Source organism: Heterodontus francisci, chromosome 1 (assembly GCF_036365525.1).
Source record: "Heterodontus francisci isolate sHetFra1 chromosome 1, sHetFra1.hap1, whole genome shotgun sequence".
In the NCBI taxonomy this organism is placed as follows: Eukaryota; Metazoa; Chordata; class Chondrichthyes; order Heterodontiformes; family Heterodontidae; genus Heterodontus; species Heterodontus francisci.
The window spans coordinates 219,498,934-219,643,112 of NC_090371.1; positions in this window are offsets into that span (position 1 = coordinate 219,498,934).

Consider the following 144,179-nt stretch of genomic DNA (forward strand, 5'->3'; position numbering starts at 1 on the left):
ATCTCATTGAAACTGTGTGCAGTATTGGTCTCCTTATTTAAGGAAGGATGTAAATGCTTTGGAAGCAGTTCAAAGAAGTTTTTCTGGACTGATACCTGGAATGGATGGGCTATCTTATGAGGAAAGATTGGACAGGCTAGGCTTGTATCTGCTGGAATTTAGAAGAGTAAGAGGCGACTTGATTGAAACATAAAAGATCCTGAGGGGTCTTGACAGGGTGGATGTGGAAAGGATATTTCCCCTTGTGGGAGAATCTAGAACCAGGGGTTACCCATTTAAGACAGAGATGAGGAAAACATTTTTCTCTCAGGGGATCGTGAGTCTTTGGAACTCTTTCAAAAGGCGGTGGAAGTAGAGTCTTTGAATATGTTTAAGGCAGAGGTAGATAGATTCTTGATAAGCAAGGGTGTAAAAGGTTATAGGGGGTAGGTGGTAATGTGGAGAAATCAGTTCAACCATGAACTTATTGAATGGTGGAGCAGGCTCGATGGGCCGAGTAGCCTACTCCTGCTCCTAATTCGTATGTTCGTATGAAACATACAATATCGTAAAGCAGTTCAAGAAGGCAGCTCACCACCACCTACTCAAGGGCAATTAGGGATGGGCAATAAATGCTGGCCTAGCCAGCGACAACCACATCCCATGAATGAATAAAAAAAACAATAAAAACTTAAAGGGTTGTGAGTCTTTGGAATTCTCTACCCCAGAGGGTTGTGGATGCTCCATCGTTGAATACATTTAAGGCTGGGATAGATATGGGAATCAAAGGATATGGTGAGTGGGTAGGAAAGTGGAGCTGAATCCTAAGATCAGCCAGGATCATTTTGAATGGTGGAGCAGGCTTGATGGCCCATATGGTCTACTCCTGCACCTATTTCTTTTGTTCTTGTTCTTTATGGTGCTAGAAACAATAAGGCCACATTTAATGCTAAAGAGTTTCTAGAGCAGGGAGGCATATGCCATGAGAAGTTAAATCAATGAAGGTTTAAAAGCTGTAGCTGCCCAGGTGGGATTCACTTTCAAACAAAAACAAAGAAAACTGAAATAGTGAAGAATTTAGCTCGTCATTTTAATCTTGCCCCTGAACCAGAGGCAACGGGCATGGAACCTGAAATTGATGAAGATACACTAGCTAAGATTTAAGTTGAAAGGGACCTTGCGAAGCAAAAATTGGAAATGCAGTTTCAAAAGGAAAAAGAGGAAAAAGAGTTTTAGCTTCAAAAGTTAAGAGAGGAAGAGAGTTTCCGTTGAAAAGAAAGGAAATACAATTGCAGAGGAGAAAAGAGGAAAGAGAGGAACAGGAGAAGAAGGTTGAGTTACAAAGGCTGCAAGCATAAGGTGAGAATGCCACTCAAACTTTATCCCCAATTTAGAGCTATACTTACACTCACGGTTAGTGCCAAAATTTAATGAGAAGCAGTCGAGTTCTATTTGATCTCCTGTGAGAAACTAGCTAGCAGGCTAAAGTGGCTGAAAGAATATTGGACCCTCCTCTTACAAAGCGAATTGGTGGTTAGAGCTCGTGAAGCTCTGTCCATGTTATCAGTAGAAAGGTCTCTCGATTATGAACAGACAAAAATTGCAATATTAAATGCATTTGAGCTAGTTCCTGAAGCCTATTGGCAATATTTTCGAAATGCTAGGAAAATACCTGCCCAGACCTTTATCAAATTTGAAAGAATTTAACAATTGGCTTTCGATCGCTGGATCCAATCTCTTAAATTAGATCTCTCATACGAAAATTTGAGATAAGTAATTTTACTAGAAGAATTTAAAAATAGCATCCCCCTTAACATAAAGACTCATATTGAAAACAAAGAATTACAGGGGTAAGAGAAGCAGCTGCGATGACAGATGATTATGAGCTTACTTATCAATCCTTTTCTCAGAGAAAACTCTTCCATAATAATCCCCAGAGGTTCGGGAAGGACAGAAAGTTGGATCATGATAAAAGATGGGGTGCTAGTGAAAAGGGAATCGAAAGTGAGAATGCAAGAAGCCTTCCACCCGTATATAAATACAGAGGGCAGGAATGCTTTCCACAAACCTATGTGTTTCCATTGCAGTAAAACAAGGCATGTAAAAGACAACTGCTGGAAGTTAAAAGGGAAATCCATAAATTTTGTAGTCGTTCACAAGGCTAGCCTAGAAAAGGATACCTAAGCAGGCAAGTCTGTGACCCTAACCACAGCAATGGACTCTGTGGCAGAAATAGAAAAGATCCCTGAAGGTTATCAGTATTTTGTTTCAAAGGGAAAGATGTCCCCATACCCCTCTAATAAGACAGGCAAATCCATTGTCCTGCTCCGAGATACAGGGACCACTCAATCATTAATGCTAGAGTTAAAGGCATGACCTTTCCAACAGAGAGTTCACTCAAGGCAAAGGTTCTGATGACAGGCATTGAAGGAGGATACATATCAATGCCCTTGTATCGGGTCCATGTGCAGTGTGTCCTTGTATCTGGACCAGTTACAGTAGCGATTGCTCATAGTCTGCCTGTGGCGGAAATAGATTTGCTGCTAGGCAATGATTTGGCTGCAGGCAAAGTGGTAGCAGCTCTAGTTGTCTCAGACCAGCCAAATGAGGTCAGAGAGACAGAACAAATACAGGAGGAAGTCCCTGGAATCTTTCCTGCCTGCGTAGTAACCCAGTCCACGGCTAAGCAAACTCCAGCAGAGCAGGCTGAGCCAGTAATTCAGCCAGATGACCCTGAGGTCTGGCTGGCTGAAACTTATTTTGGAAATTTAGGAGATACTGTAGACCCTCCTTAATTGAAGCCTAGCAGACAGACCCTGATTTAAAAAGGATAGTACTGATAGCCTATTATGAGGCAGAGTAACTGCCTGAGTGCTACTGTTTTGAAAATGAAATCTGAATGAGAAAATGGAGACCCCCCACAGCGACCTGCAGAGGAGGAGTGGACATTAGTTCACCAAATTATAGTTCCTGCTAAATATCAGAGGGAAATTTTGAGAATTGTCCATGAAATCCCTATGGCTGGGCACGTATGTATCAGAAAGACCCAGCCCTGGATAAATCAATACTTTTACGTGCTTCAAATCCACAAAGATGTGATTAACTTTTGCAAAACTTGCCATTCCTGCCAGGTTGGGAAACCACAACCGACAATCAAACCAGCTCCACTGATCCCCATTTCTTCTTTCAAGAAAACTTTCAGTAGAGTCCTAATCAACTGCGTGGACCCCCTAGTTATTTGGAAAGATTTCTTGAACTTACTCATGAAATAGGAACATAGTAACAGGAGTAGGCCATTCAGACCATCGAGCTACATTCAATACGATCATAGATGATCATCCATTTCAATGCCTTTTCCCCACACTATCCCCATATCTCTTTATGTCATTGGTATTTAGAAATCTGTCAATCTCTACTCTAAACATACTCAACGACTGAGCTTCCACTGCCCTCTGGGGTAGAGAATTCCAAAGAAGCCGCTTTGCACCTTCCTCATAGCACACATTCCCACCTAGTTTTGTGTCATTCGCAAACTTGGAAATATTATATTTGGTTCCCACATCCAAATCATTGGTATATATTGTGAACATCTGGGGCCCAAGCACTGATCCCTGCGGGACCCCACTAGTCACAGCCTGTCAGCGCGAGAATGACCCTTTTATTCCTACTCTCTGTTTTCTGCCTGTTAACAATCCTTAATCCATGCCATTATATTCCCTACTATCCCATGTGCTTTAATTTAGCTAATCAACCTCCTGTGGGGGATTTTATCAAAAGCCTTCTGAAAATCCAAGTCCACCAACTCCCTTTTATTAATTCTGTTAGTAACATCCTCAAAAACCTCCAACAGGTTCGTCAAACATGATTTCCCATTCATAAATCCATGTTGACCATGCCGAATCAGATCATTATTATCCAAGTGTCCATTTATCACATCCTTTAGAATAGATTCTAGCATTTGCCCTGCTACTGATGTAAAGCTAACGGGGTCAAACAGATTAGAGAACTAAACGCATAGTTTAAAAAGGGGTGTGGGAAGAAGGGGTTTCGATTATTGGGGCACTGGCATTAGCACTTGGGAAAAAGGGAGCTATTCCATTAGGATGGGCTTCACTTGAACGGGGCTGGGACCAATGTCCTGGCCAATCGTATAACTAGGGCTGTGGACAGGGCTTTAAACTAACAGAGATGGAGGGAGGGTTTGCGTAAAGGGAAATTTAGAAATCCAAAGAGAGAGGTCAGGGCATCAGAGCAGGATAGTGATGTGGGTAACTCCTGTCATGAAGACCTCCACCTGCCAAGAATGAGGCATAGTAATTTTGTCATATGAACATTAATTATATACTGTTGCTGGAGTAAAGAAATGACTTGTTTTACAAGAGATCACCACACACTTGGCCGGAGGACATTAACATACTAAGAGACAGTGCTTGGAGAGACAAATGAATTTCTCACTGATTTAATTAACAGAGATTGGGCTGGGCAATGATGATCCACATCTTGTCGGGGTGGGAGACAGCACTACACCGCCCCCACCCCCCACCACTCCACCGAGAGCTTTGGAATCCATAAATGCAGGAATGGTTAAGCTAGTTAGTCACATGACTAACCTGTTGGTTTTGAATTGTGCCCACAGGACAGTTTTGGTCAGATTACAGATTGCAATGAAGCTGGAACAAGAAAGCCTCTCTCCTGGATGGCTCTCTCTCATTTTCTCACAAGCCTCCGGACCCACTGAAGACACGTAAACCTCAAGAGAGAAAAGACTCCTAAATGGAAACAAGTTAAAGCGTGCACTGGGCCCCAACAAACAGCAACTCTTATTGGCAACCAAGAACTCAACATCAAACTCAAAGGACTGTACCTACAATCCATCTATTGCCTCAAACTTTTCTCCTTTATTCTTTTCTACTTTTTCTGTCTCTAGTTGCGTGTGTGTTTATCACGTATGCATGCTAGTGTGGTTGCGTTACATACACGTAGTCGTCAACCGAATTACAGTTTAAGATTAATAAGCTTCCATCTTTCTTGTTTAATTCTAAGAAAACCTGTCTGATTTCTTTGCCTTACAATTGGAAAGCAGTGAACCAGGATTCACTGAGAGGGAGCTAAAAACATGGTGTTTTTAAAATTAAACCCCGTTACAGTTAAACCAGACAAAGGCTGAGAGGGAACCCCGAGACCCCTATCTCACCTGGTCGTAACAGTCCCAACAGAATGGGACAGGAAGGGACAGAGAGTTTAACAAAAATTGCACATTGGCAAATAAGGTCACTGCAGGGAATAGAGGTAAAAAATGAAATTAAAGTTCCTTTATCTGATTGCACAAAGCATCTGTAATAAGATGGATGAACTAATGGCACAAATCGAGGTAAATGATTTACATCCAATTGCCATTATCAAGACATGGTTACAAGGAGATCAAGTTTGGGAAATGAATATTCCAGGGTACACAATATTTCAGAGAGACAGACAGAATGGCAAAGGAGGAGGGATAGACATGATCATAAAGGATGGCATAAGGACATTAATAAGAAGGGATCTGGCCTCAGAAAATCATGAAGTAGAATCAGTTTGGGCGGAAATTAGCAGGTGGGGGTAGTTTACAGACCCCCTAACAGCAGTTATATTATTGGACAGATCATTAAAGAGGAAATTATTGGAGCATGTAAAAAAGGTAATATATTAATTGTGGGGGACTTTAATTTGCATAAAGACTGGGACAATCAAATTGGCAACTGTGGTCTATAAGATGAATTTGTAGAATGCTTTCGTGACAGTTTCTTGGAGCAATACATTGTAGAACTGACTAGGGATAAAGTTATCTTAGATCCCATATTGTGCAACGAAGCAGGGTTAATAAGCAATGTCACAGTAAAAGATCCACTGGGAAATAGTGATCATAATACCACTGAATTTTATGTTAAGCTTGAAAGTGACACATTTCAATCGCAAACAAGAATCTTAAACTTAAAACAAAGCCAATTACGAAGGTATGAGGGGAGAACTGGCTAAGGTTGATTGGGTAAATAGACTGGAAGATATGGCAGTAAATGAACAATGGGAAACATTTAAGGAAACAATTCAAAGGATTCAGCAAAAATACATTCCGTTCAAATAGAAAAACTTGTCAAGAAAGACCCATCTGTGGCTCACTCAGGAAGTTAAGGAGAGTATTAGACTAAAAGAAGAGGCTTACAATGTTGCAAAAAATAATAGCAGATTTGAGGATTGGGAGTGTTTTAGAAACCAGAAAAGGGCCACCAAAAAGTTGGTAAAAAGGGAAAAAATAGAATATGAAAGTAAACTAGCCATCAATATAAAAACAGATTGTAAGAGCTTTTATAAGTACAAAACAAGGAAGAGAGTAGCTAAAGCAGATGTTGGTCCCTTAGAGGCAGAGACAGGAGAAATTATCATGGGGAATGAGGAAATGGCAGAGGCATTGAACAAATATTTTGTGTCTGTCTTCACAGTAGAAGACACAAGTTCCATAACAGAAATAGACAGTAACCTAGGGGCTAAAAAGAGTGAGGACATTAAGGATATTGATATCAGCCGAGAAAAAGTATTGGAGAAACTTGAGGGACAATATGACAAATATGACAAGTCCCTGGGACCAGATGGACTACATCCTAGGGTTCCAGAAGAGATAGCTGAAGAGATAGTGGATGTGCTGGTTATGATTTTCCAGAATTATTTAGATTCAGGAATGGTCCCGTCAGATTGGAAGTTGGCAAATGTTACATCACTTTTCAGGAAAGGAGGTAGAGAGAAAATGGAATTACAGTTAGCCTAACACCAGTTGTTGGGAAGATGCTGGAAGCTATTATTAAATAAGTCTTAACATTGCACTTGGAAAAGCATAGTATGATTCGAACAAATCAGCATGATTTTACTAAAAAGGAGATCCTGTTTGACAAATTTATTAGAGTTTTTTGAGGATATAACTAGTAGGGTAGATAAAGGGGAACCAGTAGATGTAGTACACCTGGATTTTCAAAAGGCATTCGATACGGTGCCACGTAAAAGATTAATAGGCAAGATAAGGACTCATGGCGTTGGGGGTAATATGTTAGTGTGGATAGAGGATTGGTTAACAGACAGGAAGCAGAGATTGGGCATAAATGGGGCATTTTAAAGTTGGCAGGCAGTGAATAGTGGGGTGCCACAAGGATCAGTGCTGGGGCCTCAGCTATTTACAATCTATATTAATGACTTGGATGAAGAGACAGAGAGTAATATATCTAAGTTTGTTGATGATACAAAGCTCGCTGGCAAGGTAAGCTGCAGGGAGGATGCAGAGAGGCTGAAAAGAGATATAGACAGGTTAAGTGAATGGCAACAAGATGGCAAATGGAGTAGAACAGTGTGAAGTTGTTCACTTTGGTCATAAAAATAGAAAAGCAGAATATTTTTAAAAAGGTGTGAAACTGATAAGTGTTGATGTTAAGGGAGACTTGGGAGTACTCATACAAGGAACGCACAAAGTTAACATACAGGTGCAGCAGGTTATTAGGAAGGAAAATGGCATGTTGGCCGTTATTGCAAAGAGATTGGAGTATAGGAATAAAGAAGTTTTACTAAAATTGTAGAGGACTTTGGTGAGACCACATCTGGAATGCTGTGTGCCATTTTGGTCTCCACATTTAAGAAGGTGTCATGCAGACCCCCCACCTGCCAAGAATGAGGCATATTAATTTTGTCATACGAACATTGATTTTAAACTGTTGCTGGAGTGAAGAAAGGACTTGTAAAAAAAATCACCAGGCACCTGACCGGAAAAATATTTGCATACTAACAGACAGTGCTTGGAGAGACAAAGAACTATTCCATGGTCCACTTAACCCAAAATGGGCTGAGATCACCAGACATTGAATGTGAGGATGCTCACATTCCAGGATGACTGCTAAGATGGCAGATGGCAGAATCCATAAACAGAAGTGGTCAAACCAGCTAGTCACATGACTAACCTGCTGGGCAACCTGGGATTTTTTGAATTGCACCATAGAGAAAGACAGAGGCAGTTGAAACTGAAGCTGAAGCAAGGAAGCCTCTCTCTCTCTCTCTCTCCCTTGCTTTCTCCCAAGCCACCGGGCCCACGGAAGACACATAAACCTCAAAAGAGAAAGACTCCTAGTTTGCCTGTGGATGGGGTTGACCTGCTCCTAGGTACTGATCTGGCGGGGATGAATGTGGTAGCTTCCCCAGTAGTGAAAGAAAGACCGCAGGAGGTCAGAGAAACAGGGCAGTGGCAGGAGACAGTCCCCTGCAGTTTCCATGAATGTGTAGTGGATCAGGCCATGATCAAACCAATTCCCCCAGAGGAGACTGCATTGGCACTACAGACAGATGACAAGGAGGTCTGTCTGTCCGAGACTTTCTTTGGAAAGTTAGAAGACCCAGGGAATGAATTAAATGGATCTTCCCATGTTGAGGCTCAGTGAGCTGACCGAGTATTGAGAGAGTTATCACAGGCAGCCCAATCTGAAATTGAAGCAGAGGGAGTCCGTGATTGCTACTACTTAAAGAATGAGGTACTGATGAGGAAATGGAGCTCTCCTCACAGACCTGAGAGCAAGCAGTGGACAGTGGTTCACCAGTTAGTGGTGCCACAGAGGTACTGGAGAGAAATAGTAAGAATGGCCCATGAGATTACAGTGGCTGTACATGCCGGTATACAAAAAACCAAAGCCCGCATAAGACAGCAGTTTGACTGGTCAAAACTCCACAAAAATGTGGTGGAGTACTGTCGGAGTTGCCACATGTGCCAGGTTGAGGGGAAACCCCAACCGACAGTTAAATCTGCACCCCTAAATCCTGTATTGGTGTTTGGAGGACCCTCCAGCAGAGGGCTGGTGAACTGTAAAGGACCCCCACCGAGAATTAAAGGGGACAGGCAGGCACCAGGCTGGCAACAGGTTAGAAAGGAATGGGGTAAAAGGGACCAAAAGGGCAGGTTAAAGGAAGTCTGGGAAGAATCCCAGATGAAAATGAGAGAGATACATGTGTGTTCCTGTCCTTATCTACTCTCTACTCCCTTTTAATGAAATGCTCTTTTTTAAAAATCACATTTCATTCTGGTGGGTGTGGGGGTGTCATGCAGACCTCCACCTGCCAAGAATGAGGTATATTAATTTTGTCATATGAACATTGATTTTAAACTGTTGCTGCAGTGAAGAAAAGATAGTCAAGCAAATGAAATGGCCAAAGGAAAGCTGGACACTGCTTATACAAAGCAGGTTGATGGGCAGAGCTCTTGAAGTTTATAAGCTTTCTGAGGAGGCTTCTGCAGATTATGAGATGGTAAAAAAGGCTATTCTCGCTGCATATGAGTTAGTCCCTGAAGCTTACCGACAGAAGCTTCGGAACCTCCGGAGATTGAATTTGAGAGGGTAAAGCAAATTAATTTTGATCGTTGGATACTGGCACAAAAGATGAAGCCAAGCATGAGAACCTTAGGGAAATAATTCTCCTGGAAGAATTTTAAAATTTATTCCTTCCAGTAGTGAGAACCCATGTAGAGAACCAAAAGGTTTCAAGGGCCAGACAGGCAGTGGAAATTGCTGATGATTTTGAGCTTGTGTATAAGCCCAAACCCTTTGTCCATCACCCCCACAAAACCGAGAAGGATAGAAGGTGGGAGAGTGAAAGGAAGGCAGTAGCCGGGGACAAGAAGGGACAGCTGGGAACGCCCCAGGATCCCCTCCTCAGGCCAGAAAGGAAGGTGCTGAGGGTAGAAGTGAGATCAGCAAGCCTAAGTGTTAACATTGTCACAAGGTGGGACATCTTCATTCAGAATGCTGGAAGTTCCGAGGTAAATCCATGGGACTTATTGGGGTACACAAAGTCAATGCAGAGAAAGGGGCCCTGACTGAGAGTACAGCAGATCAGACTGTAAGGACTGGAAGCCCTTTAGAAATGGCGTTCGCGCTTGCACAGTGGTGCCAAACGCTGTTGCCGGGGACAGAATGCCCACCCCCTCCACGTCATTGGTATGGCAGTCTGCCCTGGCCATGTAAATGAGCCAGCACGTATAATATCGCAGTGGCTCTGCAGTGTAAAGCCCGTGCATGCAGACCGCCATTTTTCATGACCGCAATTGTAAACCTCAGACTAGAACGTTATCCATTATTGCGAGGGGAATTGAATGCAAAAGTAGGGAGGTTATGCTTCAATTATACAGGGCATTGATGAGACCACAGCTGGAGTATTGTGTACAGTATTCGTCTCCTGATTTAAGGAAGGATGGAAATGTGTTGGAAGCAGCTCAGAGAAGGTTTACTAGACCTATACCTGGAATGAGCGGGTTGTCTTATGAGGACAGGTTGGACAGGCTATACTTGAAGCTGCTGGAGGTTAGAAGAGTAAAAGGTGGCTTGATTGAAGCATATAAGATCCTGAGGGGTCTTGATAGGGTGGATGTGCAAAGGATGTTTCCCCTTGTGGGAGAATCTAGAGCTAGAGATCACTATTTAAAAATAAGGGGTCACCCATTTAAGACAGAGATGAGGAGAAATGTTTTCTCTCAGAGGGTGGTAAGTCTTTGGAATTCTCTTCCTCAAAAGGCATTGGAAGCACAGTCTTTAAATATTTTTAAGGCAGAGGTAGATAGATTCTTGATAAGTAAGCAGGTGAATGGTTATTGGGAGTAGGTGAGAATGTGAAGTCGAGGCTACAATCAGATTAGCCATGATCTTATTGAATGGTGGAGCAGGCTTGAGGGGCCGAGTGGCCTACTCCTGCTCCTAACTTGTATGTTCATATGTACATATGTTCCAAATTGATCTTTGTGACCTCAAGAATAGCTTTTCTGAAATTAGATTACCAGGTTTTAATTGCATGCTTATTGCTATTTATGAACTAATGTTTTCTCCTGAGATCTGGTGTATGATATAACGCAGGACTAAAAAAAAACCTATTACTTTTGATCATTTTACATGTCCATCCAACTGAAGCTTCTTTACCATCCTCAATTAGATCTAAGGAGATTCTAGTTTGATCTATGAAATTCTCAAATATAAAACTGTTTGTAGCACTGCTGTCCACCAGTATAAGGATTTTCTGTCCTAAAAGATGCTATGAAATTTCAGTAGCTTATTAGCCATGTCAAAACTGCTTGCATTGTTTCAGTAGTCTGTATCATTTTCTCTGTGGTCTTTCCATAGCTTCTAATGGAAACTGCAGGCAGAGTCAATAGTCAGCAAGTTTTCCCTTACATGCTGAGCATTCCTTTTCATTGGAAACACCTTTGATCAATGCATTAACTCTCCTAATATCCTTTTAATCAGCAAAACTTGGTTTGTAAGTTGCTCTTTCTTTGTAGTCCCTGCCTTTTTAAGTCCAGCTTTGTGTCATTTTCAGCTGACTGTTCTTGTTGTACAGCTTGTGTGCAAGAACCCCTACCTCTTTCAAAACAAGCCAGCTACAGAGATGCTCAAGGACAGGAAGCTTTCAGAAGTATATTCCTGAAAATACTGCAATGATGCGAGTGTATCAACCCTTAAAGTCTTTATCTGAACTTCCTGACTCTGCTATTCAGTAGAGAAATTTGGATGGATGTGAGGATCTGCCTCTTTCATCTGATAAAATCTCTATGTAGTATCTTTCTGTAGCAAGGTTGGTGCACTGGGATTTTTAAAATGAGGGATCGAACTGCTGTTTCTTTAAAGTTTTCATTTCAGCTGGAGAACCTGCAGACTCGAGACATGCTAGCTTCAAAGGAGGATGTTTTACATTATGAAATAAATACAGAGAATGCTGGAAACACTTAGCAGGTCAGGCAGCATCCCTGCATAGGGAAACTCAGTTAACAGGAAGGGTGGGGTTAAAATACAAATATCTGAAAACCATCACCAAACCACTCCCAATGCACTCACTATTAGTTGTAATGGAGGTGGCTTGGAGGGGCCTGCTTTCCAGAGGCAGGTCCATTATGTCCATCCTTGTCCTTTTCCATAACTACCCTAAATCTAACTAATTATGATCACTTCCACCAAAGTGCTCCCCAACTGATACCCTTTCCACCTGCTCAGTTTCATTCCCTAAAACTAAATCCAGCACCACCCACTCTCTTGTCGGGCTTGCTACGTACTGGGTAAAAAAGTTCTCCTGAATGCATTTTAAGAATTCTGCTCCCTCTGTGCCTTTCACACTAATTCTATCCCAGTCAATATTAGAGTAGTTGAAATACCCCACTATTTCTGCCCTATTGTTTTTGCATTTCTCAGAGATTTGCCGACATATTTACTCTTCTATCTCCCTGTGACTGTTTGGGGGCTATATTACACCCAGTCGTGTGATTGCCCCTTTTTTTGTTGTTCAGCTCAACCCATATGACCTTATCTGATGATCCTTCTACCATATCATCCCCCTCACAGCCATAATTGTGTTTAATCAATATTGCAACCCCCCCCCGCTACTTTTTATCCACTTCCCTATCTCATCTGCAACTAGGAATGTGAGATGTCATTTCTGTCCTTCTTTCAGCCATGACTCAGTAAAAACGATAATATCATACTCCCACGTGTTAATCTGTGCTCTAAGCTCATCTGCCTTATTCCCTAGACTCTTGCATTGAAGTATATACCACTTCGCACTGTCAAACTCCCTTGTTGTCTATTTTCTAGCCTATGTTTCCTCTGTCTTCCATTTTCAACTTTTCTTCTCTCCCTTCTGAATCTACTCTCAGGTTCCCACCCCCCTGGCAAACTAGTTTAAACCCTCCCCAACAGCACTAGCAAAACCTATTGTGAGGTTATTGGTCCTGGACCTGTGAGGTGCAACTTGTCTGGCTTGGACAGGTCCCAAATCCCCTAGACGTGGTCCCAATGCCTCAGGAATCTAAAGCCCTCCCTCCTGCATCATCTCTCTAGGCACGTATTCATCAGCTCGATCTTCCTATTTCTGAACTCACTAGCACACGGCACTGAGAGTAAACAGGAGATTACTATCTTTGAGGTTCTGCTTTTCAATCTGTCTTCTAGTTCCCTAAACTCTGCCTTCAGTGTCAAACTCTCTTCCTTCCTATCACATTGGTGCCAATATGGACAATAACCTCTGACTGTTCACCCTTCCCCCTCAGAATGTCCTGCAGCCACTCAATGACATGTTAACCCTGGCACTAGGGAGGCAATATAACATCCTGGAGTCACGTCTGCGGCCGCAGAAGGATAGTCTGTTCCCCTCACTATCAAATCCCCTAACACTATTGCTTTTCCACTCTTCTTCCTTCCCGCCTTGTGCAGCTGAGCTACCCAAGTTGCTGTGTACTTGGCTTTGTCGACACTCCCCAGCGGACCATTACTCTGATATCCTCAACAACAGGTATACCGTTTTGGATACTGTTGAGGGGGATGACTTACCAGGGGTAAGCAATGGGGTGCAGGTCTCTGGCACAGAGTCTGTCCCTGTTGCTCAGAAGGGAAAGGGGAAGAGGAGCAGAGCATTAGTCATTGGGGACTCCATAGTTAGGGGAACAGATAGGAGGTTCTGTGGGAACGAGAGAGACTCACGGTTGGTGTGTTGCCTCCCAGGTGCCAGGGTACGTGATGTCTCTGATCGTGTTTTTGGGATCCTTAAGGGGGAGGGGGAGCACCCCCAAGTTGTGGTCCACATAGGCACCAACGACATAGGTAGGAAGAGAGATGGGGATTTAAGGCAGAAATTCAGGGAGCTAGGGTGGAAGCTTAGAGCGAGAACAACCAGAGTTGTTATCTCTGGGTTGTTACCCGTGCCACGTGCTAGCGAAGAGAGGAATAGGGAGAGAGAGGAGTTGAACACGTGGCTGCAGGGATGGTGTAGGAGGGAGGGTTTTGGTTTCCTGGATAATTGGGGCTCTTTCTGGGGTAGGTGGGACCTCTACAAACAGGATGGTCTTCACCTGAACCAGAGGGGTACCAATATCCTGGGGGGGAGATTTGTTAGTGCTCTTCGGGGGGGTTTAAACTAAATCAGCAGGGGAATGGGAACCTAAATTGTAGTTCCAGTGCACAGGCTGTTGAGAGTAGTGAGGTAGGGGATAAGGTTACAGGGACGCAAGAGGGCACTGGCAAGCAAGAACTTGGTTTAAAGTGTGTCTACTTCAACGCCAGGAGCATCCGGAATAAGGTGGGTGAGCTTGCAGCATGGGTTGGTACCTGGGATCCTGATGTTGTGGCCATTTCAGAGACATGGGTAGAGCAGGGGCAGGAATGGATGTTGCAGGTTCCGGGATTTAGATGTTTCAGTAAGAACACAGAAGAGGGTAAAAGAGGGGGGGGGGGGGGGGGGGGTGTGGCATTGTTAATCAAGGAAAGTATTACAGCGGCAGAAAGGACGTTTGAGGACTCGTCTACTGAGGTAGTATGGGCCGAGGTTAGAAACAGGAGAGGAGAGGTCACCCTGTTGGGAGTTTTCTATAGACCTCCGAATAGTTCCAGAGATGTAGAGGAAAGGATAGCGAAGATGATTCTCGACAGGAGCGAGAGTAACAGGGTAGTGGTTATGGGGGACTTTAACTTTCCAAATATTGACTGGAAATACTATAGTTCGAGTACTTTAGATGGGTCTGTTTTTGTCCAGTGTGTGCAGGAGGGTTTTCTGACACTGTATGTGGACAGACCAACCAGGGGCGATGCCACATTGGATTTGGTACTGGGTAATGAACCCGGCCAGGTGTTCGATTTGGATGTAGGTGAGCACTTTGGCGATAGTGATCACAATTCGGTTAGGTTTACCTTAGCGATGGGCAGGGACAGGTATATACCGCAGGGCAAGAATTATAGCTGGGGGAAAGGAAATTATGACGCGATTAGGCAAGATTTAGGATGTGTAGGATGGGGAAGAAAACTGCAGGGGATGGGCACAAACGAAATGTGGAGCTTATTCAAGGAGCAGCTAATGCGTGTCCTTGATAAGTATGTACCTGTCAGGCAGGGAGGAAGTTGTCGAGCGAGGGAGCCGTGGTTTACTCAAGAAGTTGAAGCGCTTGTCAAGAGGAAGAGGGCGGCTTATGTTAGGATGAGACGTGAAGGCTCAGTTAGGGCGCTTGAGAGTTACAAGCTAGCCAGGAAGGATCTAAAGGGAGGGCTAAGAAGAGCAAGGAGAGGACACGAGAAGTCATTGGCGGATAGGATCAAAGAAAACCCTAAGGCTTTCTATAGGTATATCAGGAATAAAAGAATGATAAGAGTTAGAACAGGGCCAATCAAGGATAGTAGTGGGAAGTTGTGTGCGGAATCAGAGGAGATAGGGGAAGCGTTAAATGAATATTTTTCGTCAGTATTTACAGTAGAGAAAGAAAATGTTGCCGAGGAGATTACTGAGATACAGCCTACTAGGCTAGATGGGATTGAGATTCACAAGGAGGAGGTGTTAGCAATTTTGGAAAGAGTGAAAATAGATAAGTCCCCTGGGCCAGATGGGATTTATCCTAGGATTCTCTGGGAAGCCAGGGAGGAGATTGCAGAGTCGTTGTTGTTGATCTTTATGTCGTCATTGTCGACAGGAGTAGTGCCGGAAGACTGGAGGATAGCAAATGTTGTCCCCTTGTTCAAGAAGGGGAGTAGAGACAGCCCTGGTAATTATAGACCTGTGAGCCTTACTTCGGTTGTGGGTAAAATGTTGGAAAAGGTTATAAGAGACAGGATTTATAATCATCTTGAAAAGAATAAGTTCATTTGCGATAGTCAGCACGGTTTTGTGAAAGGTAGGTCGTGCCTCACAAACCTTATGGAGTTTTTCGAGAAGGTGACCAAACAGGTGGATGAGGGTAAAGCCGTGGATGTGGTGTATATGGATTTCAGTAAGGCGTTTGATAAGGTTCCCCACGGTAGGCTATTGCAGAAAATACGTAAGTATGGGGTTGAAGGTGATTTAGAGCTTTGGATCAGAAATTGGCTAGCTGAAAGAAGACAGAGGGTGGTGGTTGATGGCAAATGTTCATCCTGGAGTTTAGTTACTAGTGGTGTACCGCAAGGTTCTGTTTTGGGGCCACCGCTGTTTGTCATTTTTATAAATGACCTGGATGAGGGTGTAGAAGGGTGGGTTAGTAAATTTGCGGATGACACGAAGGTCGGTGGAGTTGTGGATAGTGTCGAAGGGTGTTGTAGGGTACAGAGGGACATAGATAGGCTGCAGAGCTGGGCTGAGAGATGGCAAATGGAGTTTAATGCGGAGAAGTGTGAGGTGATTCACTTTGGAAGGAGTAACAGCAATGCAGAGTACTGGGCTAATGGGAAGATTCTTGGTAGTGTAGATGAGCAGCGAGATCTTGGTGTCCAGGTACATAAATCCATGAAAGTTGCTACCCAGGTTAATAGGGCTGTTAAGAAGGCATATGGTGTGTTAGCTTTTATTAGTAGGGGGATCGAGTTTCGGAGCCACGAGGTCATGATGCAGCTGTACAAAACTCTGGTGAGGCCGCACCTTGAGTATTGCGTGCAGTTCTGGTCACCGCATTATAGGAAGGATGTGGAAGCTTTGGAAAGGGTGCAGAGGAGATTTACTAGGATGTTGCCTGGTATGGAAGGAAGGTCTTACAAGGAAAGGCTGAGGGACTTGGGGTTGTTTTCGTTAGAGAGAAGGAGGAGGAGAGGTGAGTTAATAGAGACATACAAGATAATCAGAGGGTTAGATAAGGTGGATAGTGAGAGTCTTTTTCCTCGGATGATGATGGCAAACACGAGGGGACATAGCTTTAAGTTGAGAGGTGAAAGATATAGGACAGATGTCAGAGGTAGTTTCTTTACGCAGAGAGTAGTAGGGGCGTGGAACGCCCTGCCTGCAACAGTAGTAGACTCGCCAACTTTAAGGGCATTTTAGTGGTCATTGGATAGACATATGGATGAAAATGGAATAGTGTAGGTCAGATGGTCGGCGCAACATCGAGGGCCGAAAGGCCTGTACTGCGCTGTAATGTTCTAATTCTAATTCTAATCCCTTTCTGGCTACGAATATATATAGATGAAATACAGAAATGGGCAGTCAGTCAGGTGTTTTTAAAATAGAAAGCTGCAAGGCACTCATGCACAAGAAGGGGTTTGAGCAAGTTAGGATGTAAAGGGAGGTACAAAACCTTAGTCAGTTGAGGCAGATATGGAGAAGCATGATGCGTTCCCCATTTCTGCATTATTACAGAAAATGTTGCACTGATCTAATTAAGTGAATTCATTCACAACTGCTATTTTGCGTTTTCCACTACTGTGAAATAATGTAGATTATAGAATTGCATCTCGCCTCATCTTATCCAATGCATGTAGGGGCATACGAAAAGACAAAATATCTGACTCTATAAGCTACATTATTTGACAGTAAGGTGAACATTGTAGATGCCCTAACTATCATATTCCAATGTTCTGATTATTCAGAAACCATTCTTTTAGATTGGAAACTTGTGCATGTCACTCTGCTGTTTCAGAAAATTGTGACAGAGGGAAATCAAGGAATATAGACCAGTTAACATAACATCTGTTGTCAGGAAATTGCTAGACTTTATTGATAAAGATAGGGTGACTGAACAGCTTGAAAATTTTCAGCTGATCAGAGAGGGCAGCATGGATTTGTAAAGGGGAGGTCATGCCTGACAAATCTGATTGAATTTTTTGAAGAGTGATTAAAGTAATGGACAGGGATGTCTATGGATGCTGTTAAATGGATTTAAAGGCACTTGGTAAAGTCCCTCATAAGAGGCTGTTAGCTAAAGATGAAATTCATGGAATTGGGGGTAAATTCTTGACCTGGTTAGGAAATTGGCTGAGTGAAAGGAGATTGAGAATAGGAACAATGGGCAGTTACTTTAATTGGCAGGATATGACTAGTGATGCCCTGCAAGGATTTGTGTTGGGGGCTCAACTATTTGCTATATTTATTAATGGCTTAGAGGATGGGATAGAAAGCCACATATCCAAATTTGCTGATGACACAAAGATAGGTGGCATTGTAAGTAGAGTAGATGGAAGCATAAAATTACAAAGAGATATTGAGAGATTAATTGAATGGGCAAATCTGTGTCAAATGCATTTCAATGTAGGCAAATCTAAGGTCATCCATGTTGTGATATTGCTTTAACTGTTTGAATACTAGTTAATATACTACTGAATATGCAAATAGTTTGGTATACATCATTACAGGCATTGAAGCAAGCTAGCATTTGACACAGCAGTTGGAGTAGTGTTTGTCATCAGGTAGCATGTGTATTGAAGAGCTCTCCTTCTTGTTTTCTTGTGTTCTCCTGTAATGCTGTTATTCTGTAATAAAGAAACCTTTGTTATGCTTGCCAATCAATGTCACACTGTTTGGCACATTTGTGTTAGGAACCAATTATACAATATGGTGGCAGCAGAACGCAATAGGGTAGCAGTGATGCAGAAATGCACAACGTGTTACGGTGGTGTTCGACGCAGTGATGGTGATCACAAGTGCGACATCATGGATGATGGTTTCTTCCCTGTAAAGTCATAAAAGCCTAGGGCAACACTGAATGTAGCTGGAGGAAACATCAGCAGTGCAATATAAGACTGTATACTAAAACCAACATTTGAGAATCGGTACTTGAGAGAGAGTTAGTAATCAAAAGGGAGAATTTTATCGAATGGTAGTCAGCTAGAATGACAGTACTCTTGCAGATTCGGGCTCAAAAGAGGGAAAAAAGAGACAATCCGAATCGGGGCTGCGAGACTCCACCGCCATTAAGCATCTAGTTTTCCTGCTGAAAAGAGTTCCCAGGGTGAAGTCTGCCTGTGCATAGGATGAAAGCCCACGCTGCAGCCACAGAACTCAGGGCATGGTAGAGGTCCAGTGCTGCAGCACAGTAGATCTGCATTGATTTTTTCCTTGAAGGAAAGCTATTAAAAAGAAAATAATTTAAGAGGAAAGAATTGGCAAAAGAATTCCTGTGAGCAAATAGTTTTGACACCATGACAACAAAATACCCGGCTATGAATTGGAAGGTTCTGGATGTCCTTCACAAATTCCAGCTATTTCCACAGCATATGGAGTTATGCTTTTTAGATCTTGCAGTCACAGAGCTCGACAAGCAAGCAATAAAGATAAATTTTGCAATTGACAATGAGGTTCTCCATTACATCAACATTTTTGGACTGTCAGAAGCAGATCAGAAAGACTCATCTAAACTCTGAACAACACTGGAAGACTAACTAAGAGTCAAGGTCAATTTCAGGATCCATTGACTTGAACTGATGGCCTTTAGACAACAGCCCAAAGAAAGTATTGGCCAGTTCATTAGTAGATGTCAAGAAAAGGCAAAGATTGTGATTTTCATACACAGAACTCTCCGAGAGAATAATGAAGCTGGTAATTGCACCAACCCTGCTAGAGGTAATACTAAAGGATCTGCTTGATAAGAAAAAAGGATACAACATTGACAGTCTCCTCAAGGATGGCAGAAAATAGGAAGTCATAGTTGCAAGCTGGCAATATATACAAGTGCTTGGAGCTCCAACAACTACCGGTGAGGTAGCCAAGACACCTCAATAGGGCAAGGAGTGCGAGAAGTGTGGTCTAGTGCATCAGCCATGTATCTATCTACATTCAGAGATACTTGCAAGGCGTGTGATCTAAAGGGACATTGAGCAAGACTGTGCAGAAAATCTGGCAGCGAAGAAATGGTCAGAAGCCACAGACAAAATAAAAAAAGCAGATGCTGCCTTGTGGCAAGAATAAAAGAGTTCCTCAAGCATCATGTCAAGCACAAGCATGTCCATGAGATAGGCAAAGACTTGAACAGCAAAGAAAGCACAGAAAGTCGACAAGCTTTCCATATGTGACAGTCACACTGCACAAGGATGCAATCAGACACCTGGAAGCCATCAGTTGAAATCATATTTCCTAACAAGAATGGCAAGCACAAGCTACAACTGAAGATGAATACCGGGGCAAGCGTCAACATTAGAAACAAGGGCTAACCTTTAATGATGTGGCTAATGATACCTGTGAGGTGACTAAGGTACAACTGAAGCCATATGAGCACAAGAAGTATAATTGAGCAAGCCATAGGGATGTTGAAGATGTCACTCAAGTGTCCAGACAGATCTGTGGGGGACTTTTCAGTACCAACAAGGTATCCCGAATGGTAGTGGGCTGCTGCATCTTACACAGCATTGTGCAACTGTAAGGATTGGAGATGCAGGAGAAGGAAGGTGATGACTGTTCTGCATTTTCAGAGGAGGAGGAGCAACAGGAGGAGCAGCCAGATGTGGTAATGGTACCTGCAGCTAAACACTTTGCTGCCAGGGATGCCTGGAACAGACTGATTCAGGAATGCTCCAGTTAATCCGTCTGGCACACAAATTCTGAACCCACTATGGCACCCTCCTCTCTTCCCACCGTGCCCCCTCCCTCACCCCAAAGGCCCCTGTAAAAATCAGTCCCACAAGCAATAATTGATCCCTCTAATAGATATCCTTTGTTTGTCATTAATTCAACTAATACCATTCTTCACAAGGCAGGCCACTTGTCAGTCTGCAGGCAACAATGGGAAGGATGAGACCACAGAGATTTGAAATAAATTTCATGACTGATAAACATGAAACAGAAATGTGACCATAAACATGAAAAAGAAATTTGACAATTTAACACAGTGTTAAACATGTAAGTATGTACCCCTTCCAATGTGTGTATACCCTTGTGAAACCAGAAATACTTTCCCTTTCTTTTTCAATGACAGCGGCGTGGTGCAACTCCTGTGGCTTCAGCAGAACTAGAGGCAGGTTGCTTGGATCCTTGTTCGGAATGTTCAGATGCTCTTGGCTGACACCTTCTGAATTTTTAAGGCAATAAGTGTCCCATCTGCACCTGTGCAGGGGCAAATTCTCAGTCCAACTAGGAAGGAGACATTGCTGGATCTGGTGCTGGGGAATGAGTTGGGCCAAGTGGACCAAGTGTCTGTGGGGGAGCACTTAGGTAAGGGTGATCATTGTATCATAAGGTTTAGATTAGTAAAAGAGAAGAGCAAGGAACAATCTAAAGTAGAACATCTAAATTGGAAGAGGACTAATTTCAATGGGGGATGAGAAGGGATCTAGCCAGGGTAAAATGGAACCAAAGACTGTTAGGAAAATCTGTAATGAAAATATGGGTGATCTTTGAGGAGATGCTTCAGGTACAGGCGAGGTGCATTCTAACAGGGGAAAAAAGTAGGGGAACCAAATCCAGGGCTCCTTGGATGACAAGGGAGATAGAGAATATGATGAAATAAAAAAAGAGGGTGCATGATGCATGTCAGGTGAATTCGTTAAGTGAGAAGCACATCAAAAACAATAAGTTGAGAGGGGAGGTGAAGAGGAAAATAAGACTGGCAAAGAGAGAATTTGAGAATAGAATGGCACTCATCATAAAAGGGAACTCAAAAATCTTCTATCGGCATGTAAATAGTAAGCGGGTAGTCAGAGGCGGGGTGGGGACTATTAGGAACAAAGAGGGTGATATATGCTTGGAGGTAAGGCTAGAATACTGAATGAGTACTTTTTATAGTTGTTTATTAAGGAAGAGGATGCTGACAAAATATCAGCAGAAGTGGAGATAGTAGAGGTAATGGATGAAAATTGAGAGGCAGGATATACTGGAAAGGCTGGCTATGCTTAGAGTGGATAAGTCGACTGGTTTGGATGGCTTGCATCCAAGGTTACTAAAGGAAGTTGGGTGGACATAGCGGAAGGGCTTACTAGAATCTTCCAGTCTTCCCTAGAGATGGGGGAGGTGCCAGAGGATTGGAGAGTGGCAAATGTGACACTCTTATTCAGGAAAGGTTGTAAGGATAGTTCTATTAACTACAGGTCAGTCAGTTTAACATCAGTGCTGGATTCACTCAGCAGGTCTGGCAGCATCTGTGGAAAGAGAAGCAGAGTTAACATTTCGGGTCAGTGACCCTTCTTCGGAACTGACAAATATTAGAAAAGTCACAGATTATAAACAAGTGAGGTGGGGGTTGGGCAAGAGATAACAAAGGAGAAGGTGCAGATTGGACCAGGCCACATAGCTGACCAAAAGGTCACGGAGCAAAGGCAAACAATATGTTAATGGTGTTTTGAAAGACAAAGCATTAGTACAGATTAGGTGTGAATATACTGAATATAGAACATCAGCAAGTGCAAACCTGAAGAAAAACAACCTGAAAAAAACAGTGGGTAAGCAAACTGAACAAACTAACATGAAATGAAATAAATGCAAAAAATGTAAAAAGGAATGCAAAAAAAAGGAAGAAAAATTAACTAAAAATGACTAAAAATGAAAGTAAAGTGGGGGGCTGTCATGCTCTGAAATTATTGAACTCAATGTTCAGTCCGGCAGGCTGTAGTGTGCCTAATCGGTAGATGAGATGCTGTTCCTCGAGCTTGCGTTGATGTTCACTGGAACACTGCAGCAATCCCAGGACAGAGATGTGAGCATGAGAGCAGGGGGGAGTGTTGAAATGGCAAGCAACCGGAAGCTCAGGGTCCTGCTTGCGGACTGAGCGGAGATGTTCCGCAAAGCGGTCACCCAGTCTGCGCTTGGTCTCCCCAATGTAGAGGAGACCACACTGTGAGCAGCGAATACAGTATACTACATTGAAAGAAGTACAAGTAAATCGCTGCTTCACCTGAAAGGAGTGTTTGGGGCCTGGGATAGTGAGGAGAGAGGAGGTAAATGGGCAGGTGTTACACCTCCTGCGATTGCAAGGGAAGGTGCCCTGGGACGGGGACGAGGTGGTGGGGGTAATGGAGGAGTGGACCAGGGTGTCGCGGAGGGAACGATCCCTTCGGAATGCTGACAGGGGAAGGGAGGGGAAGATGCCACTACCAGTCGCATCTTCCCCTCCCTTCCCCTGTCAGCATTCCGAAGGGATCGTTCCCTCCGCGACACTCTGGTCCACTCCTCCATTACCCCCACCACCTCGTCCCCGTCCCAGGGCACCTTCCCTTGCAATCGCAGGAGGTGTAACACCTGCCCATTTACCTCCTCTCTCCTCACTATCCCAGGCCCCAAACACTCCTTTCAGGTGAAGCAGCGATTTACTTGTACTTCTTTCAATGTAGTATACTGTATTCGCTGCTCACAGTGTGGTCTCCTCTACATTGGGGAGACCAAGCGCAGACTGGGTGACCGCTTTGCGGAACATCTCCGCTCAGTCCGCAAGCAGGACCCTGAGCTTCCGGTTGCTTGCCATTTCAACACTCCCCCCTGCTCTCATGCTCACATCTCTGTCCTGGGATTGCTGCAGTGTTCCAGTGAACATCAACGCAAGCTCGAGGAACAGCATCTCATCTACCGATTAGGCACACTACAGCCTGCCGGACTGAACATTGAGTTCAATAATTTCAGAGCATGACAGCCCCCCACTTTACTTTCATTTTTAGTCATTTTTAGTTAATTTTTCTTCCTTTTTTTTGCATTCCTTTTTACATTTTTTGCATTTATTTCATTTCATGTTAGTTTGTTCAGTTTGCTTACCCACTGTTTTTTTCAGGTTGTTTTTCTTCAGGTTTGCACTTGCTGATGTTCTATATTCAGTATATTCACACCTAATCTGTACTAATGCTTTGTCTTTCAAAACACCATTAACATATTGTTTGCCTTTGCTCCGTGACCTTTTGGTCAGCTATGTGGCCTGGTCCAATCTGCACCTTCTCCTTTGTTATCTCTTGCCCAACCCCCACCTCACTTGTTTATAATCTGTGACTTTTCTAATATTTGTCAGTTCCGAAGAAGGGTCACTGACCCGAAATGTTAACTCTGCTTCTCTTTCCACAGATGCTGCCAGACCTGCTGAGTGAATCCAGCATTTCTTGTTTTTGTTTCAGATTTCCAGCATCCGCAGTATTTTGCTTTTAGTTTAACATCAGTGGTGGGTAAGGCTTTGGAAACAATAATAAGGAAAAAAAAATCAACAGGCATTTGGAGAGATTTGAGGTAATTAAGGATGACCAGCATGGGTTTGTGGAAGGCAGATCATGCTTGACTAATCTAATTGATTTTTTTTTTTGATGAAGTAACAGAGAAGGTTGATGGAGGGAATGCAATGGAGGTTGTCTAGTTAGATTTTAAGAAAGCATTTGACAAAGTACCACATAAAAGGCTGGTTAACAAAATTGAATATCATGGAATAGGAGGGTCAGCTTGGATAAAAGAAATTGGCTCAAAGATAGAAAACAGTGAGTCATAGTAAATGTTTTTTTTTAGACTGGAGGATGGTAGACAGTGGTGTTCCACAAAGGTAAGTGCTAGGACCATATTTTGCTGATGATACTAAACTTGGAGGAGTGACAAACAGTGAGGATGATACAAATTGACTGCAAAAGAATATAGATAAGCTAGCAGAATGGCAGACAAGTGGCAAATGGAATTTAATACAGAGAAGTGTGTGGTGATGCATTTTAGCAGAAGGGATACAGAGAGGCAATATAGACTTAATGTCACAGTTCTAAAGCATTTGCAGGGACAGAGGGACCTGGGGGTTCATGTGCATAAATCTTTGAAAGTTGCAGGACAAATTGACCGTGTGATCAGCAAAGTATATGGGATCTTGGGCTTAATAAGTAGAAGTATTGAATACAAAAGTAAAGAAGTTATGCAGAACCTTTATAAAGCTCTGTTTAGGCCACAAATAGAGTATTGCACCTAGTTTTGGTCACCAAAGGAAGGATGTGAGGGCCTTTGAGATGGTGCAGAGGAGATTTACCAGAATGGTTATGGGATGAAGGATTTTAGCTACAGGGTTAGGTTGGAGAAGCTAGGATTGTTTTACTTAGAGAAAAGGAGGTTGAGGGAGATTTGATAGAGCTATACAAGATTATGACAGGCTGGGATAAGGTAGACAAGGAAAAGCTGTTCCCATGAGCTGATGGTACAAGGATGAGGGGATGCAAATTGATGGTTTTGGGCAAGAGATGCAGGAAGGAATGTGAGGAAGAACTTTTTTACGCAGCGAGTGATAATGACCTGGAACTTGCTGCCTATGAGGGTGGTGGAAGCAGAGACAATCAATGATTTCAAGAGCAAATCATTTCAAAGAGTAAAAAATTTCAAAGAGTAAAGAGCACTTGAAGGAAATAAATTACAGGGCTATGGGGGACAGAGCGGGAGAATGGGACTGACTGGATTCCTCAACGGATAGCTGGTATAGACTTGATGGGCCTAATGGCCTCCTTCTGTGCCTTAAATGACTCTATGATTCTATGGCTGGATTTTCATTATGGAGGCAGGAAACAGGAAACAGGTCTGATTGCGGGTCAGAAACCCATCTCCTGCGGGATGCTGATTCAGATTGCAATTTTCAAGTGGGAAAGCCTTAATTGGTATGGAGACAGGTTTCCTTTTCACTTAAGAGCCAATGGGATTGAAAATGACAGTGGATCAGATGAAGTGTGGGGCTAATGTAGACTTCCATGGCAGCCATCATTGAGGCTGCTGGTTGTCCTGAGGGAGAGATCTGCCTTCCAGAGGACCAGAGGGAAATGAGATGACACAGGGGAGCTGGAGGCCTGGCACTAGGAGCTTCATCAATGCTGACCTGGATCGAATGCTGGAGGCTGTGAGGGAGAGGAAGGAGGTCGTTTTCTCAGAGGGTGGCAGGAGGAGGCCACCTCATCATGTAACAGGGGCACGCACCTCTTTCAGTGTTATTCCCCCTCCACCTCTTCCTCCTGCTCCTCCCCTGATGCGCTGTCTCCTTCGAGGGCCTCACTGTCCTCAATGTCTACAACTGTCTTGAGGGCCATGTTATGGAGAGCACAGCAGACCACCACAATGATCAAAACCCTTGCAGGAGGGTATTGGAGGTCACCACCGAACTGCACCAAAATCGCATCTTCACAAACCCGATGGCCTGCTCAATGATTGGCCTTCTGAGCATATGGCATTGTTCGTTTTGCCTCTGAGCCTCTGACTGGGGTTCCTGTAAAAGTGTCTGTAGACATCTCTTCAAGGGATTTCCCTTGTCCCCTTGGATCCATCCACACACTTTGGCGGATGGAATGAAAGACTGAGGCATCCTTGACTGGTGGAGGATGAAGGAGTCAAATGAAGGAGTCATGGCAGCTGCCAGGAAAGTGAGCGCACATGTAGAAGAAGCCCTGGTTGTGGTTGCGGACCAGTTGAAAATTGAGGGAGTGGAAGCCGTCCCTGTTGATGGATTTTACTGGCCGGTCGCTGGGTAACTTGATGGGCACATGGGTTCAAGAAATGATGCCCTGCATCTGGGGGAATCCAGTGATGGAGGCTGAACCCAATGCCTTCTGTGCCTGCACAGGCCGATCTGTGTCAAAGTGGGTGTAGTCCTCTGCCCTCCTGAAAAGGGCATCCATGGCCTGCCTGATGGCCAAATGAGATGCCAACTGCGAGATGCCACCCGGGTCCAAAGCTGATCACTGGAATGACCCAGTTGCATAGAAGTTCAGGGCAATGGAGACCTTGATGGCTGCAGGTAGGGGATTGCCTTTTTATTTATTCGCTTCATGGGATGAGGGCATCACTAGCAAGGCCAGAATTTTATTTCCCATCCCAAATTGCCCTTTGTGGTGGTGTGCTGCCTTCTTGAACTGCTGCAGTCCATGTGGTGTCGCTATACCCACAGTGCTGTTAGGGAGGGAATTCCAGGATTTTCACCCAGCGACAATGAAGGAGTGGAAATATATTTCCAAGTCAAGATGGTGTGTGGCTTGGAGGGGAACTTGCAGGTGGTGGTGTTCCCATGTGCCTGCTGCCCTTATTCTTCTGGATGATAGAACTTGCAAGTTTGGAAGGTGCTGTCAAAGGAACCTTGGTGAGTTGCTGCTGTGCTGCAGGAGATGGTACACATTGCAGCCATGGTGTGCCAATGGTGGAGGGAATGAATGTTTAAGGATGTGGATGGGGTGCTGAACAAATTGGCTGCTTTGTCCTGGATGGTGTTGCGTTTCTTGTTGGAGCTGCACTCATTCAGGCAAATGGGATATATTCCATCACACCCCTGAATTGTGCCTTGTAGATGATGGACAGGCTTTGGGGAATCAACAGGTGCCTCCCAGCCTCTGACTGACTATTGCAGTCACAGTATTTATGTGGTTGGTTCATTTAAGTTTCTTTTCAATGGTAACCCCCAGGATGTTGATGGTCAAGATTCAGCGATAGCAATGCTGTTGAACGTCAAGGGGAGATGGTTAGATTCTCTCTTGTTGGAGATGGTCATTGCCTGACACTTGTGTGTGCGAATGTTACTTGCCACTTATCAGTACAAGTCTGAATGTTTTCCAGTCTTGCTGCATATGGTCATGGATTGCTTCATTATCTGAGGAGTCGTGAATGGTGCTGAACATTGTGCAATTATCATCAAACATTCCCACTTCTGATCTTATGATGGAGGGAAGGTCATTGATGAAGCAGCTGAAGATGGTTGGGCCTAGGATACTACCCTGAGTAACTCCTGCAGTGATGTCCTGGGACTGAGATGATTGACCTCCAACAAAACATCTTTTTTTGTGCCAGGTATGATTCCAATCAGTGAAGAGTTTTCTCCCTGATTCCCATTGACTTCAATTTTTCTAGGGCTCCTTGATGCCACACTTGGTCAAATGCTGCCTTGATGTTAAGGCCAGTCACTCTCATCTTACCTTTGGAATTCAGCTCTTTGTCCATGTTTGAACCAAAGCTATAAATGAGGTCTTGAGCTAAGTGGTCCTGGCAGAACCTAAACTGAACATCCGTGAGCAGGTTATTGGGCAGTGTCGCTTGATCGCAGTGTCGATGACACCTTCCATCACTTTGCTGATGATTAAGTAGACTGATAAGGCAGTAATTGGCCAGATCGGAATTTGTCCTGCTTTGCTTTTTGTGGACAGGACATACCTGGGCAATTTTCCACCTTGTTTGGTAGATGCCAACGTTGTGACACAATTTGTGAAGCACAGCACCACAGTGCTGCTGCTGACCTCCTTGGCCACTTCCTGATATGCCTGCTTGTTTTCTCAGACTGCTTTCTTTCTCCTGTCTGCAGGGAATAGAATCTCTCTGCGGGCCCTTACAGCCCAGGGCATCAAATGTTATACAATGCTTTAATTCTGCCCTTCACAGATTCCCTTTAAAGATTGGAACTGGAACAGATTAATTCAGACATCATCATGCCTGCCTGCTCTAATTGGTTGGGAAACCTAGAAGTCAGATGCAAATGTAGTAGCTGAGTTAAAAAAAAAACTGACAAATCTGCAGCGGAAACATCTGGGCTCCCGATATGCTGCCGGCCACCCGGCAAGGGGCAGGTCTGAAAGTTAAAATTCAGCCCGCTGTATCAAAGGTTATTTTGGTGGTTGCAAGGATATCATTAGACAAGCAGAGTAAAGTTTTTGTGAAAGCTGCAGAACAAAAGCAAATTGACAGCAGCGCTGTTTCATAGCAGAAAGGGTATAAAGGAAAATAATTTACATCTAGTCAGTGATCTATGATGACTCCTCCACAATTGCCCTTCTCAGGGCAATTAGAGATGGGCAATAAATGCTGGCCTTGCCAGTGATGCCCACATCCCATGAACAAATCAAAAAAAGGTTGAAAGAAGTTTGGTATCGTTCTCAGAATAGAGATAATCACTGTGTTCCTTTGATCAGGTTGCATCATAGCAGAAAGACAGCAGAGTGTTCTCTTGCTGCTATGTTGCCACTTTGCTGGTATTTGAAATCTGCCATAATTAAAGATTAAATTGATTTAAAATATATATATATGTGTGTAATTTTTGTATGTTTGTTTGGTATGCTGCCACCTTAGTTATTCTAGCTTAGAGAGATTCTTTAGTCTGGAGTAATTAGAATATTAACCTTTATGACATGATAACTATGTACATCTTCACTCTAGTCTGTGTGACTCCTCCAAAGCCATGCTGCATCTATCTTCAAGTCTCTCTCACATGTGATCTCTTACATCATCATGGTCGGAGGTATTCTTTACACACTCTCAAGATTAACCCTTTCAGACCCTTATACTACACTAATCATGCCTCATTTGCCAGCCCTGAACCTAAATTATATTTAAAGGCATGGTAAACATTATTTGACTATCATATAGGTATTCACAAGTGAACAGCTGCTGTACTTGAACGCAACAGCACAAAACTTATTTATGGCTATAAATTTCTTTGGAGCTGCTCCTGCTACACTGCAGTAACTTCAATTAAAGTGCCCCATTTTTGTGTGCGATTCCTGGCCCTTGTATCTAGCTATTGTCACAACTTGCTTTGTTGAAAGATAATTTTCTTTAATCCACTGACAGGATATCTGAATTTATATTTTTTGAAGAAATTCAAAAAAGAGCAGATAAAAAGGGATGACTTTGCTAGTAACTTAGGATGGCCACCTAGTTTGCAATACTGCAACCGACATGGCAAGGCCTGTGAGGTGGACACAAAATGGCTGCTTATCCCAGCAAGAACCAAGACCCAGGAAGTTTAAGGGAACTGCCTGTTCTTTTTAGCAAAAAGAGAAACATTGCTACCATGTTTGAATCACTGGGTGACTGTCATGTGACAAGCCCCTTCCCATCTGTGGTTTTAAGCATGTGCCTTTCTGCAGCAGAAAGGAGAAGCTTCTGGACTCTGACATGTGCAGACCCAAGTGGGATTCCCTCTTTCTCTCCATTTCAGCTTGCAAGCTTTGAACTCTGTCTGTAGACTGACCACCTTTGCATAGATTAGATTAGATTAGAGATACAGCACTGAAACAGGCCCTTCGGCCCACCGAGTCTGTGCCGACCATCAACCACCCATCTTTATACTAATCCTACATTAATCCCATATTCCTACCAAACATCCCCACCTGTCCCTATATTTCCCTACCACCTACCTATACTAGTGACAATTTATAATGGCCAATTTACCTACCAACCTGCAAGTCTTTTGGCTTGTGGGAGGAAACCGGAGCACCCGGAGAAAACCCACGCAGACACAGGGAGAACTTGCAAACTCCACACAGGCAGTACCCAGAATCGAACCTGGGTCCCTGGAGCTGTGAGGCTGCGGTGCTAACCACTGCGCCACTGTGCCGCCCATACTCCAGTTACACTCAGAAACCCTGTTGGAGAAAATCATCCGCATCGCTGTCTCCACAAGATCCACCAAGCCAGTCATTTACCTCTTCAAACTAAAAGCCTCAGGACCACTGAATTCAGCTGGAAGCCAGATCAATCACATCCCCACAGACTGTATACCCCTTTTTTATAGACTCTAACTCAACCACTCTAGCTTTCCCCACTATGTAACCTATTTGTGTGTGTGTGTGTGTGTGTAAACCTCTAGTGTGGGTGTGTGAGTGAAAGTTGGCATATAATTTATAATTTTCATTAGTTTGGTTTAGGTACAATAAAGTTAACCTCTTTCTTTGTTAAACTCAAGAAAACCTGTCCAATTGGTTCTTGTTATGATTATAGCAAGTAAGTAATCAAACACCTATTGAATTAGCCAGTACATCCAGTTTAAGAAAGAATTAAACCTGTTGTGATCAAACAAGGAGAGGGAAAAGAGGGACGCCCTTCGACCCCTCCTCACTTGACAATGAAACTATAACGTTCTATCTCAAAATTGATTGAAAACTCCTATGTCAAGCTTTGTCAATGAGAAAACCCATTTTATATTTACCTGCAGTATCTGTTATGCCCATAGGTAGCACTGTGATTGGCATTTATAAAGCCAAAAGACCTGTCACATAATATCAGATGAAAAACCAGCACTGTATCTATTATTTCTCCATGTTTGTGTTCAGCTCCATTGGGTTGCAATGCAGTTTTATTGACTTCTTCTCCATACTGCTGAATGATTTTATGAACTTTTCCTAGTCTGCAGAATGCCACCCCCAACCCTAGCTGAGGGCTTTTTGGAGCTCTTTTTTATTCATTCATGGGATGTGGGCATCACTGACTAGGACAGCATTTATTACCCATCCCTAATTGCCCATGACAAGGTGGTGGAGAGCTGCCTTCTTGAACTGCTGCAGTCCAAGTGGTGTTGGTACACCCACAGTGCTGTTAGGAAGAGAGTTTCAGGATTTTGACCCAGCGACAGTGAAGGAACAGCGATATACTTCCAAGTCATTGATTGTTGAGGGGAGATGGTTGGTTTCTCTCTTGTTGGAGATGCCGCAAATGTTACTTGCCACTTATCAGTCCAAGCCTGGATATTGTCCAGGCCTTGCTGCATTTCTACACAGACTGCTTCAGTATCTGAGAAGTTGTGAATGGTGTTGAACATTATGCAATCGTCAGCGAACATCCCAACTTCTGACCTTATGATGGAGGGAAAGTCATTGATGAAGCAGTTGAAGATAATTCGGCCTAGGACATTATCCTGAAAAACTCCTGCTGTGATGTCCTGGAGCTGAGATGATTGACCTCCAACAACCACAATCATCTTCCTTTGGGCTAGGTACGACTCGAACCAGTGGAGGGTTTCCCCCTGATTCCCACTGACTCCAGTTTTCCTAGGTCTCCTCAATGCCATACTCGGTCGAATGCTGCCTTGATGTCAAGGACAGTCACTCGCACTTCACCTCTCGAGGTCAGCTCTTTTGCCCATGTTTGAACCACGGCTGTAATGAGGTCAGGAGCTGAATGGCCCTGGCGGAACACAAACTGAGTGTCACTGAGCAGGTTATTGATAAGCAAGTGCTGCTTGACAGCACTGTCAATGACACCTTCCATCCCTTTGCTGATGATCGAGAGTAGACTGATGAGGCGGTAATTGGCCGGGTTGGATTTGTCCTGCTTTTTATGTACAGGACATACCCGGGCAATTTTCCATATTGCTAGATTGATGCCAGTGTTGTAGCTGTCCTGGAACAGCTTGGCTAGGGACACAGCCAGTTCTGGAGCACAAGTCTTCTGTACTATTGCTGGAATGTTGTCAGGGCCCATAGCCTTTGCAATATCCAGTGCCTTCAGTCATTTCTTGATATCACGTGGAGTGAATCAAATTGGCTTAGACTGGCATCTGTGATGCTGGGGACTTCAGGGGGAGGCCAAGATGGATCATCCACTTGGCACTTCTGGCTGAAGATTGCTGCAAATGCTTCAGCCCTCTCTTTTGCTGATGCGCTGGGCTCCCCCATCATTGAGGATGGGGATATTTGTGGAGCCACCTCCTCCAACATTTGGTCCGCTCACAGAAGATTTTCATCTCCCCCATCCCACCCCTAAATATCTTTCTGAAGCTATCTTCATCCTCCACTGGAGGACTTTCTGTTCCCCCACCTCCTGCTGACAGATCTTTCAAATCTGTAACCTTGTGCACCTCTACTGCTTGAATTTTTAAGCTACATGCTGATGTTCATGTCAGAGTCTGCTTCCCACCGCTTGACAGACTTTTTCTTCTTCTCTCCCTCCAACCCACTTCTCCCTATGCACCATCCTTCTATCTCCTTCATTTCTCCATTCCTCTTCCTCTCCATTGTCTCATGTTTCCCCCTCTCTCCATTCTCTCCTCTTCCACCCCTCCTCTCATCCATCCACTCCTTCTTCTCTCTCCACCACTCCATAGTGGGCCTTGAACCTTTGAGTATGTGACTCAGGTTCAAGTGCTACCAACTGAGTCAAGTTTTTTTTTATTTCCAAAATATACTTTATTCATAAAAATCTGTAAAAATTACCAAGTTGACACTGTAAATACGTTAATTGGCACAAACTTACCAGTGGTCATATCATAACATTAGGGTGAAGTTATGTGAAATGCTACATCTTATTGGTAAATCTGTGGAAATAAATTTATCTATCTTTACCATCAGCATATATTGTCATGCAAACCCCTAGCTGCCGAAAATGAGGCATATTTATTTTCTCATATGAACATTGATTTTAAACTGTTTTTGGAGTGAAGAAATGACTTGTTTGAAGATCACCAGCCTCTGGGCTGGAAGGACATTTGCATACTAAGAGCTGCTGCTTGTGGAGACAAAGGACTATTCCCTGCTCCAATTAACCCAAATGGATTTTGATCACCAGACATTGAAGGTGTAAGGCAATACAATGCACAAATCTCGCAGGCGAGACTGTTTCAAATAAGGAGCTAGTCACATGACTAACCTGTTGGGCAACCTGGGTTTTTTTTTAATCGTGCCACACAGAAAGGAACAGAAGGCAGTTTGCAACTGAAGCTGGAACAAGGAAGCTGCTCTCTCTCTCCCTTGCTTTCTCCCAAGCCACCGGACCCATGGAAGACATGTAAACCTCAAAAGAGAAAAGACTCCGACAACGAAACAAGTTGAAACATGCACTGGGCCCAACGACTTGCAAGATTTAACGGCAGCCAAAGACTCCACATTGAACTTAAATGACTGTAACTACCAGATATTGCCTCAAACTTTTCCCCTTGTTTCCTTCTACTTTTTCTGTCTCTATCTGCGTGTGTGTTTATCACGTATGCATGCTAGCGTGGTTGCATCGCATATTTGTAGTCGTTAACTGGATTAGAGTTTAAGATTAATAAACTTACACCTTTCTTGTTTAAATCTAAGGAAAACTGTCTGATTTATTTGCTTTACAATTGGAGCAGTGAACAAGGATTCACTGAGGGGGTGCTAAAAACACAGTGTTTTAAAATTAAACCCTGTTACAGTTAAGCCAGGCAAAGGTTGAGAGGGAACCCCGAGACCCCTTCTCACCTGGTCGTAGCAATATGAATTTCAATGTTGCAGTTTGTACTTCTGTTATGAGCACATGCCTGACAGAAGAAATATGCTCTTCAACTTAATGGCAACAACTAACTGTATGGAACAAGGGAATCAACAGCTTGAATCTTATCACACCAGGAAGCCATATGTGTTGTCAATTACTATTAGTTATATGTGACAAATGACTGGTCAGCTGCTTCTATGAAGGGAATAAGAGTTATTTCTACTTTGTGCACATTGAATACATTAAATAATTGCCAGGAAAGAGGATACAGGAACCATCAGTGAATCCTAGCTGTCACAGACTGTGAACACATAGGCCTGAATTTTGATCGAACAGTGCGGGTCTTGGCAACAGCACTGGATGTAGGCGCCGTTGCCACGTGAGCGAAATGTGGCTGGCTGACATGGATCATGCGGTGGCTGGCCAAATAAGGAAGGGGAGGCATGGGCCCGTGCAATCAAACACCAGAGGTGGGAAATGAGGCGCCGATGCAGTCAGCTGCATCATCTGACTCAGTGCAGCTGCTGGTGCCATATTTAAAGCATTGCCAGTCCTGCATTCACTGCTGCTTAGTTTAAAGGGCTGAATTCCTGAGTGCCCTGAAGAAGCCTTCTGCTGCCTCTGCACCCCCAAGAATCCTTCTGTACCTCCGTTCCTTGTTAGACAAGGAGCTGAACATGAGCCTGCAGTGACCATGGCTGAAAGAAGACAGAGGGTGGCCCCAAAGTTTAGCGATGTCTCTCTGCCGGTTCTCCTCCAGGCTAAAAGGGAAAGGCAGGAGATCTTGTTCCCCAGGGAAGCCCGCCTAACCAAGCAAGCCTGGCTGGAGATAGCGGAGGATGTCAACAGCTGTGGATCACCCCCAGGACATGGATCCAGAGCTGGAAGTGAGTCAATGATCTGATCTGGGCTGCTAAGGTAAGAACTCCAAACACTTTGGACCCTTGGGGCATTGCTTGTGGTAGAGCGAGAGGGACCATTTGGGGGAAAGAGAGTGACTTCCAGTCATGTGCATTGGGGAAGGGAGGCAGGGCATGCTGCCTGAGGCTTTCTTGCATCTTGGTGAGTGGCGCACATCAGTCATTGTTTAACCCCACAAAGTCCCTCGGGAGGGGCTGCACGCAGGAGGCATTAGTGTGCCCCCATCATGAACTGCTGCAGTATCACCATAATAGGTCTTTGGCTTGTCCCCGCTGGGAGACAAAGACCGGATGTGGAGTGCCTCATCTCCATGTCTTAATCCCAATGGAGGATGAGGCCATGGAACTGATATACATAACTGATATACATACATAAATGGAATTTGATATCCATAAATGATCTGGATATTGGAATACAGGATATAATTTCAGAATTTACCATTAATACGAAACTTGGAGATGTGGCAGTGAGGATGATACTAATCATCTGCAATAGGGCATAGAAAGGCGAGCAGAATGGGCAGACAAGTGGCAGATGGAATTTAATACAGCAAAATGTGAGCTGATGCCTTTTGGCAAAAGGGAAGGGAAGAGGCAATATAGAATAAATGGCATAGTTCTAAAGAGTATATAGTAGAGGCCTGCTACCCGACCCGAACCCGACAACATGTTCAAGAGGAAGTTGGATGGCCACCTGAGAAAAATAAACTTGCAGGGCTATGGGGATTGAGGTGGGGAGTGGGAATGACTACATAGTTCCGTGGAGAGCTGGCATGGACTTGATGAGCCTAATGGCCTCCTTCTGTGCTGTAAATGGCTCTAAGACTCTATGACGCTATCTCTCTCTTGGTCTTGGGAATGTGGAAATCTTTCAGGGCTTGTACTTTTCCTGCCCTTGGCAACACCTGACCTTGGCCGACAGCATGTCCTAAGTCGGTCACTTTGGCCTCAGCGAACCGGCTTTTAGCTAAATTTGCCACTAGGTTAGTGTTTTTTAGACCTTTGAATAATGTCCTAAAATGGTTTAGGTGGTCTTTCCAGGTGTCGCTATAGACTATGAGGTCATCAAGGTAGCCAACACAGTTAAGCCAGCCACCACTTGTTTCATCAACCTTTGAAAGGTTTTTGGGGCATTTTAAAAATCGAATAGCATAACTTTGCATTGGAATAGACCATCTGGTGTTACAAAAGCTGAGATTTCCTTAGCTTGGGTGGTCATGGGGACGTGCCTTTTAATAAATCAATTTTACTGATGCAAGCAAAGTTGCCTTCTCAGTCAATACAATCTTTAATATGAGGAATCGGCTATGAATCTGTTTGGGTCACTACATTAACTTTTCTATAGTCGATGCAGAGTCTCTTAGATCTGTCTGGCTTAGGAACTAATACAATAGGAGAACTTCAGCTGCTTTGACTAGGTTCAAATCGGTCATTCACTAGCTTGTATTGATTCTCAGACTTGAGCCAATTTATCAGGGCTCAGTCGATATGGGTTTTTTAATAGGTAGGCTCTGTTAATTGTGTGATTATATGCAGGTGAAGGGAGTTAATTGGGGTTTTAGTTGAGCACTTAAAAGCAGACACTCACTGGGACTGGGAAAGGGATTTGTGTGAAGAGCGAAATGTTTGTCATCCTTTTTATTCTGCACAATAAATGTGAAACTGAGTAAATATAGGCTCCAGTCTTATCCTTCTATAACAAACTTTCTGGAGTTTAACAGGCTCTCCCCTAAATCTATATCATGAATGGCCAAAGAGGTGCAACTGGTTTGTCTCTACACACTTCCCCAAGCTCTCTTAGCAGTATTGATAGGCCTTCCTCTGCTCGTCAGTTAGATAATTAAATACTGTGTCCAGCCTCCCTAAGATTTTTGTGTTAGCTAATTTCACAGTAGGGGGTTCAATCTGAGAAATTTCTAGATTCGCTTCTTCCTCTAGTTCCCCTTTACTATTGTTTCCTATTGTCAACTATCCTCACTACCTGGCATACAATCACTGGTTTGTCTTGTTTCTGATTATAATATTTCTTTAACATGTTTATGTGGCACAGCCATTGTTTCTTTCTCTGGTTGGGGGTGTTAGTCTAGTAATTGACCTCACTGATCTTTTTCCCTACGCAGTATAGAGCCACTAAACCTGGCTGTTTGAGATTTGTCCTATAATGGCAATAGCACCAGGATCTGATCACCTGGTTTAAACGTCTGAACCTTAGCATGTCTGTCTGCCTGCCTTTTCATGTTCTGCTAGGAGACTTTAAGGTGTTCCTTAGCCGCTGCATATGCTTTAAAGAGTTGGTTGCAAAAGGCTGATACATAATTTAACAACAAGTTTTCCTCCCTTTGATTGAGAAATTTTTCTTTGATCAGCTTAAGGGGGCCTCTTACCTCATGCCTTTAGACCTGCTCAAACGGACTGAAGCCCATCGATTCATTGGGTGGATTTCTAGTGGCAAACAGCAGAAAGGCTAATCCCTTGTCCCAATTGTGGGGTACTCACAACAGTAGGCTGTGATGCTGGTTTACAAGGTTTGGTGATACTAGTCCAGATCCTTTGTGACTGTGGGTGATGTGCTGAGGATTTTAGTTGTTCAATGCTGAGGCTGCACAACCTCCTGGAATACCCGAGATATAAAATTGGATCTTTGATCTGATTGGATCTCTTTAGGCAGTCCGTAGCACATGAAAAATTCAGTCAGCCCCTCAACCGCGGCTTTTGCTGTGATTTTTCTTAAGGGTATGGCCTCTGGGAATCAAGTGACCATATCCATGATTATTAAGAGATATTGAAAACCTGATTCCCAGGGAGGCTATCACAATATCCCCAGCCAAATCATTTCCCAAAAGCAAATCTATTCCAGCCACAGGCAGACTAGGGCCAATCCCTACCATAACCGGCCCAGAGACTAGGCTGCACTCTAAGTGGTAAAGGTCCCCACACAAGCTATCAGAACTCCACTAAAGGGATCTTCGAAAGCAGGTTATTAGTGGGCGGGCTTGATTGCAGGCTGTGGTTTTCCAACAACCTGGCAGGTATGACAGGTCCTACAAAATTTAATCACATCTTTGTGGAGGTGAGGCCAGTAAAATTGCTGACTGATCCAGGTCTGGGTCTTTCGAATACCCATGTGCCGAGCCATTGGGATTTTGTGGGCAATCCTCAAGATTTCCCTATGATCTTTAGGGAGAACTGAAATTTGTTGACCACTGTCCACTCCTCCTCTGCAGGTCGCCAAGGAGGTCTCCATTTTCTCAGCACTATCCCGTTTTTACAGTAATAGTGTTTGGGAACCTCTTCTGCATCTGCCTCAGAACAGGTGTTCTGTCCTATTCTTTTAAATTTGGAGTCTGCCTGCTGAGTCTCAATCAAGGAGGGTCTGCTGAACACCTCCTACTTCTCTCCTAAATCTCTGAAAAAGGTTTTGGCCAGCCAGACCTCTGAGACATCTGTCCGAATTGTCTTGGCACTCACCAGCAGAGCTCGCTTAGCCATGGACCTGGTCACTGCATAGCCAGGTAATATTTCAGGAACTTCACCATGTAACTGTTCCATCTCCCTGGCCTCATTTGACTTGTCTAAGATTACTGGGGAGGCTATCACTCTACCCCAGCCAAATCATTGCCTAATAGCAAATCTACTCCAGTCACAAGTAGACTAGGGATAATCCCTACTGTAACCAATCCAGAGTCTAGGTCGCACTCTAAGTGGACCCAATATAGGGGGTTGGGCATGTACCCGCCTTCAATGCCGTTTATCAGAACCTTTGCATTCACTGAGCTCTCTGATGGGAAGGTTATGTCTTTACCCAGCTTTAGTGATTGGGTGGTCCCTGTATCCCTGAGCTTGCCTCATTAGAGGGGTATGGGGGCACCTTTCCCTTGGGGATTTTGTCTGTTTCTACTGCTCCCTTGGCGATATTTCTAGAGGAATCATTCACCATGGTAGATCATTGTCTTGTTTGCCATGCCATCTTTTAGGGCACCCTTTCCTGGACTGGCTTTATGAACCCCAACAAAACCCACTGACTTCCCCTTTAATTTTCAGCAGTCGGCTTTCTCATGTCCAGCTTTACTACAGTGGGAACACATGAATCTTTGGGAACTATTCCTACCCTCTGCACCTTCTTTCCTGACTTGTGGAGGGCTCCTTGTGTTCTCACTCCTATTCTCCTTTTCACTACCACCTCATTGCCTGTCACTGTCTGACTTTCTGTCCTTCCTGGATCTCTGGGGATTATTAGGGAAGGGTTTTCCTTGATTTAAGGGTTTTGTGTGTGAGTTCATAATCCTCTGCCATTGTAGCAGTGTCCCTCAACTTTTTGACTCTTTGTTCCTCAATGTGGGTCTTTATATTAATTGGGATACTATTTTTAAATTCTTCTACTGGGATCACTTCTCATAAATTCTCATAAGAGGGTACTAACTTCAGAGATCTTATCCTACGATTGAAATCCATGTATGTAACTCGTTCAAATTCAATGAAGGTTTGAGCAGGCTTTTTTCGAATATTTCTGAATTTTTGTCAGTATTCCTCAGGGACTAATTCATAGGCATTTAAAATAGCAGTTTTGCTTTCCTCATAATCTAAGAGCTTTCCTCTGACATCATGCAGCAAGTGCCTTGGGCTCTTCCCAATAATTCGCTTTGTAAAAGGTAGGTCCAAAACTCTTTTGGCCACTTTAACCTGAGAGCAATTTTCTCAAAAGAGGTAAAGTACGATTCAACTTCATCCTCATTAAATTTTAGCACTAATTGTGGGTGTCTCATAAAAACAAAGCTTTGCTCTGAATTGGGGTCAGTATTTGAATTGTTATGGCATCTGCAATTTTCAGTTTCAGTCCTTACTGCCTTAACTCTCTCTCCCATTGCATCTCTCTTTCCTATTTTTTCCTTTGCATTTCTCTTTGCTCTTTTTCTCTGCATTTGAAACTCTAATTCCCTTTTTCACACGGTAATTTCTCTTTCCATTTGAATTCTAGCTAAGGCTACTTTGTCAGTCTCAGGTTCCATGCCTGTTTCTTCTGGTTCTGAGTCATTACCAAAATGACTAGCTGCAGCTTTTAGTATCTCAACAATGAATGAATTTAAAGCACTCCAAGATAATGCTTCCTCTCCTACAACCACTTTGGTATCGAACAGACCATGTCTTAAGTGTTTTAGCACAGTAAAAATATGAGATGCTGCTGATTTTTCTTTTGCAATTTTTTGATCAATTCACTCGTTTAATGTTTCAGATCCTGGATTTTTTTTTAAATTCATTCATGGGATGTGGGCGTCACTGGCCAGGCCAGCATTTATTGCCCATCCCTAATTGCCCTTGAGAAGGTGGCAGTGAGCTGCCAACTGAGTGGCTTGCTAGACCATTTCAGAGGGCATATAAGAGTCAACCACATTGCTGTGGGTCTGGAGTCACATGTAGGCCAGACCAGGTAAGGACAGCAGATTTCCTTCCCTAAAGGACATTAGTGAACCAGATGGGTTTTTACAACAATTGACAATGGTTTCATGGCCATCATTAGACTAGCTTTTTAATTCCAGATTTTATTAATTGAATCCAAATTCCACCTTCTGCTGTGGTGGGATTTGAACCCATGTCCCCAGAGCAATACCCTGGGTCTCTGGGTTACTAGTCCAGTGACAATACCACTGCGCCACCACCTCCCCGGTGACGAGCCCCTAATCTTAAGTAGGAAATGATAGGAATGGTTTCCCCTTTTCCATTTCTTGATTAACTGAAGACAGCAGCCAGGATTTTGTGAGGCCCCCTGAGGTGAGGTTGGAGACGGTCGGGGGGGGGGGGGGGGGGGGGAGGGTATGGGGTGGGGGGGCTCTGCTGCACAGGGAGGACATCTCATAAAATGAGGCACCCTCCCTGTGGGCTTAGGTGGTGTCCCTCATTCGTGGGCAATTTGTGGCCAACAGTTGACCCCCACCGGCAACAGCATTACCTCCCCGGGATGCTCCTCCCACTGGACTGCGCTACCACCCCCCACCTGCCTCCCCCTCCACCAGGGCCTTCCTGACTGGCCCAGACAACTCCACCTCACCTACCTCTGTTCCAGGATTCCATACCTGGGCCTGGGTCTGAGGCCTCTGCAGTACTAATGGCACTGCCGATACTGCTCAGCTGGCAGCTCTTGGAGGTGAGATGTCCGTCCTTTTAAGGTCATTAAAGGGACGGTCATCCCACTTCCTAAAACATTGATATAAAAAGACTGGAGGATCGCTCCGGGGGTGGGGGGGAGGCCACGAAAAGGCAGAGGTGGGGTGCCGCCTCCAGCACAAAATCCAGGCCAGCATTCTTTTTTTAAAAGGCTTTTTTTTTAGCCCCCTGAGTGGTTTAATTATGAAGAACTGAAAAATGACAGGTTTTCTTGTAAGTTTAAAAAGAAAGATAAATATTTACTATGCAACACCCAAAATATATGCAACAACACCCGCTCTCACACTCATACAGATATACATACACTCATGAAAAGACAGAGATTTATAAAGATAACATGTGTTGGGTCTGATGATTTGCAAAGGTTTCCCTGTTGAACTTATTTTTGTCTGGGGTGAAGACTTGAAATGGTGAAGGTCTGTAATCTTATTCCTTGTTCACTGAAGAAAAACCTGGAAGGTTCAGGAAGATAGATGTGCTGTTGCAGACTGCTATTGTTACATTCCTGCCAAAGGGCAGTGGTGAAGTCCTGGTTCAATTTCTCAGGTAGGGAGTTCAAGGCCAAACATGGGGCTGGATTTGAAGAGGCCGTCGTCACTCCCAGCGGTGAACTCAAAAAATGGTGGCCTAAAGGCACAGGCCACTAGCCAAAGAGCCAGCCGCGATTTCCCGCGCGGTGGCTCATTTGAATAGCTGGGGCAGCCCGCCCCCCCTCCCCCACCAATCATGTGGAGGGGGCAGGCTGTCCGTTGCAGGCAATGGCGTCAGCTGCCTGTGCACAGGCGCTGGCACCCTTTTTAAAGGACGGGCAGCCAGCCCTGCCGGTAAATTTGAATTTTTAAAGTGAACCCCAACAAAATTTATAGAATAAAATTGTAACGCCCCTTTCCAATACCCCAAATAAAAATTACAGTAAGTTTTTTTTTCCTTCCCCCCCCCCACCCCCCTCAAAACACTTACCTTTGAGTTCTGGCCTTTCTCCCCAACACCTCAGACTGCACAAAGTTGAAGTTTCACCCCGTCCCCCCACCCCCTACCCACCAGTGTCACGCCTGCGTTCCCCAAACGGGGAATTGAAGGTGTGGGAGTGCCGACCACTGCGCCGAAGATTGTGGCGGGCCGGGAAGATTCTAGGTAAGTAGATTTAAATTTATTAATCTCATTACCTTAAGTATTTAAATCCAGGTCCCATTGCCCAGCGAGAGGGGTGCCACCATGGAGCCACCATGAATAGGATGAGAATAGAGGGATACGGTCCCCGGAAGTGCAGAAGGTTTTAGTTTAGGCAGGCATCAAGATCGGCGCAGGCTTGGAGGGCCAAATGACCTGTTCCTGTGCTATGCTGTTCTTTGTTCTTTGTTCTTATATTTTCTCGGGTTTAGAAGAATGAGAGGTGGTTTTATTGAGGCATACAAAATTCTTACAGTGCACGACAGGGTGGATGCAGGAAGGATGTTTCTTCTGGCTGTGGGGGTAGTCCCAGAGGACACAGTCTCAGTGGCACAGTGGTTAGCACCGCAGCCTCACAGCTCCAGTGACCCGGGTTCAATTCTGGGTACTGCCTGTGTGGAGTTTGCAAGTTCTCCCTGTGTTTGCGTGGGTTTCCTCCGGGTGCTCCGGTTTCCTCCCACATGCCAAAGACTTGCAGGTTGATAGGTAAATTGGCCATTATAAATTGCCCCTAGTGTAGGTAGGTGGCAGGGAAATATAGGGACAGGTGGGGATGTGGTAGGAATATGGGATTAGTATAGCATTAGTATAAATGGGTGGTTGATGGTCGGCACAGACTCGGTGGGCCGAAGGGCCTGTTTCAGTGCTGTATCTCTAAACTAAACTAAACTAAATAAGAAGGAGGCCAAATAGGACTGAGATGAGAAGGAAATTTTTCACTGAGGGTGGTGAATTTTTGGAATTCTCTACCCCATCGGGCTGTGGAGGCTCAGTCATTGAGTATATTCAAGGCAGAAATTGATACATTTCTATATATTAAAAATATAATGGGATAAGGGGATAGTGCAGGAAAATGGCATTGAGGTAGAAGATCAGCCATGATCTAGTTGAATGGCGGAGCAGGCTCAATGGGCCAAATGGCCTACTCCTGCTCCTATTTCTTTTGTTTCCTGTGTTTCATACAAGTCATTAATATGGATCACAAATAATCGAGGTCTAGCACTGATCCCAGTGCCACTCCACTAATTACAGTTTGCCAACCTGAAAATGCCCCATTTATCCCGATTCTCTGCTTTCTGTTAGTTAGCCAATCCTCTATTCATGTTAATATATTACCCCCAACACCATGAGCTCTTATCTTGCATGATAACCTTTTATGTGGCACCTTATTGAATGCTTTTTGGAAATCCAAATGCAGTACATCTACTGGTTCCTTCTTTATTCACCCTGCTTGTTACATTCTCAAAGAACTCTAATAAATTTGTCAAACGTGATTTCCCTTTCATAAAAGCATGTTGACTCTGCCTGATGGCATTATGATTTTCATAATTTCAAATGTCCTCCTACTACTTCCTTAATAATAGATACTTGCATTTCCCAATGATAGATGTTAGGCTAACTGGCCTGTGATTTTCTGCTTTCTGTCTCCTTCCTTTCTTGAACAGAGGTGTTACATTTGTGGTTTTCCAATCCGCTGGGACCTTTCCAGAATCTAGGGAATTTTGGAAGAGTACGACCTATGCATCCACTATCTCTGCAGCCACCTCTTTTAAGACAATAGGATGCAGGCCATCAGCTCTAGGGGCTTGTCAGCCTTTAGCCCATTAGTTTTCCTAGTACTTTTTCTCTAGTAATAGCGATTGTTTTAACTTTCTCCCTCCCTTTTGCCTCTTGATTTTTTACTATTCTTGAGATGCTTCTACCATGAAGACAGATACAAAATATTTGTTCAATGTCTGCCATTTCCTTGTTTCCCATTATTAATTCCCCAGTCTCATCCTCTAAGGGACCAATGCTTACTTTAGCTACTCTTTTCCTTTTTACATATTTATAGAAGCTTTAACTGTCTGATTTATATTTCTTGCTGGATAACTCTCATTCTCTAACTTCTCCCTCTTTATTTTTTTTTTAGCTGTCCTTTGCCGGTTTCCAAAATGTTCCCAATCTTCTGGTCTACCACTAATCTTTGCTGCGTTGTACACCTTTTCTTTCAATTTGCTACCATCTTTAGCCTCCTTAGTTAGTCGCAGATGGTGAATCTTTCTCATAGTCTTTCTTTCTCAATCGAATATGTTTTTGTTGAGAGTTATGAAATAACTCCTTGAACATCTGCCACTATTTCTCTAACGTCTTACCTTTTAACCTATTATCTCAGTCCACTTTAGCCAACTCTGCCAACGGGATCTTGCATTCAGCCAGTTCAAATGTGAAAGTTGTGGCTTTTGTACCCACGTTTGTATGACCATTGACTTCAAGTTGAAGTTGTGGGCCATTGCCAGTACTGTATGAAAATTGCATGTTGCCTGGAAGTTCTCATGAATAAGATTACACAGCTCTGCCAATGCCTCCCTGCTAAACATCAGCCTCTTTGGGTCATAGAGTCATTACTGTCATTACTATTTACTGTGCCTTGTATGGCAGACCCACTGTGCAGCAGAGTGATGGGACTCGATGATGAGCCACATGTGCCACCTGATATCATGGGCAGCCATTTGCTGCTCTTGCTGCTCCCCCTCTACCAGGATCAGTGCTAGAGGAGCATTGAATGTAGCCCTCAGAGAAATCCAGAAATGGAAAGAAAATTTGCAGCAGTTAATTTTTCAAAAAAGACTCCAGCTTTTTCACTGCAGGGAGATGAATGCTTTGAATGCTATGGTATTGTGGCACCATTAATTGCCCAATTTGCTAGTTTAATTGTCTTTTCTGCATGACCACTCACAGCAATTTTGTTACAGTCAAGAAACAGGCAGTAGATGTGTGCTTTACTGCACTCCTAACTGATACATTTTTGGGTCTTTTCCATCCTTCTGACTCAAAATTTATCAGGTTCTAGTCCTGAACTTAGGTACATAGAAACATAGGAGCAGGAGTAGGCCATTGAGTCTATCGAGCCTGCCGCACCATTCAATATGATCATGGATGATCATCCACTTCAATGCCTTTTCCCCACACTATCCTCATATCCCCTTAAGTCATTTATATTTAGAAATCTGTCAATCTCTGCTTTTAGCACACTCAATGACTGAGCTTCCACAGCCCTCTGGGGTAGCGAATTCTGAAGATTCACAACCCTCTGAGTAAAGAAATTTCTCCTCATCTCTGTCCTAATTGGCTTTCCCCTTATTTTGAAATTGTGTCCCCTGGTTCTAGACTCCCCAATCATCTTAGCTGCATCTACCCTGGTCTATCCCTTTAAGTATTTTGTAGGTTTCAATGAGATCACCTCTCATTCTTTGAAACTCTAGAAAATACAGGCCTAGTTTCCCCAATCTCTCTTCATAGGACTGTCCCGCCATCCTGGGAACAAGCCTGGTGAACCTTCGTTGTACTCCCTCTGTGGCAATAATATCCTTCCAAAACTGCACACAGGGGACCAAAACTGCACACAGTACTCCAGGTACGGTCTAACCAAGGTTCTATACAATTGAAAAAAGACTTCATTACTCCTATACTCAAATCCTCTTGCGCTAAAGACTAACATACCATTATCCTTCTTAATTGCTTGCTGCACCTGCATGTTAGCTTTCAGTGACTTATTGACAAGGACACCCAGGTCCCTTTGTACATCTACACTTTCTAATCTCTTAGCATTTAAGAAATACTCTGCACAGCTGTTCCTCCTACCAAGGTGGATAACCTCCCATTTTTCCACATTATATTCCATCTGCCATGTTCTTGCCCACTCACTAAGTGTGTCCAAATCCCCTTGAAGCTGCTTTGCATCTTCCTCACAACACACATTCCCACCTAGTGTTGTGTCATCCTCAAACTGGGAAATGCTATATTTGGTCCCCACATCCATATCATTGATATATATTGTGAACAACTGGGGCCCAAGTACTGATCCCTGTGGTACCCCACTAGTCACAGCCTGCCGATGCCAGAATGGCCAGTTTATTCCTACTCTCTGCTTTCTGCCTGTTAACCAATTCTTAATCCATGCCAGTATATTATCTCTGATCCCATGTGCTTTAATTTTGCCAACCAACCTCCTGTGGGGGACTTTATCAAAAGCCTTCTGAAAGTTGAAGTATACTACAGCCACCAACTCCTCTTTATCAATTCTGTTAGCAACGTCCTCAAAAAACTCCAGCAGGTTTATCAAACATGATTTCCCATTCATAAATCCATGTTGACTATGCCCAATCAGATCATTATTATCCAAGTGCCCATTTATCGTATTCTTTAGAATAGATTCTAGCATTTTCCCAGAGACTGATGTAAGGCTAACAGGTCTGTAATTCCCTGTTTTCTCTCTCCCTCCCTTCTTAAATAGTGGGGTGACATTTGCTACCTTCCAATCTGCAGGAACCGCTCCAGAATTGATAGAGTTTTGGAAGATGGTCACCAATGCATCCACTGTCTCCATAGCTACCTCTTTCAACACTCTGGGAGTAGAATATCAGGTCTTGGGGACTTATCAACCTTCAGCCCCATTAATTTCTCTAATACAACCTTCTTACTAACATTAATTTCCTTCAATTCCTTATTTCCCCTAATCTCTTAGATCTCTAATTCTGGGAGATTTCTTGTATCTTCCTCAGTGAAGACAGATACAAAGTAATCATTTGGCTTCTCTGCCATTTCTCTATTCCCCACTATAAATTCTGCTGACTCTGCCTGTAACGGACCCACATTTGACTTAGTGAAAAGTTTCCTTTTTACATAAACTGTATTGGGAGTTTTCTATAGACCCCCCAATAGCAACAGAGACACGGAGGAACAGATTGAGAGGCAGATTTTGGAAAGGTGCAGAAGTAACAGGGTTGTTGTCATGGGTGACTTCAACTTCCCTAATATTGATTGGAACCTCCTTAGTGCAAATAGTTTGGATGGAGCAGATTTTGTCAGGTGCGTCCAGGAAGGTTTCCTGACTCAATATGTAGATAGGCCGACTAGAGGGGAGGCTATGTTGGATTTGATGCTTGGCAACGAACCAGACCAGGTGGCAGATCTCTTGGTGGGAGAGCATTTTGGTGATAGTGATCACAACTCCCTGACCTTTACGATAGTCATGGAGAGGGACAGGAGCAGACGGGATGGTAAAATATTTAATTGGGGGAGGGGGAATTACAATGCTATTAGGCAGGAACTGTGGAGCTTAAATTGGGAACAGATATTCTCAGGGAAATGCACAACAGAAATGTGGAGGTTGTTTAGGGAGCACTTGCTGCGACTGCTGGATAGGTTTGTCCCGATGAGGCAAGGAAGGGATGGTAGGGTGAAGGAACCTTGGATGACAAGAGATGTGGAACAGCTAGTCAAGAGGAAGAAGGAAGCTTACTTAAGGTTGAGGAAGCAAGGATCAGACAGGGCTCTAGAGGGTTACAGGGTAGCCAGGAAGGAACTGAAGAATGGACTTAGGAGAGCTGGAAGGGGACATGAAAAAGTCTTGGCGGGTAGGATTAAGGAAAATCCCAAGGCGTTCTACACTTATGTGAGGAACAAGAGGATGGCCAGAGTGAGGGTAGGGCCGATCAGGGATAGTGGAGGGAACTTGTGCCTGGAGTCGGAGGAGGTAGGGGAGGTCCTAAATGAATACTTTGCTTCAGTATTCACTAGTGAGAGGGACCTGGTCGTTTGTGAGGACAGCGTGAAACAGGCTGATATGCTCGAACAGGTTGATGTTAAAAGGGAGGATGTGCTGGAAATTTTGAAAGACATGAGGACAGATAAGTCCCCGGGGCCAGACGGGATATACCCAAAGATATTACGGGAAGCGAGGGAAGAGATTGCCGCGCCTTTGGCAATGATCTTTGCGTCCTCACTGTCCACTGGAGAAGTACCAGATGATTGGAGGGTGGCAAATGTTATTCCCTTGTTCAAGAAAGGGAATAGGGATAACCCTGGGAATTATAGACCAGTCAGTCTTACGTCGGTAGTGGGCAAATTATTGGAGAGGATTCTGAGAGACAAGATTTATGATTATTTGGAAAAGCATAGTTTGATTAGAGACAGTCAGCACGGCTTTGTGAGGGGCAGGTCATGCCTCACAAGCCTTATTGAATTCTTTGAAGATGTGACAAAACACGTTGATGAAGGAAGAGCAGTGGATGTGGTGTATATGGATTTTAGCAAGGCGTTTGATAAGGTTCCCCATGGTAGGCTCATTCAGAAAGTAAGGAGGCATACAGGGAAAGTTGGCTGTCTGGATACAGAATTGGCTGGCCCATAGAAGACAGAGGGTGATAGTAGATGGAAAGTATTCAGCCTGGAGCTCGGTGACCAGTGGTGTTCCGCAGGGATCTGTTCTGGGACCTCTGCTCTTTGTGATTTTTATAAATGACTTGGATGAGGAAGTGGAAGGCTGGGTTAGCAAGTTTGCTGATGACACGAAGGTTGCTGGAGTTGTGGATAGTGTGGAAGGCTGTTGTAGGTTGCAACGGGACATTGACAGGATGCAGAGCTGGGCTGAGAAGTGACAGATGGAGTTCAACCTGGAAAAGTGTGAAATGATTCATTTTGGAAGGTCGAATTTGAATGCAGAATACAGGCTTAAAGACAGGATTCTTGGTAGTGTGGAGGAACAGAGGGATCTTGGGGTCCATGTCCATAGATCGCTCAAAGTTGCCACCCAAGTTGATAGGGTTGTTAAGAAGGCGTATGGTGTGTTGGCTTTCATTAACAGGGGGATTGAGTTTAAGAGCCACGAGGTTATGCTGCAGCTCTATAAAGCCCTGGTTAGACCACATTTGGAATATTGTGTTCAGTTCTGGTCGCCTCATTATCGGAAGAATGTGGAAGCTTTAGAGAGGGTGCAGAGGAGATTTACCAGGATGCTGCCTGGACTGGAGGGCATGTCTTACGAAGAAAGGTTGAGGGAGCTAGGGCTTTTCTCATTGGAGCGAAGAAGGATGAGAGGTGACTTGATAGAGGGGTACAAGATGATGAGAGGCATAGATAGAGTGGATAGCCAGAGACTTTTTCCCAGGGTGGAAAGGGCTATCACCAGGGGGCATGATTTTAAGGTGATTGGAGGAAGGTTTCGGGGAGATGTCAGAGGTAGGTTCTTTACACAGAGAGTGGTGGGTGCGTGGAATGCACTGCCAGCAGTGGTAGTAGAAGCAGATACATTAGGGACATTTAAGCGACTCTTGGATAGGTACATGGATGATAGTAGTATGAAGGGTATGTAGGTAGTTTGATCCTAGAGTAGGTTAAAGGTTCGGCACAACATCGTGGGCCAAAGGGCCTGTACTGTGCTGTACTGTACTGTTCTATGTTCTATCAGCTTTTACAGTCCGTTTTTATATTTTTTGCTAACTTATATTCATATTCTATTCTCCCTTTCTTTATCAGTTTCTTCGTCCTCCTTTGCTGTATTCTAAATCCTCCTAATCCTCAGCTTTACTACTATTTCTAGCAACTTTATAAGCCTTTTCTTTTAATCTTATAAAAATCTTAAACTAACTTACATATATGATTTAATGGGGCCCAATCACCTGTTAAATTGCTGCACCAATCTTCATTCGGGTGGCCATGCCTTCAAATCCCCATTCGGGGAAATGTGGCACAACACATGTGGTGAGGGGGCAGGAGGATTTTTTCTCTGCGCAGGAGAGGGGGAGCGAGGTTAAAATGATGAGGATTGGTCGAGGGTTGATGGGAAGGGGTAAAGGGCAAAGTTGTCGAACTTTGGAGGGGGGGGGAAGGGCAAATTCTGAGTATTCGCAGTCTGAGGGGGAAAAATGGCCAGAAATCCCATGGTGGGAGGCGGGTGGGTTGTGGGAGGTGGTGCCGATCAAGAGGGCCCCCCTCAGCCCACAAGAAGGCCGCCTGGTTTCATCAGGCAGGCTTTTTGAAGCCTCAGCCCCCCGCCAGCTAAGGGTAAAATATCTCTGGAGGCGAGTGGAGGCCCTTAAGTGCCAGTTAATTGGCCACTTAAAGGCCATGATTGGCCTGGGGTGGGCGGGCAATTTCTCATCGCTGCCCCACGTAAATTGGCAGTGGAGGCGGGAGGGGGTCGGGAACTCAATTTTAAGCCGCACCCCCCCCTCCCCCCACCCCTGCCACCAGCCCACTCGTTTGTGGGGCATAACATTCTGGCCAGTTGATGATTTCCAGAGCATGTGTTTCTTGTTGACTCTGTACGAGCATCTTCAATTTCCTTCAAAGGGAGTGCCGCTCTCGACAACAGGTCGGCCATGTACTTCTGCTTTCCTTGCTTGTACTGCACTTCCAAGTGATGGGCTGAATTTAATGGGCCCCCCCGGAGATTGGCTTGGAGGCGGGTGTCCTATACAATTGTGAGGGGACACGGGAGCGTGAGGAGGGCCTGTCGCTTTCCCATCGCACCACAATAAAGTGGGTGTGGGATCAGCCAAAGACAGCCTTCCTTCCTTTCTTTCTCAGAGGCCAATTCAGGCCCTGAAGAGGCTAATTAACAGCCAATTAAGGGCCTCTTTCCACTGTCACTGGAATTAGGCCAGCGTTAGGGAAGCCTCCACCACGCGGGGTGGTTGTCCAGTAATACGAGGTGAGCTCCCTTTGGAGTTGTGGGGTGGTCCCACCTCTGTGGGCAATCTGTGACTCACAGAGGGCCCCCGGTGGAAAGCCACCCATCTCCCTGAATCCCGCCCCACCCTCTGCACTCAATGCCCACCCTCTCTCCCCCCATCACTGGTGTCGGCCGGCCTGACCCCAGTGACCCCGCCTCACTTTCCTGAGGTCTGCGTCTCCAGGACTGGGCCTGAGCCCAAGGCATCTTGTACTACTGGCAGTGGCCACTGTTCCTGGTACTGCATGTTCTTAATTTATTCATTTTCATGGGATGTGGGCATCGCTGGCAAGGCCAGCATTTATTACCCATCCCTAATTGCCCATGAGAAGGTGGTGGTGAGCTGCCTTCTTGAACCGCTGCAATCCATGTGGAGTAGGTATACCCACAGTGCTGTTAGGAAGGGAGTTCCAGGATTTTGACCCAATGACAGTGAAGGAACGGCGATATCGTTCCAAGTCAGGATGGTATGTGACTTGGAGGGGAACTTGCAGGTGGTGGTGTTCCCACGCATCGGCTGCCCTTGTCCTTCTAGGTGGTAGAGGTTGCGGGTTTGGAAGGTGCTGCCTGAGTAACTTCGGTGTGTTGCTGCAGTGCATCTTGTAGATGGTACACACAGCTGCCACTGTGTGTCGGTGGTGGAGGGAGTGAATGTTGAAGATGGTGGATTGGGCGCCAATCAAGCGGGCTACTTTGTCCTGGATGGTGTCAAGCTTCTTGAGTGTTGTTGGAGCTGCACCCATCCGGGCAAGTGGAGAGTATTCCATCACACTCCTGACTTGTGCCTTGTAGATGGTGGACAGGCTTTGGGGAGCCAGGAGATGAGTTACTCGCCTCAGGATTCCTAGCTTCTGACCTGCTCTTGTAGCCATGGTATTTATATGTCTACTTCAGTTCAGTTTCTTGTCAATGGTAACTCCAGGATGTTGATAGTGGGAGATTCAGTGATCATAATGCCATTGAATGTCAAGGGGAGATGGTTAGATTCTCTCTTGTTGTAGATGGTCATTACATGGTATTTGTGTGGCGCGAATGTTACTTGCCACTTATCAGCTCAAACCTGGATATTGTCCAGGTCTTCTTGTATTTCTACACGGCTGCTTCAGTATCTGAGGAGTCACGAATGGTGCTGAACATTGTGCAATCATCAGCGAACATCCCCACTTCTGACCTTACGATTGAAGGAAGGTCATTGATGAAGCAGCTGAAGATGGTTGGACCTAGGACACTACCCTGAGGAACTCCTGCAGTGATGTCCTGGAGCTGAGATGATTGACCTTCAACAACCACAACCATCTCTCTCCACAGATGCTGCCAGACCTGCTGAGTAATTGAAGCATTTCTTGTTTTGTTTCAGATTTCCAGCATCTGCAGTATTTTGCTTTTATGCAACCACAACCATCTTCCTTTGCGCTAGGTATGATTGCAACCAGTGGAGAGATTTCCCCGATTCCCATTGACTCCAGTTTTGCTCGGGCTCATTGATGCCATATTCGGTCAAATGCTGCCTTGTTGTCACGGGCAGTCACTGTCACCTCACCTCCTGAGTTCAGCACTTTTGCCCATGTTTGAACCGAGGCTGTAATGAGGTGAGGAGCTGAATGGCCCTGGCGGAACCCAAACTGAGCATCACTGAGCAGGTTGATGCTAAGCAATTGCCACTTGATGGCACTGTTGTTGACACCTTCCATCCCTTTAGTGATGATTGAGAGTAGGCTGATGGGGCAGTAATTGGCCGGGTTGGATTTGTTCTGCTTTTTGCGTACAGGACATACCTGGGCAATTTTCCACATTGACGGGTAGATGCCAGTGTTGTAGCTGTACTGGAACAGCTTGACTAGGGGTGCGGCAAGTTCTGGAGCACGGGTCTTCAGTACTATTGCCAGAATGTTGTCAGGGCCCATAGCCTTTGCAGTATCCAGTACCTTCAGTCGTTTCTAGATATCAACTGGAGCGAATTGAATTGGCTGAGGACTGTGATGCTGAAACTTCAGGAAAAGGCCCAGATGGATCATCCACTCGGCATTTCTGGCTGAAGATTGTTGCAAATGTTTCAGCCTTATCTTTTGCACTGATGTGCTGGGCTCCCCCATCATTGAGGATGGGGATATTGATGAAGCCACCTCCTCCTATTAGTTGTTTAATTGTCCACCACCATTCATGACTGGATGTGGAAGGACTGCAAAGCTTAGGTCTGATCCGTTGGTTATGGGATCCCCTAGCTCCATCTATCGCATGCTGCTTACGCTGTTTGGCATGCAAGTAGTCCTGGGTTGTAGCTTCACCAGGTTGACACCTCATTTTGAGGTATGCCTGGTGCTGCTCCTGGCATGCCCTCCTGCACTCTTCATTGAACCAGGGTTGGTCTCCTGGCTTGATGGTAATGGTAGAGTGGGGGATATGCCGGGCCATGAGGTTACAGATTGTGGTTGAATACAAGTCTGCTGCTGCTGATGGCCCACAGTGCCTCATGGATGCCAGTTTTGCTTTGCTAGTTCTGTTTGAAATCTATCCCATTTCGCATGATAGTAGTGCCATACAACACGATGGAGGGTATCCACAATGTGAAGACGGGACTTCGTCTCCACAAGGACTGTGCGGTGGTGAATCCTACCAATACTGTCATGGACAGATGCAACTGCAGCAGATAGATTGGTGAGGATGAGATCAAGTATGTTTTTCCCTCTTGATGGTTCACTCACCACCTGCCGCAGACCCAGTCTAGCAGCTATGTCCTTTAGAACTCAGCCAGCTTGGTCAGTAGTGGTGCTACTGAGCCACTCTTGGTGATGGAAATTGACGTCCCCCACCCAGAGTACATTCTGCGCTTTTGTCACCCTCAGTTCTTCCTCCAAGTGGTGTTCAACATTGAGGAGTACTGATTCATCAGCTCTGGGAGGTGGGCGGTAGGTGATAATCAGGAGGTTTCTTGGCCCATGTTTGACCTGGTGCCATGAGATTTCATGGGGTCTGGAGTCGATGTTCAGGACTCCCAGGGCAACTCCCTCCCGACTGTGTACCACTGTGCCACCACCTCTGCTGGGCCTGTCCTGACGGTGGGATAGGACATACCAGGGATGGTGATGGTCATGTCTGGGACATTGTAAGGTATGATTCAGTGAGTATGACTATGTCAGGCTGTTACTTGGCTAGTCTGTGGGACACCTCTCCCAACTTTGGCACAGTCTCCCAGATGTTAGTAAGGAGGGCTTTTCAGGGTCGATAGGGCTGGCTTTGCCATTGTTGTTTCCGGTGCCTGGGTTGATGCCGGGTGGTCCATCTGGTTTCATTCCTTATTGACTTTTTAATGGTTAGGTACAACTGAGTGGATTGCTAGGTCATTTCAGAGGGCAATTTTAAGAGTCAACCACATTGCTCTGGGTCTGGAGTCACAGGTAGGCCAGACCAGATAAGGACAGCAAATTTCCTTCCATGAAGGACATTAGTGAACCAGATGGGTTTTTACCCCAACCGACAATGGTTTCATTGCCATCATTAGACTATCTTTTTAATTCCAGATTTTTTTTTTGCTGCCGATACTACTGAGCTGCCAGCCGTCTGATTTTCTGGCAGCTCTTGGAAGTGGGATCCCTGTCTATAATGGGATGGGGATCCCAGCGCCAGGCTGTTAATTGCCCGAGCGCTGTTAAATAGAGCCGGGGGTTCCCACTGCTTTTTCGGCCCAGTGCCAGGAGAGCCATTGGCCCCACTAAGTCCAGCCTCTGCAAATGAAGTAACATCATTTGCAAACATTTTGGAGCAGATAGAGGTGATTTGAGAAACATGCTTTGAAGTGGCTTGTGGTCAGACTATCTTTCTCTCTCCAAAGCAGGTGCCGGTTGAAATGCTCACAAGCAAAGACAATAACCAGACACTGTTTTTCAATCTGTAAATAGCATCCTTCAGTTTGGGTTAACGCTCTGGATGCAAATGCAACTGGTTGTCCTTGCTACTTAAGAGTTGTTCCAAGTCCTGTTTCACTGGCACCACACTGCATGGTGACTTCCTCATTGACATCATAGCACCTCAGCACTGGCGTTATCATCACTAGTTGTTTGATGCAAGTGAAAACTGCTTCTTGTTCTGTGCCCTAATACCACTAAACATCCTGTGCAGTGAGTTTGCATAGAGGTTCACACTGAAGACAGATTGGGCAAGAACTTGGCTAGGTAGTTGACAAATCCAACAAATCATTGACTGTCTTTACATTAGTTAGTTGCTGCATCTTTGTTACAGTTTCCACCTTATCAGGATCAGGGTGAAGTCCTTTAGTTGTCAGTACATGCCTTATGTACCTGAATTCAGTCATTTTCAGCTGCAACCTTTTTCTTGTTCAGCTGCAGGTTCATCTGACGAGCTCTCTCTAGCATTCTCACTAGATTCCGATCATGGTCTGCGATGGCGCCTTCCATCGTATCTCCACATCCATACACAAGAAGATCATACACGATCGCTTCCACTCCTGGTAGACTATTGACTATCTCATGCTGTCTATGTGGGTACTCTTCCGGAGCAGTAGAAATGCCAAATGGCACGTGCAACCATTTGTAACTCCAAAATGGCATCCAGAAAGTAGTCAGAAAGCTGCTGCTTTCATCCAACTTCATTTGCCAGTATCCATCCTTAGCATCTCGGGTAGTAAAGACCTTTGCCTCGACAAGTTAAAGCAGAATCTCTTCAATGGTTGGTATAGGGTAGTGAGATCTCTTCAAAGCTTTATTGAGGTCCTTTGGATCTAAACAAATACTTAACTTTCCAAATTTTTTCACTGCTGCCATGATGCTAAACCAGTGTGAAGGAGTTGTCACTTTCTTGATTACTCGCATTTTTTAAAAGCTTTCAGATGATATTCCAGGAAGGCATCCAAGACCTGTGAAAACATCTTTGTAATCTATCAGGATTTGTTCAGCAGTCAATGGCTTAGTGTCATGTGAAACACTGCAAATCTCTTCTGGTATGAGGAGTGTTACCAGTCCAAGCTTTTGACTTGTTTCAGCAGAGATGAGGGGAGTTTGCTTAGTGTTCACTATCAGGAACCGCAGTTCTTCTTTCTTCCTGTTGCAATGGACTCTCAGCATGGTTTGTCCTCTTGGGGTGAGCATCGTTCCATCATAGAGCCTCAACTTTACCATTGGCTTCATATTCGGGTCACCATCTTCAGCAATTTCACACAAGTGCATGAAGCTCCTGATGTTGCACGTTGAAGCAATGTCTATCTGACACCTAACAGCAGCTTGACGCTCTCCTTCTACAGTCATCATTCCAACAGTCACAAACCATTTTCTGCCTGGTGATTTTACAGCAGCAACATCTTCTAGGATGTAGAATGATTCATCAGAATCATCATCTGACATCTTTCCAGCAACCATCTTTACAGGCTTGATTTTCTTTCTAGCAAAACATTTGTGTGCAAAGTGGTTCAGGGTCTTGCAGTTAGAACACTGCTTTCCCCACGCTGGACACTTCCTTTTCCTCCTTGTGGTGTCCCCCACAGTTTTTACATCCAGTATTCTGACCTTGTTCTTTCTGCTGGCCCTTCTGAATTTTGTCCTTCCTTTTCATCATTGACTCATGCTTGGAAGACTTGGACTGCCTTTCAGCGTAGTGCACAGTCTCGTTAGTTCTCCCATCAATACTCTTCAGCTGTTCATTAGCCACCTCAGAGCTTCTGCACATGTCTATAGCTTTCTTGAGAGTAAGCGTCTCTTCTTTCAGCGGATGTGCTCTCACAGCAGGATCTCTTGTTCCAAAGACAATCCTATCTCTGATGAAATCATCCTTCAGTTGCCTAAACTCAGCTGGATGTCTCAGTACAGTCACATACTGATCAATATTCTCTCTCTCTTCCTGAGCACGAGTGTTAAATACATAGCATTCATAAATGACATTAGTAGAGGGTTTAGAGTGGGCCATCAAGGCCTCCAGAATCTCAAGTCTTGTTTTCTTTCTCCTCAGTGAGTTTTAGGGCATAATACAGTTTGTAGCACTCCTTCCCACCAATGATAACAGAATTGCTACTTTACCTGTTCTGGTCTTTTGTACAACTCTGTGGCAATTTCATAATTCTGCCACTGAGACTGGAAGAATTGCCAATTTCCTCTCAAATCCGTAGGAGCAGGTACTGGAAAATTCGAAGCCATAATGACTTACCCAGCTGTTGATGCCTTGTGCAAAGTTGGAATGATGACTGCAGAGGAGAGCATCTAGCTGATGTGAGGTGTCAGATAGACACTGGGTCATGAGCTTCGCAGACTTGTGTGAAATTGCTGAAGATGGTGACCCGAATATGAAGCCGGTGAAGGTAAAGTTGAGGTGCTATGTTGGAATGATGCGCGCCCCAAGAGGACAAACCAAGCTGAGAGTCCAAAACAAAAACTTTCCCATCTCTGATGTTTTGCACATCTGTTGTCTGTGTTACAGCTATCAAAATCCTTTCAAATCCTGGCTACTCACTTCTGACACCATGAGCTGAATGTTATGAGTGTGCTGCAGAACGTGGTGGCGCGCTTTGATCTTGGAGGTCTGCCCGCGCGGATTCACCGTCAATAAGTCCCTGTGATATTTTGCGCACGGCTCATTTAAATGGAGGGGACGGAGTGGCCGCCCCCGATGATGTAGATCCCTGGCAATGGAATCTGGCGCCGTTGCGCAGGTGCTGGCACCATTTTTAAAGGGCTGCAAGCCCTTACTGGCAATTTTAATTTTTAAAGTGACCATTACATTTAATTAATATAAAATCATTAAAGTAAATATCAAAGCCCCTCTTCCACCCCCCAATCATAAATGTATTGGTTTATTTCCCTCTCCCCCACTCCCCCCCGAAAAACTATTACTGCCAGTCCCGACCTTTTACCCTCAAACTTTATAATCTTTGCCCTTCAACCCCTTCCCACCATCCCCTCAGCCAATGGGTTAAGTTTCGTCCATTTCCACCCCCCCCTTCCCCACCAGTGTCGTGCCTTGTATCCCCAAACGGGGATCGGAAGGCGTGGGACTTCCGGCCACTGGTCAACATACCGGCGTGGGATGGCCACCCAGTCCAGGTATGTTAATTAAGATGTATTAGCATACATTTTAGTAGACAAATGAAGGCTCCACTGCCAAGTGACGGGGGGGGCGGGGTGGGCCTGCACTGAGGCCTCGCCGTCGCCTGTAAAATACGATGGAGCTTTCTCAGCATTGGGTTTCGTGGCGGCCTCTCCCATATGAATTTTCCGGACCCCCTGCCATGACCCCCGACACCGGAGGGCTCGTAAAATTCAGCCTCATGTTTCATGTGGTGCATAAAATGGGGACTGCCAGAAGCTTTTATTTACATATCATGACATCAGAGGTCACATTTGTACAGCAAACCAAAGTGTACAAAATTATTTAGCCAAACAATAGTAAAATAAATTAAATTGTATATAAAGAATTGTATAATAAAAAATTTGAAATTAACTTACTTGGAAAATTTAATTAAAATGTATCACAATAGGGGGTCAACAAATGCAAATGCATAAGACAGGTTTGTTTGTTTTTTAAAGCCAACAATTATGTGAACTTCGTCTGTGATGATGCCAGTCAGAGTGAGCGTGTTTGTGGATCGGGCTAGCTTCCCACAGATGCAGGGCATCATCGACTGCACGCATGTGGCAATTAAGGCACCCCCAGATCACCCAGGATTGTTTGGCAACCCTGAGTGCTTCCACTCCATCAATTTGCAGCTGGTGCTCAACCTCAGAAAGATCTTTATATAGGTGTCTCCTGGGGAGCTGCCATGAGGCTTTCATCCTGCGACAGTCCACTCGATGCGATCTCTTGGCACCTCAAAGCAATTACTAACTGGCTGTTCAGAGACATTGCAGACCCACTTAAAATGTGGCTGATGGCACATCTCAGAAACCAGAAGAATGAGGCCCAGGAACCATACAATGAATGCCATATCACCACATGTCATCAAACAAGCTGTTGACATGCTGAAGATCGGTTCCAGATGCCTGGGAAGATCTGGAGCACCCTTTGGAATGTACCAGCCAGGGTCTCCAGAATGGTTATAGTGTGCTGTGCCCTGCACAGCAGCGATGTTTGAACCTGCACAGAGCACACAGAGCCTCTTCAGACGATTTCGAGGAGGAGGAGAAGGGTGCGGGGGGGGGGGGGAAGGAGGAGGAGTTGGAGGAGGCAGAAGGTGATGTGAGTAATGCATCACGAGTGGAGTACATTGCTGCCTGGGATACTGCGGATGCCCTCATTATTGCAAGGCACTTAGATTCCACTAGTGCACTCATCTAACAACAACATGGAAATACCAGTTTTGCCCCCCACTGCCCCCCGTGCCACAAAGCAATTCTGCAAGCAACTAAGCCTCCGTTTCACAGCCTCCCATTGCTTGCCGTCAATTCATGTTTTCCCATTTCTCATCAGACAACTGAAAAGGCCACTTTCCAGGCAGCAAGCAAGAACGGCCAGAATTGGAAATTGCTGTAAACTAATAACATTTATGTCTCTCGAATATAAAACAGCAACTTACCATTTTAACAATATGTAACTCAACTATGTGTATACTCTTGTACAACTACAAATCTTTATTACAAGCACAAATATGACAGATGCTGGAAAACTGAAATAAAAATGGAAAATACTGGAAAAACTCAGCAGGTCTGGCAGAATCTGTTGTGACAACCAAGGCAGGAGGAGTGCACTGTTTTTTCTAGTTCTATCTCTCCACAGGTCGTAACATCAATTTAAATGTTTACCCGGTTACCGATATAGCCAATCATATACTCTATTTTTAATCCCAGAATAAAATACACCAATCAGCTTTCTTTAATAAATAACAAAATTATCAGTTTATTATAAAACAAGACTTAACCTGTAATGAAGCAAAACATTAACACACCGATTAAAATATAAAATTCATCTTTTTAAAAATTCCCCAACTGCGCTCACACCGGAAAAAAATAGAAAAATTCACTCTGCAGAGGTTTGTTACAAAAAAAAACTACTTTGGCCAAATACTTGCTAATCCTTGACGAATAAAGAAAGAAGATATGGAAGGAAGTCAGTTGTCCCTTTTTTGGTCTGGCATCCAGACAAGTCACTGGGTTCATTGTAGAAGCAGTCCATTCTGGAGATGTCGAGAATTATTCTAATAGGCTTTCTTGGAGAAATGTGGCATCAAGGTTTTTCCGCCAGCACACACTTGAACCGCAGGTTTTTTTTTTCAGCTCCTCAGGAGCTATACAGCACCAGAAATTTTTTTTTCCACACTTGATCTTGGCAGGATTTCATCAAAAAGGTAGAGAAGGAGGAACGCTGGGTGATTTCTTTTCTCATTGACAGGTAAACACCAACTGTCTTCAAGCAGTTCACACCGCAACTAAAACTGAAAACAATGTTCAAACTCCAAACAGTGAGTCGACCTCCAACCATTTTTTTCCAGGTCACTAAGAGTTCTGCTGTTTTCTGAGCCCAAATCAAAGGTGATCGCCAGCACAGGTGGTTTTCAAACAACATCTTGTCCTGTTGGCGAACTTGCTAAGAAAAAACACATCAATGGAATCTTTTCAGTTTTAACACAAGTCCTCAAAAAAATAAAATATTAAAAACAAGGAAGCACTTTTGTAACTCTGTGGAGAGAGAAGCAGAGTTAATGTTTCATCACCACTGGCACTCTCTCAACCTCTCTCTTTAGCAGCACCGACTCACTTTATCCTCAAAGCTGTACTGGTCCGCAGTTTCATTTCATCCTTCATCTCAGTTCTGATGTTAGGTCATTGACCTTAAATTTTATTTCTGTTTGTCTCTCTAGAGATGCTGCTGAATACTTCCAACATTTTCTGTACAAATCTTTATTCTTCCTTTTCTTAATACTTCTACATGGTGCAACCTGTGAGGCTTCAGCAGAGGTAGAGGCAGGCTGCTCAGATCCCGATCCTTACAGCTGAGATGGTCTGGATTTTAGAGCCTGTGAGGACCCCACCAAAGACTGCATCGAACTGCACCTGTGCAGGGGCAGGCTCAGCCATTAGGACCAGAGAACGGACCTGCAGAGAGGGGAGCAGCTCGCAGGAGACACTACCTGTGGAACAGAGTGTAAAGGCAGAGGCTGAGTTTCCTTGACATATCTGAACAGCAGTGGCTCAGGGGGCTCAGGTTATCTCCTCAGCTGGTAGCAAATATCTGCAGCCTCCTAGGAGAAAACTCGTTCCCTGCTGTCATGCAGTCTTTTCAAGCGTGCATGACCATGATCAAGGTGTGCATGGGCTCATTTGATTGGAGTGTTTGATGTTCCACGGAGTTAGTTACTTTATCCATACAAGAACATGTCGCTGCAGTTCCCTGCGACATCAAATCACTCATGCTTGAGATAGACTTTTCATCCTCTCTGCAAGTGTGGTCAATGTGCTTGAAAGGCCTTTCAGTACACTACACATTCGCTGCTGCTCCTCAATGATTCTCCTTTTCATTGACAGCCCATGGATTACAGCACCTGAGCTGAGCTTGGAGAGGGCTGTGCCCTCTAACGTGCAATCTCTACTACTGTCCCTGTCACTTCCACTTGCTGTTACTCACTTGTGAAGTGAGTCACCAAGTGAAAACATAACTATCTGATAGGTCCCACTGAAGTGTGAGCATCTGAGCTGATGTAGGGTAAGTATGAGTGCTGTGATGGTACACCCCCTGAGGAATTGCCGTTGCTGGTCTCAACAGATTTCTGCTGTACATGTGAAGGTCCTGTCGGAGATAAAAGATATGAATTAGTACTGGCAAGGTAAGAATATGTTACAACTTACCATTATGAAGATGATTATATTTCATTTGTTGTTGAAATCAAGTCATCATGACTGAATGTCCAATGACATCTGGGTTGTTATTATTTAATTGTGTCACCAGGTAATTGGGAGATCCCTGTCTCCCCATCTCCAGCTTACCTGGAGAGAGTCAGGAGCAGTGGCAGCACTGGTGGACCCTGCGAGGAACCTACTGGGGAGAGAATAAATCCGGACCTGGGATCAGGGCCTTCCACTTACCTGAAGAGTGTTGGGAGCAGCGGCGGACCCTGCGAGGAACCCACCTCTACGTGCCATAGAAATAAAAGAAAAATGTCAAACCGTGATATCACAGGAAAGTGGTGAGAGTTGATTGGTTGTTAAGTAGTTGTTGCTTAGGGAATCAGTCTAAATAACTTGGAGTTTAAAAATATGAAAAACATTAGGTATTAATAACAAGTAACAAGTAACAAACTGGTGAGCCTTATCTTTTATTTTTAAATAAGGTTTATTAGTATTGGTGAGGTTATTACGGCTATTGGTATTGTTTTAGTATTGGTAGGGTATATTAATAGTAGTAAGGTAGATTAGTATTGATAAAGTTTAGTATTAGCAGTAGTAAGTTTATTATTACTATTGGTAAGATTATTAGTATTAGCACCAGTAGGGTTTATTAGTACCAGAGTTTAGCTGTAGTACCAAAATTACTATCTAATAGATAGAGGAATATGGCAGGGCTGCTCCAACCTCAGGAGTTCACATCCTGTACTATATGGCAACTCCAGGATACTTCTCATATCCTGGATAACCATATGTGCAGGAAGTGTCGCCAGTTGTAGCAGCTTGAGCTCCGAGTTTCAGAACTTGAGCAGCAGCTGGTGTCACTGCGGTGCATTCATGAGGATGAGAGCTTCATGGATAGCACATTTATAGATGTGGTCAGCTGCAGCTTAAGAGTATGCAGGGAAAGAGGGAATGGGCGACTGCCAGGCAGTCAAGAAAAAACAGGCAGGTAGTGCAGGATACCCCTGAGTTTGTCTCACTCTCCAACAGATATTCAGTTTTGGATACTGAGCAAGGTGATGGTTCATCTGGGGAGTGCAGCCAGAGCCAAGGCCATGGCACTACGGGTGGCTCAGCTGCACAGAGGGGCACAAGGAAGACTAGAAGAGCAATAGCGATAGGGGATTCGATAGTCAGGGGAACAGACAGATATTTCTGTGGCTGCAGACGTGAATCCACGATGGTGTGTTGCCTCCCTGGTGCCAGGTCAAGGATGTCACTGGCTACGGAGCATCCTGAGTGGGAATGGTGAACAGGCAGCTGTTGTGCTCCACATTGGTACCAGCAACATAGGTAGAAAGAGAGGTGTGATCCTGCAGAAAGAGTTTACTGAGCTAAGTAAGAAATTATCAAGGAGGACATCAAAAGTAGTAATCTCTGGATTACTCACAGTACCATGTGCAAGTGAGTACAGGAATAGAAGGATAAGACAGAAGAATGCGTGGCTGGAAAGTTGGTACAGGAGGGAGGGCTTTAGATTCTTGGGACATTGGGACTGGCTCTGGGGGAGTTGGATCCATTACAAGCTGGATGGGGTGCACCTGAACAGAGCCAGGACTCAATTCCTTACAGGGCATTTTTCTAGTGCTATTAGGGAGGGTTTAAACCAGTTTGGCAGGGGCATGGGGATCTGAGGGTAGTCTCAGTTGGGTGAAAATCAGAAATGAAAATGGAAGGCAGAAAATTACTGGATGAGTCTGGAAGGCAGAGGAAACAAGGGTTAGAAAATAAACAAAAGAGTTTGCCAGTGCAGTATAGCAAATAAAGCAGATCAGCTGAGGGCACAGATAGACACATGGCAGTATGATATCATAGCTATTATAGAAACATGGCTTAAGGAGGGACAGGAATGGCAGCTCAACGTTCCTGGTTACAGGGTTTTCAGAAGCAATAGAGAGGGGTAAAAAAGGAGGGTGGCAATTTTGTTCAAAGTAACAATTACAGCTGTGAGGAGGGATGATATGTTAGAAGGTTTATCAAATGAGGCCATATGGATTGAGCTAAGGAACAAAAAAGGGGCAATCACACTGCTGGGAGTGTACTATAGACCCCCAAACAGTCAGAGGGAGATAGTAGAGCAGATATGTAGGCAAATCTCTGAGAAGTGCAAAAACAATAGTGCAGTAATAGTAGGGGATTTTAACTACCCCAATATTAACTGGAATAGGTTTAGTGTGAAAGGAATTGAGGGAGCAGAATTCTTGGTCAGTATGTAGCAAGTCCAACAAAAGAGGGTGCAGTTTTGGACTTAGTTTTAGGAAATGAAGATGAGCAGGTGGAAGGAGTGGCAGTGGAGAGCATTTTGGTGGTAGTGATCATAATTCAGTCATTTTTAATATAATTATGGAAAAAGACAGAGATAGAACAGGAGTTAGAGTTTTCAGTTGTGGCAAGGCCAATTTTACTAAGCTGAGGAGTGATTTAGCGAAAGTGGAGTGGAAAATCAAAGTCAGAGCAGTGAGAGGCATTCAAAGGGGAGATTCAAGGGATTCAGAGTAAACATGTTCTCACAAAGAAGAAGGGTGGGACGGCCAAATCAAGAGCCACATGGATGTTAACGAGCTAACAGGGTAAGATAAGGCAGAAAAGGAAAGCTTATGTCTGGCACCGAGAACTCAATACTACAGAAAGCCTAGAGGAATTTAGAAAGTGGAGGGGTGAAATCAAAAAGGAAATAAGGAAAGCTAAGAGAGGGCATGAATGAATATTGGCAAGCAAAATCAAGATGAACCCAAAGATGTTTTTATCAATACGTTAAGCATAAGAGGATAACTAAGGAAAGAGTAGGGCCCATAAAAGACCAAAAAGGTAACCTATGCGTAGGGGCGGAAGATGTTGGTATGGTTCTTAATGAATACTTTGTATCTGTCTTCACAAAAGGGGGGGACGATGCAGATATTGTAGTTAAGGAAGAGGGGTGTGAAGTATTAGATGTGATAAACATAGGGAGAGAGGAAGTAGCATCCTTTAAAGTGGATAAATCACGAGGGCTGGATGAAATGTATCAGGCTGTTAAAAGAAGCCTGGGAGGAAATAGTGGAGGGTCTGTCCATCATTTTCCAGTCTTCACTGGATACAGGTGTGGTGCCAGAGGATTGGAGGACTGCTAACGTTGTACCCTTGTTTATAAAGGGAGTGAGGAATAGACCAAATAATTATAATCAGTCTAACCTCAGTAATGGGCAAATTATTGGAATCAATTGTGTGGGACAGGATAAACTGTCACTTAGAAGACCTCGGATTCATCAAGGAGAATCATCATGGATTTGTTAAGGGAAGATCGTGTCTGACTAACTTGGTTGAATTTTTTGAAGAAGTAACCAGGAAAATTGATGAGGGTAGTGCAGTTTATGTGGTTTACATGGATTTTAGAAAGGCTTTTGATAAGGTCCCATATGGCAGACTGGTTAAAAAATAATCCCATGGGATCCAGGGAAATGTAGCAAGGTGGATATAAAATTGGTTCAATGGCAGGAAACAAAGGGAAATTGTTGACAGGTGTTTTTGCAACTGGAGGGCTGTTTCCAATGGCGTTCCGCAGAGCTCAGTACTGGGTCCCCTGCTTTTTGTGGTATATATTAACGATTTGCACATATATGTAGGAGCATGATCAAGAAGTTTGCAGATGACACAAAAATTGGCCGTGTGGTTGATAGCAAGGAGGGTATCTGTAGGCTGCAAGAAGATATCGATGGACTGATCAGGTGGGCAGAAAAGTGGCAAATGGAATTCACCCAAGAGAAGTGTGAGGTGAGGGATTTGGGGAGGTCAAACAAGGCAAAGAATATTGAGAGGTGTAGAAGAAATGAGAGACCTTGGATTGAATGTCCACAGATCCCTGAAGGTAGCAGACAGGTCGATAAGGTGGTTAAGAAGGCATATGGAATCCTTTCCTTTATTAGCCGTGGTATAGAATATAAGAACGGGGAGGTTATGCTGGAACTGTATAAATCATTAGTTAAGCCACAACTTGAGTACTGTGTGCAGTTCTGGTCACGTCAATGCAAAAAGGATGTAATTGCACTAGAGAGGGTACAGAGGAGATTTATGAGGATGTTGCCAAGACTGGAAAAATGCAGCAATGAGGAAAGATTGGATAGGCTGAGGTTGTTCTCCTTGGAACAGAGAAGGCTGAGGGGAGATTTGATTAAAATGTACAAAATTGTGAGGGGCCTGAATAGAGTGGATGTGAAGGGCCTATTTACCTTAGCAGAGAGGTCAGTGACCAGGGGGCATAGATTTAAATGATTGGTAGCAAGATTGGAGGGGAGATGAAGAAAAAAAAATTTTCACCCAGAGGATAGTGGGGGTCTGGAACTCACTGCCTGAGAGGGTAGTAGAGGCAGAAAACTTCAACTTATTTAAAAGGTGTCTGGATATGCACCTCAAGTGCTGTAACCTGCAGGGCTACGGACCAAATGCTGAAAGGCGGGAATAGACTGGGTGGCTTGTTTTTTTGGCCGGTGCAGACACTATGGGCCAAGTGTCCTCTTTCTGTGTCATAAAATTGTCCACTTCTGCATTTGGGAGATGGGATATGCGTGAGGGTGCAACTCCAGTTCTCTCATGTAGCAGGTGAAAGAGTAGATCTATGTGTGGCTCTAATGGCATGTGTTCACCCAATGCATGGTGTGCATTTGGTGAGGACGACTGTGAGGGAGAGGCGTGAAAATGCATAAGGATGAGAGTGAGTGGAAGTGATGGTTAGATAGATGGGGGAAGTGAGGAAGTACAGAGAAAGAGAATGACGGGTGGGTGTGAATCATAAGTGAGCATGAAGAGTGATGTGATCAAGTATGCTTGACAAGACAGAGCTATGTTTTTAAAACGCTTCCTGCACTGAAGCCAGGATCCTGTTTCTCACATCTTGGGCCATCTCCAGCCACACCTTCTTATTTTCACCAGCTAATTTCTTTCTCCTATTGCTTTTTTAAACATTTGTTTGTGGGATGTGGGCTTTGTTGGCAAGTCCAGCATTTATTGCCCATTCCTAATTGTTGTGGAGAAGATGGTGGTGAGATTACCTTCGTGAACCGCTGCAGTCCATGTGGTGTAGGTACTCCCCCTGTGCTGTTAGGGATGGAGTTCCAGATTTTGACCCAGTGACGGCGAAGGAATTGCGATATATTTCCAAGTCAGGATGGTGTATTATGTGGAGGAGAACTTGCAGGGATGGTATTCCTATGCACCTACTGCTCTTGTTCTTCTAGGCGGTAGAGGTTGCAGGTTTGGAAGGTGCTGTTGAAGAAGTCTTGGTGAGTTGAATGATGGAATAGAAAGCCACTTATGTAAATTTGCCGATGATGCACAGATAGGTGGTATTGCAAACAGTGTAGATGCAAGTGTAAAATTACAAAGACAGAACGATATCTTAAATGAATGGACAAAACTATGGCAAATGGATTTCAATGTAGGCAAATGTTAGGTCATCCACTTTGAACCTGTAAAGGACAGAACAGATTACTTTCTAATGGTACAAAGGTAGAAACAGTAGAGGTCTAAAGAGACTTGGGGTCCAGGTACACAGATCAGTAAAATGTCACGAACAGATACAGAAAATAATCGAAAAAGGCGAATGGAATGCCTGCCTTTATATCTAGAAGACTAGAATACAGGGGGTGGGGTAGAAGTCATGCTACTGTTATGCAAAGCCCTGGCTAGACCACACCTGGACTACTATGAGCAGTTCAGGGCACCACACCTTTGGAAGAATATACTGGCCTTGGAGGGAGTGCACTTAAATTTACCAGAATGATACTTGGACTCTAAATGTTAAATTATAAGGAACAATTACACAAACGAGGGTCATATTCCTTGAATTTAGAAGTGTAAGGGTGATTTGATTGAAGTTTTCAAGATATTCAGGGGAACAGATAGGATAGGCAGACAAAAAAACTATTGCCCTGGTTGGGGACTTTAGGACTAGGGGCAATAGTCTAAAAATTAGAGCCAGACCATTCAGGAGTGAAATTAGGAAACACGTCTACAAGCAAGGAGTGGTAGAAGTTGGAACTCTCTTCTGCAATTGACATTTGATGCTAGATCATTGTTAATTTTAAAACTGGGATTGATAGATTTTGTGAGCCCTGCTGCAGGATAGCAGAGCTTTGATCTGATCCTTTTCTTGTGGGATCACTTAACTCTGTCTATAGCATGCTGCCTCCCATTGTTTAGCATGCGCGTAGTCCTATGATACAAATAAAAGGTCACATCTCCCTCATCTGGAAGGAGAAGAGCATGCTGGGGAATTTCCGAGGCACTGAAATTGTGACCATCTTCACGTGGTAACGACAGAGGGGTATCTCTGAAAAAATGTGATATCTCCACCAATTCGTGGGAATCTCTTGCGCGAGACCACCCAAAATGGAGAAGAAGCTGGCGCCAGCCAGTTCAAACAACGTCGACATGCACGTGCAAACAGCGGAAGGAGTGTTCGGAATTTCAAGCATCCCATTCACTCACCTCACCAAACACCACCTGCACCACCTGGAGCAAAGTGTACAGATCCAGGATTGGACTATTCAGTCACCTAGGGGTCCACAACCCTGGAGTGGAAGAAAGTCATTCTCGTTCCCGAGGGACTGCCTAAGAAAGAAGAAGGGAGTCCTGTGTTGTAGCTTCACTAGGTTGGCACCTCATTTTTAGGTGTGTCAGTCGCTGCTCCTGGCATGCTTTCCTACATTCTTCATTGAATCAGGGTTGATCCCCTTGCTTGATGATAATGGTAGAGTGAGGGATATTTCAGGCCATGAATTTGCAGGTTGTAGTTGAATACATGTTCATGTGATCGGTAAATACATTGGTATCATCAGCAAGACTCAGTCATTAGACTTTGTTGTTGCATGGTAGGCAATTGGAGATCACCACCCCTGAAAAGGCAATCTTGTTGCCAGTTCATGTCAATTGCCCCTACTCCAATTCCACGACCCCCCTTGTTCAGTCCAAAGAAATACCCGGAGCTATGAATGTGTATATTGATGACTCCTCATATATCAACAGGTTACCTCAAACAAGACTCTCACTGTTTGCCTTCTAAAGAGGGTCCTCGCTTTTAAATTAGTGCCTGAATCAGTTCAGCAAGCAGAAGTGGAAGCACTATACACTGCAATAGTGGAAACAAGTTAATGAGACTTGTGTTATCTGGTTAGATGGTGTGTATATTATCAATACTGCCTTTGGGTGGAATTTTATGAGTGCTGCTGCGTTTTTGACAGCGAGACCGGAAGTTGTTATAACTTCCACATCCTGCGCAAATTCCGTTTCCCACACGATATTGTAATTAAATGAGCCATACGGCAACAGGCATGGGAGACACGTGGGAACATTAGAAAGACGAAGGTTGAGGGGGGACCTGATTGAGGTGTACAAAATCATGAGAGGTATAGACAGGGTGGATAGCAAGAAGCTTTTTCCCAGAGTGGGGGATTCAATTACAAGGGGACACGAGTTCAAAGTGAAAGGGGAAAAGTTTAGGGGGGATATGCGTGGAAAGTTCTTTACGCAGAGGGTGGTGGGTGCATGGAACGCGTTACCAGCGGAGGTGGTAGACGCGGGCACGATAGCGTCTTTTAAGATGTATCTGGACAGATACATGAATGGGCAGGAAGTAAAGAGATACAGACCCTTAGAAAATGGGCGACAGGTTTAGATAGAGGATTTGGATCGGCGTAGGCTTGGAGGGCCGAAGGGCCTGTTCCTGTGCTGTAATTTTCTTTGTTCTTTGTTCTTTATCTTAAGAATAACTTAAATTGAAGCTTTTTACTTAAATCAAAATGTTTTTGTCTCCCTTATTTTGTGAAAGCCACCACCAACTTCACATCATTTATTTTACCTGTAGCCAAAGTGAGTCAGCTGTCAGCTAGTACCTTCAATTTGCCCCACAGCTGTCCGACATTGACAGCACTCATCCCTCCCTTTAGGCCCTTGCCAAATATTTTCACACTGTACTGCTATATTCCAACCACCACCCCCACAGCTGACAACATGCATCTTCATCATCAACATCAACCATTCAACAACCTGGACGCTCCACTCCACCATGACCCTGCTCCTCGATGCACCTGATCGACCCATCCTTCACTCCCTGACTACCCTCCCTGCTCCTCCATGTAGCCCCTACCCATGCCTTTGCCACCATCCTCTGAGATTATTCACCCTTGCTGGTGCTGAGCCTGGTGGCAAACATCCATTCCAATGCTGGAGTTAGTTTAGCAGCTGAATTAAAGAGAGAACAGCACAGACCTGAGACTCAACTGCATAAATCCAACTGTTGCATGCCACGTTGAAACATTCATGAGCTGGGTGGCACGGGAATATCGCTCATCGTTCACTTAATCTGGCAGGTAGGACTAAATTGTAACTTCACATAGGGCCAAGAGTATTAATGTTATTTAAATGAATGCAAAGCTGCAATCCACCACCATGCTGGGGGACCCCTGGAACACCGCAAACCTGCCACCGACTTAATTCCTCTAAAATATCCCGCTGTCGGATATCTGAAAAAGCACTTCCCGCCTAATTATATCACCCTGCGTGGCACCAAATCTGCCGTGGCAGACAGCGTAAAATTCCCCCCTCTACATTCCGGAACATTCAGTTCCTTGAGCCTGTTCTGCCATTCAATGAGATCATGGTTGGTATGCATCTTATCTCCCACTACTTACCATAGTTTGGCAACCCTTAATACCCTTGCTTAACAAAAATCTATTCATCTCAGTTTTGAAATTTTCAATTGTCCTAGCCTCATCAGTTTTTTGGCGGAGAAAGTTCAAGATTTTCACTACCCTTTTTATGAAGAAATGTTTTTTGGGATCACCCCTGAACTTCCAGTTCTAATTTTAAAGTTAAGTTCTGATTAAAGGTCATCGACCTAATACGTTAACTCTGTTTCTCTCTCCACAACAATATTTCTGCCACTTTTTTGTTTTTATTTCTAATTTTAAGATTAAGCCCTCTTGTTCTGGACTCTCCACCAGAGGAAATAGTTTCTCTCTAGCTAGACACGCAACTCTTTTAATCACCTTAAACATCTCAATTAGATCACTCCTTCATCTTTATATAATCAAGAGAATATAAACTTAGACTATGCAACACGTCCTCATAATTTAACCCTTTTAGCCCCGGTATCATTCTGGTAAATCTGCATTTCAGTCTCTCCAAGGCTAGTATGTCCTCCAGGGGTGCACTGCCCAGAACTGAACACAGTACTCTAATTGGATGTAAAGAGAATTTTATATAACTCTGACATACTCCTTTCTATTCCAGATCCCTTGAACTAAAGGCTAAGATTCCTTTAGACATTTTAATTAATTTTGTACCTATCACTAGCTTTAAGTAATTCCGTCTTTGGACCCCTAAATCTCTCTCCTACTCCACAGTTCCTAGCTTCTCGTCATTTAGAAAATACTCTGATCTATCTTTCTTAGGTCCACAATGGATGACCTCACATTTCTCCATGTTGAATTCCATCTGCCATAGTTTTACTCACTCACTTAATCTATCAATGTCCCTTTGCAATATGACATTCCTATCTGCACTACTTACTGTGCCACCTAACTTGATGTTATTTGCAAACTTGGAGATATGTCTCTCTATTTCTTCATCTATGCCATTTATAAATATAGTGAAAAGCTGAGGCCCCAGTACAGATCCCTGGGGGGCCACCACTAGTCACATCCTACCAATTTGAGTACATACCCATTATCCCTGTCCTCTGTCTCCTACCTACCCAAGTCAACAGGTTGCCTCCAATTCTATGTGCTCTTTTTTTTCTAAAAAATATGGAACCTTATTAAATGCCTTCTAGAAGCTCATATAAATTACATCCATAGACATTTGATTATCGACAATGTTATTATCTCCTCAAAAAAATTATTAGATTAGTTAGACATGACTTAACCTTTACAAATCCATGCTGGCTCGCTTTGATCAGTTCATGTCTGTCCAACTATTCAGTCACTCTGTCCCTAATAACAGATTTGAATAACATCCCCATGACAGACATTGGACTAAGAGGCCTATAACTTCCTCGTGTATCTTTCATCTTTCTTAAAGTTGTTTGATATTGGCAATTTTCCAATCCAAATGGACCATTCCTGAGAAAAGAGTGTTTTGGAAGATCATGTTTTGTTCGATAAATGGTACACTGTACATTAGTATATGCCAGCCCAGTACAACCTTTTTGGCTGGCTCTTGGTAGTTGCCTTACCCCTTGCTTTGTGAAAAAGTAAAGGCTCACTCAAAGAGCTCTTTGGACTCCGAGGCAAACTCACGCACTGATAAGCAAGCCAAGATTATGGCACAAAATGGGAATGGCCTGCAAGCACAACTGTGAGTGTTGTGATGACTACTGTTAGCCAAATAATTAAATGACCTACAAAAATGGGAGACCTATAAAATAGTCTTGGCATGGCATGAACAAGGTTGCCCATTTTGTCCTCAACTGCTTGGACAGAAGGGATCATTCAGACACAAACCACAACCACCCACCACCACCATATTGATGTTTAAAGGTAAAAGACAACTCCTGGTGATATCTATTGCACCAGAATGGGCAAGTTAATTTTTCTGCCTTTCACTCGTATCCTGTAGGCAGGAATTACTCTGTCTCTGCTATGATAAATAAGATTGACCTTGTGGTATGGTGACCTTTTTTTTTTATTCGTTCATGGGATGTGGGCTTTGCTGGCTAGGCCAGCATTAATTGCCCATCCCTAATTGTCCTTGAGAAGGTGGTGGTGAGCTGCCTTCTTGAACCGCTGCAGTCCTTGGGGTGTAGGTACACCCAAAGTGCTGTTAGAAAGGGAGTTCCAGGATTTTGACCCAGCGACAGTGAAGGAACGGCAATATAGTTCCAAGTCAGGATGGTGTGTGGCTCGGAGGGGAACTTACAGGTGGTGGTGTTCCCATGCTTCTGCTACCCTTGTCCTTCTAGGTGATAGAGGTCGCGGCTTAGGAAGGTGCTTTCGAAGGAGCCTTGGTGAATTGCTGCAGTGTATATGGTACACACTGCTGCCACTGTGCGTCGGTGGTGATGGGAGTGAATGCTGAAGGTGGTGGATGGGGTGCCAATCGAGCGCGTTGCTTTGTCTTGGATGGTGTCAAGCTTCTTGAGTGTTGTTGGAGCTGCACCCATCCAGGCAAGTGGAGAGTATTCCATCACACTCCTGACTTGTGCCTTGTAGATGGTGGACAGGCATTGGGGAGACAGGAGATGAGTTACTCACTGCAGAATACCCGGCCTCTGACCTGCTCTTGTAGCCACAGCATTTATGCGGCTGATCCAGTTCAGTTTCTGGCCAATGGTGACCCCAAGGAGGTTGATAGTGGAGGATTCTGCAATGGTAATGCCGTTGAATGTCAAAGGGAGATTGTAAGAATCTCTCTTGTTTGAGATGATCATTGCCTGGCACTTGTGTGGTGTGAATTTTACTTGCCACTTATCAGCCCAAACTTGGATGTTGTTCAGGTCTTGCTGCATATGGACGGGGGCTGCTTCAGTATCTGAGAAGTTGTGAAGGTGCTGAACATTGTGCAATCATCAGCGAACATCCCACCTCTGACCTTATGAAAGGAGGGAAGGTCATTGTTGAAGCAGCTCAAGATGGTTAGGCCTAGGACACTAACCTGAGGAACTCCTGCAGTGAAATCCTGGGATTGAGATGATTGACCTCCAACAACCACAACCATCTTCATTTGTGCTAGGTATGACTCCAACCAGCGGAGAGTTTTTCCTCTTATTCCCACTGACTCCAATTTTGCTAGGGCTCCTTGATGCCATGCTCAGTCAAATGCTGCTTTGATGTTGAATGTAGTCACTCTCACCTCACCTCTTGAGTTCAGCTCTTTTGTCCATGTTTGGGCTAAGGCTGTAATGAGGTCAGGAGCTGAGTGGCCCTGGCGGAACCCAAACTGAGCATCAGTGAGCAGGTTATTGCTGAGTAAGTGCCGCTTGATAGTACAGTCAATGACCCCTTCCATCATGGCATGAGATATTACTCAGTTATGTCAAGCATGCTAATCATGCTTGCAAAATAACTCTTTTATGCAATTAACTAGCACAGCTTTACTTAAATCTACATGTTGTCAGATGGACACACATTCAGATTGATGATGAATGGGGAGATATGAATTGACGGGGACTAATGGGAGATGTGCAATGGATGATTGGCCTGTTTTCGAGGACTGCTTTGTGCCAATGGCATTGCTGGGTGGGGAATGGGAATAATGGCCACTGCATGTTGGTTCTGACATCAGTCCACTGGTGCAACCTAAGTGAACCTTGCATTAATAAGGCCATCTCTGGCATCCTGGACAGCAATGTGAACAACATTGCCCTCATTGCCTTTCTCCTCCTCATCTTCCTCACCATCTTCCATCTCCTCCCCCTTGGAATTGTCTGAAGTGGTTCTAAGCTCTTATTCCACCTTCAGGTCAAGATGCAATGGTGTGCAGAGGTCAGCACACCATAAACATTCTGGAGACCCTGGCTGGTGCGCACTGAAGGGCACCTCCAGATCTGTCGAGGTACCTGAAGCACATCTTCAGCATTATGATGGTTTGTTCAATCACACATCTGGTGGTCATGTGGCATTCATTGCAGTGCTGTTGGGCTTCATTGGTTGGGTTTCTGATGGGTGTCATCAGCCTAGTTTGAAGTGCATATCCCTTGTCTCCTATCAGCCACCTGTTAAGTCTGCTTGCAGGTTCAAAGAGTTCAGGGAACTTGGACTGTTGCAGGATAAAGACATGGTGGAAGATCCCTGGACATTTATTCCACATCTGCAGAAATAATGTTTTGTGGTTGCACATTGATGAAGTTGAAACCCTTGTGGTTGATGAATACTCCTAGTTGAGCTGGTGGTTTATTGTTTGCCATATGTGTACAGTCAATGATATAACCAGCCAGATTTACAAATTTACATAAACCTGCACATCCTGACTGGCATCGTCGCAGGTAAAGTTCACATAATTGCTGGCCCTGGCAAACAAGTCACCATTCCTAAGTATTTGTGGGCTGCCGAATGGGAAATCCTGGATATGTCTCCAGCAGAAACCTGGAAAGAGCTGAAGGCTAAAAGGTTGAGGGTGGTGGTGACTTTGACAGCCACTGGTAAAGCATGGACTCTAGGTCCAGCAGTTGGTGCGTCTTTTTTCAAGGAGGCTGCTGATGTCTGCCACGACCTGATGTGACAACCTGAGCATCCTGAAGCACTGCTGTTCAGACATGTCAAGGAAACTCAGCATCTGCCTGCACACCTTGGGTTGTGGGTAGTGCCTCCTGCGAGCTGCACCCCTCTGCTCTCCAGCTACTCATCTCTTAGGAGCAGGTTGCTGCTGCTGATGCTGCTGATGCTGGTGCTGCTGGTGTTGGCATACTGGTCCTTGTCTGAGGTCCAATATAAGGCAGTCAAAGTGTCACTCGTCCTGCTGTGATTCAGAAAACTTTCAATGTGTAGAAAGTATTATTAACAAACCGTCTCCCACTAGCAGGTAACAAAGCAGCTCTGAATACTGAATACTTATGGTAGGAGTTCCACGAGTTTGATTCGGCTCCTTCAATTGCCATTATGTTTTCGCCTTGCCTTCAGTGGCGAGTTTTAGAAAGTCTGGGAAGCCTATATTGCTTCAATTGAGTGATTGCATTTGTTAGTAGGCTGCCTGTCTACTGCACAGGCTGCCTATTGCACTCGAGTTAAATGCAGAAGTCAGCGGGTTGGAACTGGCTTCCTGACACCCTCACAATTATGCCGGTTGTAACCTCCACCCACACCAAAACCCACACGTTCCTCTAGATTAGTCTACAGCACAGAATCAGGCTATTTGGCCCAACAGTTCTATGTCAGTATTTATCCTCCACATGAGCATTCTTCTTCCCTTCTTCATCTAACCCTGCTAACACATCCTTTTATTCCTCTCTTGCTCCTATGCTTATTTATCTTCCCCTTAAATGTATCTATTCTATTCACCTCAACTGTACCTTGTGGTAGCGAATTCCACCTTCTAACCACTCGCTGCATATAGCAGTTTCTCCTGAATATCCTATTTATTTTCTTGGTGACTATCTTATATTTATGCCCCCCAGTTTTGGACTCCTCCACAAGTGAAAACATCTTAAAGACCTCTATTAGGTTATACTCAGCCTTTTCTTTTCTGGATAAAGAGTCCCAGTCTGACTCATTCTTCTAAATCTTTTTTGTATGTTTCCCAGTGCCTCTAAATCCTTTTTATGATATGACAACCGGAAATGTGCATTGAATCGAGTAAAATCCAGGTTTCTTCTTAGAATTGAAATGATCAGTGCAGGTCACACTGAGTTCTCAATTTTCAGTTTGCTTTGCTGAGCATCTCTACTCCTTCACCTTTAATCTTTGCTATTCATGTTGTGCCTTAATTGAGTAGTAATGAAACAACCAACTAAGGGGCAGGAGCTTGCCTGACTAGCGGCTCAGCAGATTTGAGCACAATATAGGAGAACATAAAAAACTGTCATCTTAACTAGCCAAGACTCCCATTGATGCCAACTAAGTATTTCCAGCATTTTCTGTTTTTATTTCAAATTTCCAGCACCCACAGTGTTTTATCTTGCCAATTATGCAACATGTTGGAACGCTATTCTTCCACAATTATGTTACTTCAACAGATATATGTAAATTCATAAACAAAGCACTTGTTAGAAATGCAGTTATTCATCAAAGAAGTTTGAAGATTGAAGATGATGATCTATTTTCCTGTTAAATGTTTACTCATTCTAATCATAGCTTGTTATTACATCGAACTGCCTCGCAATTTCATCATGGCTCACGGAAAGACTGAGTACAATAAAAAAGATCAACTGAGTAATTTTTTGCTGTGGGATACATTTGCTGTAACAAACTCATTATCCATTAAATGAAGAGGAGAAAACTGTTAGCGGATAGAATAGATTGTATTTTCAGATGAGCGACAGTTTAAAATGTGAGTTTTAAATCAATACTCTTTCAAAAGTAAAGGAGGTTATTTTGGTCAAATGGTGAAAATGGGTGCTAAATGGGTCATGTGATAATACGATTAGCCTGTTTGAAAGTCTGTATTTAGCACATAATTTTGGTCCGAATTGCTGACTGCTATAATTTGAACCTGCCTGGAAGTGCTGAAGTACAGACCTGTAGGTTGAGCACTCAAGAGCTGATGAGACACAATTTTTGTGGAGCAGTATATTTGGGCTCCTTGTGCCCACTTCCACTGAGGGCGTGGTGTGCAGTGGCTGGCACACAACAGCACATTGCAGGATGGCTCAGCAGCTGAGGGAGAGGGTGCATTGGTTCTTAGATGTAGCATTGGAAGTCCAGGTGGAAGAGGTCCAGAGGAGGAGGGATGTCCTGTGCACCACTATGCCCTCATCACCCTGTTGTCCCTCTCTCCAGCAGCAGCTGATGCTGCTCTGCTTGGCCTTTTGTCCTCCTCTCATTCTTTGTTCAGACCAATGGGGACTCCGAGCAAGATGCCCATGATTTAGCACTCCCTTTACAAATATACATACGAATTAGGAGCAGGAGTAGGTCACTCGGCCCCTCGAGCCTGTTCCGCTATTCAACAAGATCTTGGTGGATTTGATTGTAACCTTAATTCCACATTCCTGCCTTCCCCTGATAACATTTCAACACCTTGCTTAGCAAGAATTTATCTACCTCTGCCTTAAAATACTCAGACTTTGCTTCCACTGCCTTTTGAGAAAGACAGTGCCAAAGACTCACGACCCTCAGAGAAAAAAACTCTCCTCATTTCTGTCTTAAATGGGTGACCCCTTATTTTTAAACAGTGAACCCTAGTCTCAATTGTCCCACAAGAGGAAACCTCCTTTCCACATCCACCCTGTCAAGATGCCTCAGGATCTTATTTGTTTCAATCAAGTTGTCTCTCACTCTCCTAAACTCCAGCAGATACAAGCCTTGCCTGTCCAACCTTTCCTCATAAGACAACCCACCCATTCTAGGTATTAATCTAGTAAATTATCTCTGAACTGCTTCCAACGCATTTACATCCTTCTTTAATTAAGGCAACCAATACTGTACACAGTACTCCAGAAAGTGGAGTAGCACCACATTCACTCATTTTAGGTGAAGTCCTCAGAGAATTTGCAAAATAAATTTTGCTCGAGTGTTAGTGATTTCTTGAAAAGGTGCCCCAGAAAGTCTCCTGAAGTGTTTCAGAGGGCCTCTTCACAGCTCCAGCAGCAAGTGAAACAGAGAGTATCCCTTTAAGCAGTGCTTGAAATCCACATCAATGCCTTGTTTACTGCCAAGCAGCTAGTCACTGTTAGGAGAGGGCGTTATGACAAGCGCCAGCCACAAAATAATGTGCAGCCTCCTGAATGAATGCTAGCAGGCAATTTAAGTGGCAATCAGCCCTTTAACCAACCTCTGGGTTCCCATTCTGAGAGCAGGCTTAAACACTTTTAACAAAATGATGTCTTGCACTAAACACGGTTAAGGAGGCATTTCAACTCAAGATGCCAGCTTGGCCACCTCGGAGGTTCTTTAGCTCCTGAAAGTGCTGCTGATAATCAACTGCTAAATGTATATATCATTGATTATGTCTCTGGTTTGCAATTTTCACTGAATGTGATTTCCCAACACTGCTAAAAATCTCAGAATACATGTATTAAGAGCAGAACTTGATATATGCAGTCCTGCTGGATTGTAGCACTCAGGTAAAACGTGCCTGGATCAGATGTGCCTTAGCGTTCATGCCATCCTGATGGGTGCTTTGACTCCCGACATGGCCCCACCCCCTTCTCTGCACAGAATGGGCATTGTTCTGCTCTGTATCTTCCTCCTTCTCTTCCTCCTCCTTTTCTGATGAACTGTGTCCATCTAGTCAATGAAGCCAACGAACCATAGAACCATAGAAAAGTTACAGCACAGAAAGAGGCCGTTCAGCCCATCATGTCTGCACTGGCCAAAAGAAAATGCCCCCCAATCTAATCCCACCTTCCAGCACCTGGTCCATAGCCTTGCAGGTTATAGCACTTCAGGTGCAGGTTCAGGTACCTTTTAAATGAGTTGCGGGTTTCTGCCTCCACCACCGATCTGGGCAGCAAATTCCCGACATCCACCACCCTCTGGGTGAAAAAGTGTTTCCTCATGTCCCCTCTAATCCTTCTACCAATGACCTTGAACCTGTGCCCCTTTGTAATTGACCTCTCTGCTGGGGGAAACAGGTCCTTCCTGTCTACTCTATCTAGGCCCCTCATAGTTTTTACACCTCAATTAAGTGACCCCTCAGCCTCCTCTGTTCTAAGAAAACTAACCCTAGCCTATCCAGTTTTTCCTCATAGCTACAACTTTCAAGTCCTGGCAACATTCTTGTAAATCTCCTCTGCACTCTCTCTAGAGCAATTATGCCCTTCCTGTAAGGTGGTGACCAGAACTGTATGCAGTACTCCAGCTGTGACCTAACCAGCATTTTATAAAGTTCCAGCATTACATCCCTGCTTTTGTATTCTATACCTCGGCCAGTAAAGGAAAGCATTCCATATGCCTTCTTCACCACTCTATCTACGTGTCCTGCCATCTTCAGGGACTGTTGGACATGCACTTCAAGGTCTCTTACTTCTTCTACCCCCTCAATATCCTCCTGTTTATTGTGTATTCCTTTGCTTTGTTTGCCCTCCTCAACTGCATTACATCACAGTTCTCTGGATTGAATTCCATTTGCCACTTATCCGCCCACTCAATTAAACCATTGATATCATTCTGCAGTCGACAGCTATCCTCTTTACTATCAGCTATGCAGCCAATTTTTCTGTCATCTGCAAATTTCCCAATCATGCCTCCTACATTTAAGTCCAAATCACTAATATATACCACAAACAGGAAAGGACCCAACACTGAGCCCTGTGGAACATCACTGGAAACCGCCTTCCATTCGCAAAAACATCCGTCGACCATTACCCTTTGTTTCCTGTCACTGAGCCAATTTTGGATCCAACTTACCACATTCCCCTGTATCCCATGGGCTTTTATTTTTCTGACCAGTCGGCCAGATGGGACCTTGTCAAATGCCTTTCTAAAATCCATGTAGACCACATCCACTGCACTATCCTCATCAATCCTCCTTGTTACTTCCTCAAAAAATGCAATTAAGTTAGTAAGACACGACCTTCCCTTAACAAATACATGCTGACTATCCCTGATTAATCTGTGCATGTGGCAGTTTATCTTATCTCTCAGAATTGATTCTAATAATTTTCCCACTACCGAGGTCAGTTTGACTGGCCTATAATTATTTGGCCTATCCCTCGCACCCTTTTTAAACAATGGCACAACGTTCGCAGACCTCCAATCCTCTGTTACCTTGCCTGTATCTAGTGAGGATTTGAAGATGATCATCAGAGCATCTATTATTTCCTCCCTGGCTTCCTTTAACAACCTGGGGTACAATCCATCCGGTCCTGGTGATGTATCCACTTGCAAGGATGTCAGACCCTCTAAGTACTTCCTCTCATTATGCTTATCATATCTAATATTTCACACTCCTTCTCTTCATCAACCCTTTCCTTTGTGAAGACAGAGACAAGAAACTTATTAAGAATCCTGCTCACATCTTCTGCATCCATTCATAAGTTCCCTTGTACATCTCTGATAGGCCCTACTCTTTTCTTAGTTATCCTCTTGCTCTTAATGTACTGATAAAACATCTTTGGATTTTCCTTGATTTTACATGCCAATAATTTTTCATGTCCATGTTTCTCTCAATGGCCTGCTTGATGGTGGTGCTTGTGAGCAGATGGCTTCAGTTGTAGTGCCTCTGTGCCTCCGTCTCGGGGTCATGTAAAGCTTTGAAAAGACAAGGGATGTCCCTTGTCCCCTAGAGGCCATCCACAGAGTCTTGGTGGTGACAGGAAGAGCAGCGGATGCTGAACTGCTGGCAGATGAAAGCGTCATGGCAGTTGCCAGGAAAGTGACACACACATGCATAAAGCACTTGTGTGGTCACAGACCAGCTGAACGTTGCAGTGGATGCCCTTCCAGTTGATGAATCTCACTGGCTGCTCACTGGGCGCATTGATGGTCACATGGGTACAATTAATGATGCCTTGCACCTGCAGGAATCCAGCAATAAAGGAAAATCTCACTGCTCTTTGTGCCTGTGAGGCCACATCTGTTTGATATTGTATACACTGCTCAGCTTTCGCAAATAGGGCATCAGTGACCTGCAAAATGCCAGGAATGAGCCAGAGGTGAAGACGTTCTAGGCTACAGTGACTTTAACGGCTACTGGCAGGGCGCGGTGAGCAGTACTGTGAGGTCTGAGGTCTTCCTTAATGAAGGCACAAATCTCAGATACCATCTGCTTAGATAGGTACAGTCTCCTGCAACACTGATTCTCTGACATGTCCAGGTCGCTTCTACAAAAGCAGTACACCCAATGCTCAGGGTATGGCCTTCATTGCCTTCCTGCCCCTCGTTCCTCTCCTCTGTCCTTCTCATGCCCAGGGCTCTGCATCTGCTCCTGAGGATGTTGATCCTCATTGCTACTCATCCCTATCTCCAAGTACCTTAATCCCAAGTCCAGCTGTTGCCTTGCTTGCAGTCAGCCGCATTCACAATGCTTACTGTACCCTCCTGTTATGGCCCCACGATTCCTGAGGGTCACCACTCCCTCAACTGACCGAGTGAGCACAGACCACTTGTTTCAGTAACTCCGTTCACCCAATGGCAACTGAGTGCCTATGGGTGAGCACCCCTCTCAGACATGTAGCCTTTTATGAGCTCATCTCATTGAATGACGTGGTTATGACTGGCTCTCCTCTGCGTTGGAACCTCTTCCAACCTGACCTGTTCCAGATCCAGCGTGGATCCTGTGCCTTCACACAAAAAAAGCAACATCTCTTTCCCCTCTGAACTGAATTCCCATTTGCACCAAATTCCTGACTTTGCACTCGGTTCATGAAGCACTCTGTTCCCAGATCACTCTATGCTTCCCCATTCCTTTGTTGTAGTCTTATTATGGATATACCACAATTACATGAAATGTTCAACGTACAATAATGTAAATCATCTCACCATAGATAAATCAATCATATCCAATTCTTAAGTCATTGTTTGACAGCATTTTTTTGTTTTATACTCGAAATTTTATTTGGGTTCTGCATTACCAACTGACCCCTGTAAGTGGAGCTTATGTTCACTATAACCTGGAGTATGCCTTAACTGGCGCAACTATCTCAATAAACAATAGGACTTGAATGAAGAACAGTTGCCATTGTACTCTGACTCTCCTTAAATGTGCCAGGTTATTCTTCTTGTCTTTGGTAGCTGGATTGAATGTACACTCTACACTCTATCAGACTGAGATTTAGATTATAAAGTAGCAGGTGATTTATTTAAATAAAGCAGGTTAATGAACAATATTAGGGGTCGAAAGTATAGCTTACAAATTCCAGCCTGAGGTTGTGGGTGGGGGGCAGTGCAGGCTGGGTGGGGGGGAATAGAATTCTGACTGAATTGTGGCAGAGAGGACAGCTGTGAGATTGAACGAGATCTGCTGCATTTTCACCTTTTTTATGACGTTAAAATTCTGACATAGGGAGGGCTCTTGTTCTATCTGCCCATCATGCAATGCAGCAGTGTTTAGGGGCATGTCTGAGGCATTTCCAGGATACCTCAGGAACTTTGCCTATTGCACCCTTTTCATATCCAGCAGTTCCATGTGGACCCTACAAAAGGCCAAAGATAGAAATCCGCAAAAGCCAAAAAATGATTTCCTTACCTTAATCTTTAGCCTGCTAAGGGCCTCTGACTTCCTCCCACCTTGAAGCAACTAAATACAGCTCTGAAATTCTTACACTACGGTGGGATAGATATCTCTGTTGCTCCACAGCTACTGTTCACCTGCTCCGATTATTCTAAAGACCTTCTTGTCATAATTTGAGAGGAGTTGTGGTGACGCCAAGCAGTGAGTGGAAGTCCCATTGTGCCACTCTTCCACCAGTTTGAATGGGCTTGTACAATTTTACAGTACTAACTTAAGTAACTTTACATTTCTCCTTGATTGAGTTATCAAAAATAATACAAACCCTTCTACTTGAGCTAGCTCTGAACAGACATTAAACCTTGAAAAATAGATGTTCACTCCTTATGTGGAAAAACAAAGAGTCATCAAATAATTGCAGTTCCTCTGCTGGATTGAGACTGTTTCGTGACCTGGGTGTCCACAACCCATAGTAAACCCATATTAGAATCTTTCAGTCACATATGCATTCTTTTAAGGACTATAGCCAACTTGTCACAGGCCTCAGACACATCCATCAATCAAACCCATTGCCCTGGCTGCCCTTGTTCTTTGAACATGAACTTTTCACGTTAACTGGTGATTAACACGTCCAGCCAGCTGTCAAAGACTGTATTTGAGAGAATTGCACTCTTCAGCCTGGATTCAGTTGTCATAAGTGCAATAAACCTATGTTTGTTTGATGGAAACCAAAATTCAAATGCATGTTAATTAACTATGGCAAGGCAGATCGAAGTATAAATGATTTTACCTTGGGGAAACATCTAACATAAATTAGTATTCGCCCGATGAATGTTGTAGCCAGCAATAAAGAAATGAATCAGTAGACTAACACATACAAAAATGCTAAATTTTTGTCATGAACATTACCATTACTACAAATGAGGAGGACATAAACTTAGAGACCAATCACAGGACATGTGAAAGTGAGATAGCAGAACACAACAAGAACAAGATTCAAAATCCGCCACAGTAACTGTTGCGACAAGGAAGGCACCAGAGTGTAGATTTTTATTTTATAGTGCTTGGGCTGAAAAGATTATCTGGGGAAAGTACATAGAGGAAAATTGGGTGGTGTAGATTGCAAGGCCCTAATAGAACCTGGTCAATTTTCTTCTCATGAATGAAATGGATGAGGCACAGTGTGGCTTCCGAGTAGAGAGATCCACCATTGACATGCTGTTCTCCCTTCGCCAGCTACAGGAGAAATGCCGTGAACAACAGATGCCCCTCTACGTTGCTTTCATAGATCTCACCAAAGCCTTTGACCTCGTCAGCAGACGTGGTCTCTTCAGGCTACTAGCAAAGATCGGACGTCCACCAAAGCTACTAAGTATCATCACCTCATTCCATGACAATATGAAAGGCACAATTCAGCATAGCGGCACCTCATCAGACCCCTTTCCTATCCTGAGTGGCGTGAAACAGGGCTGTGTTCTCGCACCTACACTGTTTGAGATCTTCTTCTCACTGCTGCTCTCACATGTGTTCAAGTCTTCAGAAGAAGGAATTTTCCTCCACACAAGATCAGATGGCAGGTTGTTCAACCTTGCCCATCTTAGAGCGAAGACCAAAGTACGGAAGGTCCTCATCAGGGAACTACTCTTTGCTGATGATGCTGCATTAACATCCCACACAGAAGAGTGTCTGCAGAGACTCATCGACAGGATTGCTGCTGCCTGCAATGAATTTGGTCTAACCATTAGCCTCAAGAAAATGGACATCATGGGACAGGACGTCAGAAATGCTCCATCCATCAATATCAGCGACCACGCTCTGGAAGTGGTTCAACTATCTAGGCTCAACTATCACCAGTAACCTGTCTCTCGATGCAGAAATCAACAAGCGCATGGGAAAGGCGTCCGCTGCTATGTCCAGACTGGCCAAGAGAATGTGGGAAAATGGTGCACTGACACGGGAGCACAAAAGTCAGAGTGTATCAAGGCTGTGTCCTCAGTACTTTGCTCTATGGCAGCGAGGCCTGGACAACGTATGTCAGCCAAGAGTGACGTCTCAATTCATTCCATCCTCGCTGCCTCCAGAGGATCCTTGGCATCAGGTGGCAGGACTGTACCTCCAATGCAGAACTCCTTGAAGCGGCCAACATCCCCAGCATATACACCCTACTGAGCCAGCGGCGCTTGAGATGGATGGGCCATGTGAGCCGCATGGAAGATGGCAGGATCCCCAAGGACACATTGTACAGTGAGCTCGTCACTGGTATCAGACCCACCGGCCGTCCATGTCTCCACTTTAAAGATGTCTGCAAACGCGACATGAAGTCCTGTGACATTGACCACAAGTCGTGGGAGTCAGTTGCCAGTGATCGCCAGAGCTGGCGGACTGCCATAAAGGTGGGGCTAAAGTGTGGCGAGTCGAAGAGACTTAGCTGTTGGCAGGAAAAAAGATGGAAGCGCAAGGAGAGAGCCAACTGTGTAACAGCCCCGACAACCAATTTTATCTGCAATGCCTTTGGACGAGACTGTCACTCTAGAATTGGCCTTTATAGCTACTCCAGGTGCTGATTCACAAACCACTGACCACCTCCAGGCACTTACCCATTGTCTCTCGAGACAAGGAGGCCAAAGAGAGACAGAGAGAGAAGAGAGAGAATTAAATGGATAGAAAACTTATCAGGCTCTGTTATGGGCATGTCATCTTCCCTGCCTGATTTACCTTTATATGCTCCACACAAATCATCCTTTATACCCAGGTGCTAGAAGAGGAAAATCTATCCTTATATTTCTGACTGGTTGCTCGACTGAGAACCAGCATGAACTTGATGGGCTGAAAGGCTGCCTTCTATGCCGTAATGACTCTATGACTCCTTCACAGGATGCACTGTGTATTGCAACACAAAATCTGGGGGGAATTTTTACTTTTGGTGATAGTGTTAAACAGATGATAGCAGATTGACCAAGTGTTAAGACACCTCTTCAACTTTCCTTTCCATTCAATGGAAAATAGGGAGAGGTGTATGGAAAAGGAAACAAGAAAGGTGGATAACGGCCAGCTGATCTAATAGAGCCTATTAACTCTATTGCAAAAATTAAAATTATCCCCACTGCATGTTCTTCAATGGATGAATATGTGACACAAAAGCTCGAATTGACAGCTTCCTTTATAGATAAAAGAACACAGTCTTGCTTAATTTATTATGCACTGCAATGAAAGTTGAGAATTATTTAATGCAAAGAAGAAAATAAACAATTTTGTTCCATCAAAAATCTTGTGTTGAACTTAAGAACATAGGAAGTACAGGAACAAAAAAAGACTGCAGTTCCAAAAACTAATACATCGCAATCATTCATTCTATGAAATATCTATCTAGTTCTTCCTTAAACTTAAACTTACTAAGAAGCAAAACATCTAGAAACATAAAACATACTAAAGAATAGCGAGCCCTGACTTCAAATCAGAAAGTTATGCTTGTGCAAGCTTCATGAATTCTTTGAAGAAGTAACAGAAAGAGTAGGCAAAGGTAATGCAACGGCTGGATTTGAAAAGCCACATAGTAAATTCATGATTAAGGTCAGAGCATGTGGAGTCAGCAGTCAAGTAGCAAAATGAATAGCAAACTGGCTGCAAAACAGAAACAGGCATTAGAAGTTAAAGGCCTGGCAGAAATCAGACTGGCAGAAAGTGTGAAGTAATGTTTCATAGGGATGTTGATGGGACCACTGTTGTTCACCATTTACATAAATGATTTGGACTCAGGAAGTGGAAGTGTGATGTTACAATTTGTGGATGATACCAAATTGGTGGGGTGGGGAGGTTGCTGGTGGGGATGTGAGGGTCCAGTTAATTCTGAGGAAGAGTCTGACAAAATACAAGAGACATTAACAACCTTGCAGAATGGGTTTGTAAATGTGTAAACAGCAAATTAATTTCAATATACAAAGATGTGAGTGATACATTTTAGTAAGACGAATAAGCAGGCTACACACTCTTTGGAAAATGAGAGTTTAAATGGGGTAGAGGTGCCAAGGGATCTGCAGGTACAGATTCACAAATCATTAAAAGTAGCAACACAGTCTAACAATGCCATAAAAAACCCTTGTAATTTGAACCGAATGTCATGTCTTTCATGTGTGTCCCATGTATACCTCTCTAAACTTTTAGTAAGCAGAGTGAGAAAACACTTGATAAGATGAGACCGGATGCAAACCATTAAGGCTGCTTTATTTCACAGACAGCAAATGAACATATAGGGCTGAATTTTATAAGCCCGCTGCCAACAGTGGCGGCGGGTGAAGAAAACGGTGGCCTGCCCACACTTGCCGTATGTCACGGCGCCGCCGCAATTTTCTGTGTGGTGGCTCATTTAAGTAGCCGGGGCAAGCCGCCTCCCCCCCAACCACATGGAAGGGGCTGGCTGTCTGTCCCCGGCAATGGCGTCTGCTGCTTGTGCGTAGGCGCTGACGTCATTTCTAAAGGGCTTTGAGCCCTACTGTTAAATTTAAATATTTAAAGCGCAAGGAAATAAAAATAAAGACATTTCTTCTGCCCCTCTTCCACCCCCCCAATAACAATTAAATTAATTACTTGCCCTCTACCCCCCCAAAACATTTACCTTGTCCACCTGACCTTCCCCCCTCCAAAATGCATAAACTTTAACCTCAATCTCTTCCTACCATCCCCTAAACCAATGATGTCACTTTGACCTCCACTCCTGCAATGCGAAACTTACCTCTTCCCCCCCCCCCCCGCCTCCCCACAGGTGTTCCTCCTTGTTTCCCTGGATGGGGATCCGAAGGTGCAGGAGTGCCGGCCGCTAGTGGGAACTCAGGAGGGGACGTAAGCAAAATTAATGCATTCATTTTAATTAATTTGAATATGCAAATGGAGGTCCCATTGCCGAACAGCAGGTGGGGGGGGGGGGGGGGGCGTTGCCACAAGGCTTCGCTGCCACCGGCAGTATCGGGCCTGGCCCTCCCGGCATCAGTGTGCATGGCAGCCCTCTCCTGGAGGTATTTTCTGGTCCCCCCCCCGCCACAAAACCCGACGTTGGGGCGTCTGTAAAATCCAGCCCGTCGACTATCGATTATAATCAGTGTCACTTAATTCAATCAGTACAACTTCCCATAGCATGACAATACAAAATAATAAACTACACTCCCCACTTGCCTGACTTAGACAAAATGGTCTAAATTTTGCACAAACAATAACGATGAGGCTAACAATTTTTATCATTATTATCAGGTAAATCGGACAGCAACTTCTGACATCCACACATACATAGGTGAAGGTGAAAATTCAAAAGTTGCTGTCCAGTTTGCCCTGCTGCTTCTCAGGCTTCACTTTGACAGTATCCCATTGATGGACTTGGCATTCAAATCCATGCAAGGACATGAAACTGCAATACTTACCCATTGGTCACCCATTTAAAACACCAGGGGCTGAAATTTACCGGCCCCTCGATGCCTCGGGTCACAGTGTGGGGGTCAGTAAAATGCTGCGGGGAGAGGCCCACGACGACCCACTACATCTAGAAAGACCTGCCGCATAATACCAGCGGCGGCAGGACTTCGGTACAGCCCCCCCCCGCCAAACGGCGGCGGCACAGCAATTAACATATGGTAATGATTACCTATCTTTGCTGATTATGCAGCCCGCCGCCTCTCCACTGACATTTCCAGATTTTTCGCTGAACGGGTGGTCGTCACGTGCCGTCCCGTTCACGATTTGAAAAGCCGGCGGATCCTCAGAGGCAGAAGTTATCTCCAGAGAAGGTAAGTTCTGTTATTCAGGGGTCTCACTCTGCATTACGGAAGGGAGGAGGGAGGGAGGATATTCAGGGGTCTAACTCTGCATTCTGAAAGGGAAGGGGTCTGGGATTACTGGATGGAAAGCTGTGCTGGCATGAAGGGAGGCACCATGTGCCATCCCTCTGTTAACAGTGTACGCTCTGTGTTTGTGAGGGGGCAATGACACACTAGGCACCCTGTGTGTGGGGAGGGTGCCAGAAAGGGCAGGAGCATTAAGGTGGTGGGGGCAATCGATTCAGCTGGTAAGAGCTTGATGTGGTCATGTTGTGTCACTCTGAGTGTTGGCCAAGATGGACAAGGCCATGGCACACCACATAGCTGATCCAGGAAAGCAGCTGATGTACCTGTCAACACCAATCCATGCCCTGTTAGGAACCTTCAAATACATGCAGGCTTCAACTTTATTTATCACATGGAAATTGGTATGGCTCATCCTACAATGTGTGATCCTCTGCACGTGAGGATCCGTATGCGACAGAGGCAATACCAACAGGCAGGTGTGATCCACGCAGAGGCCGCCGGTCGTGAGCAGCAGCCTTCAAGGGGAACTCGCCATTACGTTTGCTGAGCATCTACAGGCCCCACATGACATGTCATTGGATGTCAGAGCACCAGTGTCAGAGGAGATGCGCATATAGAGACAGTGATGACACATTTCTGTGCCCTGCTCAAGGATGACCTGCAGCCCATGGGCTCCATTGGACATCCCATGCCTTTGTTCCTCATTGTGGCAGCGGTTCTCGAGCCTGACGCCTCTTCAGTCTTCTAGGGGCCCACCAGAGACCTTTGTGGGGTCACACAGTCAGCAGTGCACCACTGCATCAGGGAGGTCAGCAATGCCTTGCACTGGAGGGCCAGTGAGGATGTTCACTTCAGGGCGAACTCTCACAGCCAGGCCCAGAGGGCCATTGGTTCGGGCATCATTGCTGGAGAACCATAGGTTGTAATGTTCATAGACTGCACTCGTGACCATCAGGCCTACTGCCAGGCTACCGCCTGCAGATGTCACTTCTCAACCTAGGTGAAGCTGGTATGTGAACACCGCAGATGCTTGCAGCGAATGTGTGGCCGCTTTTCAGGCAGCTGCCATGACACTTGGGTCTTGCGCCAGTCCCGGCTGCCACTGCTGTTCACTGAACTGGCTCAGATGGAGGGGCGGCTTCTTGGAGATAAGGGCTATCCTTTGCAGACACGGCTCCCAACACCAGTGAGAGATTCCACCACTGCTGCAGAGGAGAGATACAATGCCAGCCACTGAGCTATAAGATCTACCATTGAATAGGAGATCATTGAATAGGCTGTAAGAGCACCTCCAATGCCTGGATGGATAGGGTGATGCCTTGTACTACGGGCCGAAAAGGCCAGCTCCTTTCTTTGCTACTTTTCACAACTAGGCACCCAATAGGGGTTAGGCCATGCATGATGAGGAGAGACATCAACGGGATTCATCCTCAGACTATGAGGACGCTGAGGACTTACGACACGAAAGACATATGGGAGGACAGGTGGCACCCAGGCTCTGCACACAGGACTAGCAGTGAGTTTAGTGTCGTACGGAAGTGGCTTATCAGACAAAGGCTCTCTGCACCATAGGAACCGACATGAGCGCTGCAAGCCACACATCACCCTTGCTCACCTGCTGTGCACCAGTCCACATCTGCAGCATCCCGGTATAAACCATTAGAGGCAGCAGCTGACTGAGCCAATGTTCATGTCACTGCATCTGTGGAGATGCTCATGAGTAATCTGGCATAGCAATGATGTTATTGCATACGTTGGCTCTCCTGAAGGGCTAACGGAGCAAAGGGGTGTGACATTGGCGCTACATGCTGGCACACATCATTCGCACAGAGAAAAGGACACACATGTTCCCATGTGCATTCCCATTTGTTTCAGTGTGTTCTCTGTAAACCTCTGTAATACCTTTTATGATCTATTTAAGTCTCACATCCTGGAATGTGCAAATGTATGATTATTCACCCAGGTGCGGCATGCCTACAAGATGGAAAGTTACACTTGAGTGGGAGAAGAGGATCACAACTTCACAGGGCACTGGGACACAATAGGGTAAGAATGTGGCGGCAAAGCGGAAAGTGCTGGGGTCACTCAGCAGGTCAGGCGGCATCTGTGGAAAGTGAAGCAGAATTAACTTTCAGGTCTGTGAACTTGGACAAGTTAACTCTGCTTCTCTCTCCACAGATGCTGCCTGACCTGCTGGATTTCTGCAGCACTTTCTGCTTTGTTGCCAGATTGACAGCAGCCCCACTCTTCCGCAGTCAGGTAAGTATACTTTGACAGCTGTCAGGAAGCAAGTACTGGGGCACTTAAAATAGGGCCCCAGCACATGCTGCACAGCTGTCAACACTCTTGATGCAGCGAATATTCCGCCTCTCCTCACTTAATATGGTGGGGGCAGCACGCGCCCTCTATGGAAATGAGCCCCCGTGATTAATATCGCGGGGGCAGGGTGGCGGTTGGCAAATGCAGGCCTGCTGCCGAGTTCAAAGGGCACCGCCCGGAGCCCCAATAAAATTCAGACCCAGAAAATATTAGGGCTGGTACATTTGAGTGTAAGTGAAAATTTAACACTGTGATAAGTTTTAATTACTTCCAAACAACTTCTTTGGCACTAAAAAATAACTTTTACAAGTGTAGAGACTCATCCTTCAAATTTTAATGATTGTTGGAGATTTAAAACAGGTTAATTTTTTTTTTTACTTTTTCTTTGTCTTTTTATCTTTCTTTCTCTTTCTTAATTCTATCTTTCTTTTCCTCTATTTTACTTTCAGTACATGATTTTACATTGAATTAAATATTCTAATTTATACTTCCTGCTTTAGATTTTGCATGTCTTGATGAAGATTCTTCAATCTGATTTGTTGAAGAGCCATGCTGTTTCTTGCCTTGCTCACACACAACAGAACACCCGTCAAGAGGCATAGAGGCGGGACATTCAAAACGAGGGTCCTTTGAAAAGGCAAATGGCGGCCATGCCTTGGCTTGCCATTCATTCAGTGAAGAGATGGATTTGCAAGGGGTAGATGGTGGCGTAGTGGTAATGTCACTGAACTAGCAATTCAGAGGCCTAGGCTATTTCCCTTGGGACATGGGTTAAAATTCCACCACAGCAGCTTATTAATTAATAAAAATCTGGAATCTCAGTAATGGTGCCATGAACCTAACATCGATTGTTGTAATAACCTAGCTGGTTCACTAATATCCTTTAGGGAAGGAAATCTGCCATACTTACCTGGTCTGGCCTACATGTGACTCCAGACCCACAGCAATGTTATTAACTCTTAACTGTCCCCTGAAGTGGCCTAGCAAGCCACTCATTTGTCAAGGGCAATTAGGGATGGGCAACAAATGCTGGCCTTGCCAACAATGTCCATGTCCCATGGAAGAATACTGAAAAAAATACCTTCTTGTGTCTCCCACAGGGCCAGATGCAGAGTGGGAGGAGAGTGCCCATGCACAATCATCACCACCATCCTTGGCATTAATAATAACTAATGGTAGTTTCAGGGTCACCATTACTAAGATTAGCTTTCAATTCCAGATTTTCATTAACTAATTGAATTTATTAATTAATTGAGTTTAAATTCATAATAAGTGCAGTGTTGAAGATACACACAGAGCTGAACAAAGTTAAACGTAGAGCAGAAAACAAAAGAACAGCAGAAAGATGGATATCAAATTTCCCAGCATGAACTGGAAGGCCATTGATATCCTATCCGAGTTCAAAGGTTTTAAATAAAGAATGCAGTTATCCTTCATAAACCAAGCGGTTACAGAACCAGAGAAGCAAGCTATGAAAATACTGAAAGTAGTTGGAAATGAGGGGTTATACGGAATCACTACCTCTGGCTTATCTGAAGAGGACCAGAAAGGTCCCAGAAGCATATGGAAAGTGCTAGAAGATCAGCTTAGGGTAAGAGTGAATTCTGTAACCAGAATTCTGGAACCTGCAGCACTGTACTTATTATGACTTTTCTATTTGAGGCTTAAAACTTGTTTTAGAATTTTTAGAATTAATCGCCTAGAATTGAAGTCCTACAGGCAACAGCCACAGGAATCAATAGATCAATTTGTCAGTAGATGCCGTAGTAAGGGCAATGAATGCGATTTTTCAGAAACTGAGATGTTGGAGTGAATAATGGTGATTGTCTGAACATCTATTGAAGCATTTCAAAAAGACCTATTTGGGGAAAAAGAAAGGTCACAACATTGATGCGCTGCTATAAGATGCCAGGAAATACGAAGCTATTGTAGCTGGTCGACAGCATCTGCAAGCACTAGGTGCAGCCAACAACATTGGCACAGTAACCAGGTCACAAAAAGCAAGCAAGCTATGTGGTAAGTGTGGTTGTCCCACTCACTGCAAAGTTGTCCTGCATTTCAAGATCTGGGCAAGGCGTGCAGTGTAAATGGACACTGGGCACACCTGTGCAAGAAATCTGGCTCCAAAGACACAGCCAGAAGTCATAATAGGGCACAAACAGAAGACAGGCGCGGCAACGTGGCAACAGCAGCAAGGAGAACAACAGAGACCTTCATAAATGCAAGCCAATACACAAAGTCCACTGTGAAATAGACCCTGAGACAAGACTCAGAGTGGAGCAATGCTTAGCCAGAAGATGAGCAGGCATTTCACATTGTGAACCTGACACATTGTGTTGATGAAGTCAAACAACTGGAAGCTTTTGCTACTATTAATATCATATGCCCAAAGAAAGTTGGCAAACACACACTCAGGACTAAGATTGACACAGGAGCTAGTGCAAATATCCTACCAGTCTGAATCCTAAAGGATATGTATCAGGGTCATTAGAAATTAATGATACAACCAAGAACGGCAAAGTTAACTACATACAGTGGGTCACCCATCCCTGCAGTGGCACACTAACAATGCACTGCAGCTATGGCAAGTCTATGGCATTGAAACCACAAATATTTTACCTGGTAGACATGAGCGGATCAGTAGTGGCAGGACTACCAGTGTGTAAGGACCTCAATATTGTGACTATCCATGAGATCACCAAGGTACCCATTACAGCAGTAAAGACCAAGGGTACCTGCATTGAGTCAGTCCTAGACTTACAACAGGTGTACATCAAGAAATGACTGAAGGCACTGCATACTGCAAAGGCTATGGGCTCTGACAATATTCCACAAATGGTATTCCAGAACTTGCCGTGCCCCTAGCCAAGCTGTTCCAGTACAGCTAAAACACTGGCATCTACCGGCAATGTGGAAAATTGCCCAGGTATGTCCTGTACACAAATAGAAGGACAAGTCCAACCCGGCCAATTACCACCCCATCAGTCTACTCTCAATCATCAGTAAAGTGATGGAAAGTGTCATCAACAGTGCCATCCAACAGCACTTACTTAGCAATAACCTGCCCAGTGACACTCAGTTTGGGTTCTGCCAGGGCCACTCAACTGCTGACCTCATTACAGCCTTGGTTCAAACATGGACAAAAGAGCTGAACTCAAGAGGTGAGGTGAGAGTGACTGCCCTTGACATCAAGGCAGCATTTGACCGAGTATGGCATCAAGGAGCCCTAGCAAAACTGGAGTCAATGGGAATCGAGGGAAAACTCTCCGCTGGTTGGAATCATACTTCGCACAAGGAAGATGGTTGTGATTGTTGAAGGTCAATCATCTCAGCTCCAGGAAATCACTGCAGGAGTTCCTCAGGGTAGTGTCCTAGGTCCAACCATCTTCAGCTGCTTCATCAATGAGCTTCCTTCAATCATAAGGTCAGAAGCGGGGATGTTCGCTGATGATTGCACAATATCCAGGCTTGGGCTGATAAGTGGCAAGTAACATTCGTGCCACACAAGTGCCAGGCAATGACCATCTCCAACAAGAGAGAATCTAACCATCTCCCCTTGACATTCAATGGCATTACCATCACTGAATCCCCCACTATCAACATCCTAGGGGCTACCATTGACCAGAAACTGAACTGGAGTAGCCATATAAATACTGTGGCTACAAGAGCAGGTCACAGGCAAGGAAACCTACAGCATCAACTCACCATGCCTCCTTCGACAGCACCTTGCAAACCTGGGACCTCTTCCACCTAGAAGGACAAGGGCAGTAGATGCATGAGAACACCACCATCTGCAAGTTTACCTCCAAGCCACAGACCATCCTGACATGAAACTATATCACTGCTCCTTCACTGTCGCTGGGTCAAGATCCTGGAACTCCCTTCCTAACAGCACTGTGGGTGTACCTACCCCACATGGATTGGAGCGGTTCAAGAAGACAGCTCACCACCACCTTCTCATGGGCAATTAGGGATGGGCAATAAATGCTGGCCTTGCCAGTGACGCTGACATCCCATGAAATGAATTTAAAAAAAGTCAAACATGATTTCCACTTGTTAAACCATGTTGGCAGTAGAAACTTCATTCTCCATGGCTTTGGTTGCCAATGGGACTCCTCAGATATGGGTAATTTTAGAATGAATGTTCTCTTTGCTGCAAGGTGAATTTTGGGGTCATCTGTCATAAGTGTTCAGAGGTTATTCGTGAAACACTGTTGAATCAGTGTGGACCGTATGGCCATGTCAACCTGCCATTCACCCTGATCTCTGGGACGTCATCCACTGTTGAATTCCAATGCCTGGGTGGTGGCCACCTCTGGTACAATACTTTCCTCCTCCTCTTATTCCTCTTCTTCCTCCTCCCAGTTCTCTTCTGAAGTGGAGTGCCATTCCAGGTCCTCCTCATCCACCTCTAGGCCTCTTTGTTTTGTTATGTTGTGCAGGGCGCAGCAGATGACACCAATATGAGACGCTCTGGCTGGTTCATACTAGAGGGCACCACCCGAGTGGTCAAGGCAATAGCAGAGCATCTTGAAGATGCCAGTAGTCTTTTCAATGCAGGCCCCTGTTAGGAGATGGCTCTGGTTGGTGTGTCTCTCTCCATCGGTTTCTGGGTAGCAGACAGGTGTCAGGAGTCACCTCTTTAGGGGATAACCCTTTTCTCCCTTCAGTCACCTATAGGGTATGGATGTGGGCCTGAAGAGGTGCGGCACCTGGGACTCTCGCACAATAAAGAAGTCATGACAGCTGCCCGGGAACTTGGTGTAGACCTGCAAGATTTGCTTCCTAGTTCACAGACAGCTGGACATTCAATGAGTAGAAGCCCTTTATGGCTTGCTGGCCTGGCGGTGCCTTGATGGGTACGTGGGTACAATCGATGACCACCTGGAACTAAGGGAAACCATTGATGGCGGCAAACCCCAATGCCCTCTGTGCCTGCATAAGCCCAGCTGTGTCAAAGTGGATGTAGTCTCCTGCCTTCCGGAATAGAGCATCTGTGACATGTCTTATGGTGTGATGGGCTGCTGACTGTGAGATGCATAAAAATTCAACACTACGGTGACCTTTATGGCTGCAGGCAAGGGACTGCCATGGAGGTCACGTGGCCTTAGGTCATTGTGGATCAGAGAACAAATATCTGAGACTATCTGCCTAGGTAGATAGGCGTAGCCTCCTACTGTGCTGGTGCTCTGTCATTTGCAGGTAGATGACCCTTGGGTGGTACACCTGATGTCTTGAGTAGCGTCTTCTTCCCCTTGCCACTTCTTTCTGTGCTTCTCTGGCCTCCTCCTGTCCAGGAGATTGCATCTGTTGAAGTTCATCCTGGCTGCTCTGTTCAATGTCAGAACAACCTGTTCCCATCTGAACTCTCTCAGGTGGCGCTCGTTCATTCGTAAGGCCTTCCCCTGCCAACCCCAGCTGCCTAAGTGATGCCAGCAGTCGAACATCCCTCTCCAGATTCCTACCATTCACCACTGACAAATGCAAGTCTTTCAGCTCCTGCGACGGCTACTCTGTGGCTGAGCCGAGCTTTATTCTGGGCTTCTAAAATATGTTAAACAGCCCTTCCAACAGCACTCTTGCCCCCCCGCAGCATTCACATTTCTACACCCGGCCGTGTTCCAGTCATCACGTTTTCCCTGTGCTCTCCTATTGAAAATTACAAACTCCTCCTGACAAGCCTTTCAGTGAGCTCCCCAACGAGCTCAACAACCAATTAATTGGAGGCGTGTGAGTTTCCTCCACCTCCCGGCCATCACTTTATGTTCTGGAGGCAGCGAGATCCAATTCTGCCCTCCGGGAACGTGATTTTTAAATCGTGCATGCACGCACTCCTGCTCCACCAACAATTAAACTTTAGTTTTTTATGTTTCTAAGCTGTATGATTCTGTCTCTTGTCCAACAATCCCTAAACATGACATGATTGCCTGAATTGTCCTCTGCAACGCATTATTTACAGGTTATGCATGCATCACCTATGTTGATACATTCTTTTCGTTAAAGTGTGACGACCAAATCGTCTAACATTGAGAAACATTACTGCACATTTAATATTGATAATGTGGTGCTATTGTGACTAGTTAAGCAATAAAATATTCATTTTCATTACTCTATATTTTGTTGAACGCAGTTTGAATTAGATAGTAAAATAAAGTTAAGACAATTGTTATGTGGTAGATTTTATTCTGAGTGATAAAGTGTGCTCTATTTGTTTCTAATTGGAAATAGGTTTTAATAACGCCTGTAACCTTACAATGATATTCCCTCGTAACTTTTTTTCTTGCACAAATATTAATTTGATCTTAGAAATGCGATTACAGAGCCTCATTATCATTTAGTATTTTGTAATAGCTGATTACTTTTCATTTTATCAAGCAAATTTTAGCTGGAATATATGATTCACTTATTTTAAAGGCCACTAATGATGTCATCATCATTTGTTATTTCTCGCTCTATGTTACAAATTAATGGATATCAGGCTAATCTTCTATATTTATTCAATTAAAAATACAAGATTCAAAGTCTAAAGGAGTGCTACATGTACCCAAAACCAAGCAAAGCAGAGAATTGTCTTACATGGGTTATTAATTATCAAACAATAGCGCGCTCTGTATATGAAGGAAAATAGACTGAAAGAAACTTGATGAACGCCAATAGGTTTTCTTCCATTTTAAGATTTTAAAAATGGAATTGTTTTCACATAATAAAAATTCAAATCTAGGCCGTAACAAAGGTAAATCAGTTTATTATTTTTCATCATCAGAATGCCAGGCATTAGTTACCTGATCTGAGCACATCCAGGGTTCTGGCACCATGGATGAGATGAATCAGGCAGTGTTTGTGTCTCACTCTGAAAATCATGTTAAAAGTTGACAAGTTTATGATGTCAATCTTTCTTGCCCTCAAATGATGGAAGGAAAATGATGTAGAAACCATTTCAATCAGTCAGAGGTGTTTTTCTTTGGTGTGATAGCCCATATTTGAAAGAGAAATTGGAACTTGAGAGGCAGAGTAACAGGATCAGTAACTAAAAATATTTTAAATATAAATAGAAAATGCTGGGAATACTCAGCAGGTCTGGTAGCATCTGTGATGAGAGAAACAGAGTTAAGACATCAGGTCAATGACCTTTCATCAGAGCCGAAAAAAGTTAGAGATGTAACAGGTTTTAAGCAAGGCATACCTTGAAGAAGATCAGTATGGCTTTTGCAGGGGAAGGGGAACAAGGGAAATAATAGCCATGATGAAAGTGATGGGAGAGAGGAATATCGAACATGGATAGTGTTACGGCCAGGTGAGGAGGGGGTTTCAGGCTTCCCTCTTGCCCATCCTCTTGCTTGACTGCAACAGGGTTTATTCCTTTTAACCAGTGATTATGCTTACCACCTCTGTGAGAGTTTTATCTTTTTCCTTTACTGTAATGGTGAAAGAACCAATTGGACAGGTTTTCTTGAGTCTAAACAAGAAAGAGGTAAGTTTATTATACTTAACACACTAACCCCGATTTAAAAATAATTAAAAATATGCTATACATTCACGCACACATTCACACAAGAATCACACACACACAAATAGATTACAAAGTGGAAAGTAGTGTTTTTGGTTGGATTACAGTCCAGAATAAATGGAATTTAAGTACACCATCTGTGAAGTGGGTGATACGGTAATCCTCGAATGAAGCTTTATTCTTGAAGTCCTCTCTGGTCAAAGTGCACTTTGTGGTTGGCCTGCTTTGCTCAGGGTTATCCTGAAGGCAGAATTGTAGTTGGCTTTCTTCCCCTGGTCACTGGCTGCAGCAGTCTGTAGGCTTGGAGGGTCCACAGTTGCAGACAATTTTCAAACTTGATGTTTTCTGGGATGAGAAAGAGAGCAAGAGAAAGGGAAGCGCATAGCCTTTTCTGCTGTTGCATACTCAGTTACTGCTTGTCTATTTGTCCAAAGGAAACAAAACCAATACCCCCCAAGATGGACAGACAGTCACATGGCAGCTTCAGTTTTTCTGGAATCCTCTAATGAAATTCAAGGTTGTCTCCACATTGTCTCCACATGCTCCAGGATGCCAATTTACACTTGGAGGGGGTTTGCCTTTTCAAAGTCAATGGGCTGAATTTTACCAGCCCTCCGACATGGCATGGAGGACCAGAAAATCCTTCTGGGAGAGGCCCATGACAGGCCTGGACCCCGGGAAGTCGCCGCTGCATTTTACCAGCAGCAGTGAGGCCTCAGGGTGCCAGCCCCTCCCCCATCACCCCACCCAGCTCGGCAGTGGAGCCTTAATCTACATATGTTAATGATATTAAAATAAATGAATAAACACTTACCTGGCAGTGACAGCCATCTCACGCCGATATTCCAACTGATTGCCAGAAGTTTCGTGCCTTCGGGCCTCTGTTCAGAGGTTCAAGGCATGACACTGGTAGGGAGGGGGGGGGGGGAGGAGTGAAATTTTCAGGGCAGGGAGGGAGTGCGGGGAAAACTGTTTCCAATGGCTGAGGGGATGGTGGGAAGGCGTTGAAGGGCAAAGGTGACAAAGATCGGGGGGGGGAAATTTTGGGTTGGGGATAACGTGTTTTTTGGTGGGAAAGGCCCAAAAATAAAGCTGTGTTTAATGGTGGGGGGGGGGGGGGGGGGGGGGGGGTAAGGTGGTAGAGGGGCTTCCAGCTTTTATTTAATTTTTTAAACTCAATGTCAAATCAATGTATCTTTAAAAATGTAGATTGAACTGAAGGGCTTGAAGCCCTTTAACAATGGCACCATTGCCTGCACAGTGGCACTGGATGCCATTGCCGGAGATGGAGCGGCCGCCACTTATACGTCATTGGGGGCGGACGTTCTGTTCCCTCCATTTAAATGAGCCACCATGCGAAACATCGCAGTGGCTCAGTGGCACACAAATCGTGCGTGCACCGCGCCTTCTTTCAAGCAGACCACCGAGAATGGCAGCGAGCTGACAAAATTCTGCCCAGTATGTCAGGATTGCTTTGACTGCCATGCTAATGAAGCCATTGTAGGTAATTCAATCACTTAGAGCAAGCCATTGTCCTGGCTGGGTTTCTTGTTAGACTTTTGCCTCCAGTTCAATCCCCTGGTATTTCAGATGCAAATTGCAGTGGCCATCTTGGCTGCAAGTGTTTTTAACAGTTACTGTAGGATTTTTTCCATTAAAAGTCTAACGTAAGTTTCCAACCGATGGAATTCATATTTCTCATTTGGCATATGGGGTTTTCTTAAAAACAGGAAGTCTATGCCTGCTTTGTAGACTATGAAAAAGCGATGGACAAAACTGCTTGAAATATTGAAAAATATAGGGATGGACTGGAAGGATCAGAGAATGATAGCAATATTGTGTATGAACCAAGAGGCCAGTGTGAGGGTAGCAGATGGAGAGTCAGAACCAGGCATTGTTGCAAAAGGCTGCCCATTGTCACCTCTATTATTTAACAACTATGCAGAGGGGATGGTGAAGGAGTCACTCGAAACGGTGGAGGCAGGAGTAAAAGTCGGCAGTCATCTAGAACAGGCAGTTTGATTTGCAGACAACCAGGGAATGACGACTGACACTATGGAAGGCCTTCAACGGATGATGGATTCCTCGAACAGGGTGGTGGAGGAGTATGGGATGAAGATTAAGATGAAAGTGATGAAGGTGGGACAAATATAGCAGAGCTAGGCATTAAAGTAAATGGACAACAACTGGAATAGGTGCCAGAGTTCAAATACCTTGGTACCATACTGATCGAAGGTGGGAGATGCACGAGAGAGATAAGATCCAGAATTGCAAAGAGTGCATTCAACAGACGAAAGTATGAGCATGAACCTGAAAGTGAGACTCATCAAAATATTGGAGTGCGCTCCTATATGGAGCAGGGACATGGACCCTGTGCAAGGCAGACATAAAGAGTTTACAAGTGTGTGAGATGTGGTCCTGGAGACGAATGTTGACGATCAGCTGGTCGGGCAGGATGACAAATGGCATAGTGCTCAGAAGGATCAAGGAGAATTGTTCCATTATCGAAACCATCAGAAGAAGGAAAACGAACTGGATTGGTCACATCAACAGATATGAAGGCATGCTGAAAATGGTGATTGAAGGTAGAATGGAAGGTAAAAGACAATTACAAAGGAAGAGACTATCAATGCTAGATATAAAGAAAACTGCCAGAGACAGGCAGATGTAAGAATGGGGCAAGAGCCTGCCGAAAGGCAGAACACCAAAGAAGAAGTAAGTTCAGAGGCTGGGAAATTGGGGAGGGAAGGCGAAGAAAGAACAAAAGGGAAGGTCTGTGATAGAGGGGTAGGGAGGAGAGATTAAATGACATAAGGGGCAATGGTGTAAGGCAAAAGAGGATGGTAATGGGATGAGTAAAGAAACAAAAGATGGGTCTAGAGGAGGTGTTAATGGCAATAGCAGAATCATTACCCAAGATCAGCAGTCTGGAAAATGGAAGCGATGGTTATGATCTGAAATAATTGGACTCAATGTTGAGTCTGAAATAAAGGCCTGCTTAGGTATAAAATTGAAACCTGACCCGGGCCCGACCCGACCACATCCAACCCGAACCCGTCCCAGTCCTTTAATTTTTTTCACGCCCGACCTGACCTAACCTAACTATCGTAATAAAGTTAATGCTATCAAACAGGTTATTGTGCTCTACCTTGTCCAAATGTTGTGATCCAGTTCATCCGTTCTGGCAGCAGGCTATTCCTGCAGATGGAGCTGTGGGGAATCTGATCCTGATCCCGTCACCAGGAACCGACGCCCCCAGAAGACGTGATTTGAAGTATTAAAATGCAAAACAAATAATCTAACAGCGATCAAATACAGTTATGTATTTATTGAACATCTTTCTTCCAACTCCTTTAGTACATAAAATTAAAGATCCCACCTCGAGGAGCCAAACTAAGTTTTTGTAGATAACTTTCAAATACACATCAGAAATATCAGCCTGTCTCTTCTGAGACTTTCAAACAAGGTCTTGACTCCCTCATGATTTTTAAGCAGTCTTCTCATGAGATTATCCATTTTCTCTCTACAAAGAAAGACTTGCACATCACTAGCACCTTTCACAACCTCAGGATGTTCCAAACCACTTTCCACCCAATGAAGGTCTTTGTGAATTGTAGTCACTGTTGTAAAGACGGAAACGCAGCAGCTAGTGCCCACAGCAAGCTCCCACAAACAGCACTGTGATAATAACCAGATAAAACAGAAACAAATCACGTCAAACCGTAGCTTAAAAAGAAAACAAATAGCCTACTCCAATGAAACACCCAATAGGCAGTTAGGTGAACATTTGATTTAGTAGTCTCACATACAGCAAGTAGTCTCAGTTACGGACATAGCAAGTGAGTAGTCTCAGTTACAGACATAGCAAGTAAGTAGTCTCAGTTACAGACATAGGAAAAAAAAAGAACAAAAGGTTTGATAAATTGTCATGTAAAATTGTCCTTCCAGCTACATTGAAGTTCCTGTCACTGCTGCTACTACTTGCCCAAATGCAAAGTATACTTCTAGCTAGCTTGGTTAATTTAGGGTATGCAACACTGTGTTCCTTCCACCAGCCCAACAGATCATGCTTGTTTGCCATCATCAACACAGCAGGCCTCTGTGCTGTGTTCTGTTGCACTTCATCATTGTGTCCACTTCTTCATGAACATTCTCCCATTCAGTAAATTCAGTCACTGCTCTTTTGGCAGCTGTAGGTTCATCGTCAACCACTTTCGTTTCCTTCACAGGGTCTTCTGTTTTAAAGTTGTTGATAAGTCTGTGCACTTCAGAACAAACTTCTTCTCTATCATGGCTGGACAATATTCACAGCTGATTAAATTTAGGACAGAGAAATGTTGCTATCTTGTGCACATTATTTACTTCAATTTTGTTCAAAAGCCACTGTCTGTGCCGTTGCCTGACAACTGCTTGCATTGGAGTATCTGAAGAAAGTGGCATACTGAGTCGTTTAAGTTTCTCAAACCATGGAATTACCAGGTTCATTGTAGGATACTGGTCTCCCTCGAGTTCCTCTGAGCTTCATAAAATGGTCAGAGGAAATCAACCAAAAACTGCAAGACATCGTGGGCGATGTTTTCCAGCCTTTAGTTTTCCCCAGGCTGTTCCAGTTTCTCGTGCGGCTCATGATAAATATCCTGAATTGAATTCAGTGTCAGATACACAATACTGTACCTTGTTTCTCCCATTGGATTTAAAGTTTTAGACAACTATGCAGCAAGACCAGACTGCTTTACGTGCATCACTAAAGCTTTGGCATGACATATAGTTTCTACAACATCCAGAGATTCGGAACTAATTCCTTTGGATCATGTGAATGTCGAAGGAGCATGTTATATACGTGGTCCTGACAATCCAGATGTCGATATGGTCTCAGAGCAAGCACTATGTTAGCACCTTGATCTGTCACCCACCCAGACTAATTTATTTAAATTTGCTGGGTCGAATCCAAAAGTATTCATTAGCAGCTTTAGAATCTCATGCCTGATGTTTTCACCAGTTTTGGCGTCCTCCAGTGGAAACATTGCTGTTGTTAAACATTGGGATTAAGTTTAATATTTACTGTGATGTAATGACAAGTTATCCACATATAATGGATTTTACCATCGTCGTCCATCCACATGTCGGTTGTCATTCCCACATTCACATCCTTCAGTATGTCAGTAATCTGAGAAATTAGTTGTTTTCTCTTTTCTTCGGCCACATCACAACACCTTCTTGAAACTGTACTAGGATTTGATAACACACTTGATGCTGATACTCAACTGTATCTAGCACCCACATTGATAAGCTCTTGTCATAGAGTCATAGAGTTATACAGCACAGAAACAGGCCCTTCAGCCCATCATGTTCGTGCCGGCCATCAAGCACCTATTCTAATCCCATTTTCCAGCACTTGGTCCGTAGCCTTGTGTGCTTTGGTGTTTCAAGTGCTCATCTAAATACTTTTAAAATGTTTTGAGGGTTCCTGCCTCTATAACCCCTTCAGGCAGGGTATTCCAGATTCCAACCACCCTCTGGGTGAAAACATTTTTCCTCAAATTCCCCCTAAACCTCCTGCCCCTTACCTTAAATCTATGCCCCCTGGTTATTGATCCCTCTGCTAAGGGAAAATGTTTCGTTCCATCTACCTTATCTATGCCCCTCATAATTTTGTGCTAGTTCAACAAACCCTTCACCAGAGACAGTTTGGAAAGGTCGAATATCCTTGCAACAGAGACTCATACATTTGTCTGTAATTTCTGATTTCTTGTGAGTGGGTATGTTTTTTTCGCTCGTCTGCACAGACAAAGTTAGGTCCGACTGACTTGGCCCTGCTGCGGGTCGAGTACAACCTTTCTCAGTGTGCCACTGCAAAGATGAATTTCCTGTCTTTTTGCTCTTATATTTTAGTAGAAGTTTACAAGACTTGCATTAATCAAATCCACTTGAACTTTTACTATTGCGTAAAACAACAGCATTGAAATGTTTCCAAATGGAAGATTTACCTTTGTCCTCACCTTTACAGGACTTTCCACTGCTGAACATTCTCCAGTAGACAGCATTTGTTTTACATCCATAGTGTACTGTAGTGTAGAATCACCTTTGGATGCATAGAAGCGACAGCATGAGTGCGATATCGTCATAGAGACGCTCACTCGCTCACTGCAGAGTGCAGAATCTGGACTGCACATTTCCCACCTTGACCTTAATGTTGAATTGAAGATTACTTCCTAGAGGCAGCACCATCCGGCCCGACCCAACCTGAGTCCGAATGCTGGACTCGGAAGAGAGACCCTATCTGAACCCGCCACATGTTGTCAGGTCTAGTTCCAACCGAAAGCTAGACCCGAAGGTCTAGTTCGGGTTCGGGTTGGGTAGCCAGGCTTTAGTCTGAAAGGCTGTAAAGTGCCTAATCAAAGATGAGGTGCTGTTCTATGAGCTTCCACTGAGCTGCAGCAGGACTGTGTAGGAACCCAATAACAGAAAGGCCAGAGTGAGAGCAAGGTGGAGATTAAAATGACAGGCCACCGGAAGCTTGGGGTCACACTTGCAGACTGAGTGAAGTGTTCTGCAAAACCACACAATCATGCGTTTAGTCTCCCCAATGTAGAGCAGACCACATCATGATCAATGAATACAGTATACTAAATTGAAAAAGTACACGTAAATTGTTGTTTCACCTGGAAGGAGTGTTTGGCACCATGAATGGGGTGCAGAAAGAGGAGATAAAAGGACACGTTTTCATCTCCTGCACTTGCAAGGGAAGGTGCTGTGGAAAGGGAGGGGTATTGAAGCTGACTGTAGAATAAACTAGTGTGTCTCAGAACGAACAGCCTCTTTGGAATGCTGGCAGGGTAGCGGAGGTGGTGGCATCAGCTGGAGGTAGTGGAAATGACAGAGCATGATTCATTGCATGTGGGAGCTAGTGGGTTTGAAGGTGAGGACAAAGGGAACCCTATTGTGGTTGTGGGATGGAAGGAGAGGGGTGAGAGCAGAATTCCAGGAAGTGGGACGGACATGGTTGAAGGCCCTTTCAACCATGGTGGAGGGGTATATGAAGCGATTTTGCAAATACAAAAAAATGTGGCATGTTATATTAATTATAAAATAGTAATATTTAAATTTTAAAAAACTTGCATTTATATAGCACCTTTCATAACCATCGGATGTCTCAAAATGCTTTACAGTCAATGAAATACTTTTTTAATTGTAGTCGCTGTTGTAATGTAGGAAACACAGCTGCCAGTATGTACACAGCAAACTCCCACAAACAGCAATGTGATAATGATCAGATAATCTGTTTTTTTGTGATGTTGATTGAGGGATAAATATTGGCCAGGAAACCAGAGAGAACTCCTCTGCTCTTCTTCAAAACAGTGCAATGGGATCTTTTACATCCACCTGAGTAGGCAGATGGGGCCTCAGTTAAGACTCAACTGAAAGATGGCACCTCCAACAGTACAGCATTTCCTCAGTACTGCACTGGAGTGTAAGCCTTGATTTTTGTGCTTAAGCTCTAGAATAAAAATAAAAGTGAGAAAAGGAAGGATTACAGGGAAGACAGGTCAGGTAAAAAGTAACTCCTCATTTTTAGCTGTTTTTAAGTGTTTATTTTAATGTTTTTTTATTATAATTAGTAATTATATGTGCCATTTTGACTTATTTGATTTTACTCTTGTCTCATGAATCAGAAGGTTATGGGCTCCAACTCTACTATGGATTTGAATATGTAATCTAGGCTGGGACATCAGTGCATTGCTGAAGGAATGCTGCAGCATTAGAGGCACTGATTTTCAGGCAGAGATTGGTCAGAGATTCTGGCTAAGAAATTGGATTTGTGCTGGAAACGAACACAAAATGGGTTTGTAATCTGGTGTCCAGATGCAGATCGCCAGTCGGGGTCTTCACAAAATCAGCTGACTTGGATGCCAAGTTACTGTAATATTGCAACATTGCTGTGAGCCAGAAGAAGTATTCGAGGGTCCTAACACTTCTTTTAGCAGCCATCGCAATTCCAGGATAGATGAGATGGATTAGATAAATTGGTCAGGCCTAGGTAAATTTTACACTCCAAAAGCGGGCACAATGAGGAAAGATTTCTTGCTCCCTGTCTTTTGGATTGAGATGGTGTCTGTCTTCAGGATGAAAAGTTAAACCAAGGTGTTGTCTGCTTGTATCGGTGAAGCAAAAGATTCCACAGTACAAGAAGTTCTTCTGAATTCCTGACCAACATTTTGCCTTCCATTAAACCACTAAAACAGATTATCTAATCATTCAATCACTCTGATGAAAGGTCACAGACCTGAAACGTTAACGCTGTTTCTCTCTCGACAGATGCTGCCAGACCTGCTGAATGTTACCAGCATTTTCTGTTTATATTTCAGATTTACAGCATCTGCAGTATTTTGCTTTTGTTATTTTTAAAAAATGTTTTCATGGAATGTGAGTGTTGCTGCCCTATCCTAATGCCCTTGAGAAGGAGGTGGTGAGCTGCCTTCTTGAACCGCTGCAGTCCATGTGGTGTAAGGTTCACCCACAGTGCTGTCAAGAAGGGAGTTTGAGGATTTTGACCCAGCGACAGTGAAGAAATTATGATATAGTTCCAAGTCAGGAAGGTATGTTGCTTGGAGGGGAACTTGCAGGTGATGATGTTCCCATGTGTTTGATGTCCCTGTCCTTCTAGGTGGTAGAGGTCACGGGTATAGAAGGTGCTGTTGAAGGAGCCTTGGTGAGTTGCTGCAGTGCATCTTGTAGATGGTACACACTGCTGCCACAGTACGCCAGTGGTGGAGGGAGTGAATGTTTAAGGTGGTGGATGAGGTGCGATCAAGTGGGCTACTTTGTCCTAGATGGTGCCAAGCTTCGAGTGTTGTTGGAGCCCGCATTCATCCAGGCAAGTGTTCCATCACAAGTATTCCATCACACTCCTGACTTGTGCCTTGTAGATGGCAGACAGGCTTTGGGGAGACAGGAGGTGAGTTACTCACCACAGAATGCCCAACCTCTGACCTGCTCTTTTAACCATAATATTTATATGGCTGGTCCGGTTAAGTTTCTGGTCAATGATAACACCGTCCCTACCTGCACCACCACCCACCACCCACCCCACCACCCCCCGGATGTTGATAGTGGGGGATTCAGCGAAGGTAATGTCATTGAATGTCAAGGGGAGATGGTTAGATTCTCTCTTGTTGGAGATGGCCATTGCCTGGCACATGTGTGGCATGAATGTATCTTGCTAGTTATCAGTCCAAGCCTGAATGTTGTCCAGGTCTTGCTGCATGTGGACACAGACTGGTTTAGTACCTGAGGAGTCACGAATGGTGCTGAACATTGTGCAATCATCAGCGAACATCTCCACTTCTGACCTTATGATGGAGGGAAGGCCATTAATGAAGCATCTGAAGATGGCTGGGCCTAGAACACTACCCTGAGGAACTTCTGCAGCAACGTCCTGGGGCTGAGCTAATTGGTCTCCAACAACCACAACCATCTTCCTTTGTGCTAGGTATGACTCCAACAAGTGGAGAGTTTTCCTGCTGATTCCCATTGAATTCAATTTTGCTAGGGCTCCTTGATGCCACACCCGCTCAAATGCTGCCTTAATGTCAAGGGCAGCCACTCTCAGCTCCCCTCTTGAATTCAGCTCTTTTGTCCATGTTTGCACCAAGGCTGTAATGAGGTCAGGAGCCGAGTGGCCCTGGCGGAACCCAAACTAAGCATTGGGCAGCAGGTTATTGCTGTGTAAGTGCTGCTTGATAGCACTTTCAATGACACCTTCTATCACTTTGCTGGTGATCGAGAGTAAGCTGATGGGGTGGCAATTGGCCAATTGTTCATTCATTTGCGTTTGTGTGACATTGCTGTGCACAAAGATTCTCAGCACTTGACTGCATAACAATAGTGGCTGTTCTCCAGAATAGTTAGTTGGGTGTAAACTACCTTGAGACATCCTGCGGACTTGATGGCTTGGAGTTTGCGGTCAGTGGTGAAGCATGGGTAATCACCGCAGACCTTGAAGAAAACCTCTTTGAGAGATCTCGTGATCTTTATGGTGAAACTTTACTAACTCTCGCCATGCAGAGGATTGTAATGTTATTTAATGGAGATTCCCAGCATGGTGCTGCACTGATGCTATCAAGCTATCCAAGCAGCCAATCACATTAAAGAATTCTCACATACAGCCAACCAGAAAATGAAAAGCACTAAAATCAAATCACTTTGTAAAAATTTACATAGAGAACAATAAAGATTGGGACATACACATGGGGTGAAGGTAGAAGCTGAAAAATGCTGAAAAACTTTTAAAAATCTTTTAAAAAATCTTTAGTTTGAAACAAATCTAGTAATTAATCACAATGGAGACATTTAGCAACACTCCACAAATATAAAATTATTTTTAGGGCTGGATCAGCAATACTTATTACTCAAATCACCGTTAATCCCCAGTTGTATGTGATTGAACAAGGTGTACCTTTTTGGGGGTTTCAGCAGCGATATGAGAGTGGAAAAGGGGAATTCTCACCGCATCAATAGAATATGCTGATTGCTGCCATTTGGGGTGGGGGGGTGGGGTTGGGGTGCTGCACAGTACAGCCTGTGGTCGAGCAGTAAGTGAGAGCACAACTTCAGGATTTCCGCATTAATCTGCCCATGCACTAAGTCTTGGGGTTGCAATCAGAGGGGTAATGACGGTGAATGCTGACAGTTCATCATCAAAATCCCCTGTAAAATCCGAGCCAATGAAAAACAAATTGTCATTCCTTTCTTTAATGAAGTGCTGCTGGCATACGGATACCATTACTACTCTAATACCAGAACTTATCTCAACCTCTTTTGTAAGCTGAAAGTGAAATGAAAAGGCTAACGCAGAGACAATAGAATCTTTTGGTGCTTCAGGCAGTCCATGGCAGTGAAATAGGTCTGTGTTGATAGCATTAAATGGGTGATGCACATTTGCAGCCCTTTTATTGTTTCTAATTGAAAAGGAACAGATGTATAACAGGCTATTGATTAACTGTTGCCAAAGAACAATTTTACCCCTAATGGGTTCAAATAAAATATAAGACAACTATGGGGTCAATTTTTTTTATAAATGTAAGTTGCACCTTACTCAGTACACCTCTGTAAGGTTACATGCTTTACAATTAATGCAAAATTGAGAAACCAATCAGAATACACTTTTGGTGATACCATTGACTCACTTGTTAGTCATCTTAATAGCACACAACTGGTATAAATAATACACAGTGGATAAATTTCTGCAAATACAGATTCTGAAAGCTTGCTACATTGATGAGGCCTTACAGACTTATAGATGGTGTGAAGGTCTTCATGACAGAAGAACAACCAACAAATGTACATGTGGTTCTGCTACCAAAGAAGGTGATCATTCAGAGGGCGTACATCATATGTCCAACATACCACACAGTGAAAAACAGTGAAAGCAGAGGTTGATTTCAATAAAAGTGCATGGTAAGCATGAAGGATAACTGCTTTGCATTGCTATATTTGGGTGTCCAAAATAATTCCAGATATTGGACATGTTTGCCGAAATGCCTTCACCAAAGAGTATTGATAAACTAAATTTATTTGGTAACTTGGAACAAGTGGCGCACAAAGGAGATGCAAGAATGATAGATCAGATTATTAGAACAGTCCGCACTTGTGGAACCTATGAAGCTGCCAACAAGACAGAGTGATGATTAAATATAGTTAGATAGAATTAATGACATGAAATAGTCACTCTCCACTTCAACTGTCAAGATTCTTGAAATGTGATTTACTGTGGCCAGCAACTAATACACAGTACTGTAGCCTTCCCGTCTTTTTACACAATTCTCTCTTTGCCAATATGTCCTGTTCTTTTCTTTTCAGAAGATGATCTTCATCAGGCAGCACTCCCATGATGAAGCAATCACAGGTGAAATGTTATACAGGGCTGTCCAGATAGTGCTGCTGGGCTGCAAATCTGGCTCCAGGAAATGACATAGTTCACTGAATGCCTTCTTTGGCAAAATGCAGCCTCCTTACCCACTGTTCCATGACAAGGACCTGATATCTGGCATAATGTCAGCTTGGCTCAGTAGTAACACTCACACTTCTGAGTCTGAAAGTTGTGGGTTAAAGCCCTAATCCTAAATTAGAGTCTATCATTTAAGTTGACATTGCAATGTATTAGAGGGAGAGTTGTATTATATATGAGGTACTGTCCTTTAAGTGAGGCATCAGTTTTAATAGTGACTGTTAAAAAATCCATGACACTTTTTGAAGAAAAATATGGACCAACATTCCTTAAGTTAATCAACTCCAGCAAAAAACAAATGAACTGTTCTTTCAAATCATTGCTGATTATGGGATACTGCCAAGGTTAAACTGGTTCTCACATTTTCATATACAATAATTGGAGGACTTAATACTGTACTAACACAGATGTGTGCCAAAAGTCTCACGTTTTCTTAGTTTGGTCAGATATTTCCTGCTATTTTACTCCTGGAAGTCCTTTCTGCCCCTTCTAGTGTTTTACGCCCAAATTTTATGATAATGAAATTTATGAGTGTGTGCATAGCCAAGTCCCAGTACAATAGTCGGGCTGAATTGAATTTTGAATATGTCACAGGCACAGAAATAGCCTGGACTGAGAGCTTGTCGAGTAGCATATTTATCTGGGGATCTAAAATTCTGGAAAAGGAGCAGCACCTAAAGGGCTGAAGCTTGTCAAAAAAGGCAAGTTGTGGCGATGGTGGAACAGATACCATTTTGTCCATAATAGCACAGTAAATGCTGAATAATTGGATGTTGTGCTGTGGAAGATGCCCCAAAGGAATAGGACCTTAATGAGGCAGAATCCCACACTCCAGTGAAAGCACAGTAGACAACTACAGGGAAAATAGTCATCCACCAAATCAGTGTAATCACCCAGTTCCCTTATACCAGCTGGTATCAGGAGCAAAATAATTGTACCCTTCCACTTTGTTCATATTTCTTCTGAGGCCTATCAACCATGGTACAAACGTAAGTTGGGAACTTCCACCCCATCTGGGAAGGACCATTTCAAGCATTGTGCACAATTATTGCACTTCTAAACATATTGGCTGGAATTTTATGCCCCCCAAAGAGCGGGATGGTGTCGGGAGGGAACGTAAAATGGAGTGGGAGGCTCAGGAGGCCCTTCCCGACGCACTCCCGGCTCTGCCGCCACTTTGCGCAGGGCAGTGGCGGTGAATAAATGGCCCGCCCACCCCGGGGCAATCAAGACCCTTAAGTGGCCACTTAACAGCCACTTAAGGGCCTCCGCCCGCCGCCACAGGGATTTTACACGTGCTAAGCAGGCGACCCATGCCCAAGAAAAGTAGCCTGTTAAAAGTAGGTGACTCTATGATGGCCTTGGTGGGGGGGGGGGTGCCCTCATGATCATGCACCCTGTGCCCAACGAAGGGCCACCCCCACTGCCCCAACCACCCCCAACATCCCCCCCCCCCCACCTAATCGACCACCCTTGCCTCGCCGGGGCCTGACCAACATCTCAACATCTTTGTCTTCAAGCTGGGCTATAGTCCCAGCAGTGGCCAGTGCTCCTGGTTGTGCTGCTGGGATTAAGAGCTACTGGCCCGCTGATTGGCCGGCAGCTCTATTAGGCGGGATTTCCTGCCTCAAACGGGTGGAAGTCCTGTCTCAGAACAATTAAAGGTCGAGGACCCGCAAATTACGAGTTGGATCCCCAGGCCAGGCGGAAGCGGGTTCCCCATCAACTTTTCAGTCGGTGGACGGCTCCCAACCGCCAAGGTTAAAATCCGGGCCACTGTTTCATTGTGCCTAAGCTACATACCAACTTTTCTTGAAGGTGTAGATGGCAGCTGAGGATAAGCAAACAGATACCTTGGCATCCACAGTGAGGTGCGATAAGATGCAATTGGCAGAATTCTTAATGCATTCGTACTGCATCATTAGATTTGCTATTTCTAGACAAGGCACTCACCAATACCCATTGGACCTTAGTCTGAAATTAACTTCAATTATTATTTCCCTAAGGAAAATATGTCCATAAAATTGTCAGATCCACAAATCAGAAACAAAACCAATGAAGTAGTTTTCACAGAAAAATGGATGGAGTCCATGATGTGATCTCCAAAACACCAGTAAAGATGCCAGATTCTCGTGTAATAAGATTAGAATTTAACTTATTCAGTCACATTTAGCCAATGGCTCTTCTCATTACGATGATTGTCTCATTACAACTCACAGAATATTTCAGCTGAAAGGCCTGTGCTGAGGACCTAATGTGGTAATATAGCTTTCACAATTGTGAAAGCACAGAACTGAAATTTGAAGTAGTACAATTAGAGCTTTAGAAAGTAATTTGAACAGACTTCATAACACAATTTTCTGGACCAGAATCCTATTGTGTATTATGCCCAAAGTCATAATCGAAACAGTACTTCTGCTTCATTGGTTGATATATCTTAAGCACAGACACTTGGCAGGAAGCTGTACAGCTACTGGGAATACTGCTATGACATTATAATGACAGGTTTTATGTTTTGTTTCTCTGTTTCAAAATTTGGCAACGCCTGGAGAAAATTGACAGTTGCTATGTCAACCATGGATGTAATCTATTTTTAGAATGTTGCATCACAGGGATAAAAAAACGCATGAAGGTGTTATTTAAATAGAATATCTTTGGACAAGAATTTTTAGTGTTCGCACTCAGGCAGCGGCTCTTGTCCAGTGCCCATTGCACCCACCGATAATACACACAGACAACTGGCAAAAACTTTGTGGTTGGCTTAACTTTCTGTTCAGTGTGAGCTCCCATCACTGTCATCTTCCTTCCATAGCCATCAGCATTGTCTATCCAACACCCCCCTCCCCCACCCCAATACAGCTGCCATCTCCCCTTGCTTATGATCCTACTGTTGCTCTCTCCAATTTGGGGCCTTGAGCCTCAAGCCTTGAGTTACCTCCTTACCCTTGTATTGGACCAATACAGCTGCTTTTTGTGCCAGTTTCCACACAAAGACTTGGAAATTACCAGTATTTTTTTGTAAAGTACTTTAACTCTATTTAAAGGTGGGAAGGAATAAAGGGGAGGCATGAAATGAAGTTTCTCTTGCAAGCCCTTTTGCCAGACTCCACTAGTGTCACCACTGTACTTGCCTTAGGTTTCCCCCGACTACCTGAAGAATTGGAGGTCCTGCAAGAAACTGTTTTCTAAAGAAAGGGGCTCAATTGGGACTAAACCTCACTCTCCAGTGAAAGCACAGGTGCTAGCTGCAGGGAAGAAAGTCATTGACCAAGTCAGTGCATCACCCACTTTCTTTGTGGTTGGTTTCAAGCTGGTATCAGGAGCAAGGCAAAGATAGTTATGTTTTCCCATATTTGTCCATTAATCATGACATAAACCTAACTTGGGAACTCCCATCCTCTTGGAAGGACTCATTATTAATCTCACATCCTGCATACAACCCAACCTTTGGGAAGCTGGCATTAGACAGCAGTGTAGGAGAATAATGGCAGATGTGGGAGGTCGCAGGAGAGACCACGGTTGGGTGAAAAGATGAGACTGTACTGATTTCAGGGCTAGCAGTGGTGGGTTGCCGGGGGAGCAGTTGGGTACGTGAGATTAAGTGGAGGCAACACTTACTATTTAGCTGATAAGCTCTCCCTCTGTCCTGTGTTACCAAACCCCAGGCCCCTCTTGCAAGTGCTGCCAGATTCCAGGACTCCATTCTCAGTATTGGCAGAGCCTGGGATCTTCTACACAATTTTCCCAGACCTTAGATCCCCAGTCCTCAATGTTGCCAATCCGATGCCCTCTGGCCATTAATTCCCAAGCCCAGGACACCCTCCTTAGATCTACCAAACTCTAGGACCATTCCCCTGAAACTACCAAAACCTATGACCTTCCTCCCTGCAATAAAGACCAGAATCCTCTACCCAGTGCCTAAAAACCCAGGAATGGCAACAAACCAGTGTCAAAATTCAGGACTAACCACATTCCTCCCCAACCCCACTTTAGGCTGCTCAAGTTCCATAACTGTATTCTAAACTGCAAATCTTTGAAACTCCCCCACAGAACTGCCAAATACCTAACCCAGTTCAACCATCTTCAGGAACATTACCTCACTGGCAGTTATAAGATCTGCTCCCACTCCTCCCTCCATGCTGCCCTACCCAATGAACACACGATGCCCTTTGTTCATAAATCGTATGTACTATTTTCAACTTGTTATGTCCTTGATATATGATATATATATATGATATGGTTTAACTGTGCTTTAAAAATAATCAGATGAAAATGGAACACATACATTAAAAGAATCAATTCCACTGATTAAACTTACATTGAAAAATTGACACTTGCCAACTTAATCCACAAAACAACAATTTGTAGTTTCATAGTGCCTTTAACATAATGAAACATCCCAAGGTGCTTCACTGGAGCATAATAAAGCAACATTTTTCACATTGAGTCACATAAGGTGATATTAAGACAAATGGCCAAAAGCTTGCTCCTAGAGATAGGTATTAAGGAGTGTTTTAAAAGACCCCAAAAGAGAGATAAAGAGGTGGAGAGCTTTATGGAGGAAATTCCAGAGTTTAGGCCCAAGGCAGCTGACGGCACAGCCACCATTGGTGGAGCAACTAAAATTGGGGATGCTCAAGAGACCAGAATTAAATAAGAGCATATAACACAGATGTTTGTGGGGCTGGAGGAGATTACAGAGATAGGGAGGGGTGAAGCCATGGATTGGAGATGAGAATTTTAAAACTGAAGGCTGGAATTTTTCAGTGGAGGCAGTACTCTTGCCACCAGGGCTGAAAGTGGGAGCTGACCCTGATTTGTCTGGCAGTGGGACCCTGGGATGCATATTGCCAGAGCCGACCAATGAAGTGGCCACCATTGGGGCCACCATTCGAGCAAGGACGGTGGCCTGTCCCCAGGAGCTGCTGACCCAATCAGAGATTGCTGATGGCATGCGGCAATGTTCCGTAGGGGCAGTCATTGCTGCTGGGGGGCCCTCCCGGAGCCCGCTGGGAGGCCACCAGGGTTTACCTAGTGGTCTCACCACGTGGCGGTAGGAACTTCTACTGCAGGCAAAATGCCCACGGAGGTGGGAAATGGCCCTTAATTGGTCACTTGTGGCTCAATTGGGCTCCCGGCAGGCAGCTGATCTGCTACATTTCCTAAATTGGCATGGCGGTGGGAAGACGTCAGGCACCTTCCCCAATGCCTCACCGCACCATTTTGCCAGCCTTCCTTCCTCCCAGTCCATTGCCAAAGGGCCCAGAAAATTCTGGCTGAGGTGTTGCTTAGCTGGGAGCCAATGGAGGTCAGTGAGCAGAAGAGTGAAGGGTGAAACGGACTTGGCATGAGTGAACATGTGTGTGAACACAAGGGCAGAAGAAATAGGAGCAGGAGTAGACCATATGGCCCATCGAGCCTGCTCCGCCAATCAAAATGATAATAGCTGATGTTAGGATTCAACTCCACTTTCCTGCCTACTCGCCATACCCCTTGATTCCCTGAGCGACCAAAAATCTGTCTATCCCAACCTTAAATGTATTCAATGATGGAGCATCCACAACCCTCTGGGGTAGCAAATTCCAAAGATTCACAACCCTTTAAGTGAAGTAATTTCTCATCTCAGTCCTGAATAATTGGCCCATTATCCTGAGATTGTGGCCCCATGTTTTAGATTCTCTGACCAGCAAAAATAATCTGTGTCTACCCTATCCAGTCCCTTTAGAATCTTGTATGTTTCAATGAGATCACCTCTCGTTCTTCTAAACTCCAGAGAATACACACCCAATTTACTTAGTCTCTCAGCATGGGACAACCCCCTCATCCTAGGCAGCAATCTAATGAACCTTCACTGCACTGCCTCCAATGCAAGGATGTCCTTTCTTAAATGTGGAGACCAAAACTGTACACAGTATTCCAGATGTGGTCTCACCAAAACCCTGTACAATTGTAGTAATATTTCCTTATTCCTGTACTCCAATCCCCTTGCAATAAAGGCCAACATCGCCTTCTTAATTTCTTGCTGTACCTGCATGTTAACTTTCTGCATTCTGATGGCAGAGTTTTGGATAACTTCAAGTTTATGGAGGGTAGAATGTGGAACACCAGTGCATTAGGATAGTCAAGTCTAGAGGTAATAAAGGCATGGATGAGAGTTTCAGCAGCAGATGAGCAGAGGCAGGGGCGGAGTCAGGCAACGTTATGGAGGCGGAAATAGGCAGTCTTAGGGATGGTGCAGGTCTGTGATTGGAAGCTCATCTCAGGGTCAAATATGACATCAACATTGCGAGCAGTCTGCTTCAGTGTCAGGCAGTTGCCAGGGAGAGGGATGGAATTTGATGCGAGGGAGCAGCGATTGTCGTGGGGATCAAAGCCAATGGCTTCGGTCTTCCCAATATATAACTTGACGAAATTTCTGCTTATCCAGTACTGGATGCCAGATAAGCAGTCTGATAATTTAGCAAAAATGGATGAGTTGACAGAGATGTTGGTGAGGTAGAGCTGGGTGTCGTCAGCGTACATGTGAAAACTAACGTTGTACTTTCAGATGATGTCGCCGAAGGGCAGCATGTAGATGAGAAATAGGAAGGGGCCAAGGCTAGATCCTTGGGGGACACCAGAGGTAATGGTGGGGGAACAGAAAGAGAAGCCATTGCAAGTATTACACTAAATATGATTAGATAGATAAGAATGGAACCTGGCTAGCCTAGTCCCATCCAACTGGACAACAGTGGAGAGGAATTGTAGGAGAATGGCGTGATCAACAATTTCAAAAGCTGCAGTCCGGTCGAGAAGGACAAGGAGGTGTAGGTTATCTTTGTCACAGTCATATAAGATGTCATTTTTGACTTTGATTAGAGCAGTTTCAGTACTGTGGCAGGGGTGGAAACCTGATTGGAGGGATTTAAACATGGGTTTTGGAGGAGACAACACATTCAAGGACTTTGGGAAGGAAAGGCGAGGTTGGAGATGGGGTGCTAGTATGCAAGGATTTTTTTTGAGGAGAGGATGATGGTGGCAGGTTTGAAGAAGAGAGGGACAGTACCTGATGAGAGAGACACATTAATAATGTCAGCTGATATGGGGAATAGGAATGGAAGTCGGTGGTCAGCAGTTTAATGGGAATTGGGTTGAGGGAGCAGGAAGTGGGTCTCATGGGTAAGGCAACCTCAAAGAGGGCCTGAGGGGAATTAGGAGATACAATAGACAAGTAAGTTCAGGGCTAGGGCAAAGGGGCAACTTTAAAGGAGATTTGGCCCAGCAGGCTAGAGGAAGGGCGGGAAGTGACAAAGGCAGCTAATCGGATAGTCTCAATCTTAGTGACAAATTACTATCCAATAAAAATCCCAGAAATCCACCTAGTAAGAACTCAATTTAACTTAGTCAAACACCACAAATGAGTAGGCTGATTTTAATTTGTATCTGACATGTGCTGCACTTGCCCAGGCTGAGGTATGCCCAAATTAGCTAGGCTGGGCCATTAACATAGCCCATTGCAACCCCTGGCAAGTTTGTCTCCGGCAGAGCCTCGTGCCAGGAATTGCGAGCAGAAGCAGGAGCAAAGTTGCTTTGAAATGAGAATAGGTCTGTGTCTATTACAGGGCCAAAGTCTTCTCTGTAGCCTTTGTGAAGGAATAGATATCCAGACATAAGGTGAAACCTGGGGTCACAGGTCTCTGCCCTCCTTTTTCGTGACTCTTGCCGCTGGGAAATTCTGCATGCAGTTTAAAATCGGAGTTAGCCAGATAGAGGTAGGAAAGGAGTGGTAAGTCACCCACTGCATTTTAACTGCTGCCTCACCTGGTTTCTGCCATGTCGGGGGAGTTAAAATCAAGACCATAGTCTCCATGGAACATCTTGTTTGGAGGACAGCATCTCCAAGAGTGCAGCACTCCTAAAATACTGCACTGCAGTGTCAGCCTAGATTATTCTCTCAGATCTTTGGAGTGTAGCTCTTCTGACTCAGAGGCAAGACTGTCAACACAGAACTAGGAGTTTTGTGCCACACCCTATGTAGTACATATATTTTGTAATAGTCAGTGTGTCGCACCCATGATTGCACAATTGGGCACTGGGTTCCCATGAAGCACGCAAAATACTTTCTAAAAATATTTTTATTTTCCATTTTTTTTCTCAGTAACTGAAATTTCTATGTAAAGTATTAGGGTTGGAATAAAATGCAAAAATGTTTTTACAATAACACGATTAACTGTATAAACTGAACAATCTTTTGCATTTTTTAATACCTTAGTAAAAGTTTATACTTGAAGGCTTCAGCCTCTTCCAAAAACTTGGAATTGAATTGATGGCTGGGATTTTACGTGACCTGGCGATGAGGGGAAGGCAGGACCAAAAGCAGGTGGTGCTGCTACTCATGCTTCACTCCCCATTTTCGGAGGAATCATGCACCTGCCGGCCAATTAACATCTGGTAGGAGCGGCCGACCATTCACCAGCTGGCGACAGGGACTGAGGCAGCAGATGTGTCATCAGCTGACATGGTTGGATGCGCTGGCGCCATCTTTAAAGGGCCGCCAGCACCTGAAAGCTGCCTTAGACCTTCCTGCCCAGTAGCTTCAGAAGTCATCAAGACAGCAATACAGACCTACCATTGGGAGAGGGTGAAGAGATCACTGAGGCAGCCTTTTGCCGCTTCCCCATCCCGAGGTTGCCCTGCTGAGGCTCCGACACCCCATGGCCCCCGTGCACGTGTCATAACATTTGAATGGGCATGTAAAATACCGTCTTCAACAATCTTAACAAGCTCGCAATTGCCCATTTTGTAGAAGCGTGAGCTGTTCTCACTCGACTTGCCGTCCACCGCTGGTAAAATGCGGACCCGATGTGATGAAGTTGAGAGGTGCGGCCCAACGCGATGTTACACTCACCCCCACTTCCAATATCATCTGCTTCAGAGCCGGAAAATCCTGGCTGATAGTTTTGCCCAGAAATGTAACTGAATTTGAATTGTGTAGTTTGAACAGGTAGAGTGCCTAAATTTTCAGTGTGTATCGTCATCAGAGAGTCAGCTGCATTGATGGAATATTCTGGTGATTTTTTAAGTAAAACTAGAGGATAAATATTTACATCTTTATACAGGGGTAAAGTTATATGAATTGGTTTTTGAACTGGCTGTGGGACCAGTTTTCATGAAGAGTGCACATCAGGCTGATGACGTGTGGTGCCATCGTAACTCTGCTCGATAGCACTAGCAATAATGGGATTGGTGAGTTGCCACTGCTCAATGTGTGCTGACAGGCAGTTTACCAATCAATCAGAAGGTGGAGGGGTGCAGTGCGGTGGTAAGGGGATGGAAGCAGGAAATCCAGCAGATTGCCGGTGGAGCCAAGTAGGAAATAAGCGTTTTAAGGGAGGGGGTAGGGCAAGGAAGGGATGGTAGGGTGAAGGAACCTTGGATGACAAGAGATGTGGAACAGCTAGTCAAGAGGAAGAAGGAAGCTTACTTAAGGTTGAGGAAGCAAGGATCAGACAGGGCTCGAGAGGGTTACAAGGTAGCCAGGAAGGAACTGAAGAATGGACTTAGGAGAGCTAGAAGGGCACATGAAAAAGTCTTGGCGGGTAGGATTAAGGAAAATCCCAAGGCGTTCTACACATGTGAGGAACAAGAGGATGGCCAGAGTGAGGGTAGGGCCGATCAGGGATAGTGGAGGGAACTTGTGCCTGGAGTCGGAGGAGGTAGGGGAGGTCCTAGATGAATACTTTGCTTCAGTATTCACTAGTGAGAGGGACCTTGTCGTTTGTGAGGGCAGCGTGAAACAGGCTGATATGCTCGAACAGGTTGATGTTAAGAAGGAGGATGTGCTGGAAATTTTGAAAGACATGAGGATAGATAAGTCCCCGGGGCCTGACGGGATATACCCAAGGATATTAAGGGAAGCGAGGGAAGAGATTGCCGCGCCTTTGGCGATGATCTTTGCGTCCTCACTGTCCACTGGAGTAGTACCAGATGATTGGAGGGTGGCAAATGTTATTCCCTTGTTCAAGAAAGGGAATAGGGATAACCCTGGGAATTATAGACCAGTCAGTCTTACGTCGGTGGTGGGCAAATTATTGGAGAGGATTCTGAGAGACAGGATCTATGATTATTTGGAAAAGCATAGTTTGATTAGAGATAGTCAGCATGGCTTTGTGAGGGGCAGGTCATGCCTCACAAGCCTTATTGAATTCTTTGAGGATGTGACAAAACACATTGATGAAGGAAGAGCAGTGGATGTGGTGTATATGGATTTTAGCAAGGTGTTTAATAAAGTTCCCCATGGTAGGCTCATTCAGAAAGTAAGGAGGCGTGGGATACAGGGAAATTTGCCTGTCTGGATACAGAATTGGCTGGCCCATAGAAGACAGAGGGTGGTAGTAGCTGGAAAGTATTCAGCCTGGAGCTCGGTGACCAGTGGTGTTCCGCAAGGATCTGTTCTGGGACCTCTGCTCTTTGTGATTTTTATAAATGACTTGGATGAGGAAGTAGAAGGCTGGGTTAGTAAGTTTGCCGATGACACAAAGGTTGCTGGAGTTGTGGATAGTGTGGAGGGCTGTTGTAGGTTGCAACGGGACATTGACAGGATGCAGAGCTGGGCTGAGAAGTGGCAGATGGAGTTCAACCTGGAAAAGTGTGAAGTGATTCATTTTGGAAGGTCGAATTTGAATGCAGAATACAGGCTTAAAGACAGGATTCTTGGCAGTGTGGAGGAACAGAGGGATCTTGGGGTCCACGTCCATAGATCCCTCAAAGTTGCCACCCAAGTTGATAGGGTTGTTAAGAAGGCGTATGGGGTGTTGGCTTTCATTAACAGGGGGATTGAGTTTAAAAGCAGCGAGGTTATGCTGCAGCTCTATAAAGCCCTGGTTCGACCACACTTGGAATATTGTGTTCAGTTCTGGTCGCCTCATTATAGGAAGGATGTGGAAGCTGTAGAGAGGGTGCAGAGGAGATTTACCAGGATGCTGCCTGGACTGGAGGGCATGTCTTATGAAGAAAGGTTGAGGGAGCTAGGGCTTTTCTCATTGGAGCGTAGAAGGATGAGAGGTGACTTGATAGAGGTGTACAAGATGATGAGAGGCATAGATAGAGTGGATAGCCAGAGACTTTTTCCCAGGGGGGAAAGGGCTATCACCAGGGGGCATAATTTTAAGGTGATTGGAGGAAGGTTTCGGGGAGATGTCAGAGGTAGGTTCTTTACACAGAGAGTGGTGGGTGCGTGGAATGCACTGCCAGCAGTGGTAGTAGAAGCAGATACATTAGGGACATTTAAGCGACTCTTGGATAGGTACATGGATGATGGTAGAATGAAGGGTATGTAGGTAGTTTGATCTTAGAGTAGGTTAAAGGGTCGGCACAACATTGTGGGCCGAAGGGCCTGTACTGTGCTGTACTGTTCTATGTTCTATTCCTTCTTGTCCTTTTTGACCAGTCTGCAGCCTTTGACATGGTTTCCCACACCATCCTCCTCCAATGCCTTGCCAACGCTGTCAGCTGGGTGGGACTGCACTTGCCTCGTTCCATTCTTGTCTGTTCAGTTGTAGCAGTGATTCACCTGCAATGGCTTCTGTTCCTTCTTCCACATCATTACCTCTGCTGCTCCCCATGGATCTATCCTTGACCTCTCCTATTTCTCATCTGCATGCTACCCCTCAGCAACCTCATCCGAAAACACGGGATCAGTTTCCACATGTATGCTGGCAACACCCAGCTCTACCTCACCACTATCGCTCTTGACTTTTCTACTGACTCTAAATGATCAGACTGCTTGTCTGACATCCAGTACTGGATGAGCAGAAATTTCCTCCAACTAAATATTAGGAAGGCTGAAGCAATTACCTTTGTTCACTGCCACAAATACCAGTTCCTAGCCACAGTTAACTCCATTCCTTGCCCTGGCAACTGTCTGAGGCTGAACCAGACTGTTCACAACCTTGGTGTCGTATTGATCTTGAGATGAGCTTCCAACCACATATCCACACTATCACTAAAATTGCCTATTTCCACCTCTGTAAAATTGTTTGACTCTGTCCCTGTCTCAGCTCATCTGCTGCTGAAGCCCTCATCCATACCTTTGTTCCTCTAAACTTGACTATTTTAATGCACCCTTGACTGGTCTCCTACGTTCTACTCTGCATAAACTCAAGATCAGCCAAACCTCTGCTGCCCAAGTCCTAACTTGCACTATGTCTTGTTCACACATCACCAATGTTCCTGTGATGTTGTGCACATGAGCAGCTGTGCAACAGCTTGGGAGGTACCATTCAGACCTTGTTCCGGGTTAAAGACCACGCATGCCTGGCTATGCAAAAATGTTAAAGGTACCAACAGGCCATGCACAACAACAAAATTTTACAGGGAACATTGCCAATCACCCCTTTGCTCGCTGACTTACTTTGACTCATGGTTAAGCAACACCTTGATTTTAAACTTCTCATCCTTGTTTATAAATCCCTCCCTAAGTCTGTAATCTTCTCCAGCCCCACAACTCTCCAAGATATCTGTGCTTCTTTAAGTCTAGCTTCTTGAGCATCCCCAATTTTAATTGCTCCACCATTGGTGGCCACACCTTCAGCTGCCTTGGTCCTAAGCTCTAACTCCCTAAACCTTGCTGCCTCTCTTCCTCTCTTCCCTCCTTTAAGATGCTTCTTAAAGCTTTTGGTCATCTTCCCTAATAATCTCCTTATGGGGCTTGACATCAAATTTTGTTTGATAACTCTCCTGTGAACTGCCTTGGAACTTTTTCCTGCATTATAGATGCAATATAAATACAAGTTGTTGATGTTGATTGCTAGATCATGGGACACCACCTCAGTAGTATTGTCAAACTCCAAGACCCCTAACCCAGTTCTGACTAACCCCAGAGCCATTTTCTGGTGCTACCATAGTCTTGGACCATTCCAATGCATGACCAAGGATGAGGACCATTCCCCATTGCCACCGAACTTCAGACCTGCCCCAATGCATGGCTGAAACCCATTCCCCATCTCCAGTACTGCTAAATACATGAGGTCTGAAAAACTTATATACATATGAACTAGAAACTAGGAGCAGGAGTAGGCTATTCGGCCCCTCGAGCCTGCTCCACCATTCTATAAGATCATGGCTGATCTGTTTGTGGACTCGACTCCGCTTTCCCGCCTACTCTGATACCCTTTGACTCCCTTGTTTGTCAAGAATCTGTCTACCTCTGCCTTAAAAACATTCAATGACCCTGCCTCCACCACTCTCCGCAGAAGAGAGTTCCACAGACTCATGACACTCAGAGAAAACATTTCTCCTCATCTTTGTCTTAAATGGGAGACCCCTTATTTTTAAAGTGTGCCCCCTAGTTTTAGTTTCTCCCACAAGGGAAACATCCTTTCAACATCCACCCTGTCAAGTCCCTTCAGGATATTATATGTTTCAATAAAGTCACCTCTCATCCTTCTAAACTCCAATGAATGCCAGGAATCAGTCAAGTGAACCTTCTCTGAACTGCTTCCAATGCAATTATATCCTTTCTTAAGTAAGGAGACCAAAACTGTACACAATACTCGAGCTGTGGTCTCACCAATGCCCTGTACAACTGTTGCAAAACATCTCTACTTTTATATTCCATTCCCCTTGCAATAAACTACAACATTGCATTTGCTTTCTTAATCACTTGCTGTACCTGCATACGAACTTTTTGTGTTTCGTGTACTAGGACACCCAGATCCCTCTGCATCTCAAAGTTCTACAATCTCTCTGTGTTTAACTAATATATTGATTTTCTATTCTTCTGGCTAAAGTGGACAAGTTCACATTTTCCCACATTAAACGCCATCTGCCAAATCCTTGCCCACTCACTTAACCTATCTATATCCCTTTATAGACTTCTTCACAACTTAGTCTACCTTTCTTTGAGACATTAGCAAATTTAGCAACCATACATTCTGTCCCTTCATCAAAGTCATTGATATAGATAGGAAATAGTTGAGGCCCCAGCACTGATTCCTGTGGCACTCTACTAGTTACAGCTTTCCAACCTGAAAACGACCCATTTTTGCCGACTGTCTATTTCCTGTTAGCTAACCAATCTTCTACCCATGGTAATATGTTACCCCCTGCTTCATGAGCTTTTATTTTGTTCAGGAACCTTTGATGTGGCACCTTACAAAGATACAAAGAATAGTACAGCACAGGAACAGGCCATTCGGCCCTCCAATCCTGCGCCGATCTTGATGCCTGCCTAAAGTAAAACCTTCTGCACTTCCGGGGACCATATCCCTCTATTCCCATCCTATTCATGTATTTGTCAAGATGCCTCTTAAACATCATTATCGTACCTGCTTCCACCATCTCCCACGGCAGCAAGTTCCAGGCACTCACCACCCTCTGTGTAAAGAACTTGCCTCGCACATCTCCTCTAAACTTTGCCCCTCTCACCTTAAACCTATGTCCCCTAGTAACTGACTCTTCCACCCTGGGAAAAAGCTTCTGACTATCCACTCTGTCCATGCCGCTCATAACTTTGTAAACCTCTATCATGTCACCCCTCCACCTCCGTCGTTCCAGTGAAAACAATCCGAGTTTATCCAACCTCTCCTCATAGCCAATGCCCTCCAGACCAGGCAACATCCTGGTAAACCTCTTCTGTACCCTCTCCAAAGCCTCCACGTCCTTCTGGGAGTGTGGTGACCAGAATTGCACGCAATATTCTAAATGTGGCCTAACAAAAGTTCTCTACAGCTGCAGCATGACTTGCCAATTTTTATACTCTATGCCCTGACCGATGAAGGCAAGCATGCCGTATGCCTTCTTGACTGCCTTATCCACCTGCGTTGCCACTTTCAGTGACCTGTGGACCTGTACGCCCAGATCTCTCTGTCTGTCAATACTCCTAAGGGATCTGCCATTTACTGTATACTTCCCACCTGCATTAGATCTTCCAAAATGCATTACCTCACATTTGTCCGGATTAAACTCCATCTGCCATTTCTCTGCCCAAGTCTCCAACCGATCTATATCCTGCTGTATCCTCTGACAATCCTCATCACTATCCGCAACTCCACCAACATTTGTGTCGTCCGCAAACTTACTAATCAGACCAGCTACATTTTCCTCCAAATCATTTATATATACTACAAAGAGCAAAGGTCCCAGCACTGATCCCTGCGGAACACCACTAGTCACATCCCTCCATTTAGAAAAGCACCCTTCCACTGCTACCCTCTGTCTTCGATGACCGAGCCAGTTGTGTATCCATCTTGCCAGCTCACCTCTGATCCCGTGTGACTTCAACTTTTGTACCAGTCTGCCATGAGGGACCTTGTCAAAGGCTTTACTGAAGTCCATATAGACAACATCCACTGCCCTTCCTTCATCAATCATCTTTGTCACTTCCTCAAAAAACTCAATCAAATTAGTGAGACACGACCTCCCCTTCACAAAACCATGCTGCCTCTCGCTAATAAGTCCATTTGTTTCCAAATGGGAGTAAATCCTGTCCCGAAGAATCCTCTCTAATAATTTCCCTAAAACTGACGTAAGGCTCACCGGCCTATAATTTCCTGGATTATCCTTGCTACCCTTCTTAAACAAAGGAACAACATTGGCTATTCTCCAGTCCTCTGGGACCTCACCTGTAGCCAATGAGGATGCAAAGATTTCTGTCAAGACCCCAGCAATTTCTTCCCTTGCCTCCCTCAGTATTCTGGGGTAGATCCCATCAGGCCCTGGGGACTTATCTACCTTAATGCTTTGCAAGACACCCAACACCTCCTCCTTTTTGATAATGAGATGACTGAGACTATCTACACTCCCTTCCCTTGGCTCATCATCCACCAAGTCCTTCTCTTTGGTGAATGCTGATGCAAAGTATTCATTTAGTACCTCGCCCATTTCCTCTGGCTCCACACATAGATTGCCTTCTCTGTCCTTGAGCGGGCCAACCCTTTCCCTAGTTACCCTCTTGCTCTTTATATATGTATAAAAAGCTTTGGGATTATCCTTAATCCTGTTAGCCAATGACTTTTCATGACCCCTTTTAGCCCTCCTGACTCCTTGCTCAAGTTCCTTTCTACTGTCTTTATATTCCTCAAGGGATTCATCCGTTCCTAGCCTTCCAGCCCTTACGAATGCTTCCTTTTTCTTTTTGACTAGGCTCACAATAACCAAGGTTATCCAAGGTTCCCGAAACTTGCCAGACTTATCCTTCTTCCTCACAGGAGCATGCAGGTCCTGGATTCTAATCAACTGACATTTGAAAGACTCCCACATGTCAGATGTTAATTTACCCTCAAACAGCCGCCCCCAATCTAAATTCTTCAGTTCCTGCCTAATATTGTGATAATTAGCCTTCCCCCAATTTAGCACCTTCACCCGAGGACTACTCTTATCCTTATCCACAAGTACCTTAAAACTTATGGAATTATGGTCACTGTTTCCGAAATGCTCCCCTACTGAAACTTCGACCACCTGGCCAGGCTCATTCCCCAATACCAGGTCCAGTATGGCCCCATCCCTAGTTGGACTATCTACATATTGTTTCAAGAAGACCTCCTGGATGCTGCTTACAAATCTGCCCCATCTAAGCCCCTCGCACTAAGTGAGTCCCAGTCAATATAGGGGAAGTTAAAATCACCCTCCACTACAACCCTGTTACCTTTACATCTTTCCAAAATCTGTCTACATATCTGCTCCTCTACCTCCCGCTGGCTGTTGGGAGGCCTGTAGTAAACCCCCAACATCGTGACTGCACCCTTCCTATTCCTGAGCTCCACCCATATTGCCTCGCTGCATGACCCCTCCGAGGTATCCTCCCGCAGTACAGCTGTGATATTCTCCTTAACAAGTAATGCAACTCCCCCACCCCTTTTACATCCCCCTCTATCCCGCCTGAAGCTTCTAAATCCTGGAACATTTAGCTGCCAATCCTGTCCTTCCCTCAACCAAGTCTCTGTAATAGCAACAACATCATATTTCCAAGTACTAATCCAAGCTCTAAGTTCATCTGCCTTACCTGTTATACTTCTCACCTTGTAAAAAGCCTTCTGGAAATCCAAGTATACCAGATCCACACGTTCCCCTTTATCCACGTTGCTTGTTACTTCCGCAAAGAACTTTAATTTATTAGTCAAACACGATTTCCCTTTCACAAAACCTGTAGCTGAAATCTCCCAGCTTATATGCTGGGACCATGCTCGATAGTGCTGAAGCGTGGAATCAGGGGGTTGATACCTCATTTACGTCACTCTGGCAGGTGCCTGCCACTACAGGCACATGTCGGGCGCCTGCCAGCCCCATGCTATCAGAAACTCTGCCTTTGGTTGTCACCTGGTGGGAGGGGGAGGAGTGCCTTAGCTCCACCCCACCCCATCCCCCCACAACTGAAGAAACGCTCTCTCCATGCCTTTACTAAGGAGATGCTGCTAATCATTTTTTAAATACCTTTAACTCTGGCGGTCCAGGCAGCTTCCTTGACAGTAGCCCCCCAGTAAGCTTATTTGTGCCATTCTAGAGTTCCGTATGCCTCATTTCACTGGCTTTACTGGCCTCCACCTTCTACTGGATTCCAATAAGGTTGGAGATGTAGAATGAGTCCTCGCCCCTGCATCCATGTCATTTGCACTACTGGCTCTGTTAGGGGCTAATGGAGGCTCCACCCTTCACATGGCCAGCCAGAATAGGCCAGTGCAGCCCATGAACTGGTGTATTCAAGTCCGGCCTAATCCTGAGCCGTTCTGTTGTTTCAATGAGAGTTGATCGGAATGGCATGTATGTCTAGCCCCTAAATATCTGTCATCAATTGTTGCACCCTGCATATCACTTTGCTGTGTATTCTCAGCTTTTAAGTTGGTAAGGGATAAAAATTAAATGCATCGGTAAAGAAATATATGCTTAAATATAAATGCCACATTTAGTTTTGACAGAATAATCGATAGAGTTGTGAAATTCAATCCCCATAGTGCCATTACAAAGCCCAGAATACATATAAAAAACTGAAATTTCTTGTTCACTCACTGTGGCTTTGATAGATCTAACATGGCTTAAATAACCTTATTGTAAAATATCAAATCATCTAACTCACCATGAGCAATGCTGCAGGAGATCTGTTCATCATTTCAGTGGCATCTTCCCATCTGGGCAGGATTAACATTGTTTTTGTTCTAGAAATTATCAAAGAAAAGTAAGTTAAATTCTGGTCACATATTTAAATGTAAACGCAGTTATCCCTATTCAAATTAGCCTGTAGGATAACATAGGCACCACTTTTTATCATTACTATCTTGCCATAAAGCACCGACTGGGTTGTGTGCAGAGAGGAAAATCAAGCAGAGAAGTTAACCACCCATAACAGAGCCCACCTGATTTGCTTCTTCCCAGTTAAATCAATGGAAGGAAAATGCAGCAACTCTGCTCCTTGATTGTAAACTTGCCTGTTCAATTTTCCCCAATCTGCTCTGGTGATAAAGATGAACATTGCCCTCCATTCAGTTTTTCAAGGATTGCAGTATTAGCAATGGAACAATGGTAGTAAACTGAAGAAATCATTTCCATGTGTGCCTAAATGCCACACATTGATATGGCAGTAGACTCTATTGAATTGTTATAATACACCATTAGACCCAGTTATCTGATCACATTGGAACCTACAACAGACCAAGCATCATTAGATTATGCTGTAATAATTGTAAGTATTATATCAGTTTATTAGTTTTCATGTAGACTTTAGTATTTTCCTGTTATCCATCATGAGTCTTGGGGTATTCTGCTAAAATTATGTTGTTTGAAAATGAGATTTTCAAGCTGAGTAGGTTCTCAGATTCAGTTTTTATTAATAGAATTATTTTGCATTTCGAGTTTCTTGCTTTCACTTGTCGTTAGCACTATTCCATTATTGTTCATGTAAAATGCATTCTCTTTCAGATTTTGCTTTCTCTCAAGCACTGTCGTTATTATATTAATCTTGGTGACAAGACGCAAGCATTAAATACTTCATAGTCATTCAGATACAGTTTTCATAAAAACCAATGTTCTTTTTGAAAATGTAATTAATTTATCCAAGATGATGGTGGTTAAAGTTATTCATAATAGTGATAATTTCACTTTAATAGAACATTTAGAAAACAATAATTAACAGAATTGTACATTTAAGTAAGAAATTAGTGAATAACAAGACGATGGTTTTAAAATGTTTTGCCATGATTTCTAATTTCTTTTATCAATCTAAATTTGCAAATCTCTCAGCCTTATCAGTTGACCTTTGCAGAGTCTACTAATTAAGCTGCACAATCAACAGTATTGGTGGCACTGCCGAGACTGCAGAGCTGCCACTGCTCTGATTGGACTGGCAATTCAGAGTGACAGGCCTCATAATTGGCCGCCGCCAGTAAAATTGTCCCCCTGGTCATACCATTCACCTGCGTGAGCTTAGAGCTGCATTTGGTCCCGATGTCGGAACCCATGGTGTGCCGGTAATATTCTAGCCACAGTGTTCAAGGAGGACTTTTGAGACACATCACCATCAGGAGAATTTCTGGCACTCTTTGTCAATACTTCACCAACACTGCATCAACATTTTTCCTGGAAATTCTCTCAGGACCTCACCTAAAAAGCATGAGTGCTGTGCTACTCTACCTATTGAACACTTTATGGGAGTCACCAGGCAAAAGGAAATGCTTGGTCACAGACATCTTGCAAGGGATCCCCCTTGGTCTGTATGGTGAAGGATGTTAGTCCAGGCAGTATTGTGGTGCACATTTAAGAAGGTGAGGTCATGGTTTTGATGTACAACAGTGTAAGCGAAATTATATAACCTACCTTGTGACTTCTGCTCTAAAATTGGGATTTCATCCGGGCGACAGGGGTCTCGACCTCTGGCGAAAGCGTGAGCGAGACCCCTGCTTTGCGCCTTTATTGGGAGGCCCACTGAATCAAGTGCCAATTAGGCACTTAATTGGACAGCGGTGTGCCTTCCACAGGATTAAGGACTCCGGAGATGGAAATCCCGCCTATGAGAGCTGCCACCATCAGAGGCTAGCGGCTCTTTAACCAAGCAGTGTCACTGTAGAGGCGGTGGCTGCTGGTGGTGGCTCTTAGTGGGCCCCTCCTTCCTGAAGTCAAGTAAGTTGTTCAAACACTAAGTACCTTTGAATGAGGGACACCAACCCACCCCCCAGAGCCGGCAAGCATCCTGTACTGCTTTTCTTGCCATGCTCCACGTGTGGTGATAGGACCACCTGCCGCTGGTCTAATTCTGGCGGCGGTGGGATGAGGTCCTTAATTGGGCATTAAATGCCTCAGGTAGTTAAAGGCCTCAGGGGAGGCGGTAGCATAAAGGTATTGACACTGGATTAGTTACCCAGAGACCCAAGATCTCTGGGGACATGGGTTCGAATCCCATCACAGCAGAATGTGGAATTTGAATTCAATTAATAAATCTGGAATTAAAAGCTAATCTAATGATGGCCATGAAACCATTGTTGATTGTTGTAAAAACCCATCTGCTTCACTAATGTCCTTTCGTGAAGGAAATCAGCTGTACTTACCTGGTCTGGCCTACATGTGACTCCAGACCCACAGCAATGTGGTTGACTCTTAAATACCCTCTGAAATGGCCGAGCAAACCACTCAGTTGTATCAAATTGCTACAAAGTCACTAAGGAATGAAACCAGACGGACCACCCGGCATCGACCTGGGTACCGGAAACAACAACGGCAAACCCAGCCCTGTCGACCCTGCAAAATCCTCCTTACTAACATCTGGAGGCTTGTGCCAAAGTTGGGAGAGCTGTCCCACAGACTAGTCAAGAGTGGCCTGACATAGTCATACTCACAGAATCATAACTTACAGACAATGTCCCAGACACTGCCAGCACCATCCTGTCCTGTCCCACCGGCAGGACAGACGCAGCAGAGGTGGCGGCACAGTGGTATACAGTCGGGAGGGAGTTGCCCTGCAAGTCTTCAACATCGACTCTGGACCCTATGAAGTCTCATGGCATCAGGTCAAACATGGGAAAGGAAACCTCCTGCTGCTTACCACCTACCGCCCTCCCTCAGCTGATGAATCAGTACTCCTCCATGTCAAACACCACTTGGAGGAAGCACTAAGGGTGGCAAGGGTTTTATTCATTTATTCATGGGATGTGCGCGTCGCTTGCCAGGCCAGCATTTATTGCCCATCCCTAATTGCCCTTGAGAAGGTGGTGGTGAGCTGCCTTCTTGAACCGCTGCAGTCCATTTGGGGTAGGTATACCCACAGTGCTGTTAGGAAGGGGGTTCCAGGATTTTGACCCAGCGACAGTGAAGGAACGGTGATCTCATTCCATGTCAGGATGGTGTGTGACTTGGAGGGGAACTTGCAGGTGGCGGTGTTCTCTTGCATTTGCTGCCCTTGTCCTTCTAGTTGGTAGAGGTCGCGGGTTTGGAAGGTGCTGTCTAAGGAGCCATGGTGCATTGCTGCAGTGCATCTTGTAGATGGTACACAAGATGCCACTGTATGTCAGTGGTGGAGGGAGTGAATGTTTGTAGCTGGGGTGCCAATCAAACGGGCTGCTTTGTCCTGGATTGTGTCGAGCATCTTGAGTGTTGTTGGAGCTGCACCCATCCAGGCAAGTGGAGAGTATTCCATCACACTCCTGACTTGTGCCTTGTAGATGGTGGACAGGCTTTGGGGAGTCAGGACGTGAGTTACTCACCACAGGATTCCTAGCCTCTGACCTGCTCTTGTAGCCACGGTATTTATATGGCTACTCCAGTTCAGTTTCTGGTCAATGGTAGCCCCTAGGATGTTGATAGTGGGGGATTCAGCGATGATAATGCCATTGAATGTCAAGGGGAGATGGTTAGATTCTCTCTCGTTGGAGATGGTCATTGCCTGGCACTTGTGTGGCGCAAATGTTACTTGCCAGTTATCAGCCTAAGCCTGGATATTGTCCAGTTCTTGCTGCATTTCTACACGGACTGCTTCAGTATCTGAGGAGTCGCGAATGGTGCTGAAAATTGTGCAATCATCAGGGAACATACCCACTTCTGACCTTATGATTGAAGGAAGGTCATTGATGAAGTAGCTGAAGATGGTTGGACCTAGGACACTACCCTGAGGAACTCCTGCAGTGATGTCCTGGAGCTCAGATGATTGACCTCCAACAACCACGACCATCTTCCTTTGTGTTAGGTATGACTCCAGCCAGCGGAGGGTTTTCCCCCTGATTCCCATTGACTTCAGTTTTGCTAGGGCTCCTTGATGCCAGACACGGTCAAATGCTGCCTTGATGTCAAGGTCAGTCACTCTCACCTCACCTCTTGAGTTCAGCACTTTTGTCCATGTTTGAACCAAGGCTGTAATGAGATCAGGAGCTGAGTGGCCCTGGCGGAACCCAAACTGAGCATCACTGAGCAGGTTATTGCTAAGCAAGTGCCACTTGATGGCACTGTTGATGACACCTTCCATCACTTTACTGATGATTGAGAGTAGGCTGATGGGGCGGTAATTGGCCGGGTTGGACTTGTCCTGCTTTTTGTGTACAGGACATACCTGGGCAATTTTCCACATTGCTGGGTAGATGCCAGTGTTGTAGCTGGACTGGAACAGCTTGGCTAGAGGCGCGGCAAGTTCTGGAGCACTCTTCAGTATTATTGCCGGAATATTGTCAGGGCCCATAACTTTTGCAGTATCCAGTGCCTTCAATCGTTTCTTGATATCATGCGGAGTGAATCGAATTGGCTGAAGTCTGGCATCTGTGATGCTGGGGACTTCAGGAAGAGGCCGAGATGGATCATCAACTCGGCACTTCTGACTGAAGATTGTTGCAAATGCTTCAGCCTTATCTTTCGCACTGATGTGCTGGGCTCCCCCATCATTGAGGATGGGGATATTTGTGGTGCCACCTCCTCCAGTTAGTTGTTTAATTGTCCACCACCATTCACGGCTGGATGTGGCAGGACTGCAGAGCTTAGATCTGATCCGTTGGTTATGGGATCGCTTAGCTCTGTCTATCGCATGCTGCTTAAGCAGTTTGGCACGCAGAGAGTCCTGTGTTGTAGCTTCACCAGGTTGACATCTCATTTTGAGGTATGTCTGGTGCTGCTCCTGGCATACCCTCCTGCACTCTTCATTGAACCATGGTTGGTCTCCTGGCTTGATGGTAATGGTAGAGTGGGGGATATGCTGGGCCATGAGGTTACAGATTGTGGTTGAGTACAATTCTGCTGCTGCTGATGGCCCACAGCGCCTCATGAATTCCCAGTTTTGCATTGCTAGATCTGTTCAAAATCTATCCCATTTAGCACAGTGGTAGTGTCACACAACACGATGGAGGGTATCCTCAATGTGAAGGCGGGACTTCGACTCCACAAGAGCTGTGCGGTGGTTACTCCTACCAATGCTATCATGGACAGATGAACGTGCGGCAGGCAGATTGGTGAGGATGAGGTCAAGTATGTTTTCCCCTCTTGTTGGTTCCCTCACCATCTGCCGCAGACCCAGTCTAGCAGCTATGTCCTTTAGGACTCGGCCAGCTAGTTCAGTAGTGGTGCTACCGAGCCACTCTTGGTGATGGACATTGAAGTCCCCCACCCAGAGTACATTTTGTGCCCTTGCTACCCTCAGTGCTTCCTCCAAGTGGTGTTCAACATGGAGGAGTACTGAGTCATCAGCTGAGGGAGGGCGGTAGGTGGTACTCAGCAGGAGGTTTCCTTGCCCATGTTTGATCTGATGCCATGAGACTTCATGGGGTCCAGAGTCGATGTTGAGGACTCCCAGGGCAACTCCCTCCCAACTGTATACCACTGTGCCACCACCTCTTGTGGGTCTGTCCTGCCGGTGGGACAGGACATACCCTGGGATGGTGAAGGCAGTGTCTGGCACATTGTCTGTCAGGTATGATTCCGTGAGTATGACTATGTCAGGCTGTTGCTTGACTAGTCTGTTGGACAGCTCTCCCAACTTTGGCACAGTCTCCCAGACATTAGTAAAGAGGACTTTGCAGGGTCGACAGGACTGAATGTACTCTGGGTGGGGGACCTCAGTGTCCATCACCAAGAGTATCTCGATAGCACCATTACTGACCGAGCTGGCCGAGTCCTAAAGGACATAGTTGCTAGACTGGGTCTGCAGAAGGTAGTGAGGGAACCAACAAGTGGGAAAAACATACTTGACCTTATCCTCACCAATCGGCCTGTCGCAGATGCATATATCCATGATAGTATTGCTAGGAGTCACCACCGCACAGTCCTTGTGGAGACGAAGTCAGGTCTTTACGTTGAGGATACCCTCCATCGTATTGTGTGGCATGACCACCATGCTAAATGGGATAGATTTCGAACAGATCTAGCAACGCAAAGCTGAGCATCCATTAGGCGCTGTGGGCCATCAGCAGCAGCAGCATTTTACTCAACCACAATCTGTAACCTCATGGCCCGGCATTTCCCCCACTCTACCATCAAGCTTGGGGATCAACCCTGGTTCAATGAAGAGTGCAGGAGGGCATGCCAGGAGCAGCACCAGACATACCTCAAAATGAGGGGTCAATCTGATGAAGCTACAATCCAGGACTACTTGCATGCCAAACACCGTAAGTAGCATGCAATAGACAGAGCTAAGCGATCCTTCAACCAACGGACCAGATCTCAGATCTGCAGTCCTGCCACATCCAGTCGTGAATGGTGGTGGACAATTAAACAACTGACTGGAGGAGGTGGCTCCACAAATATCCCTATCCTCAATGATGGGAGAGCCCAGCACATCAGTGCGAAAGAAAGGGCTGAAGTATTTGCAACAATCGTCAGCCAGAAATCCATCTTGGTCTCCTCCTTAAGTCCCCAGCATCACAGATGCCAGTCTTCGGCTAATCTGATTCACTCCACATGATATCAAGGAACGACTGAAGGCACTGGATACTGCAAAGGCCCTAACAACATTCTGGCAATAGTACTGAAGACCTGTGCTCCAGAACTTGCCGCGCCCCTAGCCAAGCTGCTCCACTACAGCTACAACACTGGCATCTACCCAGCAATGTCGAATATTGCCCAAGTATGTCCCGTACACAAAAAGCAGGACAAATCCAACCTGGCCAATTACCCCCCAGCAGTCTACTCTCGATGATCAGTAAAGTGATGGAAGGGGTCATCGACATTGCTATCAAGCAACAATTGCTCGACAATAACCTGCTCAGTGACACTCAGTTTGGATTTCACCAGGGCCCCTCATCTCCTGGCCTCATTACAGCCTTGGTTCAAACGTGGACAAAAGAGCTGAACTCCAAAGGTGGGGTGAGAGTAACTGCCCTTGACATCAAGGCAGCATTTGACCGAGTCTGGCATCAAGGAGCCCTAGCAAAACTGGAGTCAATGGGAATCAGGAGGAAAACTCTCCACTGGTTGGAATCATACTTAGCGCAAAGGAAGATGGTTGTGGTTCTTGGAGGACATCACTGCAAGAGTTCCTCAGGGTATTGTCCTAGGCCCAACCATCTTCAGCTGCTTCATCAATGACCTTCCTTCAATCACAAGGTCAGAAGTGGGGATGTTCCCTGATGATTGCACAATGTTCAGCACTGTTCGTGACTCCTCAGATACTGAAGCAGTCCGTGTAGAAATGCAGCAAGAACTGGACAATATCCAGGCTTGGGCTGATAAGTGGCAAGTAATATATGCGCCACACAAGTGCCAGGCAATGACTATCTGAAACAAGAGAGAATCTAACCATCTCCTCTTGACATTCAATGGCATTACGATCACTGAATCCCCCACTATCAACATCCTGGCTGTTATCATTGTCCATAAACGGAACTGGATTAGCCATATAAACACCATGGCTACAAGAGCAGGTCAGAGGCTGGGAATCATGCGGTGAATAACTCACCTCCTGACTCCCCAAAGCTTGCCCACCATCTACAAGGCACAAGTCAGGAGTGTGATGGAATACTCTCCACTTGCCTGAATGTGTGCAACTCCACAAACACTCAAGATGCTCGACATCTTCCAGGACAAAGTAGCCCGCTTGACTGGCATCCCATCCACCACCTTCATCATTCACTTTCTCCACCAGCAGCTCACAGTGGCAACAGTGTGTATCATCTACAAGATGCACTGCAGCAACTCATCAAGGCTCCTTAGACAGGACCCTCCAAACCTGCAATCTCTACCACTTAGAAGGACAAGGGCAGCAGATGCATGTGAACACCACCACCTGCAATTTCCCCTCCAAGCCTCAGACCATCCTGACTTGGAACTATATCGCTGTTCCTTCACTGTCGCTGGGCCAAAATCCTGGAACTCCCTTCCTAACCGCACTGTGGGTGTACCTACCCCACATGGACTGCAGCAGTTCAAGAAGGTGACTCACCACCACCTTCTCAAGGGAAATTAGGGATGGGCAATTAATGCTGTCCTAGCCAGCAATGCCCACATCCCATGAAAAAATAAAATAATAATTGGCGGCGTTGCAGGAAGTTTGACAGGCCTTGCCACCCCAGACTTATTTTCGGCAGAGGTGGGAAAGTGTTAGGGCCCCCCCACTCGCAACAATCCCACCCGATTACATGCTCTCCCCACCTCCAAACAAGCTGCAGGTAGAACATAAAACTCCCCATTGCATCGCTCCCCCACCCCGCTGCCATGTGAGAGTCTGTAGAGAGTAATCATCTGGACCAGACCTGTGTGAGATGGAAGATTCATCCCTCTCTTCTAAAAAACCTTTCTTTGATTAGTTTCAGAGGGCCTCTTATCTCATGTCCATAAACCAATTCAAAAGGACTAAAACAGGTAGACTCATTTTGTGAATCCCTGGTGGCAAACAAAAGAAATTCCAGCCCTTTGTCCCAATCATGGGGATATTCATGACACTATGCCCTAATCATTGTTTTGAGGGTCTGATGGAACCGTTCTAAAGCACCTTGTGTTTGTGGGTGGTATGCTGAGGACTTTAATTGTGTTTTCCCAGATTACTCATAACTTCTTGAAAAATTTTAGGCAAAAAATTGGAACCTTAATCCGATCGGATCTCAATTGGTAATCTATATCTCGTGAAGAACTAGGTTAACTTCTCTATCACTACCTTAGAATTTGGATGTCTCCTGTGTCCCCAAGTATAACTTTAGGTTTACCTGCCTCACTTGAGAGATAAGGAGTTACTTTTTTTTTTGACAAGAATTTCCTATAACTCTCAGGTATCTTGTTCACGTTCCCCGTACTCACAGCAGTTCTTGTACTTGGCCTTACAGCTGCAGTCAGAGCTATTGCCTGATCTGTCATACTCTCAATCAAGGCCTCTTTCTCTGCATTGACTTTGTGTACCTCACTAAGTCCCATTCTGCAAGAAGTTGTTCCACCATGTGTCAATGGAAACACTTCGGCTTAAAGACCTCACTTCCACCCTCAGCATCTTCCTTTCTGGCCTGAGGAGGAGATCTCGGCATGTGCCTCTTCTTGTCCCCGGCTATGTGCCTTCCTTTCACCTTCCTGCCTTCTACCCTTCTCGGGTTTGTGGGGTTGAGGGAAAAAGTGTTTGGGCTTTTAAACAAGCTCATAATCATCAGCGATTTCCGCTGCCTGCCTGGCTGTTGTAACCTTTTGGTTCTCCACGTGGGTGCTGACTAACAGAGGCAGTGAACTTTTAAATTCTTCCAGGAGAATTATTTCCCTAAAGTTCTCATACTGTCTACCATTAGTGCTCGCATCCAACAATTAAAGATAATTTGCTTTACCCTCTCAAATTCTATATAAGTCTTCCCAGGCTGTTTCCGAAGGTTCCGAAATTTCTGTCTGTATGCTTCAGGAACGAACTCATAAGCAGCGAGAATAGCCTTTTTTGCCATCTCATAATCTGCAGAAGCCTCCTCAGAAAGCATGGCATAAACTTCATGAGCTCTTCCAATCAACCTGCTTTGCATGAGCAGTGTCCAGTTTACTTTCGACCACCTCATCTGTTTGTCTATCTTTTCAAAAGAAATTTAAAATGCCTCTATGTCTCTTTCCTCAAAATTGGGGAGGGGTTGTATAATTTAAACAGCTCTCCACTGGAGAGTCACGTCTTTCCCCACCCAAATTTTTTTTTCCAATTCCAGCCTTCTAATTTGGTGTTCCCCTTCACTCTCCTTTTCCTTTCTTTCTCTTGCCCTTTCTCTCTCCTGCCACTCTGCTTGCTCCCTTTGAAATGCTCTCTAGACCCCATATCTCTCTGCTCTGTCACAGTCCCTGGCTTCTCACCATTTAGAAAGCACTCTGATCTATCTTTCTTAGGTCTAATGTGGATGAACTCCATCTGCCACAGTTTTGCCCACTTAATTAATCTTTGCAACACTATGTTGCCATCTACATTACTTATTGTGCCACCTAACTTGCTGTCATCAGTAAACTTGGACATACTACTCTCATTCCATCATCTAAATCATTGCTAAATATGGTGAAAAGCTGAGATCCCATTACAGATCCCTGTAGGACACCACCAGTCACATCCTGCCAATTTGAGTACACACTCATTGTCCCTGCTCTCTGTCTTCTACCTTTAACCAATTTTCATCCAAGTCAATAGATTACCTCTAATTTCATGTGCTTTCATTTTTGTTAACTGTCTCTTATGTGGAATCTTGTCAATGCCTTTGACATATAAATAACATCCATAGACACTCCATATCCACCACGTTTGTTACCTCCTCAAAAATTGCAACTAAGATCATTAGACATGACTTACTCTTACGAATCCATGCTGGTCCCTCTGGCCAGGTCATACTTGTCTAAATGTTCAGTCACTCTATCCCTGACAATAGATTCTAGTAATTTTCCCACAACTGATGTTAGACTAATAGACCTTTAATTTCCTAGTTTATCTCTCCTACTCTTTTTCACTAAGGAGTTGGTATTGGCAGTTTTTCATTCCAAAGGAACAATTTCTGAATTAAGAGAACATTGGAAAATTATGACTAATACATCTACAATTTCCTAAACTACTTATTTTAATACTCTGGGGTGGAAACCATCAGCTCTTGGAGATTTGTCTATCTTTAATCTCATTAGTTTCGCTATCACCATTTTTAAACTTATATTTAATCTAGTTAGTTATGCCTCTTAATATACTTGTTCTTTATCCTGTTAAGACCAATTCAAAGTAATTATTTAGTAAGTCTGTGATTTCCTGATTTCCAATTACGTTATCATCTGCACCTGTCACTAAAGGACCCACGTCACTCTTAGCCACCCTCTTTCTCTTAATATATTTGTAAAAAATTTTAGGGATCTAATGAATGAGAGTACATGCTGTGAAGTTCCGGCAACAGCAGCTGCTGCAGGCCCTGCTTCTTGGCTTTGCAGCACATCTAGACGATGAGGGAAAGAGAAGTTTGAATGGTTTCCCGATGAGGAGACCTCAAATATCATTTTCAGTAGAAGGAATGATGAGGGTTTCATGATTTGGATCACTGACAATTGATGAAGGGTGCAATAAGAAGAGAAGCAGAATATCACAGTGGAGTACAAAGAAGACAGTAACAGCAATAGTGATAGGAGTTTCGATAGTTAGGGAATAGACAGGCATTTCTGCGGCTGCAGATATGAATCCAGGATGGTATGTTGCCTTCCTGGTGCCAGGCTCAAGGATGTTACTGAACAGCTGCAGAGCACTCTGAGCGGGGAGGGTGAACAGCCAGCGGTCGTGGTCCACATTGGGACCAATGACATAGGCAGAAAGAGGGATATGCAACTGCAGTCAGAATTTAGGGAACTAAGTAGGAAATTAACAAGAAAAACTCAAAAATAATAAACTCCGGATTACTCCCGGTACCACACGCAAGTGAGTATAGAAATAGGAGGATAAAGCAGATGAATGCGTGGCTGGAAACATGGTGCAGGAGGGTGGGCTTTAGATTCCTGGGACATTGTGACCAGCAGTGGGAAGATGGGATCTGTACAGGCTGGAGAAGTCACATCTAAACAGAGCTGGGCGAATTATCTTGCCGGGTGATTTGCGAGTGCGATTGGCAAGGGTTTAAACTAACTTGGCAGGGGTGTGGGAAACAGAAAGTAATATCAGAGAGGAATACCAAGGTGCATAGAATACTGGGAGAGGCAGATAATTCTACAGTCAGAAATAGTAAGTTATTAGGTGGTTTCAGAGTAAGGGAGAAAATAATACATTCTAGATTAGGATTACTGTACATGTGTGTGAATGCGCGAAATGTGGTAAATAAGATTGTTGAGTTACAGGTGCAGATTGCCATGAGAAATAATGGAGACCTGGCTTAAAGAAGGGCAGGATTGGGTATTAAATATTCCTGGATACTAGGTGTTCAGGAAAGACAGGAAAGGCAGGAAAGTGGGTGGGTGGCGGTATAGCTTAAGGAGAACATTGCAGCGCTGGAGAGAGTGGATGTTCCAGAGGAGTCAAGGACAGAATCTATTTGGCTAATGCTAGGGAACAAAAAGAGGTGCAATTACATTGCTCGGTGTAGTCTACAGGCCAACAACTAGTGGGAAAGTTGTCGCAGAACAAAATTTTGCAAAGAAATTACGGAGAGGTGAAAGAATTATATAGTAGTTATAATGGGGGACTTTAATTATCCGAATATAGAGGAGATAGTAGTAGTGTAAAGGACAGAGAGGAGCAAGAGTTCCTACAGTGTGTTCTGGAAAATATTCTACAGCAGTATGTTTCCAGTCCAATGAAAAAGGATGCACTGCTAGACCTGGTTCTTGGGAATGAGGTGGGCCAAGTGGATCAAGTGTCAGTAGGGGAACATTTAGGGGACAGTGATCATTGCATCATAAGGTTTAGGTTGGCCATGGAAAAGGACAAGGAACAACCATAGTAAGAATAATTAACTGGGGGAAAATGAACTTCAATGGGATAAGAATGGATCTGACCCAGATTAATTAGAATCAAAAGTTGGCAGGGAAAACGGTAACTGAAAAATGGGTTGCCTTTAAAGAAGAGATAGTTCAGGCACAGTCGAGGTATATTCCTACAAAGGGCAAAGGTAGAGCAAACAAATCCAGAACTCCCTGGGTACCAAAAGAGATAGAGATTAAGATGAAGAAGAAAAGTGTGTTGATGACAGATGTCAGGTGATAATACAACTGTGAACCATAGAATATAAAAGGTAATATAGAAGGTTCAGAGGGAAGTGAAAATGCAAACAAGAGAAGCAAAGAGAGAGTATAAAAACAGACTGGAGCTAACATAAAAGGGAATCCAAAAGTCTTCTATAGGTATATAAATAGTAAAGGGGTGGTATAAAGAGGAGAAGGGCCAATTAGGGATAAAAAAAGGGGAATTTATGCATGGAGAGGGCATGGCTGAGGTATTAAATGAATACTTTGTATCTGCCTTTACCAAGGCAGAAGATGCTGCACAGGTCATAGTGAAACAGGAGGTAATTCAGACACTTGAAGGGTTTAAAATTGATTAGGAGAGGTATTGGATAGGCTGTCTGTACTTAAAGCTAATAGACACCAAGAACAGATGAGATGTTTTTAGTTTTAGAGATACAGCACTGAAACAGGCCCTTCGGCCCACCGAGTCTGTGCCGACCATCAACCACCCATTTATACTAATCCTGCACTAATCCCATATCCCTACCACATCCCCACCTGTCACTATATTTCCCTACCACCTACCTATACTAGGGGCAATCTATAATGGCCAATTAACCTATCAACCTGCAAGTCTTTGGCATGTGGGAGGAAACCGGAGCACCCGGAGGAAACCCACGCAGACACAGGGAGAACTTGCAAACTCCACACAGGCAGTACCCAGAATTGAACCCGGGTCGCTGGAGCTGTGAGGCTGCGGTGCTAGCCACTGTGCCGCCCTCAGTATTCAAGAATACTGAGGGAAGTGAGAGTGGAAATTGCGGAGGCACTGGCCATAATTTTCCAGTTTTCCTTAGACTCAGGGGTGGTGCCAAAGGACTGGAGAATTGAAAATGTTACACATTAGTTCAAAAACGGATGTAAAGATAAGCCCAGCATCTACAGGCCAGTCAGTTTAATCCCGGTGGTGGGGAAGCTTCTGGAAACGATAATTTGTGACAAAATTAATAGTCACTTGGGTAAATGCCAGTTAATTAGGGAAAGTCAGCACGGATTTGTTAAAGGCCAATCGTGTTTAACTAACTTGATGGAGTTTTTTTGAAGAGGTAACAGAGAGGGTTGCTAAGGGTAATGCTGTTAATATGGTGTACATGGACTTCTAAAAGACATTTGATAAAGTGCCGCACAACAGACTTGTGAGCAAAGTTATAGCTCATGGAATAAAAGGGACAGTAGCAACATTGATATGAAATTGGCTGAGTGACAGGAAACAGAGTAGTGGTTAATGGATATTTTTCAGACTGGAGGAAGGTTTGTGTTGAAGTTCCCCAGAAGTCAGTGTGCGAACTCTTGCTCTTCCTGATATATATTAATGACCTAGACCTTAGAGTACAAGGCACAATTTCAAAACATGAGGATGATACAAAACTTGGAAGCATTGTCAACTGTGAAAAGGGTAGTGTAGAACTTCAAAAGGACAAAGAGAAGTTGGTGGAATGGGTGGACAAATGGCGAATGAAATTTAATGCAGAAAAGTGTGAAGTGATTCATTTTGGTGGGAGGAACGCAGAGAGACAATATAAGATAAAGGGTACAACTCTAAAGTGTTTGCAGGGGCAGAGGGATATATGTACATAAATCATTGAAGGTAGCAGGGCAAGTTGAGAGAGCAGTTAATAAAGCATACAGCATCCTAGGTTTTATCAATAGGGGCATAGAATACAAAAGCGAGGAGGTCATGTTAAACTTGTATAGAACACTGGCTCGGCCTCAACAGGAGTATTGTGTCCACTTCTGGGCACTTTAGGAAAGATGTGAAGGCATTAGAGAAAGTGCAGAAAAATTCATGCAAATGGTTCCAGGAATGAGGAACTTTAGTTACGTAGATAGATTGGAAAAGTTGGGACTGTTTTCCTTGGAGAAGAGAAGGTTGAGAGAAAATTTGATAGAGGTATTCAAAATCAAGAGAGGTCTGAACAGATAGGCAAAACTGTTCTCATTGGTGGCAGGATCGAGAAGTCACAGATTTGAGGTAATTGGCAAATGAAGCAATGGCGACATGAGGAAAGATGTTTTCACACAATGAGTGGTTAGGATGTGGAATGCACTGCCTGAGAATGTGGTGGAGGCAGATTCAATCGAGGCATTCAAGAGGGAATTGGATTGTTTTCTGAAAAGGCCGAATATGCAAGGCTATGGGGAAAATGCGATGGAGTGAGTAGACATGAAGGGCTGAATGGCCTCCATCTGGGCTGTAACAATTCTGTGATCCTGTGATTTTGTGATCATGATGAACTCTGTGCTGAGACAGACCTTCCTAATTCTCCATCTAAACAGTTGATTCTCTCCTCCTCAGGATGTGCTCTTTCTCTTCATAGAAGTCTCAGGTCGTGGGCAGGAAGCTGTGGTTGAGTTCTTCCATCTGTCTTATCCTAGAAAATGAGAGCTAAAAGAGCCAAATAGATTCAGGAATCACGTCATGTAGTAAATCACAAGTGTTAGCATATAATCAACCAATGACATAATAGCAGAGGAAACCAACAAGTAATTATATTCTGTGCTAGGCTTTTGTTGGTTGAAGAAATCTAAGGAAGTCAGTCATCATCATCATATCATATAAAGGGAAAAGCTTATAATAGTTTGGTTAGCCATTCAATGGCATCCTAAGATGCCGAGTGGAGAAATGAGTTGCTCCCACAACAGATCTTAATGGGCAGGTTGATGTGATGTGAAATGTTCCATGGTCTGGAACTCATGGTCACAATTACACTTCAGGACATCCCTTACCTTCCAGCTATGGAGCAGGTGGCCACATTGTCCATGCCCTGTGCAGATTCGGTTGAGCACTGCCCACTGTCTTCGAGCACGGTCGAAGCCAGGGTCCTCTGCTGTTTGATCATTGATGACGTGTTGATTCTTTATGCTGCATGCATCCCATGATTCCATCTTATTGCCCTCTCACACCCATGCATCACAATGACCCTCCACAAATGTCCTTCCCTCCTATCGATACAAGCCATTTTTTTTTTCGTTCTTGGAATGTAATTATCACTGGCAAGGCCAGCATTTATTGCCCATCCCTAATTGCCCTTGAGAAGGTAGTGGTGAGCAGTCTTTTTGAACCACTGCAGTTCATGTGGTGTAGGTACACTCACAATGCTGTTAGGGAGGGAGTTCCCCAGCAACAATGGAGAAACGGTGATATAGTTCCAAGTCAGGTGTGTGACTTAGAGGGAACATGCAGGTAGTGGTGTTTCCATGCATCTGTTGCTCTTCTAGATGGTACAAATCATGGGTCTGGAAGGTGATATCGAAGGAGCCTTGTTAGATTGCTGCAGTATATCTTGTAGAAGATGCAACTGCTGCTACTGTGTGGCAGTGGTAGAGGGAGTGAATGCCTAAGGTGCTGGATGGGGTGCCGATCAAGTGGGCTGCTTTGTCTTGGATGGAGTCGAGCTTCTTGAGTATTGTTGGAACTGCCCTCATCCAAGCAAGTGGAGAGTATTCCAGCACATTCCTGACCTGTGCCTTGTAGATGGCGGACAGGCTTTGAGGAGTCAGGAGGTGAGTTATTCGCCACAGAATTCCCAGCCTCTGACCTGCTCGTCTAGCTACAGTATTTATGTGGCTGATGCAGTTCAGTTTCTAGTCAATGG